General features: G+C 42.5%; 1 protein-coding gene across 1 annotated transcript; it reads left to right on the top strand.

Moving 5' to 3' along the window:
• Positions 1–31,873: 31,873 nt before the first annotated feature.
• Positions 31,874–105,560, top strand: LOC139381419 (SPARC (osteonectin), cwcv and kazal like domains proteoglycan 2). The gene is made up of 10 exons (XM_071124927.1): positions 31,874–32,166; positions 65,999–66,047; positions 90,582–90,696; positions 91,335–91,440; positions 91,920–92,031; positions 92,270–92,407; positions 92,863–93,081; positions 97,609–97,671; positions 103,069–103,206; positions 104,475–105,560. The coding sequence occupies exons 1-10, from the start codon at positions 31,978–31,980 to the stop codon at positions 104,600–104,602; spliced, it is 1,257 nt and encodes a 418-aa protein (XP_070981028.1). The 5' UTR covers positions 31,874–31,977; the 3' UTR covers positions 104,603–105,560.
• The last annotated feature ends 16,665 nt before the right edge of the window (positions 105,561–122,225 follow it).

Raw genomic sequence — 122,225 nt, 5'->3', positions numbered from 1 at the left:
GAGGTGATTGTAAACAAAAGGAAAAGGAGGACCGAGCACGCCCCCATTCTCATCGATGGGGCTGTAGTGGAGCAGGTTGAGAGCTTCATCATCTTGGTGTCCACACCATCAATAAACTAACATGGTCCAAGCACACCAAGACAGTCGTGAAGAGGGCAAGACAAAACCTATTCCCCCTCAGGAGATTAAAAAGATTTGGCATGGGTCCTCAGATCCTCAAAAGGTTTAACAGCTGCACCATCGAGAGCATCCTGACGAGTTGCATCGCTGCCTGATATGGCAATTGCTCGGCCTCCGATCGCAAGGCACTACAGAGGGTAGTGAGTACGGCACAGGACATCAACGGGACCAAGCTTCCTGCCATCCAGGACCTCTATACCAGGCAGTGTCAGAGGAAGGACCTAAAAATGGTCAAAGACTCCAGCCACCCTAGTCATAGACTGTTCTCTCTGCTACCGCATGGCAAGCGGTGCCGGAGCTCCAAGTCTAGATCCAAGAGGTTTCTAAACAGCTACTACCCCCCAAGCCATAAGACTCCTGAACATCTAATCAAATGGCTACCCAGACTATTGCATTGCACCCTCCCCGTCTACACTGCTGCTACTCTCTGTTACCATCTATAGTCACTTGAATAACTCTACCTACATGTGGCTGGGCTGGTACATATTACCTCAATTACCTCGACACCAGTGCCCAACACATTGACTCTGTACCGATGCCCTTGCTTTTTTTTGTTGTTGGTATTTTCTTAAAACTGCATTGTTGGTTAAGGGCTTGTCATGACAACAAGGGCAACAATGTGTTCTATGTTAAGTTGTAACCTCATGGGAGTCACAGATCATCTGACAAAAGAAGTAAGATCATTACATTTAATGACTGTTTCTGAAAATGATTTGGTTTGGGGAAAGTGTATAGGCTACAGTTTTTAAAATATGTTCTATTCACATAGTCTCCTTCATTTGGTCCAGAGGGTCTTTGAATGGGGGGATGTGTGTCCCTTCTATAGCACCAATGGTCTTTTGGTATAATCTGTGTGATGAATTAGGATATTTTTCATTTGTATTATGTTCCTTAGGTTTATTCATGTGAGATTAGTAAAGCATCGCTGACCGCAGTCAACTGACCGCAGCCTACCTACCGTACCTGCAATTCTGTAAAAAGTCCTCCTTGATTATATGGACAGCTTTATGGCCAGGGAATGCAAGAAAGACATAAAAAATATATATTCAATACCAGACAGACTTATTATGTCTCAACACACAGTTGCCTTGTGCTTTCCTACCGCTCAACTATACACTGCTCCATGCTCACAGGGGGAAAAAACTGCTGCCCCAATTCGCTCCATTCATTAAAATCACAATTTAACCAACACCCATCCAGTTTTGTGACTACCTGGACCTACCAATTGTTTTTTAAGTATTTAAACCAAACCATATGGATTTAAATGAAACGTATTTGAAAGAACATGAAAATGTGAATGTAAGAAGTCGAACATCATTTCAAATAGGATATAAGTCATATTAAACAGCATATAAACACTCTAAATAGGTCAGGAGCCAGACAGGGAGCCTAGGAGGAACGAAAATGAATTATTTAGGCTATATTATTTAAATGATTTCAAGGCTATAACCTACAAAAAAATAAATTGTGAAGCATTTGCCAGTGCGACACAATAGGCTGGTAGGGACAAAGTGCTCAGCAGTTAAACTACATTTTGTTGTATTAAATCATTACAGTCTGTAAATTGCGCATATAGGCCGTGACTTACTTATAATTAATTTACAAATTAAACGAAAAATGACTTATTAGTGCATTTGAATTCATTTTAGAATTCATTTTTAGAAACAAGATTTTGGCCAGTCTTGTGATGGTGCCTGGAGAGCCAGCCGGCAGCAGAGAATATCCTCTGCACACTTGCAAAGCCACTGGGGATGCTAAACACCCCTTTGGCCACTCTTGTCAGGCTGGGCAGAGATGCAGAGTTGTTTATTTTTCTATAGGTAGGCATGAAGTGTTTTAGGCAAAATAACCCAATCAAAACGTACAGCTCCTTAAACGTGGGAATATGCCAGGCCTATTGGGCCAAAATCAATTATGTTCTATTCTATAGATTACAGAATGAAAATGAACAAAACCTTAAGAGATCAGATTTTTTGGTTTATAAATACTTTGCTACAATGACACAGTTATCTACCCACCTCGTTCCTTTCTTTTAGCATGTGCACGTAGCATGCTTTTGGGATACATGGCTTTTCAGATTCCACAAGGATTATTTATTTGTGAACACTACATCATCTTTGTAAATCGCCTTGATTTAGCACCTGTGTGTTTTATCAGTTTATTTATGAACATATTTAGGGAACTTCGTGACAGTAGCTAAAGCAAGGGGCTATCGCAGCACACAAGTAAATGCATGATGGTGCTGGCATTCCCTGTGTCGGTGAAGTGAGCTCTACTGGAGCGAAATTGGAGCGGGCGAGAAGCCTTTGGGAATCTCCCTTCACGCTCCAGTCAGATTGGGAACCTTCCACTTCTCGCTCCGCTCTAGCACAGCTCTGCTCACGTACTCTGGTTGGGTTACATTTGCTACTGTAGCTAGGTGGGACAACCACACCACAGTCATAGTAAGTCAATATTTTCTCAAAATAGCCATCAGCAAAGTCAGAACTAGTAAGCGCTGAAAAAAGTCAAGTGTGAGTGTTAGTTGACAAAAACTATTTTTATTGGGAGGGGTGAGGAGGAGAGGGTGGGTGGGTGCTGTGGGATTATTAATGATTTTCTTTGAAGAGGTAGTGTTTCAGATGTTTTTCGGGAAGAAGGGGATGCTCTCATAGCTTCAGGGGGAAGCTGGTTCCACCATTAGGGTGCCAGGACAGAGAAGAGCTTGGACTGGGCTGAGCGGGAGCTGCCCTCTCATAGGGGTTGGAGGGAGACCAGAGGTGGCAGAACGTAGTGCTCGGATTGGGGTGTAGGGTTGGAGCAGAGCCTGACGGTAGGAAGGGTCAGTTCCTCTTGCTGCTCCGTAGGCAAGTACTATGGTCTTGTAGTGGATGCTTGCTTCGACTGGAAGCCAGTGGAGTGTGCGGAGGAGCGGGGCAACATGGGAGAACTTTGGAAGGTTGAACACCAGGTAGGCTGCAGCCTTCTGGGTAATTTGTAGGGGTTTGATGGCACAAGCGCTGAGCCCAGCCAACAGCTCGTTGCAATAGTCCAGACGGGAGATGACAAGTGCCTGGATTAGGACCTGCATCGCTTCCTCTGTGAGACAGGGTCATACTCTATGGATATTGTAGAGCATGAACCTGCAGGAGCGAGTCACTGCTTTGATGTTTGCAGAGAATGACAGGTTGTTGTCTAGGGTCACGCCAAGGTTCTTTACACTCTGGGAGGGGGACACTGTGGGGTTGTCACCTGTGTTGGAGAGGTCTTGGAGCGGACAGGCCTTCTCCGGGAAGAAGAGCAGCTCCACCTTGTTGTGCTTGAGGTGGTGGGACAACATCCACGCTGAGATATCTGCCAGGCACAGACATGATTGTCGCCACCTGGGTGTCAAATGGGGGAAGGAGAAAAGGCTAGAAATTAACGGTAGGACAGACAGTTCACCTTTTCCATTGACGTGTAAGCTAACGTTACTACTGTATGTCTGACTACTGTCATTTCTACTCAGTGCATTATAAATTGCAGCTGAGGATGATTTCATCAAAAGTGCATTGTAGTGGATTGGAAATACAATGATATTTCTAAATAATTAGTAGGGAAAAAAATAATTAATCATTTTAATGTTTCCAGAAAGACTTTATATGCAGTATAACGTTCACTAGCTAGCTAAGATTGAGGGGAGACCACCAGATCTTAGATAGCTAACGTGAGCATTGCTAGATATTTTTGACGCCATCTGTCTACAGTAAATTTGATGACATGATAATGATGACAAAGTTGTTTCCTACTAAATATTTGCCTACTTTAGCAATATTATCATATTTACAGGCCACTATTGTGTAATTTAGACAAAACAACCATTAGCCCCCGTTCAGAATGACTGGGTTTATTATGACTTTTGGGCACCACTATGGCAGAGGGCGGCTTGAAAGCATTCATAACAATGACTTGACCGAGTGGCGGAGGTGCAACCTATGAATATATTCCCATCTGTATTTATTTGGACAGCCAAGTTAAATGTTTGAATTTGGCACTATACTCCAGCAGTTTGGATTTGAGATCAAATGTTTCATATGAAGTGACAGTACAGAAGGTCACCGTTTTATTTGAGAGTATTTTCATACATATTTGTTTTACCATTTAGAAATGAAAGCGCTTCATCTTTCTAGTCCCCCCATTTGAAGAAGTCATAAGTATTTGGACAAATTCACTTATAATGTAATAAAGTAGTCAGGAGTTAAATTTACTCAGACAGAGTTAAATTAACACTCATTGGTGTAAAATAACCCTTGTGTTGGTGTTAATAACCATTGTTTGAGTGAAACAGAGTGAAACAATCCCATCAAAACCACACCCATCATCATATTTCCCAGCATGCTATGAAGGTATATATTTTTTTCAGGATTGTTTTTAATATTTGTGTTTTTGAATGTACATTGATTGGTTGATTTAATCTTATGCTACACAAAGATTAATAAAACAATTCTAAACGAATCCAATCAGTTAGTTAGATTTATTGCACTGAAATGGTTGTTCCCATTAAAATAGTTTAAGTATTCTCCTGTACCAGAGATCCTAACCCTGGATGTAATTCTGAATGCAGGTTGCGGTTGAATAAAAATTACAACGGTTGGATATCCTAACTCCTACAGGATTCCAAAAGGAATTACCCTTCACTTTGCCAGCTAGTATAATAAGAATTGCAGGCCTGATGTGGCCTGTAATTTGTAAACCAAGATTTTCCAAACACCACTGTGTTAGGGTAAAATGAGCCCACCAAAGAAAGGCCTTATGATTAATTGTCATAAAGTCATAAAAACATTTTCTTAGGTACTCATTTGGTGAAAGCCACAGGCCTTTAAAGGAAAATAATTCAACAATCATGTGTCACATTAGAGTGCCTTTTAATGTCTCTATTTGGTTTGGTTAGGGGTGGGCATTCTATGTTTTGTTATCTTTGATTTTGTATTTCTATGTTTTGGCCGGGGACAGCTGTCTATCGTTGTCTCTGATTGGGAACTATATTTAGGTAACCTGTTCTCCCTAGTTTCTTTGTGGGAAGTTTACTTTGTTTAGGGCACATAGCATTTAGCTTCACAGTTTGTTTGTAGTGTTTATTGTTTTTGTCATCTTAAATAAAGAATATGTAAGGTCACCACACTGCACCTTGGTCCTACAACTTCAACAGCTGTGAGATGTCTCTGTCACTAACAAAATACAGTCATGGGTGGTAACTTCGCAATTCACTCAAAGGCACCATGGGAAATATGCAAATTAGGCTTTACACCATAGTGTTAAAACAACACTCAAAATCACTTACTGAAAGTGTTTTTGCATGATACTAATAGCAATTAACTCTGGCTTAAAGGGATACTTCGGGATTTTGGTCACACATACACAAATCTATGTATTTATCAAAGTTAGTCCACACGACACACTGCTTTTATTTTTATTTTGACTCCAGTGGGACACAATGATCACAGAAAAACAATCACAAAATTGCAACCAGATGGCCACCAGATTAACGCCATTGCCCAGTTTTTGAAATGTTTTCATTAGAATGATCAGGATTCTGTAATTTTTTTGTTGTTGAAAATAATCTGATAGGATCATTCTGATCCAGATACCACAATATCAAAATTCCATAATACAGATTTTCAGTGCTTTGAACAAGGCCTACACCATGCTCTTGTTACGAGACAGATTATAGTACTATTTCTACACAGTCATAGGGAAACAGAAATTAGCAAACTACATGAACAAAGGTACCTAAGATAAAAAAAATAATAGAGCCTGCATTTGAAGTCAGAAGTTTACGTACACTTTAGCCAAATACATTTAAAAACTCCGTTTATGACAATTCCTGAAATGTAATCGAGGTAAAAATTCCCTGTCTAATGTCAGTTACGATCCCCACTTTATTTTAAGAATGTGAAATGTCAGAATAATAGTAGTGATTTATTTCAGCTTTTCTTTCTTTCTTCATATTCCCAGTGGGTCAGAAGTTTACATACACTCAATTAGTATTTGGTAGTATTGACTTTAAATTGCTTAACTTGGGTCAAACGTTTCAGGTAGCCTTCCACAAGCTTCCCACAATAAATTGGGTGAATTTTGGCCCATTCCTCCTGACAGAGCTGGTGTAACTGAGTCAGTTTTGTAGTCTTCCTTGCTCACACACGCTTTTTTAGTACTGCCCACAAATGTTCTATAGGATTGAGGTCAGGGCTTTGTGATGGCTACTCCAATACCTTGACTTTGTTGTCCTTAGGCCATTTTGCCACAACTTTGGAAGTATGCTTGGGGTTGTTGTCCATCTGGAAGACACATTTGGGACCAAACTTTAACTTCCTGACTGATGTCTTGAGATGTTGCTTCAATATATCCACATAATATTCCTGCTTCATGATGACATCTATTTTGTGAAGTGCACCAGTCCCTCCTGCAGCAAAGCACCCCCACAACATGATGCTGCCACCCCTGTGCTTCACGGTTGGGATGGTGGTCTTCAGCTTGCAAGACTCCCCCTTTTTCCTCCAAACATAACAATGGCCAAACAGCTCTATTTTTGTTTCATCAGACCAGAGGACATTTCTCCAAAAAGTGCAATCTTTGTCCCCATGTGCAGTTGCAAACCGTAGTCTGGCTTTTTTTATGGCGGTTTTGGAGCAGTGGCTTCTTCCTTGATGAGCTGCCTTTCAGGTTATGTCGATATAGGACTCGTTTTACTGTGGATATAGATACTTTTGTACCCGTTTCCTCCAGTATCTTCACAAGGTCCTTTGCTTTTGTTCTGGGATTGATTTGCATTTTTCGCACTAAAGTACGTTAATCTCTAGGAGACAGAATGCGTCTCCTTCCTGAGCGGTATGTCTGCTGCGTGGTCCCATGGTGTTTATACTTGCGTACTATTGTTTGTACAGATGAACGTGGTACCTTCAGGCGTTTGGAAATAGCTCCCAAGGATGAACTAGACTTGTGGAGGTCTACATTTTATTTCTGAGGTCTTGGCTGATTTCTTTTGATTTTCCAATGATGTCAAGCAAAGAGGCACTGGGTTTGAAGGTAGGCCTTGAAATACATCCACAAGTACACCTCCAATTGACTCAAATTATGTAAATTAGCCTATCAGAAGCTTCTAAAGCCATGACATAATTTTCTGGAATTTTCCAAGCTGTTTAAAGGCACAGTCAACTTAGTGTATGTAAACTTTTGACCCATGGGAATTGTGATAGAGTGAATTATACGTGAAATAATCTGTCTGTAAACAATTGTTGGAAAAATTACTTGTGCCATGCACAAAGTAGATGTCCTACCGACTTGCCAAAACTATAGTTTGTTAAAAAGACATTTGTGGAGTGGTTGAAAAACTAGTTTTAATGACTCCAATCACTTCCGACTTCAACTTAAGTACATAAAAACTGACCTGACCTGAACATACCTATACTTCAATTAATTTACCACAATGAACCTTTGGTTTTCATAAAAACTGACCTGACCTGAACATACCTATACTTCAATTAATTTACCACAATGAACCTTTGGTTTTCAGATGTAATAACGTGTTTTAAACCTTACCTTAGTTACATGGACATTTCTTGTTTGTAGTGCCTTTCACATTTTTGAATTCACCCTTGCAGTGATCAAGATTATCCAGATTTTCGGCAACAAAACTATCCTAATCACTACTTTTGAATGAAATAACAAAAACAACGCTAAAGGTCAGATTGGATTACCAAATACGAATCCCTATCCGGAACGATCAGAATCTCATTTTCCAGTCCAGTACCAGATCAATGTGCAGGGTATCCCTTGATAATGACTCTCAGTTTCATAGGGTTAGGGTTCCCACACGGCTGTATTTCCATGTTACAGCGCTGGTTTACAGAAAACGGACGGAAGAAAGACTGGACTACCTTTGGTAATTAGCTATCTGCGTCTCTGAACACTTGGGTGTACACGTAAATCGGACGCCACAAACATGTTGTCACTGCAAAATACTGTCAGCTGCAATTATGTTAAAACAGGCTGAAACAGTTTACAGTAAGTGTGTAGGTTTTGGCTTCTAGAACCAATTCGCCTTTAAACAGAACATGTAAGGGAGTAGGCTCATTTAGTCCAATATTGGGCTATGTGCAGGGGTATGATGTATTTGAGGAAGATATGTACATAAAGGTAGGGCAAATTGACTAGGATATATAATAATACGAGTGAAGTAAGAACAGAGTTGCAGCAGCTTAGGATGAGTGTGAAAGTGTGTGTGCGCGTATGTAGTGCATGTGAATGTGTAGTTTGAGTGTCAGCTCCATCATGTAGACTAGCCTAGCCGCACTCTATCTGCGAGCTGTTGGCTAGAGCAACAGTTTTTGTACGCTACTGGTAGGCAAATGCTGCGTATTTCTTTATGCAAATGTTAGAATAGTCACACAAAAATCTGTCGCCAATTGGATGGGAAACCTATCTGTCATTTGGAAGGGAGCTATAATCCAGTTATAATAAAAATAAACTGTGTGTCGTTATTGTTCACAATCACGTTTGGCTGCACTACTTGCCGTATCCCGCTCCTCGTCGCACACGTACATTTAGTTGAAAAAGGCAGTCTCACTGCCATGTGGACCGATTTGTAGTGAAAGATGGCAGATAAATGAAGATAGTTCACTCAGGCCTTTTGCCACTGAAAATAATTAAGTTCCGGTCAATTAAGGGGGTGGCGCTCCCATGGACACCAATGCGATAGCAGCTGTGTCTAGTCTACTTAGTTAATTGACTTCCATTGAAACAGAAAAGATGGATGTTGGATGTCTATTCTTTTGTAACTTTTTTGAGTAATGTTTACTGTTCATTTCTGATGGTTTATTATCTATTCCACTTGCTTTGGCAATGTAAACATGTTTCCCATGCCAATAAAGTGAATTGTTTCCCTTCCTCTTCCATCTCTTTTGTGACAACATCAGAGATTGATGTTGACTGTAGAAAAACGGGAATCTCTGAAGTTGTCCCAGCTGAGGCAGGCATGCAACGGAGGTGCAACTGCAAAGACGCAGTGAATTGTTTTAAGCAAAGGAACACGGCCTTATTCTTGTGGGTTTTTTGGTTGCAATCAAATTTGCTTTCGCACGCACGTGCATGTAATCTCCCATTCGTAGGGTTTTAAGAAATTCAGCAGTAATGGCAAAGATAGTGGATAATGAAGATGTCGCATAAAGGTTGTTTACCATTGAGAAAATTGGTCAATGTTCTTGTCTGTAAGTGGGCGTTCCGACTTTCGCATGAGCATGTGTTCAAACATCCTCAGAGATGGTCACGCGAGAGAGGGAATACCCAGAGACAATGGGAAACTGCCCAATAACAGCTGGCGCTGCTCTTATTATTATTATTTTTATTTCACCTTTATTTAACCAGGTAGGCTAGTTGAGAACAAGTTCTCATTTGCAACTGCGACCTGGCCAAGATAAAGCATAGCAGTGTGAACAGACAACACAGAGTTACACGTGGAGTAAACAATTAACAAGTCAATAACACAGTAGAAAAAAAGAGAGTCTATATACATTGTGTGCAAAAGGCATGAGGAGGTAGGCGAATAATTACAATTTTGCAGATTAACACTGGAGTGATAAATGATCAGATGGTCATGTACAGGTAGAGATATTGGTGTGCAAAAGAGCAGAAAAGTAAATAAATAAAAACAGTATGGGGATGAGGTAGGTAAAAATGGGTGGGCTATTTACCGATAGACTATGTACAGCTGCAGCGATCGGTTAGCTGCTCAGATAGCAGATGTGTGAAGTTGGTGAGGGAGATAAAAGTCTCCAACTTCAGCGATTTTTGCAATTCGTTCCAGTCACAGGCAGCAGAGAACTGGAACGAAAGGCGGCCAAATGAGGTGTTGGCTTTAGGGATGATCAGTGAGATACACCTGCTGGAGCGCGTGCTACGGGTGGGTGTTGCCATCGTGACCAGTGAACTGAGATAAGGCGGAGCTTTACCTAGCATGGACTTGTAGATGACCTGTAGCCAGTGGGTCTGGCGACGAATATGTAGCGAGGGCCAGCCGACTAGAGCATACAGGTCGCAGTGGTGGGTGGTATAAGGTGCTTTAGTGACAAAACGGATGGCACTGTGATAAACTGCATCCAGTTTGCTGAGTAGAGTGTTGGAAGCAATTTTGTAGATGACATCGCCGAAGTCGAGGATCGGTAGGATAGTCAGTTTTACTAGGGTAAGTTTGGCGGCGTGAGTGAAGGAGGCTTTGTTGCGGAATAGAAAGCCAACTCTAGATTTAATTTTCGATTGGAGATGTTTGATATGAGTCTGGAAGGAGAGTTTACAGTCTAGCCAGATGTAACGGATGTGAAACGGCTAGCTTAGTTAGTGTGGGCGCTAAATAGCGTTTCAATCAGTGACGTCACTTGCTCTGAGACCTTGAAGTAGTAGTTCCTCTTGCTCTGCAAGGGCCGCGGCTTTTGTGGAGCGATGGGTAACGATGCTTCGTGGGTGTCAGTTGTTGATGTGTGCAGAAGGTACCTGGTTCGCGCCCGGGTATGGGCGAGGGGACGGTCTAAATTTATACTGTTACACAGACACCTAGGTACTTATAGATGTCCACATATTCAAGGTCGGAACCATCCAGGGTGGTGATGCTAGTCAGGCGTGCGGGTGCAGGCAGCGAACGGTTGAAAAGCATGCATTTGGTTTTACTAGCGTTTAAGAGCAGTTGGAGGCCACGGAAGGAGTGTTGTATGGCATTGAAGCTCGTTTGGAGGTTAGATAGCACAGTGTCCAAGGATGGGCCAGAAGTATATAGAATGGTGTCGTTTGCGTAGAGGTGGATCAGGGAATCGCCCGCAGCAAGAGCAACATCATTGATATATACAGAGAAAAGAGTCGGCCCGAGAATTGAACCCTGTGGCACCCCCATAGAGACTGCCAGAGGACCGGACAGCATGCCCTCCGATTTGACACACTGAACTCTGTCTGCAAAGTAGTTGGTGAACCAGGCAAGGCAGTCATCAGAAAAACCGAGGCTACTGAGTCTGCCGATAAGAATAGGGTGATTGACAGAGTCGAAAGCCTTGGCAAGGTCGATGAAGACCTCTGGTAACGGCTATGTTCGAGGGCATCAAATTTATGATGCATTTTGGCTGAATAGTGACTGACTGAATGATATACAAATAATAATGAGTCGTTATGATGCAAGGTGATTTGTAGAATAGTCCGCCTGCACTGTCGGTTGGAATGTCGAACAAGCCCATTGCATAGCACAGAGCTACATTGGTTGCACTTGGCCACTTACAGTATGTCTCTACTTGGAAAGTCGACCAGTTGCAGATTTGCATGCCCCATGTAATACTGGATCTGTCCAGAGGATGGCCTCAGTTTATCACTGAACCACCTTTGCATTCAACCCAACTTAAACATCCTTACCTGGTTGGACTCTGCAGTTTCCGATGCCTTGATCCAGGACTAACTGTCAGAGTGTCAAATCCATGGAGATTCAACACTGATCAGTAATAAGGGCCAAATGTATTTCCCCTATGCTTGTCTTCACCTATTTTTGTTGCTATAGGCTACAACAACAATCCCATGTATACATTAATCAGGGAAAACAATGTGTATTTTGAAGCAGAAAGGGAATCAATCCTGGTCTAGTTCCTATCATTTGCCAGTGTGGTGGTCTGCAGCTGACCCTGTGCCTCTCAATCCTTGTGTGTGTCTAGAAGTGTATTGATAAAGGCAGAAAACTAAGAATTTCCGCTCTAACCAAATGGATGATGAAGTATATTTTATTGTATATTATTCTATTGCATCCTATTCTATTCGGGTGTAGAGAGCCAGCAGTGTGGTAGTGGTTTGTACTGTTGGCGTATAGTGCCTGGGGTAGAGAGTTAACTGTAATGTTACGAAGGAGAGGAAATCAAGTGTGACAAGGCTTGTGTTGTTCTTACAGTCTGCTAGCAGGCCTGTGAGGGATGTTAGGCTGCTTTGAACTGCCCCAGGTTAGGCAAGCCATGAATAATACATGATTACACTGGCAAACAGATGGTTAAGTATGGAGAAGTAGTACTGAGAACTGTTCTACATCAAGGTACTGGGAGTGGTTAATTGTGGCACACTGAGTTGAGCACTCCGTGTGTACATTAATTACAATAGGCTATTCAGAACAGCCATTGGCATTCAAACAATCTCTCTCACTCTCTCACTCCGTCTCCTTTAGTTGATACAGTAACTGTTGAGCTCAGATATACAGTATGTGCATTCATTTGCATCCCTGGTCTCCTAAAACCAAGACCTGTACTGATTTTATCAGCATCACAAGCAGGAAGTAGACTTATGGCCAATGATGTGCATGAACCCTGGATGACTGACCATATTTTAGCCTCCGCGAAGCTATGTTGATACTCCTTGTGAACAAATTTGTGCACAACATTTGAAAGAAATAAGCTTTTTGTGTGTATGGAAAATTTCAGGAATGTTTTATTTCAGCTCAGGACCAACACATTACATGTTGCGTTGATATTTTTGTTCAGTATAAAAAAAGAATTTGTAAGCTATAGAAATGCATTTATTAATGTCTACATTCGATTTTGACACGTTTATTCTATTACAGAAACATTAATGCATACTTTTACATTATATGAGCTAAACATACATTTTTCAATCCCTACAGTGAAGCAGCATCATGCTGTGGGGATATTAATCAGTGGCAGGGACTGGGAGACTAGTCAGGATAGAGGCAAAGATGAACTGAGCAAAGTACAGAGAGATCGTTGATGAAAACCTGCTCCAGAGCGCTTAGGACCTCAGACTGGGGCGAAGGTTCACCTTCCAACAGGACAGTGACCCTAAGCACACGGCCAAGACAACGCAGGAGTGGCTTCAGGACAAGTCTCTGAATGTCTTTGAGTGGCCCGGACTTGAACCCGATCGAACATTTCTGGAGAGACCTGACAATAGCTGTGCAGCAACACTCCCCATCCAACCTGACAGAGAAGAATGGGAGAAACTCCCCAAATACAGATGTGCCAAGCTTGTAGCATCATACCCAAGAAGACTCAATGCTGTAATCGCTGCCAAAGGTGCATCAACAAAGTACTAAGTAAAGGGTCTGAATACTTATGTAACTATCATATTTTCATTTTTTAGCAAACATTTCTAAAAACCTATTTTTGCATTGTCATTATGGGGTATTGGTGTGTAGATTAGTGAGGGTTAAAAAAACAATTTAATCAATTTTAGGCTGTAACATAACAAAATGTGGAAAAAGTCAAGGGGTCTGAATACTTTCCAAAGGCACTGTGCATCATTGTTAACAGCATGGTTGTCCATAACCATAGAAATGCCATACTTTTGTGGAGGGAGGGCCTCCAGGTAGGAGAAGGGAAAATGATGACTGTGGATGTGTTTTAGAATTTGGGTGTGCTGTGTTGAATGGGAGTAATATAATGTATTGTGTTTTGTTTAAGCAGGTTTTTAACAGAATCCCCCCTCCATTTGGACAGTGGCAGCAATACTTGGAAAGTCAGGGGTGTATTTAGCTTAGGCTGTCCCAATGCTGGCTAGCCTAACATTGCATAACGCTGCAGATAGAAACAGAGTTTACAGATTGGATATGGTTCTCTCCATGCTACTATATCTGTCTGTAGAACATTGCAGTGTTCAACCAATTAGTTTCTTCCCAAGTACTCCTGAAAGAGTTCTCGTCACAGTAAAATACTTATGACAAAAGGATTATAACAGAACATGCATGCATTCCAAATGGCATCCTTAGGGCTCTGGTTAAAAGTAGCGCACTATATAGGGAATAGGGTGGTTTGAATTACACAGTATAAACGTATAAAATATTGCCATTGACTGCCCAGGGTTTCCCTTACGAAAATGTGGCGCTGGACAACGTGGCCGGCAAGATTTTAATTTACCAGACATTTGAGAAATTTACCGGACATCCATACCCATTGGGTGCTTAACGCATTAGGGCGTCCACCTACGGTGCTGAAAATCACATTTAGATTATTCTAATTCATCTTAAAATAATAGAAATTAGCATGTAAAGTTGTAATAAAATAATCAAAAAATAAACATTTAGCCTAGAAGAACAAGTCACCTACACAGTAAAAAACACAACTTCAAAAATATAATATTTGTTTAATATAATTTGCTGTTGGTATGGACATTTTGAATTAATAAGTAACAAAACACAACTGTTTTCTAGATATCTCTAATTGAATTTAGCCTAGGCATGATCATTTTAATTAGGCATAATAAATAACAAAACATGGCTGTCTACAAACACCAGGACCGGCCCGCCCCACTCCCCATTCCCGCTTCGATTCAGCACCACAGCAGTGGAAAGAGGCCACTCTAGGCGGCCACAAAATGAAGAAATTGTAAAGGCTGGTGCATTGAGAGAAAGCTTATTTTACAATACTCCTGTGAAACGAGGCCCGCTCATGCGTTTATGAAAGCACTTATTTCCAAAGCTCAAATTATATATCACTCGTTTTACAGTTGTACTGGAAGATGTTAATAAATGTTCTGTTTATTGTAATTTGAACTATCGTGGGGTCGTGACTCATGTCATGTGTGATATACGTGGCTTATTAATAACTGGTTCCTACAATAAGCAGTTGACTGCCTAGAGATTGCAACATTGTAACTCCCCAATGTGAATAGTTGGAAACGATGTTTCGTTTCCAAGTGCTACTGTATAAGCTCATCTGAAATGCACCAATTGCGCATGATTAACATCATTACTCTACTCTAGTTTATCAATCCATTCCTCCAAAATATGTTTTACTATATATGACACAGGCGGCATATGCTGATCTTGCCTAGGGCAGCAGCAGAACTGCTAGGACTGGGCCTGACGAACACAATGATTTGCCTCATATTTACTGCTCAAAGGGAACCGCTGCTGTTGTGAAGTCTAAACTGTCCAACTCCTTGGAGCAACTTGTGACGCGCATCAGCCTCCTTTGTCCTCAAGAAGGTGTGATCTTTACACTGTTTTGGAGAAAGGATCCCCTTTCAGCGGGCACACTGGAAACGGGGTTAATCAATACAATCATTGCCAATTTTGCCCAGTCGAGGACCTCGTAAAAATACAAACACTCATTTCCAAGCAGCTTGAGGATGAAGTATATTTGCCTTTTAAGTTGGATCACATCGACGGATATCTCCATCAATCAATAAAAAGCATTATTTTGTAATAGATGACATTTTCTGACAATTTGGCCTGCACAATTGTATTAGACTTTTTAATTTTTTTAAATTCTGCCAGAAGCCTGCATTTACATGCTAAAGGAAACCCTGTAACTGCCATGCTTTCTTTACCAGATAAGATTGGTTTGATAAGTGTGGCAACAGTTCAAGATATTAACCCCTAAAACGAGTCCAGTCCAGAATGCCCAGATAGTCTCCAGTTACTATACATTGGGCTTAAAGCGCACCAAGGCTATATCTAAAGTTGCTGTGGGCAGTGTAACACAGTGTTGGTGTTGGGATAAAGAACAGTGGGTCTCAGCAAGATTCGCCAAACATCACAGTTTCTCCTGTCCCCCCAGGGAGAGCAAAGCAGATTTCTTTCTGCCTCCTCAAGCAATAAATCACACAACCCTAAATGGTGCATTGCCTCCACTAAAGTCACAAAGACAGAGGCAGAGTCAGACAGAGGCAGACTAAGGCCGAAAGAGTGACTTTTGCTCTGCTCACCGCTACAATATTTTTAAATTGAGGATTGCCTCTGTTCCAAACTCCAGGTAATTCCAGAAGAAGAGACAGGGAGAAAGAGAGAAGCAGTGACAAAGACAGAGGCAGACAGAGATATTTTCATAGTATTACTACACAGACATCCCATGTCTGCATAATATATTCCCTTCAGATGTTTCCTCCATACAATGTCTGTGTAATAATACCTGATCTGTCCCTTCAAGCCCTAGGCTTTATCTTATATAATTAGATGTCTCTTCAGTACTGAGTCATGCAACAGTAGCCCAGAGGATTGTCATGGACTGAATTGTCCTCATTATTAGACCTTGAGAGAGGAAGGCTTTGTCTGTTTGATCACATAACCACTGTCTCCTGCTTAGTTCCAGTTAATTTCGACCAGATATTTTTGACTATTTTCAGATCGAGGACTTTTCTATGGCCGTATATTCTTCATAGAAGCAGTAATACTTTATGTACAGTATGTGCTGAGAAATACATGGGTGTGGGAAATGTAAATTCAAGACCATTTGTAAAGGGTGTAATAGGTGCGACAGTACACTGTGTCTTGCATAGCTCCCATTCATAACGACAAGAAATGTATTTCAGACGTGGAACTTTTGAATTTAATAATACATTATATAAGCACATTTAATGACTAATGAGCTATGCATGTTTTATCATGTTTCATTTTTCTCATAATACATTTCTCACAAAATAAGTACGATGTGCCGACAAATACATGGGTATAAAATAGACAACTTCTGGACAACTTTCAGTGGAAATGGATCAAGACCTGGGTTCAAATACATGTGTATTGGCCTCTTGAGTGGCACAGTGGTCTAAGGCATTGCAGTGCTAGAGGCGTCACTACAGACCTGGGTTCAATCCCAGTCTGTGTCACAACTGGCTGTGATTGGGAGTCCCATAGGGCGGCGCACAATTGGTCCAGCATTGTCGCACTCTAGCGACTCCTTGTGGTGGGTCGGGTGCCTGCAGGCGTCAGTTGAATGGTGTTTCCTCCGACACATTGGTGTGGCTGGCTTCACGGTTATGCGGGCGGCTGTTAAGAAGAGTGGTTTGGCGGGTCATGTATCGGAGAACGCATGACTTGATCTTTGCCTCCCGAGCCTGTTGGGGAGTTTCAGTGTGTCTCATCACTCGTTCATTAAATTGAAGAATGCGGTTGGTTATATATATATATATATATATATATATATATATATATATATATATATATATATACACACACACACACACACACACACACACACACACACACACTGCTCAAAAAATAAAGGGAACACTAAAATAACACATCCTAGATCTGAATCAATGAAATATTCTTATTAAATACTTTTTTCTTTACATAGTTGAATGTGCTGACAACAAAATCACACAAAAATTATCAATGGAAATCAAATTTATCAACCCATGGAGGTCTGGATTTGGAGTCACACTCAAAATTAGTGGAAAACCACACTACAGGCTGATCCAACTTTGATGTAATTTCCTTAAAACAAGTCAAAATGAGGCTCAGTAGTGTGTGTGGCCTCCACGTGCCTGTATGACCTCCCTACAACGCCTGGGCATGCTCCTGATGAGGTGGCGGATGGTCTCCTGAGGGATCTCCTCCCAGACCTGGACTAAAGCATCCGCCAACTCCTGGACAGTCTGTGGTCTGTGGATGGAGTGAGACATGATGTCCCAGATGTGCTCAATTGGTTTCAGGTCTGGGGAACGGGCGGGCCAGTCCATAGCATCAATGCCTTTCTCTTGCAGGAACTGCTGACACACTCCAGCCACATGAGGTCTAGCATTGTCTTGCATTAGGAGGAACCCAGGGCCAACCGCACCAGCATATGGTCTCACAAGGGGTCTGAGGATCTCATCTCGGTACCTAATGGCAGTCAGGCTACCTCTGGCAAGCACATGTTGGGCTGTAAGCACAACCCCCACCTGTGGACATCGGGCCCTCATACCACCCTCATGGAGTCTGTTTCTGACCGTTTGAACAGACACATGCACATTTGTGGCCTGCTGGAGGTCATTTTGCAGGGCTCTGGCAGTGCTCCTCTTGCTCCTCCTTGCACAAAGGCGAAGGTAGCGGTCCTGCTGCTGGGTTGTTGCCCTCCTACGGCCTCCTCCACGTCTCCTGATGTACTGGCCTGTCTCCTGGTAGCGCCTCCATGCTCTGGACACTACGCTGACAGGCACAGCAAACCTTCTTGCCACAGCTCGCATTGATGTGCCATCCTGGATGAGCTGCACTACCTGAGCCACTTGTGTGGACTCCGTCTCATGCTACCACTAGAGTGAAAGCATCGGCAGCATTCAAAAGTGACCAAAACATCAGCCAGGAAGCATAGGAACTGAGAAGTGGTCTGTGGTCACCACCTGCAGAACCACTCCTTTATTGGGGGTGTCTTGCTAATTGCCTATAATTTCCACCTATTCCATTTGCACAACAGCATGTGAAATTTGTCAATCAGTGTTGCTTCCTAAGTGGACAGATTGATTTCACAGAAGTGTGATTGACTTGGAGTTACATTGTGTTGTTTAAGTGTTCCCTTTATTTTTTTGAGCAGTATATATATATACACACATACATACACACTGTACATGAGTATGTGTTATTTTTTCTATGTATTTGACTATTTTAAATACACCATACTTTTATTTTAGTATTTTAATTGTTATTTGTAAAAAAAAAAAATTAAAAAAAATAGTCTTCGGAAGGATTTTCAAATGCTTTTCTCAAATACTATTTTCAAATATCTGGGTAAAATGTATGGGATTGTATTTGAGTCTTTTCAAATACTTTCCAAGTGTATTTCAAGTACATTCTAATATTTAACTACTTGTTTTTTCAAATAAAGTTTCTGAATACTTTGGAATGTATGTAAAAGTAATTTATTTGCACCCATGGCTGAAAGGGATGTACAGTATGTATTAGATCAAATCTTATCCTTGAGATAAGAAAATCAGACCATATCTGGTTGTGGCTGCCTGGCTCTCATTGATAAGAAGAACATTCCACATCCCAGAACCCTGTAATATCTGTGAAGTAAACAAACCAGTGGTGTGGTAGCCTAGTTATCAGATCAAGCACTGTAAAACTAATGTGTGGGAACTAGCTGGCAGGCTACTCTACTCACTGCAGCATTTAACTGGTCTAGAAAAAAGTCACACGGAGGTCGGTTGGTGCAGTCCCTCAGAAGTGCTGAGAGTAGGGAAAAACACACACGCATGCACGCACACTGCCACGCACGACACACACAGCCCTTTCCTCCCTGCTTAGAAGAGAAGAGCTGTTAGGTTGGGTGAGTCATTGATATTGAATCAATGTCAGTAAAGAGGAAAAAGCTACTGTAGGTGTTAAGTGCGAGAGGGAGGGGGAGGAGGAGAGAGGAAGACACCCCACTGTACTGTAGCCTATGTAGCGAGCTCTGCTAGCAGCATGACATCAAGGCCAAGGACAGGAAGGAAAACGATGATCATCATAATTTATAAGCAGCTAGTCTTACCTTGACTTCTCTCTCGCTTCGAACAGCACAAGCTGTTCCATGATGCCGTCTCTCTCTTCAGCACCACCTATACATTATTTAAAATATAGGATTGTCTCTATATTGCACTACTTTTGGATGCATTCATAATATATTCTCAGAGATAACTCAAGCAATGCAAATGACTGCTGCTGTGACTGGCTTGGTGTCATGATGTAATCATTTTGTTATAGAAGGTTATTCATCAGATAGACCCCATACCTTTACATTACTTTCTTTATGCTATTTTAGACCAGGAGGTGTAGTCATAGGTAGCAACCCCATAAATGTGTGTGTGTGTGTGTGCACTACCGTTCAAAAGTTTGGGGTCACTTAGAAATGTCCTTGTTTTGAAAGAAAAGTAAAGTTTTGTCCATTTAAAATGACATCAAATTGATCAGAAATACGGTGTAGACACTGTTAATATTGTAAATGACTATTGTAGCTGGGAACAGATGATTTTTAATGGAATATATACATAGGTGTACAGAGGCCCATTATCAGCAACCATCACTCCTGTGTTCCAATGGCATGTTGTATTAGCTAATCCAAGGCTAATTGATCATTAGAAAACAAGTCCTCAACTGGCAGCTTCATTAAATAGTACCCGCAAAACACCAGTCTCAACGTCAACAGTGAAGAGGCGACTCCGGGATGCTGGCCTTCTAGGCAGAGTTGCAAAGAAAAAGCTATATCTCAGACTGGCCAATACAAATAAAAGATGATGATGGCCAAAAGAACACCCACACTGGACAGAGGAACTCTGCCTAGAAGGCCAGCATCCCGGAGTCACCTCTTCACTGTTGACGTTGAGACTGGTGTTTTGCGGGTACTATTTAATGAAGCTGCCAGTTGAGGACTTGTTTTCTAATGATCAATATTTGTTGAGAGAATGACCAAGAGTGTGCAACGCTGTCATCAAGGCAAAGGGTGGCTACTTTAAAGAATCTAAAATAAAAATATATATTTTTGATTTGTTTACCACTTTTTTGGTTACTACATGATTCCATATGTGCTATTTCATAGTTTTGATGTCTTCACTATTATTCTACAATGTAGAAAACTTTTGACCAGTAGTGTGTGTGTATATATATATATACACATACATACACACACACACACACACACACACACACACACATACATACATACATACATACATATACATACACACACACATACATATATATACACACACACACATATGTGTGTGTGTACGTATGTGTGTATATATATATATATATATATATACACACACACACACACACACACACACACACACACACACACACACACACATACATACATACATACAGTGGGGCAAAAAAAGTATTTAGTCAGCCACCAATTGTGCAAGTTCTCCCACTTAAAAAGATATCTTGTATGTCTTACATTTCCTAATAATTGCTCCCACAGTTGATTTCTTCAAACCAAGCTGCTTACCTATGGCAGATTCAGTCTTCCCAGCCTGGTGCAGGTCTACAATTTTGTTTCTGGTGTTCTTTGACAGCTCTTTGGTCTTGGCCATAGTGGAGTTTGGAGTGTGACTGTTTGAGGTTGTGGACAGGTGTCTTTAATACTGATAACAAGTTCAAACAGGTGCCATTAATACAGGTAACGAGTGGAGGACAAGAGGAGCCTCTTAAAGAAGAAGTTACAGGTCTGTGAGAGCCAGAAATCTTGCTTGTTTGTAGGTGACCAAAAACTTATTTTCCACCATAATTTGCAAATAAATTCAGTATTATTATTATTATTATTCATTATTACAATGTGAATTTCTGGAGAAAAAAAAATCTAATTTTGTCTGTCATAGTGGAAGTGTACCTATGATGAAAATTACAGGCCTCTCTCATATTTTTAAGTGGTAGAACTTAAACAATTGGTGGCTGACCAAATACTTTTTTGCCCCATTGTATGTGTGTGTGTGTGTGTGTGTGTGTGTGTGTGTTTATGTATATATATGTTTATGTATATTTATATTTGTTACAGGATTCAAAAGTTGGAATTGTAAGAGTTGTTGCCCTGAACCTTTCTCTGCGATTGTGATTATAATGGAATCCAGAAAGAACAAAACCCTGTCCTCAAACATTTACATCAAAAGGAGCAAAGTTATTGACAAAAACACAAAACATACACATCAAATCAAATAACATGGAAAACAACCACTTTTTGTGCAGTATTAATTTCCCATCATTAAAAAACACTTAATGTGCATTACTGTATTGTACATAGACTGGTCATCTAGGTTTGTAACTAGACTTTCCATCACCATGAAGAAAAACAATGCACAATACAGTAATTGTCATGACTTCCGCCGAAGTTGGTCCCTCTCCTTGTTCGGGCGGCGTTCGGCGGTCGACGTAACAGACCTTCTAGCCATCGCCGATCCACTTTTCATTTTCCATTGGTTTTGTCTTGTCTTCCATCACACCTGGTTCCAATTCCATCATTTACATGTTGTGTATTTAACCCTCTGTTCCTCCCCATGTTCTTGTCACTAATTGTTTCTTGTAGTGCTTATGCACGGTATGCTGGTGATTACTGGGTTTTGTTCGACCCATTTCATGTATTGTTCTGTTAACGGTGGTTTATGTTTATTAAACGACACCGTTGTAAATCCGTTTTCGCTTTCCTGGGCCTGACTTCTCTGCCGCCAGGACGCACCGCATTACAGTAATTGAGTACATTGAGACATCAAGTGGTATGTGACGATGTGGCTCAGTTGGTTGAGCATTGCGTTTGCAATGCTAGGGTTGTGGGTTCGATTACAAATAAGTACAGTACAAATAAGTATGAAAATATATCCACTCACTACTGTAAGTTGCTCTGGATAAGTGTGTCTACTGAAGAGGAATGATGAATAAACGATTTCAGTTTTCACATAGAAATAAGTCTTTTTTTTAAACTGGAAAACGTATATAAAGCAAGTATTTTTAGATTCCACAAGTGTTATCAGATGAACTGTTTTGTACAGATAATTATCAGACTCAAGTTACAAATACTGGTAAACAATACTAATACATTTAGTTTAAATTGCTTCACAAAAGTGGTGCATTGGGCCTTTCCTAGTCTTGTATTAGCAGACTGATATACTGATATAGACTTCTTCAATGCAGGCAATTATTTTTTTAGCACACCCTGTCTGCAAAAAAAAATAAAAAATCACAGCAACCCTACTTCCTGCAGCTATGGTAGAAGCGATAGAGTTAGAGGTCACATCCTTACCTTTGGGGGAGCATTTAACCTACTTCATGTACAGTCTGTTAACATAAAATGAGTTGTCTGTTAATGACTTTTTGAGGTCAACGTAACTGGGCCTAATGCATTAACTGTCTTACCTTACCTTTGGGACTGCTTCCTCTAATGGCTTACATGGTTCCTTTAACACACACACACACACATTGCTAATTCACATGTATTCATTTGTTTATGTTTCAGAAACCAAGTGTATATTCCAAATGGCAGCCTATTCCCGATATAGTGCTCTTGGGACCTGATCGAAAGTAGTGCACTACATAGGGAATAGAATGTAATTTAGGATAGCGGCATTGTAATGGGGACTCACTGAATATACCTAAACTAATGAAAAACACATCATGTCATCATGATGATTGCAGCCATTACAGTTTCAGTACCGACCATAACTCATATTTTCATAGGAGGCATGTTGAAGGTCTTGTTCATCATGAAGTACATCTAGGGCATGTTTTTTTTAATAAGCCTCATTGGATCTCCGGGTATTCCACTCCCTCTCCTTGATCTCCTGGAATTGCAGGGATTGTCATCATGATTGCAGCCATTGAGAGACAATATTTAGTCCTCTGCTGAGCCAACCCTGGAGCATTCCCCCGCCACCATCAGTTTCTCTATCTCTCTTTGAGAAAGAATGGGACCCAAGGAAACTGGGATCACACAATTGGCCATGTTTATTGTTCCCAGCTGATGTACTAAGGAGGGTACCTGAAACTGAAACCAGGATTACTCAGCCTTTTCTTCTGGCTGACTCCTCTATTAAATAATAAGATCATTCCTGGCCTATCAGTCACCTAGGACATAGAAATATAATTACTAGACTAGACAATGGTGCCGGTCCACCCATCATGAATTGAATGGGGATATCCGTTCTAGTAATTCATTTCTATGGTATATGCCTCTTCTTCTGTTCCTACTTCCTATTCTCTCTGTCTGTGACACCTATCTCTAGGCCTCTGTCATATCCTCTACCTGTCACATTTAATCAGTCCTGAGTCCTTGAATGCAGTACAGAGTGGTTACAGGAGGCTAAGCCTATTTTCGAACCATGTGTGTTGGGTACAAGGACCATACAGCAGTGAGTAAGTAGGTGGTGGATGCAATTTAGAGAATTCTAATATTCTACATTGATGTATACTGAACAACAATATAAACTCAACATACAGCAATTTTTAAGATTTTGCTGAGTTACAGTTCGTATAAGAAAATCAGTCAAATGAAATAAATAAATTAGGCCCTAATCTATGGATTTCACATTACTGGGCAGGAGTGCAGCCATAGGTGGGCCTGGGAGGGCACAGGCCCACCCACTTGGGAGCCAGGCCGACCCACTAGGGAGCCAGGCCCAGCTGATCAGAAAGAGTCCCCCCAGACGATCTTACAGGTGAAGAAGCCGGATGTGGAGGTCCTAGGCTGGCGTGGTTACACGTGGTGTGCGGTTCTGAGGCTGGTTGGATGTACTGCCAAATTCTCTAAAATGATGTTGGAGGTGGCTTATGGTAGAGAAATGAACATTCAATTCTCTGGCAACAGCTCTGGTGGATCGTCCTGCAGTCAGCATGACAATTGCACACTCCCTCAAAACATGAGACGTCTGTGGCATTTTGTTATGTGTGGCCTTTTATTGTCCCCAGCACAAGGTGCACCTGTGTCATTATCATGCTGTTTAATCAGCTTCTTGATATGCCACACCCATCAGGTGGATGGATTTTCTTGACAAAGGATAACATCCTCACTAACAGGGATATAAACACATTTGTGCAAAAAATCTGAGAGAAATTGGATTTTTGTGCATATAGTATGGAACATTTCTGGGATCTTTTATTTCAGCTTATGAAACATGGGACCAGCACTTTACACATGTTTAGTGTATTGCATTAGATGCTTCCTTAAAACCTAGAAGTACTGTAGCCCTAGATCCAGAAATGCCTTGCCTTTTTACACCTCACTCATTTTGTGACTTGTTGGTCTAGTATCCTTAAGTAGGCAACCTTATTACCAGTAGATGTATCCTTATCATTCTGTATATTTGAGGTACTGTTGCTAAGATTCAGTTTTTTGTTTGATTGATGTATGGTGCTGATCACTCTATACCAGTAGCAGTGTGTGGGTAAAATCACTGTGGAAGCCAAACCCCCCCCCAATAAGAAGACATAGTGGTAGAATAACTTCTACCACACCTTTTGTTATTATCACAAAACCGGATAGCAACCTCTGTCCAGTGGAGTCCACAAAGCTTATTGCATGTACAGTAAAAGACAGTTACATGACCTACAGCATGGTCAAGCAAGTTAATGTTTATGACATTTTTGGACCACTAAACAACTATTGATTTAGAACCACCAAGAGTTACCGCAAGTCGCAAAGAAAACAGGATCTGCCATCACTATTCCAGCACAATTTCAACTTGAACATTTCAACATCATCAATTCACCTAATTCATCTAATACAGTGACAACTAAAAGATCCCAAAAACAATTTTGTCCAATAAAGCTAAAAGCTTTAAGCTAAATATGCTAAATATTTAGTAAGCTAAATATGATGTGGCGGTCCATGGTTCTGATTTCTTTGTACGTGTGTGCGTGTGCTCGTGCAAGTAGAGAAACATGTTAACTCACCCTACTTGTAAAGAAACGTCAATGCCATCCTTTCTCTCTTTCATGTTTCCGAAACAGTCTATCACTCTGTCATACAGTACAAGCTTTTATTTGTTGTTGTCCTAGGCTACCTGACTAAAATGCTTGCTCGCTAGCCTAACTTCCATTCATGGGGAACATTAGCTAGATAACATTAGCCTTCTAAATATAGCTACATATTGAACTTCCATCCTCTCAGGCCAGGGGCTCAACAGTGTATGAATTAATGGTTGGTAAGAATTGCCGTTTTAATCATTGGCCAGTACGGAGAATTAAGTAAAACCACAAGTCCAAATCCCATCTCCATACATGGCTAATTTAGTAAAGGGACAATTTTAGCTAACTGGCTAGCTAGCCACCGGAGGATAACAACACAACAAGATGCAACAATTCAAGTTTTTCTGTCAATGACGTATGCTCTCAATGGGATTTGATAGGAGTGACGCCAAATCCAAGCTGGCTTCTCTTGACACTTTTTTTTGGTGCGCCAGGATCATTCACAGTTGAGCTTGCTCAGATTAGCTCAACGCTGTTTGGCAAATTTTTTTACACTTTTTTTTGTCAAGGGAGGTCCTTGCCTTCAATGCTACGTGCGGCAACAATGTCATACTCGTTTGGACCAGACAGACCAGACAGGAAGTATTCATGTATAATAGAGCAAGATGGTGCCGATAGAGATGGTCACCTCGATTTGAGTCCTTAGGAAACTATGCAGTATTTAGTTTTTTAATCTATTATTTCTTACATTGTTGGCCCAGAAGATCTTAATAGATACTACATACAGCCATGAATTGGCTATAAGAGCAATGTCAACTTACCAACATTACGATCCTTTGTTTGGACCACCACCCAGGACTTTGGATCTAGTCCCAGAGGCCATCCAAAACAACGTCACCGCAGAAGAGGTAGACGGAGCGGCCTCCTGGTCAGACTTCGAAGGCACACCGCTTCCGAGTATATTACTCGCCAATGTCCAGTCTCTAGACAACAAGGTAGACAAAATAAGGGCAAGGGTGGCCTTCCAGAGAGACATCAGAGATTGTTACATTCTTTGTTTCATGGAAACATGGCTCTCTCAGGATATGTTGTCGGAGACAGTACAGCCACCTGGTTTCTTCATGCATCGTGCCGACACAAATAAAAATCTCTCTGGGAAGAAAAAGGGCTTCATGATTATTGACTCATGGTGTAATCATAACAACATATTACCATATTATCTCCCAAGAGAAATCTCAGCAGTTATCGTCACAACCATGTATATTCCCCCTCAAGCAGATCCCACGACGGCCCTCAAGGAACTTCACTGGACTGTACGTAAACTGGAAACCATATATCCTGAGGCTGCATTTATTGTAGCTTGGGATTTTAACAAAGCAAATTTGTGAACAAGGCTATCAGCACATTGATTGTAGCACTCGCGCAGGCAATACACTGGACCACTGCTACTCTAACTTCCGCGATGCATACAAGGCCATCCCCCACCCTCCCTTCGGCAAATCCGACCATGACTCCATTTTACTCCTACCGTCCTATAGGCAGAAACTCAAACAGGATGTACCCGTGAGAAGAACCATTCAACGCTGGTCTGACCAATTGGAATCGACACTTCAAGATTGTTTTGATCACGCGGACTGGGAAATGTTCCGGGCAGCCTCAGAGAATAACATAGATTTATATGCTGATTCGGTGAGTGAGTTTATAAGGCAGTGCATTGGAGATGTGGTACCCACTGTGACTATTAAAACCTACCCTAACCAGAATCTGTGGATAGATGGCGGAATTCACGCAAAACTGAAAGCGCGAACCACCGCATTTAACCATGGAAAGATGACTGAAAATATGGCCTGAATATAAACAGTGTAGTTATACCCTTCGCAGGGCAATCAAACAAGCGTAATGTCGGTTTGGGGACAAAGTGGCTCCGACATAAGACGTACTGTATGTGTCAGGGTCTACAGGCAATTACAGACTACAAAAAGAAAACCAGCCACGTCATGGACACTGACGTCTTGCTTCCAGACAAACTAAACACCATCTTTGCCCTCTTCGAGGATAATACAGTGCCACCGACACGGCCCGCTACCAAGGACTGCGGGCCCCCCCTCTCCTTCTCCGTGGCCGATGTGAGTAAGACATTTAAATGTGTTAACCCTCGCTTTGCTGCTGGCCACGACGGCATCCCTAGCCGCGTCCTCAGAGCATGCGCAGACCAGCAGGCTGGTGTGTTTACAGACATATTCAATCACTCCCTATCCCAGTTGGCTGTCCCCCACATGCTTCAAGATGGCCACCATTGTTCCTGTACCCAAGAAGGCAAAGATAACTGAACTAAATGACTATAGCACCCCATAGCACTCACTTCTGTCATCATGAAGTGCTTTGAGAGACTAGTCAAGGATCATATCACCTCCACCTTACTTGCCACCCTAGACCCACTTCAGTTTGCATACCGCCCCAACAGGTCCACAGACGATACAATCGCCATCACACTGCCCTATCCCATCTGGACAAGAGGAATACCTAGGTAAGAATGCTGTTAATTGACTACAGCTCAGCATTCAACACCATAGTACCCTCCAAGCTTATCATTAAGCTTGAGGCCCTGGGTCTCAACCCCACACTGTGCAATTGGGTCCTGGCGGGTTGCCACTTTCTGACGGGCCGGCCCCAGGTGGTACAGGTAGGAAACAACATCTCCACTTCGCTGATCTTCAACACTGGGGCCCCACAAGGGTGCGTGCTAAGCCCCCTACTGTACTCACTGTTCACCCACGAGTGCGTGGCTATGCACGCCTCCAACTCAATCATCAAGTTTGCAGACGTCACAACAGTAGTGGGCTTGATTACCAACAACAACGAGACAGCCTACAGGGAGGAGGTGAGGGCCCTCGGAGTGTGGTGTCAGGAAATCAACCTCTCGCTCAACGTCAACAAAACAAAGGAGACGATCGTGGACTTCAGGAAACAGCAGAGGGAGCACTCCCCATCCACATCGATCGGACAGCAGTGGAGAAAGTGGAAAGTTGTAAGTTCCTCAGCGTACACATCACAGACAAACTGAAATGGTCCACCCACACAGACAGTGTAGTGAAGAAGGAGCAACAATACCTCTTCAACCTCAGGAGGCTGAAGAAATTTGGCTTGTCACCTAAAACCCTCACAAACCTTTACAGATGCACAATTGAGAGCATCCTGTGGGGCTATATCACCGCCTGGTACGGCAACTGCACCACCCTCAACCGCAAGGCTCTCCAGAGGGTGGTGCGGTCTGCACAACACATCACCGGGGGCAAACTACCTGCCCTCCAGGACACCTACAGCGCCTGATGTCACAAAAAATCATCAAGGACAACAACCACCCGAGCCACTGCCTGTTCACCCCACTACCATCCAGAAGGCAAAGTCAGTACAGCTGCATCAAAGCTGGTACCAAGAGACTGAAAAACAACTTCTATCTCAATGCCATCAGACTGTTAAACAGCCATCACTAACACACAGAGGCTGCTGCCTACATACAGACTCTAATCATTGGCCACTGTAATAAATGGATCACTAGTCACTTTAAATAATGCCACTTTAAGAATGTTTACATATCTTACATTACTCATTGCATATGTATATACTGTATTTTATACCATCTATTGTATCTTGTCTATGCCGCTCGGTCATCGCTTATCCATATATTTACATGTACATTCTTATTCCATCCGTTTAGATCTGTGTGTATTAGGTAGTTGTTGTGGAATTGTTAGATTACTTGTTAGATATTACTGCACTGTCAGAACTAGAAACACAAGCATTTCGCTATACTCGCATTAACATCTGCTAAACATGTGTATGTGACCAATACAATTTGATTTGATTTGATACCCCTTTTTTCCACATTTTGTTACAGCCTTCATTTAAAATATATACAATTGATGTGTTTTTGTCATTGGCCTACTCACAATACCCAATAATGTGGAATTATGTTTTTTTTGTACAAATTCTATTCAAAATGAAAAGCTGAAATGTCTTGAGTCAATAAGTATTCAGTGTTTTTGTTATGGCAAGCCTACATACTGTAAATTCAGTAGTAAAGATTTGCTTAACAAGTCACATAAGTTGAACATCCCTTTGAGCATGGTAAAGTTATTCATTATACTTTGGATGGTGTATCGATACACCCAATCACTACAAAGATACTCAGTTGAGAGGAATGTTGTTGATCCATTCTCAGGGATTTCACCATGAGGCCAATGGTGACATTAAAACAGGTAGAGTTTAAAGCTACAATATTCACATAGAAAATTGAGTTATAGATCTGTCATTCTCATTGAAAGCAAGTCTAAGAAGAGGTGGATATGTTCTATGTGCACTTTTTCTATGATTCCAGTTAAGTTTAGTTTTTGCATCTTGTACTTTCGGTTTTGTACACCAGCTTAAAACTGCTGAAAATACTATGTTTTTGGATATAAAAAATATATTTTACAGCGGTTTAGATGGTACAATGATTCTCTACACTATACTTGCTTTTTTTGTCACATAAACTGAAATTAGGCAAAGTATTATAATTTTAGCAACCAGATGTTGGAGCAATTTCTGCATAGTGCACCTTTAATGGCTGTAATAGGAGAAAACTGAGGATGGATCAACAACATTGTAGTTGCTCTATAATACTAACCTAAATAACAGGGTGAAAAGAAGAAAGCTTGTACAGAATAAAATATTCCAGAATATGCATCCTGTTCGCAATGAGGAACCAAATTAAAACTGCAAAAAAATTGACAAAGAACGTTTTGTCCTTAATACACAGCGTTATGTTTATGGCAAATCCAACACAACACATCACCGAGCACCACTCTTCATAATTTCAAGTATGGTGGTGGCTGCATCATGTTATGCATATGCTTGTCATTGGCAAGGACTAGGGAGTTTTTTAGGATAAAAATAAACGGAATAGACCTAAGCACAGGCAAACTCCTAGAGGAAACCTTGGTTTAGTCTGCATTCCAACAGACACTGGGAGAACAAATTCACCTGTCAGCAGGACGATAACCTAAAACAAAAATATACACTGGAGTTGCTTACCAAGATGACATTGAATGTTCCTGAGTGGCCTAGTTCCAGTTTTGACTTAAACCGGCTTGAAATTCTATGGCAAGACTTCAAAATGACTGTCTAGCAATGATCAACAACCAATTTGCCAGAGCTTGAAAAATGTGCAGATATTGTACAATCCAGGTGTGCAATTTTTTTTAGAGACTACCCAGAAAGTCTCACAGCTGAGTTTAACACTTATCTAATCAAGATATATTAGTGTTTTATTATTTTTATTTTTTTATTATTATAATAATTTTAATTATTATTATTTTTTACAAATGTTAGAACTTTTCTTCCACTTTTTCCACATTGACAACACAAATTACAATTAAATCAATTTAAATCCCACTTTGTAACACAATAAAATGTGAAAAAAGTAAAGGGGTGTGAATACTTTCTGAAGGCACCTTAAGTACTTTCCCTCCACTTGCAGTTTGTGATGAATGTGAGACATGCAAAGTCTTAACAATAAAGAAAAAGCCGCGATATGTAGGCCTACTAGACAGTCACAATTCCCATCTGAATTCAATTTAGCTCTGTGTACTCGTGTGTGCGTTTTCAATCTAAACGATTTTCTCCCCACTCGCTCTTTTGCTGGAAAACTGATTGCTTTCTGTGGAGAGATTAGATTATCCCCTTCGAATACTGGTTTTAGAGAGAGGAGCAATAAAATGGTATATTCAGTGAAGGAATAGTAAAGACGGCATCCGTTAATCCTGTATTATAATTACAGCGCGTCTACAACAGAACTCCCTTGGGGCTGGCTTGTCCCACCTAGCTCAGCGATATGCAGGTAGGAAAGTGATAGAGGAAATTAAATAGGCACGATAGTAATAGATAGGAGACTGATATAAAGTGATAGGCGATTCCCAGCTGTGAATTATTTGCACAGACGCATGATCTCTGTTACATCTGAACATGACCAAACGGGTATTGGGTTGTCCGTGTACCTCGAGAGTGACTGTGTTATCCCACTGAGCTAAAGCAAATGGCAGTGGCACCGACTTTGCTGATAACTTCTTTATTGAGGAAAAATGTACTTACTACGACTGTGATGTGGTTATCTTCAGATGAATGCACTAACTGTAAATCGCTCTGGATAAGAGCATCTGCTAAATAACTAAAATGTAAAAAGAGTGGTCACAAGAGGACGTTTTAACTGAATTATGTATTGCTTTCTTTAAGACAAGTGGTATATTCAGATCATAGGCTACAATTAGTTAGTTAAACGAGGTAAGATATGATTCCACCATCCACCATTTATCAATTGATGCATGTTTAATGTCCTTATATACGTCATATTCAATGGGAGCAATGAGAGGGAATGTCATAACAGTAGACACTATTGTACCTTTAATGCGTAACCTCGCCAGGTGCTATACATTTCGTAACAAATGAAAGCGTCACCCCCCCCCCCCCCCCTTCTCTCTTTCTCCCTTTCTCCCTCTACTTCTTTCTCTCTCCCCTCTCCTTTTCGCGGCAGCAGTAGTAGGAAGGCGCATCTCCGCAAACAGGTCACATTTCACTCTAGTCGCATCCTCGTCTTTTTCTCCAGAAGAGAAGCTATATCGAGTGCCGCGCGCCTTTTCAAAGCGCTTACCATGGTGATAATGACCGAATTGGGGGTCCTTCTCGTCCCGGTGATGATGCTGGTGGGATCCACCTTGCAGGCGGAAATTAAGAACGGGAAAGAGGCAGAAAAAACAGGGAATTTCATGGAAGACGAGCATTGGCTGTCCACCATTTCACAGTACAGCCGCAAGATCAAGCACTGGAATCGCTTCAGAGACGTGAGTCGCTGTTTTGGTTGATTGAGAGATCCGCGGTAATGCGGTAAGCTGTGTTGATATGGCAACGGATGCGAGCGGTAGGATTCCGCCCGAGGCACTTTATAATAACCATGTAGCTATTAAAAATATCGCATAGTCAGACCATAATTACTGTTCCAGCTGGCTGATATGCTTTATTATAGGTAATGTTAAAGGGATTCATCGGGATTTTGGCAATGAGGCTTTTTATCTACTTCCTCAGAGTCAGATGAACTCGTGGATACCATTTTTTTATGTATCTGTGTCCAGTATGAAGGAAGTTAGAGGTAGTTTCGCGAGCGAATGCTAACTAGCATTAGCGCAATGACTAGTTGATGGGTATCTGCTTACGTGCTTATTTGCAAACAGGGGACAGTTTCGTTGCACACAATACACACTGATTTGGCATTGGATAAATGATAAAATTAACACAGGCATATCTCTGTCCATTCTTAGACTGTAATTTCAGTAATTTGTGTGGTATAAAAATATTCTGCTAGTAAAATTATGTAGAATTGCATGAAATGTTTAAAAAAGGCAATTGTTTTCTCTGATAGGCAAATACGATGATAGATGCTATGATTTTACTATAAAGGAGATCTATCCACGCCTACTCTTGTCCATGGTGGTCTGTGAACCCGCAACCTTCTGGCCCGTAGCCCTGTACGATATAAAAATTCCTGCGTCCACATGTAATGCTGACAGGACGAAGAACAGTTTCTTAAACTGCATATCTAAGGCTCTAGTCTGTCCAATAAATGGTAGACGTTCTCTGCTATCCACTTTGTTTACATTATTATTTTGGTTATAGGGGAGCATCACTTGTTTTGTTTTTCAAGCGTTCAGGGAGGGTTTAGGAAAACTATTTCCCTGAAGGGAGCGCCATCCATTTTCATTTTTGAGAGGTCAGATTTTCTCCAGGTAACCTTTTATTATAAATAACGTTCACTCCCCAACCTTTAATTAGCATACTTCTTCAATTCCCGACTTGGAAGACAACAGGTCTTCTAAACTTCCACACAGAATTCGGCACAGAATCTGCAATTCTCTTGTTGTGTGATATGTGCAACGACAAGTTTTGAGAACGGTGATTGGTCAGCAATACCCAACGACAGCTCAGGAATGGCCAATGAGAGCCAGTGAATAAAATAATAATAATGTCTATTTTTCGGGGAACTCAGTCAGTCTGAACATAAGTAAGAATGAACTAAACTAAAATATAAACGCAAGTTGCAACAATTTCAACAATGTTTCTAAGTTTTTATTTATTTAACCTTTATTTAACCAGGAAGGGCTCATTGGGATTAAAATCTCTTTTTCAAGAGCGCCCTGGCCAAGATAGGCAGCACCAAGTCATTACAAAAAAATTACAGACAGACAACATGAAAAACTACAAGTAATCTAGTAAAAACCATTGAATTCACAAGAGTATAAAACAGCTAATTAAAAACATTGACAGGTCAGGGAATCAGCCTCAAAATCCTTCATCAGTGATTTAAAAACACCAACCGGGACAAGTTCTTCCAGTTTAAAAGTATTTTGTAAGGTGTTCCAAGAGTACATAAAAGCCCTTTTACCAAATTCAGTTCGGACATTTGGAACAGTTAGCAGGATAAAGTCCAGCGAACGAAGAGAGTAGCCACCACATTTCTGAACAATAAAAATGCACAAATAAAAAGGTAGTAAACCCAACATGGCTTTGTAAATAAAAGTATACCAGTGACTGAGCCTACGAGTGACTAGAGAAGGCCAGCCAACCCTGGTATACAAAGTGCAGTGGTGCGTAAGGGTTTTGCAGTTTAAAATAAATCTCAAAGTGCCATGGTAAAGAGTGTCAATTGATCTCAAACACTGAGCGGAAGCATTCATATATAAAATATCCCCATAGTCTAGTAAAGGCATACATGTGGCTAATACTAGCCTCCTTCTGGTTTCAAAAGAAAAACAGGCCTTATTCCTAAAATAAAATCCCAATTTCAGCTTAATTTTTTTTGTAAGTTGTTGAATATGCAATTTAAAAGAGAGGCCATCATCAATTAAAATTCCAAGATATTTATATGAGGTTACAACCTCAATCTCCTTGCCTTGACAGGTAGTAAGTAATAGTTGAAAGGTTCAGAGGTCTATTTCTTGCATTATAAAACACCATTAGTTTAGTTTTGTCAGTATTGAGGATAAGCATCAATTGACACAAGGTATGTTGAACAGTATAAAAAGCAGTTTGCAAGTACTGGAAAGCTTTTCTAAGAGATGAGGCACAACAGTAAATAACAGTATCATCAGCATAAAAATGAAGTTGTGCATTTTGGACATTTTTATATAAACTTATATAAATAGTGAATAAGAGAGGACCAAGTACAGAGCCTTGGGGCACACCATTCAAGACAGATAATTTAACAGACATAAGCCCATCAAATTGAGTGCACTGAGTTCGATCAGACAGATAGTTAGCAAACCATGCAACTGCATGCTCCGAAAGACCTACACTCGACAATCTCTGCCTTAGTATAGCATGATCAACTGTATCAAAAGCCTTAGAGATATCAATAAAAAGTGAGACACAGTGCTGTTTTTTGTCAATGGCTTCAGTGATATAATTTTAAACCTTCATGGCTGCTGTAATTGTGCTATGCTTCTTCCTGAAGCCCGATTGGTACATTGATAAAATAGAGTTAGTAAATAAAAACTATTTTAGCTGTTCACTTACAAGGGTTTCAAGTATTTTCACCATGGGTGACAGCTTTGTGATTGGCCTATAATTATTTAAAAGAGTTGGATCTCCCCCTTTTAAAAGTGGTAGGACAAATGCTGATTTCCAGGTATTTGGAATTTCATTACATTCCAGGGTTAGATTGAACAGAGATATAAGTGGTTCAGTTATGAAATCAGCTGCCAGATTTAAAAAGCAGGGATCCAAAAGATCAGGAACTGCAGGCTTTCTTTGATCTAAGGATTTCAGGGCTTTATGTACCACCTGCACTGAGAATGGCAAAAAGCTAAAAGTTTGACCAGCTCTCACTGGTTCATCCACACAGGGTTGTACAGAGACAGAGGACACTGAATAAAACAGCCTACCAGATGATACAAAGTGCTCATTGAAACAATTCAGCATTTCAGTTTTGTCATATATAGCAACAGAGTCCTTCAAAACACAGTTCATGTAAGGAAATCAGTCAATTGAAATAAATGTATTAGGCCCTAATAATGGATTTCTCATGACTGGGAATACAGATATGCATCTGTTGGTCACATATAAAAAGGTAGGGACATGGGTCAGAAAAACAGGCAGTATCTGGTGTGACCACCATTAGCCTCATTCAGCGTGACACATCTCCTTCGCATAGAGTTGATCAAGCTGTTGATTGTGGCCTGTGGAATGATGTCCCACTCCTCTTCAATAGCTGTGTGAAGGTGCTGGATATTATCGAGAACTGGAACACGGTGTCGTACACGTCGTTCCAGAGCATCCCAAACATGCTCAATGGGTGCCATGTCTGGTGAGTATGCAGGCCATGGAAGAACTGTGACATTTTCAACTTCCAGGAATTGTGTACAGATCCTTGCAACATGGGGCCTTGCATTATCATGCTGAAACTTGAGGTGATGGCGGCGGACAAATGGCACGACAATGGGCCTCAGGATCTCGTTGTCTCTGCATTCAAATTGCCATCGATAAAATGCAATTGTGTTCATTGCTTATGCCTGGCCATACCATAAACCGCCACCATGGGACACTCTGTTCACAACGTTGACATCAGCAAACCGCTCGCCCACACAACGCCATACATGCTGTCTGCCATCTGCCTGGTACAGTTGAAGTCGGGATTCATCCGTAAAGAGCACACTTCTCCAGCATGCCAGTGGCCATTGAAGATGAGAATTTGCCCACTGAAGTCAGTTACGACACCGAACTGCAGTCAGGTAAAGACCCTGGTGAGGACGACAAGCACACAGATGAGCTTCCCTGAGACAGGTTCTGTTGTCTGACAAAACTGCACATTTTAGAGTGGCCTTTTATTGTCCCCAGCACAAGATGCACCTGTGTAATGGAGAAATGCTCACTAACAGGGATGTAAACAAATTTGTGCACAACATTTGAGAGAAATAAGCTTTTTGTGCGTATGGAAAATGTCTGGGATCTTTTATTTCAGCTCATGAAACATGGGACCAACACTTTAGAAGTTGAGTTTATGTTTTTGTTCAGTGTAGAATACACCAGGTGCAATTTTTTTGATCGCAATTTGTTCTCCTTTAAAGCACTGCACCCACATTCACCCCTTATACGGTTTGCCACGTCCACTTTCTCACAATATGCACTCTGGCCTGCTGTCATCCTGCTATTGACTCAGCCAAGTGTTTGCAAATGACATGTTACAAACAGAATAGGCACAATGCAATAATGCAATTATAATACAAGTTCTGATCATTGATTACCAAGGTAATGCAGTTAGCTTCAAACTGAATCCAGCTTTTAGCCTAAATGGCATCTAGATATTGCTTTGTCTACGAATATTGTGTGTGTGTGTGTGTGTGAAATCCTGCCTCTATCCTGCCACAATATGATTACTAACGATCACAACATGACTTGGACGAGAGGCCTGTTGGATTATACAATGAGTGTAGAAAACATTATGAAACCCTGCTCTTTCCATAACATAGATTGACCAGGTGAATCCAGGTGAAAGCTACAGTGTGGTCAACTCAATATTATGAATGTGTTCTTAATGTTTTGTAAACTCATATTATTTTCAATAATTATATTCCTGTTTTAATTGAGCCCATATCTAGGTTGCGGGATTATGTCTTAATTGGAGCATACAACACAATACCAGCTTTTTTTTCTCTGAGTTAATTATTGCAAGGAAATGTGTGCAAATAGTCCTTATTTCTGTATTGAGGTGATGGTTGGCCCCCTCCATGTAAAAAATAATTCAATAATGTGTCATTGCAAAGGGCAATTCGACATTAATGGAATTACACTTTGACTCAGATTTTCCACTTTAAAATCTCTTAAATGTAAAGTCCCCTGTTTAGGGTACCTGCGTGGTTCTGGTACCGATTCCGACTGACATTTTTGCTTATAAATCGATCTGTGGACACCATAGATAAAAATGGCTTGGTTTGAGCGATGTCCGCGGGAACCAGGCCTATCGAAGAAAGCACCAGAACCACTACAAAATCAATGTGATCTCGCATTTTGCAACACACGGTTGAAAAAAGCATGAGATCAAACAAAGCTTTGGACATCATTGATGACGACCTTCTGATAAAGTGATACAAGCATCAAAGTTAGCTGCTTACGCTTCGATCACACCGACAGCGTCCTTGTGCAAAATAGTATGCAGCATCATCTGGATATGCATGCAACAAAAGTTCAAAATTCACCTTCTGCTACCATTTCTGTCAAGCAGTTTATGCATACAGTTTAACACATACGTTGGATAAATAAATACAACGTATGCACCGAGCGCACTGCAACGCAATGCTGCAAGGCAAATGCAGCGTTTCATTGGAAATGAATGTAATTCTGGTGTACCAAAATGCAATAACACTGTTGGTGTGATCGAAGCTTTAGTGATTTCGATGCCTGCCTTGGAGCTCCGGTATCAAACGTAACATCACTAGCCAGCATCCCATATGCCTAATGTTTGAAGCTATCTCTGCCACGGGATAAGATATTATCTTCCCCAGTTATTTAAGTTGAAGTTATTGCCTTAAAGGTTGATTTAGTGAAATGAGCCACGAGCAGCACCGCAGGTGTTGAGATGAGCGAGATGCAAGACTTCGCTCTGACACATAAACACACTATCTGCGCTTGTGCACAAGTTCGCTTCAAGCTGTTCACAGCGTGTTAACCAGGCCACTAAAACAGCAGAGAAGTTGAACCTTGCGCTTCAACACTTAGTTGTTGCTGAAATGGACCCACTATGACAGGGGTGTCAAACTCATTCCATGGCAGGCCTAGTGTCTGCAGGTTTTGGTGTTTTCCTTTCAATTAAGACAGACAACCAGGTGAGGGGAGTTCCTTACTAATTAGTGACCCTATTTCATCAAATCAAGTACAAGGGAGGAGCAACTAATGTGCAGATACTCAACCCTTTGTGGAAAGAGTTTGACACATGCATTATGCCGTTTACTTTCTGCATCTAGGTCATATCGCTGAGTATACCTTTAAAAGGGCCAGTAGTTGATTTTGAAGGTTACCCATGTTTCTTTGAGTAAAAACATATTTTGGGACCTGAAGGTTCCCCTAGCTACCTGTCAAGCCTTTTGAGTTAAATAAATCCCCATTTGAGAACGGAATTGCTTTTGATAAAATCTCATCCCCCAACTCTAAATAGACTTGATTCTTGTTCTTTCTATATTCCTGGTATAGTCAGTGTCTTCTGTACCCTAGCGTGATTCACGGTTGAGCCAACATGCTTTATCCCCTGGCCTCCACTTCAAATGGCCATTGTGATGATGAAACAGTCATTTTGCACTCAATTAGTAGTCCATGTTCAATATGAACTGTTAACACAAAGCAAACGGACACCGAAAGAGGCTGTTGATCCAGCAAAGGAAATTGTATTGGTCGCATACACAGCGAAACGCTTATGTTTCCTCTTTGTCTCAAACTCCATTAATGTCTCAAACTCTCCTTTTCCACCCAGGTTTCACAGTCACACAAACTGGTCAAAATGTTAATATGTTAATAAGATGTTCAATGAGACTCCATTATAGGGGTGATGAGCTATGATTGCTGTTATTACTCTATCAACCTGGATCAAATTTAGATAGACTCATCCGATGAGTCCGGCTTATGTCTTAAATTGCACCCTATTCCCTATGTAATGCACTACTTTTGACCAGGATGTATAGCACTATATAGAAAATAGGGTACTATTTGGGATGCAGCCTCCATCATTGTGTAGCAGCTTACCAGTCAAGCCACCATCTTATCCATTCTTGTTATAAAAATAAATTAGATGACACTGCATTATTGAAATTGCAGTCATTCTGCACGTTATGCATAATTTATCAGATTTAGTCTCTGATTGCAGAAGCCAAATCAACAGTGAATACAATTTTATGCTCAACTAACTTCCCCCTCTTAACGTCACATTGTGAAGTCATACTTTCGAATCAGTCTGATCAGCATTGGAGACAGTGGGCTTGTCCCAAATGGCACCCTATTTCCTACATAGAGCACTACTTTTGGTCAGAACCCTATGGTGTTTTCTATCGTTGATGATGACACAGAATAGATCAGTTTAGAATGTTCATCAGACTACTAATGAGACGCACCTGTGGGAGAGGATCACACACACTCTTTATTTTTAGGAGAGTGTGTAGTGGTGCCGAAACACACAAATGCACTCACACAGTAGCACACTGTTGGAATAAAAACAAGCAGAGCTGACCTATCCTTAGGTCTCTCTCTCTCTCTCTCTCTCATCGAATCGGTTCAATCTGCATTCCCCCTCCAACAATTCTTCCCCCTTTCTCTCTTTATATCCTACTCCTCCTCACCCCTCTCTATCCCTCTCTCTCTGTGCTGGTTAGAAGTAGCAGTAGCACTAGAGAGCGCAGCTCTCTTCCACAGCAGCGTGCCAGGGCTGTGCCACTAAGTCCCTGCCTGCACCTGTTCTTCTCCTCCACTTCATTTTTAATGAACAGAAAACGTTCTGTGCATTCACACAAACCTCAGTCCCCCATGCAGTCGATGCCAGTCAAATAAAAAATTCAGGATGGCTGGGCACGCAGGTAGGTGGGGGGGTGTAGACAGTTTGGTTGTCGAAGCGAAGCTCATTATGAAGATTCAGTGATTCAGGACCGGATGTGGTCATGATGGTGTTGGGTTCAGTGTGTGTCTGTTGTTTGCCAGCTTGATCATCAAATCATGTGGATGTCGTTTCGCTTGTGTTTGTGAACCGTTAAAGCTAGAAAGCAATGCAAGCAGTTGGCTTGGTGGCTAAAGCAATATAACCTGCCACATGGAGCCTAGCGTTCACCTGGGCTCCGAGACAATGATCTTTATGTCAGGGTGGTTGCATGACATATATAGGTTGCTCCCAAATGGCACCCTATTCCATATATAGTGCACTACGTTTGACTAGAGCCCAAGTACGGAATAGGATGCAATTTGGGACACTCTTGGACTTAACAAAACACACACAAAACAAAGGTTGTTTGATAAACGGCAACCATGGCACCTGTTCCTCATTTTGTCTGATGTAGGCACAACAAACACCCGCCCCTTCAGTCCCCCAAACAGAAATTGTTAAGACCACACTGTAAAATGGAAACAGAACCCATTGGCCTAATTCAAATACTTCAGAAATGCATCCTTCCTTGAGGAAGATTACCACCTTATTACTTTCACCAGTCCAACCAAATGAGGTCTGTGATTACTTCAAGGAAGGATGCATTTCTGAACTATTTGAATAAGGCCAATGGGTTCTGTTTCCATTTTACAGTGTGGTCTTAACAATTTCTGTTTGAGGGACTGAAGGGACGGGTGTTTGTTGGTGACAGTGCAACCAAATACTCAATTTAAGATGATTCAGGAGATTACTGTGTGGGTGATGTCAGGGAATTATTACTGTAGCTTACTGTACCAGTCCTGGATATTGCCCTTGTTCGGAATGTCAAAGAGAAACTCTATGCATGCTTTCCCTTTAACAGCTGTTTATTTAATTATTATTTCTTTAAAGTATGTTTATGTTTTTAGATTGTAGATTGATTTCATGTACTTTCCTCATTTGGTTAGAATTTATAGCTTTGTCAAGAAAGATCCCCTCACCAACACTTTGTTGTCTTGTGAACGTAGATCAGCAGGCATGGCGTAGTAGATAGTGTGCCTAGATTCAGCAGCTATATAGCGCTGTTGGGTGTCTTGGCCCAGCACCAGAAGATGTGGGCTCTTGGGAAGTCTGCGTAGATAGACTGTGCCTAGATCAGCAGGCATGGCGTAGATTGAGTGCACCTAGATGAGCACTGACAGAGAGAGGGGTTGAGAGCATCATGCTGCTCTGTGGGGTGTTTAGGCTCCGCATCAGAGGTTGAGAGCACAGTGCTACACTCTAGGGTGTCTTGGCCCAGCACGAGAGAGATGGGTGGGATGGAATTGAATGAGAACAAAACAGAATATCCTTTCATCATCCTCCACTATGCACTCCCAGACAGCATTCCAAATGACAACCTATTCCCTGTATAGTGCACTACTTTTGACCAAGGCCCATAGGGAAAGACACAATAATAATAATTATTATTGTGAATTGCTGTAATTTCCTTGAAAGACACAATCATTCATAATAAGTGTCCTAGTCGGTCTCTGAAATGCCACTGAAGTTGTTGTGTTGTTTTGCCTTGAGGCACTTGGGCCCTGGTCAAAAGTAGTGCACTACATAGGGTACAGAGTACCACTTGGGAGACACCTGTGTTTCAGTGCAGGCTGTTGTGTTGTATTTAATGTAGACCTTTCTGTTCCTCTTCCTCCCACTGTGTGTGTTGAGGAAGACAACTGCGCTGTATGTGTGAAATAATTCAATAGTATTGAAATATTCGCAATACTCAATATTTCACAACTGGATTAACCAAGTATTCTTGTTTGTTCTACTTTAATCTCACTATACTACCCTCTGTCACTATTGTAGCATTAATGCAGTGACGGGTCATACACTCCTGTGAAATGGTATCAGGCCTGATTAGATGTGAATCACTTTAATTCCCTTGCTGAGTCCAGAAAGGGTTCTAAATTCAGCAGTATTTAGGATGGCCTGCCCGGCCGAGGCTGCAAGCAGCAGCAGCAAGACACGCAATCTATAATCAATTACAGCTGGATACTGTGACAGTACTGTGTGTGTGTGTGTTTGACAGCACTAGGGGACATTAATAACACAGCATGGGGGGAAATGGAAACACTTAGAGGATTTAAAATGTTCAATCGCTTTCTGCTCTTTTCTTTTTTTCTTGTTTTTCTCTGGTTCTCTGGTTCTCCTCTCTCTTGCTCTTTCTCTCTCATCCCTCTTTCTCTCTGTCTCTCTCTGCCCCCTTCTCTCTCACATGCTCCCTGTCACTCATTCACCCTCTTTCTCTCTTCATATCTCCTTTTCCCACTCTCCCTCTGTATTCTCTAAGTCCGACTCCCCCAGAGGTACTGAACACCTCTCACCTCGCCGCTCTGACAGCTCTCATATAGCCCTCCCTACCCTCCCTAGCCTCTACTCTCTACCTCCCTACCCTCCCAGCCCTCCCAGCCATCCCTAGCCTGTACTCTCTACCTCCCTAGCCTCTACTCTATACCTCCCTACCCTCCATAGCCTCTACTCTCTACCTCCCTACCCTCCCAGCCCTCCCTAGCCTCTACTCTCTACCTCCCTACCCTCCCTAGCCTCTACTCTCTATCTCCCTACCCTCCCAGCCATCCCTAGCCTCTACTCTCTACCTCCCTACCCTCCCAGCCCTCCCTAGCCTCTACTCTATACCTCCCTACCCTCCCTAGCCTCTACTCTATACCTCCCTACCCTCCATAGCCTTTACTCTCTACCTCCCTACCCTCCCAGCCCTCCCTAGCCTCTACTCTCTACCTCCCTACCCTCCCAGCCCTCTAAGCGCTCCCATGATCAGCAGCTTCTGAGCTGGATCCCCCCACACAAGACCTGACCCTGCCTCCCTAGAGCTCCCTACACTTCCCTACAGCCAGTGGAAGGTGTATAGATATATATATTCTTAATTCCATTCCTCTACTTAATATGTGTGTATTGGATATATGTTGTGAAATTGTTAGATATTACTTGTTAGATATTACTACACTGTCGGAGCTAGAATCACAAGCATTTCACTACACCCGCAATAACATCTGCTAAACACGTGTATGTGACCAATAACATTTGATTTTGATTTGATTTGAGAAGAGGAGTGGGCTGGTGCTGCTGCTACTGCAGTGTGGGATCTGCCTCCATTCACTCCACACTTTTAATCTGGAAACCCCTGGTTGGAAACGAGGGAGACCCCTGTGTCAATATATACACACAGCCATGCATATCGACCAATTAGTAGGCTCTAGTGATATTTTTTATTTTTATGTATTGGTTTTTAGATCACAACAGAATCACAACAAAATATATATACATTTACATTTAGGCTCTAGTGAGCAAATCTGTGCTTCACAGCTCCTGTGAAGCAACACACTGCTGACATAGCAACACACTGCTGACATAGTATAACACTGCTGACATAGCATAACACTGCTGACATAGCAACGCACTGCTGACATAGCAACGCACTGCTGACATAGCAACACACTGCTGACATAGCATAACACTGCTGACATAGCAACACACTGCTGACATAGCATAACACTGCTGACATAGCATAACACTGCTGACATAGAAACACATTGCTGACATAGCAACACAATGCTGACATAGCAACACCCTGCTGACATAGCAACACCCTGCTGACATAGCAACACACTGCTGACATAGCGTAACACGTTGGAGGAGAGAAGAAAGTATACAATGTTCTGGAGTCCAGAGAGGATGTCCCATGTGTTCTCCTCTTAGACCATGACTGATTAGATCCACAATCAAAGGGAGGAGTCTGTGTTACTTATCGTGAAGAGTCTGTGTCTGGTTCTCAGGAGACTAGAATATAAGAACATGATGTAGCACAAAGCCTGTACATATGTAGCAAAGCAGTACTGCAGTAGAGGCTCCTACAGATGGAACTGAAGGTTTGGTTCTAAACTTCGATCTATTATCAAATAAAATAAAATTTTATTGGTCACATACACATGGTTTGCAGATGTTAATGTGAGTGTAGCGAAATGCTTGTGCTTCTAGTTCCGACTATGCAGTAATATCTAACAATTATTTGAACAAATTCACAACAACTACCTTGTTGTACACACAAATACACTGTCACACCCTGACCATAGTTTACTTTGTATATTTCTATGTTTTGGTTGGTCAGGGTGTGATCTGAGTGGGCATTCTATGTTACATGTCTAGTTTGTCCAGTTCTATGTTCGGCCTGATATGGTTCTCAATCAGAGGCAGGTGTTCGTCATTGTCTCTGATTGGGAACCATATTTAGGTAGCCTGGGTTTCACTGTGTGTTTGTGGGTGATTGTTCCTGTCTATGTGTTTTCACCAGATAGGCTGTTTAGGTTTTCGTTACGTTCATTATGTTCTTTATTTTGTAGTGTTTGTATTGATTCGTGTTTTACGTTTGTTTATTTAAACATGGATCGCAATCGACACGCTGCATTTTGGTCCGATCCTTGTTCTACCTCTTCATCAGAGGAGGAGATAGAAGAAAACCGTTACATACACACAAATGTAAAGGGATGAATAGAATATGTACATATAAATGTATGGATGAGCGATGGCGTGCGGCATAGGCAAGATGCAGTAGATTGTATAGAATACAGTATATACAGTTGAAGTCTGAAGTTTACATACACTTTAGCCAAATCAAATCAAATGTATTTACAGTGGGGCAAAAAAGTATTTAGTCAGACACCAATTGTGCAAGTTCTCCCACTTAAAAAGATGAGAGAGGCCTGTAATTTTCATCATAGGTACACTTCAACTATGACAGACAAAATGAGAAAAAACAATCCTGAAAATCACATTGTAGGATTTTTAATGAATTTATTTGCAAATTAAGGTGGAAAATAAGTATTTGGTCAATAACAAAAGTTTATCTCAATACTTTGTTATATACCCTTTGTTGGCAATGACAGAGGTCAAACGTTTTCTGTAAGTCTTCACAAGGTTTTCACACACTGTTGCTGGTATTTTGGCCCATTCCTCCATGCAGATCTCCTCTAGAGCAGTGATGTGTTGGGGCTGTTGCTGGGCAACACGGACTTTCAACTCCCTCCAAAGATTTTCTATGGGGTTGAGATCTGGAAACTGGCTAGGCCACTCCAGGACCTTGAAATGCTTCTTACGAAGCCACTCCTTCGTTGCCCGGGCGGTGTGTTTGGGATCATTGTCATGTTGAAAGACCCAGCCACATTACATCTTCAATGCCCTTGCTGATGGAAGGAGGTTTTCACTCAAAATCTCACGATACATGGCCCCATTCATTCTTTCCTTTACACGGATCAGTCGTCCTGGTCCCTTTGCAGAAAAACAGCCCCAAAGCATGATGTTTCCACCCCCATGCTTCACAGTAGGTATGGTGTTCTTTGGATGCAACTCAGCATTCTTTGTCCTCCAAACACGACGAGTTGAGTTTTTACCAAAAAGTTATATTTTGGTTTCATCTGACCATATGACATTCTCCCAATCTTCTTCTGGATCATCCAAATGCTCTCTAGCAAACTTCAGACGGGCCTGGACATGTACTGGCTTAAGCAGGGGGACACGTCTGGCACTGCAGGATTTGGGTCCCTGGCGGCGTAGTGTGTTACTGATGGTAGGCTTTGTTACTTTGGTCCCAGCTCTCTGCAGGTCATTCACTAGGTCCCCCCGTGTGGTTCTGGGATTTTTGCTCACCGTTCTTGTGATCATTTTGACCCCACGGGGTGAGATCTTGCGTGGAGCCCCAGATCGAGGGAGATTATCAGTGGTCTTGTATGTCTTACATTTCCTAATAATTGCTCCCAAAGTTGTTTCTTCAAACCAAGCTGCTTAACTATTGCAGATTCAGTCTTCCCAGCCTGGTGCAGGTCTACAATTTTGTTTCTGGTGTCCTTTGACAGCTCTTTGGTCTTGGCCATATTGGAGTTTGGAGTGTGACTGTTTGAGGTTGTGGACAGGTGTCTTTTATATTGATAACAAGTTCAAACAGGTGCCATTAATACAGGTAACGAGTGGAGGACAGAGGAGCCTCTTAAAGAAGAAGTTACAGGTCTGTGAGAGCCAGAAATCTTGCTTGTTTGTAGGTGACCAAATACTTATTTTCCACCATAATTTGCAAATAAATTCATAAGAAATACTACAATGTGATTTTCTGGATTTTTTTTCTTCTCATTTTGCCTCATTTTGTCAGGTAGTCCTGAGACATGGTCCTAGGGCTCAGGTCCTCCCAGAGAAAGAAAGAAAGAGAGAATTAGAGAGAGCATACTTAAATTCACACAGGACACCGGATAAGACAGGAGAAGTACTCCAGATATAAGACTGACCCTAGCCCCCTGACACATAAACTACTGCAGCATAAATACTGGAGGCTGAGACAGGAGGGGTCAGGAGACACTGTGGCCCCATCCGATGATACCCCCGGACAGGGCCAAACAGGAAGGATATAACCCCACCCACTTTGCCAAAGCACAGCCCCCACACCACAACCAACCCACAACCAACCCAGACAGGAAGATCACGTCAGTGGACGTCAATACATTTAAACTTAAAAAATAAAATAAATCACATTTAATCCTAGTAAAAATTCCCTGTCTTAGGTCAGTTAGGATCACCACTGTATTTTAAGAATGTAAAATGTCAGACTTAATAGTAGAGAGGGTGATTTATTTATTTAAGATTTTATATCTTCCATCACATTCCCAGTGGGTCAGAAATGTACATGCACTCAATTAGCATTTGAAAGCATTGCCTTTAAATTGTTTAAGTTGGGTCAAACATTTCGGATAGCCTTCCATAAGCTTTCCACAATAAGTTGGGTGAATTTTGGCCCATTCCTCCTGACAGAGCTGGTGTAACTGAGTCCTTGCGCGCACACGCTTTTTCAGTTCTGCCCACATTTTCTATAGCATTGAGGTCAAAACCTTGACTTTGTTGTCTTTAAGCCATTTTGCCACAATTTTGGAAGTATGCTTGGGATCATTGTCCATTTGGAAGACCCATTTGCGACCAAGCTTTAACTTCCTGACTGATGTCTTGAGATGTTGCTTCAATATATCCACATAATATTCCTGCCTCATGATGTCATCTATTTGGTGAAGTGCACCAGTCCCTCCTGCAGCAAAGGACCCCCACAACATGATGCTGCCACCCCTGTGCTTCACGGTTGGGATGGTGTTCTTCGGCTTGCAAGCCTCTCCCTTTTTCCTCCAAACATAACGACGGTCATTATGGCCAAACAGTTCTATTTTTGTTTCATCAGACCAGAGGACATTTCTCCAAAAAGTGCGATCTTTGTCCCCATGTGCAGTTGCAAACCGTAGTCTGGCTTTTTTTATGGCAGTTTTGGAGCAGTGGCTTCTTCCTTGCTGAGCGGCCTTTCAGGTTATGTCGAAATAGGACTAATTTTACTGTGGATATTGATACTTTTGTACCTGTTTCCTCCAGCATCTTCACAAGGTCCTTTGCTGTTGTTCTGGGATTGATTTGCACTTTTTGCACCAAAGTACGTTCAACTCTAGGAGACAGAACACGTCTCCTTCCTGAGCGATATGACAACTGCGTGGTCCCATGGAGTTTATATTTGCGTACTATTGTTTGTACAGATGAACGTGGTACCTTCAGGCGTTTGGATATTGCTCCCAAGGATGAACCAGACTTGTGGAGGTCTACAATTTATTTTCTGAGGTGTTGGCTGATTTCTTCTGATTTTCCCATTATGTCAAGCAAAGAGGCACTGAGTTTGAAGGTAGGCCTTGAAATACATCCACAGGTACACCTTCAATTGACTCGAATTATGTCAATTAGCCTCAGAAGCTTATAACGCCATGACATAATTTTCTGAAATTTCCCAAGCTGTTTAAAGGCACAGTCAACTTAGTGTTTGTAAACTTCTGACCCACTGGAATTGTGATACAGTGAATTAGAAGTGAAATAATCTGTCTGCAAACAATTGTTGGAAAAATTACTTATGTCATGCACAAAGTAGATGTCCTAACCAACTTGCCAAAACTATAGTTTGTTAACAAGAAATTTGTGGAGTGGTTGAAAAACAAGTTTTAATGACTCCAACCTAAGTGCATGTAAACTTCCGACTTCAACTGTACATATGAGATGAGTAATGTAAGATATGTAAACATTATTAAAGTGGCGTTATTTAAAGTGACCAGTGATACCTTTATTAAGTCCATTTATTTAAGTGGCCAGAGATTTGAGTCTGTATGTTTGCAGCAGCTTCTCTATTAGAGGTCGACCGATTAATCGGAATGGCTGATTAATTAGGGCCGATTTCAAGTTTTCATAACAATCGAAAATCTGTAATTTTGGACACCGATTTTGCCAAATTTAAAAAATATATATTTTATTTTTTACACCTTTTATTTATCTAGGCAAGTCAATTAAGAACACATTCTTATTTTCAATGACGGCCTAGAAACGGTGGGTTAACTGCCTTGTTCAGGGGCAGAACGACAGATTTTTACCTTGTCAGCTCGGGGATTCAATCTTGCAACCTTACAGTTAACTAGTCCAACGCTCTAACCACCTGCCTCTCATTGCACTCCACTAGGAGCCTGCCTGTTATGCGAATGCAATAAGAAGCCAAGGTAAGTTGCTAGCTAGCATTAAACTTATCTTATAGAAAACAATCATTCAATCATAATCACTAGTTAACTACACATGGTTAGGGCCTCCCGGGTGGCGCAGTGGTTAAGGGCGCTGTACTGCAGCGCCAGCTGTGCCACCAGAGACTCTGGGTTCGTGCCCAGGCTCTGTCGTAACTTGCCGCGACCGGGAGGTCGGTGGGGCGACGCACAATTGGCCTAGCGTCGTCCGGGTTAGGGAGAGATATCCTTGTCTCATCGCGCACCAGCGACTCCTGTGGCGGGCCAGGTTCAGTGCATGCTAACTGAGAGACTGAAAAACAGATTCTATCTCAAGGCCATCAGACTGTTAAACAGCCATCACTAACATAGAGAGTAGAGGTCGACCGATAATGATTTTTCAGCGCCTATACCGATTATTGGAGGACCAAAAAAAGCCGATACCGATTAAATCGGCCAATTTTTATTTATTTATTTGTAATAATGACAATTACAACAATACTGAATGAACACTTATTTTAGCTTAATATAATACATCAATAAAATCAGTGTATCCTCAAATAAATAATGAAACCCAAAACCAAGGTTGCCAGGTGCACGGTGTTTCCTCCGACACATCGGGTTGGATGCGCGCTGTGTTAAGAAGCAGTGCGGCTTGGTTGGGTTGTGTATCGGAGCACGCATGACTTTCAACCTTCATCTCTCCCGAGCCCGTACGGGAGTTGTAGCGATGAGACAAGATCGTAGCTACTAACAATTGGATACCATGAAAAAGGGGTAAAATAAAAAATAAACTACACATGGTTGATGATATTATTAGTTTATCTAGCGTGTCCTGTGTTGTATATAATCGATGCAGTCCGCATTCGCGAAAAAGGACTGTCGTTGCTCCAACATGTACCTAACTATAAATATCAATGCCTTTCTTAAAATCAATACACAAGTATATATTTATAAACCTGCATATTTAGTTAATATTGTCTGCTAACATTCATTTCTTTTAACTAGGGAAATGGTGTCACTTCCCTTGCAACAGAGTCAGGGTTTAAGCAGCAGTTTGGGCTGCCTGGCTTGTTGCAAACTGTGTGAAGACTATTTCTTCCTAACAAAGACAGCCAACTTCGCCACACGGGGAAAAAAGCACAATCGTTGCACGACTGTACCTAACTGTAAACACCAATGCCTTTCTTAAAATCAATACACAGAAGTATATATTTTTAAACCTGCATATTTAGCTAAAAGAAAAATACAGGTAGGCAGGTGTTAGAGGAATTCTAAATTCCTATATGTTTTGTAGCCAAAACCAAATTCACACTCTCTCTATTTCATAATAAGTTGTAAGTTTATCATTTATGCATGAAATAGATCGAGACCAGTCTTAAAAGTCAGGTAACAGCGTTTAATTCAAGAGAGTACTGACCCAAAATACAAAGAACATTACATTTTAAGGAGAGAACATAAAATGATGTCATCAGTTTCTCACACTCTCTCCGATCCACACAATAGCGCAGTGTCTTCAGGTCCGGAGACTGTCTTCTACTCCCCTCATAAAACAAACATTCCAATCTGTCTAAAAGATATACTCTCCTCTACTAATGGAACATAAAACAAACATTTTTATCTGTCTAAAGAGATATGCCATCCCTCTCCCTTAAACCCGCAAGGTACAGACAATTAATTTGTTTTACTTACATTTTCAGTAACAGCTTAACCAAGAACCCATACATTTCACACCATAACATAATAGTATTAAAATAAATGGTTCTAATTTAAATGTATACATAATTAATCATTTCAACTATAATTTCCTCCAACAGCAGGCAACAGCAGCATTAACCAGGTGAAATTGTGTCACTTCTCTTGCGTTCATTGCACGCAGAGTCAGGGTATATGCAACAGTTTGGCCAGCCTGGCTCGTTGCGAACTATTTTGCCAGAATTTTATGTAATTATGACATAACATTGAAGGTTGTACAATGTAACAGGAATATTTAGACTTAGGGATGCCACCCGTTAGATAAAATATGGAACGGTTCCGTATTTCACTGAAAGACTAAATGTTTTGTTTTCGAGATGATAGTTTCTGGATTCAACAATATTAATGACCTAAGGCTCGTATTTCTGTGTGTTACTATGTTATAATTAAGTCTATGATTTGATAGAGCAGTCTGACTGAGCGACGGTAGGCAGTAGCAGGCTCGTAAGCATTCATTCAAACAGCACTTTTGTGCGTTTTGCCAGCAGCTCTTCGCAATGCTTCAAGCATTGAGCTGTTTATGACTTCAAGCCTATCAACTCCTGAGATTAGGCTGGTGTAACCGATGTGAAATGGCTAGCTAGTTAGCGTGGTAAGCGCTAATAGCGTTTCAAACGTCACTCGCTCTGAGACTTGGAGTAGTTGTTCCCCTTGCTCTGCATGGGTAACGCTGCTTCGAGGGTGGCTGTTGTCGATGTGTTCCTGGTTCGAGCCCAGGTATGGGGTGAGGAGAGGGATGGAAGCTATACTGTTATACTGGCAATACTAAAGTGCCTATAAGAACATCCAATAGTCAAAGGTATATGAAATACAAATCGTATAGAGAGAAATAGTCCTATAATTCCTATAATAACTACAACCTAAAACTTCTTACCTGGGAATATTGAAGACTCATGTTAAAAGGAACCACCTGCTTTCATATGTTCTCATGTTCTGAGCAAGGAACTTAAATGTTAGCTTTCTTACATGGCACATATTCCACTTTTACTTTCTTCTCCAACACTTTGTTTTTGCATTATTTAAACCAAATTGAACATGTTTCATTATTTATTTGAGGATACACTGATGTATTATATTAAGTTAAAATAAGTGTTCATTCAGTATTGTTGTAATTGTCATTATTACAAATAAATAAATAAAAATTGGCCGATTTAATCGGTATCGACTTTTTTTTGGTCCTCCAATTATCGGTATCGGCGCTGAAAAATCATTATCGGTCGACCTCTACTCTCTATGTTAGTGATGGCTGTTTAACAGTCTGATGGCCTTGAGATAGAATCTGTTTTTCAGTCTCTCGGTCCCAGCTTTGATGCACCTGTACTGACCTCGCCTTCTGGATGATTGGGTGGTTGTTGTCCTTGATGATCTTTTTGGCCTTCCTGTAACATCGGGTGCTGTAGGTGTCCTGGAGGGCAGGTAGTTTGCCCCCGGTGATGCGTTGTGCAGACCGCACTACTCTCCGGAAAGCCTTGTGGTTGAGGGTGGTGCAATTGCCGTAGCAGGCGGTGATACATATTTAAAAGTTTGTAAGTGTTTTTGGTGACAAGCTAAATTTCTTCAGCCTCCTGAGGTTGAAGAGGGGCTGTTGCACCTTCACCACGCTGTCTGTGCGGGTGAACCATTTCAGTTTGTCCGTGATGTGTACGCCAAGGAACTTAAAACTTTCCACCTTCTCCACTACTGTCCCGTCGATGTGGATGGGGGTGTGCTCCCTCTGCTGTTTCCTGTAGTCCACGATCATCTCCTTTGTTTAGTTGACATTGAGAGGTTATTTTTCTGACACCACACCCCGAGGGCCCTCACCTCTTCCCTGTAGGCCATCTCGTCATTGTTGGTAATCAGGCCTAACGTTGTAGTCTCGTTTGCAAACTTGATGATTGAGTTGGAAGCGTGCATGGCCACGCAGTCGTGGGTGAACAGGGAGTGCAGGAAAAGGCTGAGAACGCACCCAGGGTCTCGAGCTTAATGACGAGTTTGGAGGGTACCATGGTGTTAAATGCTGAGCTGTAGTCATTGAACAGCATTCTTACATAAGTATTCCTCTTGTCCAGATGGGATAAGGCAGTGTGCAGTGTGATGGAGATTGCATCGTCAGTGGACCTATTGGGGCGGTAAACAAATTGGAGTGGGTCTAGGGTATCAGGTAGGGTGGACGTGATATGATCCTTGACTAACCTCTCAAAGCACTTCATGATGACAGAAGTGAGTGCAATGGAAGATGAACTAAGGGGTACGGTTACAACCTCTACTCAACGGCTGGATCAGTGTTAAACTGGGACTGTATGTTATCATCAGTGATAGAACATGAGAGAGGGAATGAAAGAGGGGAAGAGTAGTTTGAGATGCAGAGGAAGGAAGATGGGAATTAAGAAAGAGGAGAGGGGGATGGAAGAGAGGTGAAAGGGGATGAGATAAAAGAGAGTGAGAGAGAGAAACAGAAGGAAAGAGAAGACAGAGAGAATCACATATGGAGAATAAAACCGAGACGGTGAGAGGAATGGAAATGAGGAAAGTGCAGACTGCAGAGTCTTACATGGTCTAAAATCATCTTTGGGCCGGCGGTCGGGTGCCAGGCGAAATGAGAGCTGCCCAGCAGGTAGTGTGAAGCAGCAGGGTGGAACTGAATTTAGTCTGAAGCAGAGAGGCAAAGCAGAACTCACTTTATTTTCCTCTCTCTGTCATCTCAAAGGGTAATAGCTTCTATAAAGAAAAAACCTCCATTTACCTCAATGATGAGCGGTTGTAGAGTCAGTTGGTAAGAGTGTGGTGCTGGCAACCCCATGGTTGTGGGTTCACTTCCTGCAGAGAACAAATGCACATGCTCTGATACTGCAGTCCGTCATTGGGTAATGTTAGAAAGGAAGGTGTTGAGAAGGTCATTCCCTATGAGATTAGTGTTGCTAATTGCTCGTGTTTTAAATGCCTCCTCTGATAAATTACTGATGTTTTCTCGTGTACACATGATGGAAGACCTTTTGGATCACTAATAGTGTATGGATAGTCATGCATACACAGATTATCAGCGGAGGTGCATGTCCCACTACCTTCTGTTTTGGTATTGTGATCCACCCCATCCCCAGTACTTTCTTTGGAACAACTGAACAGGATGTGACAGCTGACGTCTACTTAGAAATACCTGTCATTCACAGACAAACATGTGCACGTGAGCACATCCACACACACACAGGCTGAGTCTCGTCCCAGTGATATGAGGGATTATAACCTGTCAGTCAGGGTGTGGATACACAGCAAGGGGTGGAGCTGTCTGCCATGTCAGATACTGAGACATCCAAAGTTAAGTAGATACCTGTCATTTACATGTAGCTACCCCCCCCCCCCCCCCCCCCCCCCACTCACACACACACATACACACACACACAGAGCGAGAGAGAGAGTAGACATCACTCACTGAGGGATTCTTACATGACATCAGGTGTTCGGCCCATTCATTTAAAATGGTTCAAACATGCATGCATATGCATTCTTTAAGAATGGCAGGCATTTGTATACCAGAATGATTTGTGATATCGTGGCCCTCTTTCACCCTTTTTTATTTGATTTATTTTTATTTCACCTTTATTTAACCAGGTAGGCAAGTTGAGAACAAGTTCTCATTTACAATTGTGACCTGGCCAAGATAAAGGCAAAGCAGTTCGACACATACAACAACACAGAGTTACACATGGAGTAAATCAAACATACAGTCAATAATACAGTAGTAACAAGTCTATATACGATGTGAGGAAATGAGGTGAGATAAAGGAGGTAAAGGCAAAAAAAGGCCATGGTGGCAAAGTAAATACAATATAGCAAGTAAAACACTGGAATGGTAGATTTGCAGTGGAAGAATGTGCAAAGTAGAAATAAAAATAATGGGGTGCAAAAGAAATAAATACAGTAGGGAAAGAGGTAGTTGTTTGGGCTAAATTATAGGTGGGCTATGTACAGGTGCAGTAATCTGTGAGCTGCTCTGACAGCTGGTGCTTAAAGCTAGTGAGGGAGATAAGTGTTTCCAGTTTCAGAGATTTTTGTAGTTCGTTCCAGTCATTGGCAGCAGAGAACTGGAAGAAGAGGCGGCCAAAGAAAGAATTGGTTTTGAGGGTGACTGCTGCTGTAGTGCGTGCTACAGGTGAGTGATGCTATGGTGACCAGCGAGCTGAGATAAGGGGGGACTTTACCTAGCAGGGTCTTGTAGATGACATGGAGCCAGTGGGTTTGGCGACGAGTATGAAGCGAGGGCCAGCCAACGAGAGCGTACAGGTCGCAATGGTGGGTAGTATATGGGGCTTTGGTGACAAAACTGATGGCACTGTGATAGACTGCATCCAATTTGTTGAGTAGAGTATTGGAGGCTATTTTGTAAATGACATCGCCGAAGTCGAGGATTGGTAGGATGGTCAGTTTTACAAGGGTATGTTTGGCAGCATGAGTGAAGGATGCTTTGTTGCGAAATTCTAGATTTAACTTTGGATTGGAGATGTTTGATGTGGGTCTGGAAGGAGAGTTTACAGTCTATCCAGACACCTAGGTATTTGTAGTTGTCCACATATGCTAAGTCTAAGAGTAGTGATTTCCCCAAATGATAATGTCACCTTGCTACCGTGTGTACTTTAGCCACTATATGTGTTTCGCAGTCAATGTCCATGACTGACTGATGATGAATGAACACAAAATAATACATTCTCCCTGAATAAATGTTTTGTAGCCTTCTCTGCATAAAAGCATTGATTTCCACTTCTTGACAGGAGGACACCTATTACACTGGGCCTGGCAGAATACCAAAAACACACACACACACACACTTTAAATAATGCACGAGCTGCAGCATCAATAACAATAACATCAGAGGTGTCCGATTTAATGGTTGGGTCATAAACTCTGTGACACACACAAGGCCCAGCTAATGTATGACTCCGTAAGGTTAAACTACGAGAGCCAAAAATTCACAGAGCCAAACAGCAAAGGTAGATTTAAAGGCAATGTACAGTCAAAATCATGTTTTTCATGAAATTGGATGACATTAAGATGAAACAAGATCAAAGTATGATAACCAAAGTCAGAAAAATTACTATTGCTTCTACATTGATAAAGTTGGTTCATAAAGTTACTGGTCCGATCCCCCGTGTCAAACACTTGGATTCAGGAGGCGGGATTGTTAAGAGGATAGGTAGAAATCACCTTAACTCTCTCATTTTAATACACCAATTGTAACATGCGTGTTTGCAAAGGGGCGTGGTTTATATAGCTAGATACAGTGCATTTGGAAAGTATTCAGATCCTTTGACTTTTTCCACATTTTGTTACATTACAGCCTTATTAAAAAATGTCAATCTAAACACAATACCCCATAATGACAAAGCAAAAACAGGTTTTTAGAAAATAAAAAAAATGATATCAAATCAAATTTTATTTTTTACATTTTAACCAACAATGCAGTTCAAGAAATAGAGCTAAGAAAATATTTACTAAATAAACTAAAGTAAAACATTAAAAAAAAATTGTAACACAATAAAATAACAACAATGGGGCTACAGTGGCTTGCGAAAGTATTCGCCCCCCTTGAACTTTGCGACCTTTTGCCACATTTCAGGCTTCAAACATAAAGATATAAAACTGTATTTTTTTGTGAAGAATCAACAACAAGTGGGACACAATCATGAAGTGGAACGACATTTATTGGATATTTCAAACTTTTTTAACAAATCAAAAACTGAAAAATTGGGCGTGCAAAATTATTCAGCCCCCTTAAGTTAATACTTTGTAGCGCCACCTTTTGCTGCGATTACAGCTGCAAGTCGCTTGGGGTATGTCTCTATCAGTTTTGCACATCGAGAGATTTTTTCCCATTCCACCTTGCAAAACAGCTCGAGCTCAGTGAGGTTGGATGGAGAGCATTTGTGAACAGCAGTTTTCAGTTCTTTCCACAGATTCTCGATTGGATTCAGGTCTGGACTTTGACTTGGCCATTCTAACACCTGGATATGTTTATTTTTGAACCATTCCATTGTAGATTTTGCTTTATGTTTTGGATCATTGTCTTGTTGGAAGACAAATCTCCATCCCAGTCTCAGGTCTTTTGCAGACTGCATCAGGTTTTCTTCCAAAATGGTCCTGTACTTGGCTCCATCCATCTTCCCATCAATTTTAACCATCTTCCCTGTCCCTGCTGAAGAAAAGCAGGCCCAAACCATGATGCTGCCACCACCATGTTTGACAGTGGGGATGGTGTGTTCAGCTGTGTTGCTTTTACGCCAAATATAACGTTTTGCATTGTTGTCAAAAAGTTCAATTTTGGTTTCATCTAACCAGAGCACCTTCTTCCACATGTTTGGTGTGTCTCCCAGGTGGCTTGTGGCAAACTTTAAACGACACTTTTTATGGATATCTTTAAGAAATGGCTTTCTTCTTGCCACTCTTCCATAAAGGCCAGATTTGTGCAATATACGACTGATTGTTGTCTTATGGACAGAGTCTCCCACCTCAGCTGTAGATCTCTGCAGTTCATCCAGAGTGATCATGGGCCTCTTGGCTGCATCTCTGATCAGTCTTCTCCTTGTATGAGCTGAAAGTTTAGAGGGACGGCCAGGTCTTGGTAGATTTGCAGTGGTCTGATACTCCTTCCATTTCAATATTATCGCTTGCACAGTGCTCCTTGGAATGTTTAAAGCTTGGGAAATCTTTTTGTATCCAAATCCGGCTTTAAACTTCTTCACAACAGTATCTCGGACCTGCCTGGTGTGTTCCTTGTTCTTCATGATGCTCTCTGCGCTTTTGACGGACCTCTGAGACTATCACAGTGCAGGTGCATTTATACGGAGACTTGATTACACACAGGTGGATTGTATTTATCATCATTAGTCATTTAGGTCAACATTGGATCATTCAGAGATCCTCACTGAACTTCTGGAGAGAGTTTGCTGCAATGAAAGTAAAGGGGCTGAATAATTTTGCACGCCCAATTTTTCAGTTTTTGATTTGTTAAAAAAGTTTGAAATATCCAATAAATTTCGTTCCACTTCATGATTGTGTCCCACTTGTTGTTGATTCTTCACAAAAAAAATACAGTTTTATATCTTTATGTTTGAAGCCTGAAATGTGGCAAAAGGTTGCAAAGTTCAAGGGGGCCAAATACTTTCGCAAGGCACTGTATATACAGGGGTACCGGTACCGAGTCAATGTGCGGGGGTACAGGTTAGTCGAGAGGGAGGGGGGGGGGGGGGGGTGGTGTCAATGAAAATAGTCTGGGTGGCCATTTTGATTAATTTTGCAGCAGTCTTATGGCTTGAGGGTAGATGCTGTTAAGGAGCCCTTTTGGTTCTAGATTTGGCACTTCGGTACCGATGGCGTGCGGTAGCGGAGACAACAGTCAATGACTTGGGTGACTGAAGTATTTGACAATTTTTTGGGCTTTCCTCTGACACCGCCTACTATATAGGTCCTGGATGGCAGGAAGCTTGGCCCCAGTGATGTATTGGGCCATACGCACTACCCTCTGTAGCGCCTTACGGTCAGATGTCGAGCAGTTGCCATACCAGGCGGTGATGCAACCGGTCAGGATGCTCTCGATTGTGCAGCTGTAGAACTTTTTGAGGATCTGGGGACCCATGCCAAATCTTTTCAGTCTATTTTCATAAGTATTCAGACCCTTTACTCAGTAATTTGTTGAAGCACATTTGGCATCGATTACAGCCTCGATTCATGGGTATGATGCTACAAGCTTGGCACACCTTTGGGTAGTTTCTCCCATACTTCTCTGCAGATCCTCTCAAGCTCTGTCAGGTTGGATGGGGAGCGTCGCTGCACAGCTATTTACAGGTCTCTCCAGAGATGTTCAATCGGGTTCAATGTGTATTACAGGCAGCAGGGCAGGCCAACAACAGGTCAAGGCAGGCAGGGGTCGATAACCAGAGTAGTGGGGTAAAGGTACAGGACGGCAGGCAGGCTCAGGGTCGGGTCAGGCAGAGGTCGGTAATCCAGAGGTGGGGAAAAGGTACAGGATGGTAGGCAGGCTCAGGGTCAGGGGCAGGCAGAGTGGTCAGGCTGGCACCCCTGGTTGACCGGGGTACCAGCAGTGGAAGTCGGCGATGAGGACTGGGTCCAGGATGTCTCTAGCGGGGACCCAGCACCTCTCCTCCAGGCCATAACCCTCCCAGTCAACCAGGTACTGGAAACCCCTACCCCACGGTCACACAATCAGGAGGCATCTCACAGTGTAAGCCTGTTGGCCGTTGATGAGACGGGAGAGAGGAGTGGGCCTAGAAACAGAAGACAAAGGGTTGTGAGACATGGGCTTAACTCGGGACACATGAAAGGTGGGGTGTATGCGAAGGGTACGGGGCAACAGAAGACGAACAGTAGAGGGACTAATCATTTTAGAGATGGGAAATGGCCAATAAACCGGGGGGAGAGTTTGCGGGATTCCACCCGGAGGGGCAGATTCTGGGTGGATAGCCATACCTTCTGCCCGTGATGATACCAGGGAGCCAGGGTCCGATGGCAATCCCGCTTGTCGTTGATACCTGGAGGGGGTCTTGAGGAGGGCCGACCGGGCTCTCCTCCAGGTACGACAACAGCGGCGGACAAACGTCTGGGCAGAAGGTACACCGTACTCTTCCTTCTGCTCAGGGAAGAGCTGGGGCTGATACCCCAGGGAACATTCAAAGGGTGATTGGCCCGTGGCAGAGCAGGGAAGGGTGTTGCGTAAATATTCCACCCACACAAGCTGCTGGCTCCAGGTGGTGGGGTTGGCGGAGACCAGGCAGCACAGAGTTGTCTCAACGTCCTGGTTGGCCCCCATTGGACTGGGGGTGGAACCCAGAGGACAGGCTGGCCGACGACCCAATGAGGGTGCAGAACGCCTTCCAGAACTGGGACGAGAACTGAGGACCCCAGTCGGAGACCATGTCCACGGTCGGTCCATGGATCTGGAAGACGTGCTGCACCATGAGCTGGGCCATCTCATTGGCCAAGGGTAGTTTGGGGAGAGGAAAACCGGTCGACCACAGTCAAGACGGCAGTGTTGCCCTCAGACGGGGGGAGACCCATTACGAAATTCAGGGATATGTGGGACCAGGGACGGTGAGGGACAGGCAGAGGTTGCAAAAGGCCAGCCGGAGCTTGCCGAGGAGTCTTGTTCTAAGCACACACTGCAATCGGTGACAAATGCGGAGACGTCAAGGAACATGGTGGGCCACCAAAAGTGTCGTTTCACAAATGCCAGGGTCCGGCGGGAAACCGGGTGGCAGGCCAGTCTGGAGGAGTGGGCCCGCTCCAGGACCGCGGAGCGGACTGTGTCAGGCATGAACATCCAGTTATCAGGATGTCCCCCGGAGGTTTGGCTGGGAACACTGTGCCTCCCCGACCTGTTTCTCAATACCCCAGTTGAGTGCCCTTGCCAGGCACGAGGTAGGAAGGATGGTCTCGGGCTCCGGGGTAATAGCCGTGGGGCTATAACGGCTGTGATATTTAAATTAAAATGACTTCACAAATATTTTGCAACCTTTATGGCGCCACAATCAACATTTTGGTCCTCAAGTAAAACGGATATATATTTTTTATTTATTACCTTTTTTTTTTGCCAAATTTGGTCTTTAATAAAGAGTAGACAAACAAGTTCCCTACCTTCTTCCACTTGCCTCCTCCATTTTTGCAGTAATGCTGCAATCATATATTTTGGTTAACTGTACATGTGACATTACTCCACCTTTCCTATTCATAATATCATTAACAAAGATATTTTGTGTTTTTTTTATGTTTCCATAAATAATGTATTTTTTTCATCAATTAATATATTTGAATGTAATATTTATTTTCTGAAGGATGAAACTGGAATTGCAACCAGCTTCGTATGACTTGTTTTACAAATGGCGATAATTAAAATATTTTCAGATAACTGAAAGTGAGAGGTTGTAATCTGGATAAAGAGAAAAATACCGTATTTGAACAAGGGGTGAGCCATTCTTACTAATCTACTGGAGAACCAGTTTGGGTTTAAGTATAACTTTGGTATGCTTTTAGTGAGAGGCTTAATGCTTTAATATTTAATCACTTTAGCCTCTCAAACTTATTATCAGTATATAAATAAGCATGTTTAATTTTGTCTTGCTTTCCATTCCAAGTTTTTTTTTTCTTCAAATAATTTAAAATGATAAAAATCTGTCGTAAATAGGTAAACTGGGATATATCTAAGTAATAAATCAGTGTGATTTTTCCATAAGTAGACAAGTATTTACCTTTCCATGGTAGCAAGATCTTAACTATTAACTTCCTATTAAAATGAGTTGTACTACACTGGTTTATAACTGTGTCTGGTGTTAGCTAGTTACAGGCTAGATGGGTCTTCAGCCAGCATGGAACAAAAAGTCTTCAGCCAGCATGTGAACAAAAGTACATAATTAGGGGGACAGAATGTGTTCTTACGACGGAATGTCTTTGTTTATATGAGCTATGTGTATGAATATTTATATAACAAATCCCCCTCTTCACATCTATTAGGGTCGTTCAAAACTCAGACGCAGTTGTCAAGTCAACACATCCATCAGTGCTGCTGTGAACCGCATCACATTTTGTACATAATTAGCTAGGTTTCCATCCAATTGATGACAGATTTTCATGAGAAAATCTGCATAAATAAAATATGTGCATTTTCCCACCCAACAAACTTGTTGTGGATAACAGTCAGTGCATGATGACTTGGTGCACACACAATGCACTTTTTCCTCTTAAGTTTTCATGTACCGAATACATTTTTTGAGTTCAATGTGTTTCCAGTGCATTTTCAACTCAACCTACAGTATTTTCACAAAACCTGTTGTATTAAATAGTCGTTTCCACCATCATTTCTCGCATAATACATTTTACAGACACAAAAAGATCCCACCATGTAGAATTAACAAATTATCTGTCAGCATTTATAAAATTGTACCGAAACAACATGTTTTTTGTACAATTTTATTTACGATTTATATTTTTTTTATACAAAACATCCACATACAAACTACAACATACAGACATACACAAACATTCACAACATCACCCCTGTCTAAATTCACCTGCTCACACCCCCATCTCCATCGCCCGTATCACTCTCTGCCACATTGCCTCAAACTGCACCATGTTGTTTCTCTCCGTCGCGCTTGCACTTTCAACATTTAGATAATAAAACCTTGACCTTTCTATTGTGTTATTGGTGGAGGATTGGTTGATTTCCAGTTTTTAAATATGCTTTTTAAGTAAATTTACATTGTACTACTTCTGACAGCCAACTTTCTAACTTTGCCCATAACTTTTGAACTTTATAGCATTCCTAGAAGTCATGGCTTATTGAGTCAGTGAATTTTTTTTTTAATACGGTATGACTTTACTCACATAAAAACTGTGGATGGAAACGTGGTTAGTGATGCAATTTCAATGTTGATTGAGTAGCTTTGTGTACCATCAAATTAGCTTGAGATGATTTTACTGCAACATTGCTCACTGCAATCCAAGTTACTTGGCATTTCAAAGATCTGTCAGTCAAGGCAAGCTCATGAATCTCCCTGCCCACTCAGCCAGTCTTTTCAAACTTTCTGGTATTTAGCCATGAGAGAAAAATAAACATTTCTTAAATTTTGAGCACTTCTATCCAAAACAAATATGATTTATGATGTTTTAGTCACTCAAAAGGCTATTTTACATGTGCATCTGAATAACTGTTTTGAGACTTTTAAATTCAGTTCCTCCCCTTGTCAGAGACACCACCCAGTTTACTGTAAGTACTCTGGCTGGGACTGAGGAGGAGAGAGGAATGGGGACAGATAGGGGAAGTGGAGAGAAATGGGTTCAGAGAAATTAGCTCATTCCCAGTGGAGGGAGAGAGAGAGAGAGAACAGCACTGTTGTGGTCTGGGAGGTTCTAAATGGCAGAATTGAGTCTCTGCCATTAGCTATGTTAACAGATTTTCATACCAATATTCTAAAATCTGCATAAAATAATATATGCGCATTTTCCCACCAAAGATGTGATGCCATTAAATTTACTTGTTGCGGATAAAAGCCTGTGCGTGATGACGTAGTTCACATTACATTTGCGGTTAAATTCCCCATGTACCAAAAAAAATAAAGTTAAGCGGGTTTCCATCGCATTTTCAAATCTGCTGATGGTTTTGTCACAAAATGTTTTGCATTATATAGTGAATGTTCCCACTCTGGTATTGACACGTGCGGTATAGCCAACAGCTGGCAGATACAATGCGGCTAGCCTCTACAGGCAGTGTTGCCAACTTAGCGACTTAGTCGCTATATTTAGCGAGTATTCAGACCCCTCTAGCGACACATTTTCAAAAAATCGACTAGTGACAAACCTAGCGACCTTTTCTGGTGTTATTTGAGACTTTTGGAGACCCTGACATGAAAGCACATTCGTTCTTACTCTTCTCAACGAGCAGCGGGTGCTGCCGTACGTGGGCCCCACCCCCGTCCCAAAGCACTCACAGGCGGCTCAGTCCTCGCGCCCCTCCGCGTCCAGACTGCAAATGATTTGCACATGCGGGAAGCCCCCGCTGGCTGATCCCGCCCTGGCTTACATTCAGGGCTGGATGTAAAAGTAAAATGTTCTTTGCCTAAAATAAATCACTGCACAGAAATCAATCACTGCATTTGACTCACACAGCCTCAGTCACTTACTCACCTTGTCCACTGTGTGTGTGCCTCTCTGTGACATAAGCTAAACATTTAGCTGGCTAGCTCATCATGTCTCAGTCTAAACTGTACACTCAAAAATACAGAAAGGAGTGGGAATCAAACCCTGAATTCAAAAGCTGGTTGAAGCCGTTTATTGGAGATGATACACGGGCATACTGCCTGTATTGTAAGGCTAATTTCTACACCAAATTTAGTGATGTAAAATGTATGGTTAAAAAAATTGACTCTGCAAAAAAGGCTGAGGCCACCATGGCGTTAGCTATCGCTGAACACTGTTCCATGCTGGCATGTGATCACATTGAAGAAGCATGTAGAGCTGCTTTCTCAGACTCCACTGCTGCTACCCACTTCAAAGTGCACAGAAATGATTAATGGTGTTCTAGCACCATACTTTCTGAAAAAGTTGGTCGCAAATGTGGGTGATCAGCCTCCTCCTCTATGAGTCCACGGATGTAAGTGTTTCTAAGTACCTGGGGGTTGTGATAAGGTACTTTAGTGACACCAAGCAGACAATTGTATCAACATTTCTGGGACTTGTTGAGTTGGAGGAGATGCCAAATATGTAGCCTGTGCTGTTGTGGCTTTCCTCGAGAAGTGTTGTCTTAAAAAATAGAAACTCCTGGGGATAGGGACTGACAATGCCTCTGTTATGACGGGGATTAACAATGGGGTCCATAAAGTGCTGAAGGAGGAGTATGGCCTCAAATATCTGGTTCTTATTCGCTGTGTGTGCCACTCTCTCCAGCTTGCTCATTTGTAGTTATAAACCTATTTAGTTTTTTACTCACTTTTTGTCTCTCCCAAGACATTATTCCTCTCTCCTACAGCGTCCATCACAGTTACATGCACATGGCCAATTATGCAAATTAGGTGATGACGTCATTTAGAGACTTCTAGTGACTTTTAGGACAGCCAATAGCTACTTTCCTTACTGAGGAGTTGGCAACACTGTCTACAGGTAGGCTAGTCTACTTGATGAGATTATTATCGATAAGAGCTAAATACTTTTTTTGTCAAACGGCAACCAAGCATCGATCATCATGTCACCAGAATAAGACCCTTAATATTTATTGAAATCAGCATCAAACTCATCACCCTGTGAAGTTCATCATAACTTATTTCATCTGTAGCCTAATAAACTGCATGCTTTCCCGAATCGTCGTGGGAGGACCTCACACCATATCATCGCGTGACTACAATTTTACTTTGATATAATGGTTAATATATCAATATTTGTTCATAAAAGGAATTCCACTGCCATTTCTCACATATTTAATTTTACAGACACAAAAAGATCCCACTTTGTATAGCATATTTTGTTTTGCTGTTTCCATCAGGCCTGTCCTGTCATTTGTTATCCGACATGTACTTTACTCTCATAAAAAGGTTGAATGGAAACCTGGTTATAGATGGAAAATATTTACCTCCATGAAAACAGCCCCAAGGAGCAGAGAGGGGAGACCCCAGTACGCCTTTATGAGGGTGTCACGCTTTATTGCTTCCATTGGGAGCTTTTTGGCACCTATTCTTCCTGTACAGTAAATGTTTATGGTGATGTATTTCCTACCGAGTATACCATTGCTAAGGAGGGAGACCGTATATTTCACCAAATGGCTGCTATTTACTGTTCTGAGGCCAAGAGATAGGCCTAAGCCAATATGCTTAATTTCTTTGCTGTTTGCTATAGGGCATATTCACAACCAAATAGATACAGGGAGGATATCACAATGTACATTTGTGTATATTTATTGATACTGGGGAAATATGCTTGCTCTTTCTTTTACTTCTGTTGTGCATTCAGTTTTATGAGGATACAAATGCTTTGAACAATATTGTTTTTTCTCTGCCTGTTGCAGAAGCAATTATATGTGAATTCACTGCTAACAAAAGCTGGTTGTTATGTATTGTGTCTTTGTGGAAACCTTAGCAACAATCAAGAGACACTGTATACTGAAGATGGTGATGAATGTTGATTAATACACTTCGATATATTTGATGTTACACTTCTTATCCTCAAACTATCCCTCTGTTTTCTTCTCTTTTGCATCTCGTTCTACCAGGAAGTAGAGGTCAGTTTCTTTTAAATCTATATTCTACTCTTCCCTTTTTCTTTTGTCTGATGTCTTTAAAAAAAGACTTGTAACTCATTTTCTTTGTGTCTCTGTCTCTCTCTTTATTGCAATTTCCTCACTCTCCCGCCCGCCCTAGACACTTCTCTCGCTCTCTCTCTCTCGCTCTCTCCTTCAATTTGTCAATTTTAATGAGGATGGTTACTGTTGTAATGAAAGGAAAAATCACTCCACAACTATCTTTTGCCATTTTTTTCATTAGTCCACTGTTGATACAGTCCCAACATGTTTTGCATGTCATCAACGACATTTTCAAGATTTAGGACTTTCAAAAAGCAAATTGTCATTTGCCGCATCATGATGATGCAAATTACTTCATATGATGCAAAACGCATCATTATGATGATGTGGCAAATGACAATTTGCTTTTGAAAGTCCTGTATCTTGAAAACGTCAATGCTGACATGCAAAACATTTGGGACTATATCAACAGTGGACTAATGAAAAAAATACCAAAAGATAGTTGTGGAGTGATTTTTCCTTTAAGTATAAAAAGTAAGGATTACTATTCAAAGCTTGCTTCCCCCTGAAGCCATATGTTCCACAGCCGTATGGATCCAACTCCATTCCCTATAGTGTGCACTACTTTTGACTTTACACCAGAGCCCCATGGGATAAGTAGTGTGTTATATAGGGAATAGGGTGCCATTTGGGTCACACAGTGTGTGCAAGACTATTCTGGTGAATTACTACAGGCTGCCATGCTGCTCCTTAAATCCCCATGCAGACCCATAGGGCTCTGGTCAAAAATAGTGCACTATATACCGAATAGGGTGCCATTTGGGAAGCAACCATTGACTCACTCATGATGCTTATTTTACTGTGGGTTAACTTGGAACTCTCTCTCTCTACAGGATGACTATGTGCGGACCTTGGATGAGAATCAGGGAGGCTCTAATGAAAGTATGTTTCACCTAAGTTCTTTCAAGTACCCTTTTATCTATTACAGTGCCTTCAGACCCAAAGTTTGTGTTACCGCTTCAATTTAAATGGATTACATTTCGATTGTGTGTTCCTGGCCTACACACAATACCCCATAATGTCAAAGTGGAATTATTTTGGGGGAAATGTTACAAATTAATTAAAAATGAAAAGCTGAAATGTTTTGAGTCAATAAGTATTCAACCCCTTTGTTATGGCACACCTAAATAAGTTCAGGAGTAAACATTTGTTTAACAAGTGACATAATACTGTCATGACGTTGGCCTCTTTGGGTATAGCAACCCCATCCCCCTCTCCCTGCCTCCCCTTTGCCTCCTTCAACTAGGCTGCTGTGGTCAGAGGTCATAAATTCCTGAGAAGACCCTGCCACATGGCCACATAGTAGAGAGAGAGTACATTTTCATAGAGCACAAAGGAAATTCTTCCACCTCACAGGACTTGAGGTACAAACAAATTTCATGTTCCGGAGAAAGAATAAAAGATTGGTGAAGAATACAGCTACGAACTGGTCCGTTTGGTACAACTTGGGGAAGCTCATGGGAGACGGTGTGGCCACATTACCATAACGCTGTTTATATAATAGCCTCAGATATGAGGTTTACATCTAATTGTTGTATAAGATGAATGAGTGAGTATGATACTGTTTGTATAATTGTGTAATATGATTTTGGACTGTTTAATGACGAAAAATACAATTTCCTTTTGATTTAAACTAAATCAGAGGACCGCCCCTGAGCCCAGTTAGGGTCAGACATCCTGGGACAGCCCTCTTCGGCCCTTCCGAATAAAACCCCCACTCTGGTTTTTGATCAGCAGACTGAGCTTACCTCAATTATGAGATGGCTAAAGGTTGCAGACCATGTTTTCCTCCATTAGGAGGACAAAGGTTGTAGATCATTGCTGAATCTTTTAACCATACCACGTGGTTAAACTCTTAGACCATCGATACCGACAGAATAAGAACAAGTCTTTGATATTAATTACTAGTCTGAAGCTAGGAATTCGGTATCATTGAACGCGAAGAACGACAACCGCCGAAACATCCATTCTATAACGAATGTCACTCTGAACAATCCCCTGTAACCACAACCGAGAGAGAGAGGGACAATTCTACAAAATAAATGTACTTTTCACCAGCGATCAAGACGACACACTGAGCGTAAATATATATGTTGATTGCAATTGTTCCCGAATGAGTGAGCGTTCATGTGCAAAGGTTTAGCATTTCAATTGTTATAATTATCACTTTGTAGTGACTTCTTAGTCGACCCCCACGTCCCCTTTTGTCTAACAAGCCGCCATGCCGGTTTAGCCCACTAGGCACATTCTCCTATCATTACTTTTACCTTGTTTGTTTGTTTGTTTATGCATTTCTGTGAATTACTTAGTTAGTAATAAATAAATGATTTAAGACAATTGATGTATGGATGACTCATAGTGAAGACTGGGTTCGTGCAGATAACCAACAATTTACGACGTTTGGAATGAGACTAACGTGAGGTAAAGTACTAATTGATCAGATAAAATATCTGAAAAGTTATTTTAGGAAATTATAACTTTGTAATCTGAATATTTTTCCTTGGTGCCCCGACTTCCTAGTTAATTAATTACGTGATTAATCAGTTGATCGCGTAGTAACTAATTACAGAGAATCTTTGATTAAAAACTATCAGTTTTCAGTTAATGATAGTAAAGACACAACAATACGTTGCATGCGCTCACTCTGTGTGCAATAATAGTGCTTAACATGATTTTTGAATGACTACCTCATCTCTGTAGCCCACACATACAATTATCTGTACACAGATTCAACCACAAAGACCAGGGAGGTTTTCCAATGGCTCACTTATTGGTAGATGGGTAAAAATATAAAAGCAGACATTGAATGTCCCTTTGAGCATCGGGGTTACTAATTCAAATCAAAGTTTATTTGTCACGCGCGCCGAATACAACAGTGAAATGCTTACTTACAGACTCTAAACAATAGTGCGAAAAAGGTGTGTGTGTGTGTGTGTGTGTGTGTGTGTGTGTGTAAAGAAATAAAACAACAGTAAAAATACATTTGAAAATATGAGTAGCAAGGCTATATTCAGACACCGGTTAGTCAGGTTATTGAGGTGGTATGTACATGTAGGTATGGTTAAAGTGACTATGCATACTGTATATGATGAACAGAGAGTAGCAGTAGCGTAAAAAGAGGGGTTGGCGAGTGGTGGGACACAATGCAGATAGCCCGGTCAGCCAATGTGCGGGAGCACTGGTTGGTTGGACCAATTGAGGTAGTATGTACCTGTACATGAATGTAAAGTTAAAGTGACTATGCATATAAGATAAACAGAGAGTAGCAGCAGCGTAAAAGAGGGGTGGGGGGCGCACACAATGCAAATTGTCCGGGTAACTATTTGTTTACCTGTTCAGGAGTCTTATGGCTTGGGTGTAAAAACTGTTGAGAAGCCTTTTTGTCCTATACCTGGCACTCCGGCACCGCTTGCCTTGCGGTTATAGAGTCTATGACTGGGGTGGCTGGGGTCTTTGACAATTTTTAGGGCCTTCCTCTGACACCGCCTGGTCTAGAAGTCCTGGATGGCAGGCAGCTTTGCCCCAGTGATGTACTGGGCCGTACGCACTACCCTCTGAAGTGCCTTGCAGTCGGAGGCCTAGCAATTGCCGTACCAGGCAGTGATGCAACCAGTCAGGATGCTCTCGATGCTGCAGCTGTAGAACCTTTTGAGGATCTCAAGACCCATGCCAAATCTTTTTTGTTTCCTGAGTGGGAATAGGCTTTGTCGTGCCCTCTTCAAGACTGTCTTGGTGTGTTTGGACCATTCTAGTTTGTTGTTGATCTCCTCCCTATAGGTTGTCTCATCGTTGTCGATGATCAGGCCTACCACTGTTGTGTCGTCTGCAAACTTAATGATGGTGTTGGAGTCGTGCCTGACCGTGCAGTCGTGGGTGATCAGGGAGCACAGGAGGGGACTGAGCATGCACCCCTGGAGAGCTCCAGCGTTGAGGATCAGATGTGTTGCTACCAACCCTCACCACCTGGGGGCAGCCTGTCAGGTTGTCCAGGATCCAGTTGCAGAGGGAGGTGTTTATTTCCAGGTTTCTTACCTTAGTGATGAGGTTTGAGGGTACTATGGTGTTGAACGCTGAGCTGTATTCAATGAATAGCATTCTCACGTAGGTGTTCCTTTTCTCCAGGTGCGAAAGGGCAGTGTGGAGTGCAATAGAGATGGCATCATCTGTGGATCTGTTTGGGCGGTATGCAAATTGGAGTGGGTCTAGGGTGGTGTATCAATACACCCAGTCACTATAAAAATGCAGGATTCCTTCCTAACTCAGTTGCCGGAGAAGAAGGAAACCGCTCAGGGATTTCACCGTGAGACCAATGGTGACTTTAAATCAGTTACAGAGTTTGTCTGTGATAGGAGAAAGCTGAAGATGTATCAACAACATTGTAGTTACTCCACAATACTAACCTAAATGACAGTGAAAAAAAGGAAGCCTGTTTGCAATAAGACACTAAAGTAAAACTGCAATAAATGTGGCAAAGAAATTAACTTTATGTCCTGAATACAAAGTGTTATGTTTGGTGCAAATCTAACACAACACATCAATGAGTACTATTTTCAAGCATGCTGGTGGCTGCATCATGTTATGGCTACACTTGTCATTGGCAAGGACCAGGGAATTTATTTAGGATAAAAATAAACAGAATGTCGCTAAACAGAGGCAAAATCGTAAAGAAAAACCTGGTTCAGTCTGCTTTCCAACAGACACTGGGAAAAAAAAAATCACCTTTCAGCAGGACAATAACTTAACACCTATGGCTAAATTTACACTGGAGTTGCCAAGACAACATTGCATGTTCAGCAGTGGTATAGTTACAGTTCTGGACTTAAATCAGCTTGAAAATCTATGGCCAGACTTGAAAATGGTTGTCTAGCAATGATCAACAACCAACTTGACAGAGCTTGAAGAATTTTTTAAAGAATAATGTGCAAATTATTGTACAATCCAGGTGTGCAGAGCTCTCAGAGACTTACCTAGAAAGACTCACAGCTGTAATCGCTGTGAATACTTATGTAAATGAGATATTTCTGTATTTCATTTTCAATCAATTTGAAAACATTACAAAAAACATGTTTTCACTTTGTCATTAAGGGGTATTCTGTGTAGATTGGTGAAAAAAAGAAGATTGAATCAGTTTTGAAATCAGGCTGTAACACAACATAATGTGAAATAAGTCAAGTGGTATGAATACTTTCTGAAGGCACTATATGTTTGTGTGCTGTCCATGTAATTTACTATGAACTTTATTTAGAATGATGCATCGCCCAATCAGGGTTTTTTTTCTGAATCAAAAAGGGTCTTTTGTGGTGGGCATGGCAGGGGGTTGTCAGCGCAGTTACATTATTGAGAAAATGTTTGAATCCCCCATCTGGGCAGTGTAGAGACATTTTTTGCATGTACAAGCCAGTTTCCTGTAATTCTATACATTTTGCCATGCAGCTGCGAAAGAACTTTGCCGTTTTAAAGCAAATTTCCTATGATTCTACATATTCTGCATATTCTGCCATTTAGCAGTTGTAAAGCTATTTTCCTGAAATCCGATGCATTGTACCATGGCTAATGCTGTGTTCTATTGATCAAACATAATAACATAATTTATACTGGTAAATGCATTTATTTATTTATTTTCCCTGACTGTCTTTTTATTTTGGTGGTTGTTATAGGTCCATAATCTTTTCTACATACTTTATATCTGTTTTTAGTTGTTGAAGTTAACACTGAAAGTGTTTTTCCATCCCAAAAAATAATTTCAATCCCCCCCAATAAATATATATAATACATTCGGAAAGTATTCAGACCACTTGACTTTTTCCACATTTTGTTACGTTACAGCCTTATTCTAAAATTGATTACATTCTTTTTTCCCTCATCAATCTACACACAATACCCCATAATGAAAAGTAAAAAAATAATTTTTAGAAAACTTATTGTACATTTACATAAGCACTCAGACCCTTTACTCAGTACACTGTCACCTTTGACAGTGATTACAGCCTGAAATCTTCTTGGGTATGACGCTACAAGCTTGGCACAACTGTATTTGGGGAGTTTCTCCCACTCTTCTCTGCAGATCCTGTCAAGCTGTTTCAGGTTGGATGGGGTGTGTTGCTGTACAGCTATTTTCAGGTCTCTCCAGAGATGATCAATCTGGTTCAAGTCTGGGCTCTCGCTGGGCCACTCAAGGACATTCAGAGACTTGTCCCGAAGCCACTCCTGCATTGTCTTGGCTGTGTGCTTAGGGTCGTTGTCCTGTTAGAAGTTGAAGCTTTACCCCAGTCTGAGGTCCTGAGGGCTCTGTAGCAGGTTTCATCAAGGATCTCTCTGTACTTTGGTCCATTCATCTTTCCCTCGATCCTGACTAGTCTCACAGACCCTGCCACTGAAAAACATCCCCACAGCATGATGCTGCCACCACCATGCTTCACTGTAGGGATGGTGCCAGGTTTCCTTCAGACGAGACGCTTGGCATTCAGGCCAAAGAGTTCAATATTGGTTTCATCAGACCAGAGAATCTTGTTTCTCATGGTCTTGAGAGTCATTTAGGTGCCTTTTGGCAAAGTCCAAGCAGGCGGTCATATGCCTTTTACTGCCTTTTTACTGTCAGTGACCATCGGGTTCTTGGTAGAGGTCGACCGACTATGATTTTTCAACGCCGATACCGATACTGATTATTAGAGGACCAAAAAAGCAGATACCGATTTTTTTTAAAGTTTATTTGTAATAATGACAATTACAACAATACTGAATGAACACTTATTTTAACTTAATATAATACATCAATAAAATCAACTTAGCCTCAAATAAATAATGAAACATGTTCAATTTGGTTTAAATAATTCAAAAACTGTAACGAACCTCTTCCTCCTCTTCTGAGGAGGAGAAGCGAGAAGGATCGGAGGACCAAAACGCAGCGTGGTAAGTGTCCATAATGTTTCTTTTAAAACATAAACTGAACACTACGAAATACAAAACAATAAACGTTAAATGAACAAAACAGTCCCGTGTGGCGACAAACACTGACACGGAAGACAGACAAACACTCACAACCCAAAAGTGAAACCCAGGCTACCTAAGTATGATTCTCAATCAGGGACAACAATTGACAGCTGCCTCTGATTGAGAACCATGCTAGGCCGAACTCAAAAACCAACATAGAAAAACAAACATAGACTGCCCACCCAACTCACGCCCTGACCATACTAAAACAAAGATAAAATAACAGAACTATGGTCAGAACGTGACAAAAACAAAGTGTTGGAGAAGTAAAAGTGCAATATGTGCCATGTAAAAAAGCTGACGTTTGAGTTCCTTGCTCAGAACATGAGAACATATGAAACTTCAATATTCCAAGGTAAGAGGTTTTAGGTTGTAGTTAATATAGTATTTATAGGACTATTTATCTCTATACCATTTGTATTTCATATACCTTTGACTATTGGATGTTCTTATAGGCACAATAGTATTGCCAGTGTAACAGTATAGCTTCCGTCCCTCTCCTCGCCCCTACCTGGGCTTGAACCAGGAACCCATCGACAACAGCCACAGTTGAAGCAGCGTTACGCATCGCTCCACAAAAGCCGCGGCCCTTGCAGAGCAAGGGGAATAACTTCTCCAAGTCTCAGAGTGAGTGACGTTTGAAATGCTATTAGCGCACACCCAGCTAACTAGCTAGCCATTTCACATCGGTTACACCAGCCTTTAGGCTGATAGGCTTGAAGTCATAAACAACGCTGTGCTTGCGAAAGTGCTGTTTGAATTAATGCTTACGAGCCTGCTGCTGCCTACCATCGCTCAGTCAGACTGCTCTATCAAATCATAGACTTAATGATAACATAATAACACACAGAAATACGAGCCGTTGGTCATTAATATGGTCGAATCCGGAAACTAGCATTTCAAAAACAAAACGTTTATTATTTCAGTGAAATACGGAACCGTTTGGTATTTTATCTAATGGGTGGCATCCCTAAGTCTAAATATTATTGTTACATTGCACAACCTTCCATGTTATGTCATAATTACATACAATTTGGGCAAAGTAGTTCGCAATGAGCCAGGCTGCCCTAACTGTTGCATATACCCTGACTCTGCGTGCAATGAACGCAAGAGAAATGGCACAATTTCACCTGGTTAATATTGCCTGCTAACCTGTATTTCTTTTAGCTAAATATGCATGTTTAAAAATATATACTTCTGTGTATTGATTTTAAGAAAGGCATTGGTGTTTATGGTTAGGTACAGTCGTCCAACGATTTAGCTTTTTTCGCAAATGCGGTTTTGTTAAATCATCCCCCAGCGTTGCATCGATTATATGCAATGCAGGACACGCTAGATAAACTAGTATTATCATCAACCATGTGTAACTAGTGATTATGATTGATTGATCGTTTTTTATAAGATAAGTTTAATGCTAGCTAGCAACTTACCTTGGCTTCTACTGCATTCGCGTAACAGGCAGGCTCCTTGTGGAGTGCAATGAGAGGCAGGTGGTTAGAGCGTTGGACTAGTTAACTGTACGTTTGCAAGATTGGATCCCCCGAGCTGACAAGGTGGAAATCTGTCGTTCTGCCCCTGAACCCACCGTTCCTAGGCTGTCATTGAAAATAAGAATGTGTTCTTAACTGACTTGCCTAGTTAAATAAATCGGCAAAATCGGCTCCCAAAAATACAGATTTTCGATTGGAATGAAAACTTTAAATCGGCCCTAATTAAATCTGCCATTCCGATTAATCGGTCAACCTCTAGTTCTTGGTCACCTCCCTGACCAAGGCCCTTCTCCCCCGATTGCTCAGTTTGGCCGGGTGGCCAGTTCTAGGAAGAGTCTCGGTGGTTCAAACTTCTTCCATTTAAGAATGATGGAGGCCACTGTGTTCTTGGACTTTCAATGCTGCAGACATGTTTTGGTACCTCGACACAATCCTGTCTCAGAGCTCTACGGACAATTCCTTCGACCTCATGGCTTGGTTTTTCTCTGACATGCAATGTCAACTGCTGGAGCTTATATAGATAGACAGGTGTGGGCCTTTATAAATCATGTCCAATTAATAGAATTTACCACAGGTGGACTCCAATCAAGTTGTAGAAACATCTCAAGGATGATCAATGGAAACAGGATTTACCTGAGCTCAATGTCCAGTCTCACAGCAAAGGGTCTGAATACTTATGTAAATAAGGTATTTCTGTTTTTAATTTTTTATACATTTGCAAATATTTCTACAAACCAGTTTTTGCTTTGTCGTAATGGGGTATTGTGTGTGTAGATCGATGAGTAAAACATTGATTTAATCAATTTTAGAATAAGGCTTTAACGTAAGAAAATGTGGAAGAAGAGAAGGGGTCTGAATACTTTCTAAATTCACTGTATTTACACCGTTTGGACTTATGCAACCCCAAACAATGCTTAAGTGGCCTGACAAAGGATTTAAATGGCAGAAAAAAATCCTGTCAACCACTCTTGAGAGCTGACTAAATCAGTGTAGGCTAGCTAGCTAACCATCTGAGAGACCGGTCAGCAACATCACAATGACCAGTGCTGGGCAAGAAACTGGGGGTTGAAGATCACTGTGTTTATCAGACACGACACGGTACATAGGAATGAGAATCGATGCACCACGACGCGCTCAAGCCCAGGTTGAATAAAAGGGAGCAAAAAGGTGCTCAATTGAGGAACGAAACGCTGCTCTGGTGTATTAGACACAGCAGGGTGAATGTTTGTTTACAATCCCATTTGTATTCTCGGGTCAGATGTTGTCCACACGTGTAGTGGCCCCTCAGTGAAAAGTTCAAGTGATGTTAGAGATGTAAACTCACTGTAGCAGTAGCCGTCTGACTGTCTCTCTCTGTGGAGGTTCTGAGCTCTGCTGTCGACCACCTACCAATCAACATTGAGCACCCTGTGTTTTCTCTACTCCTCTGTCTTTAATTCAGCCACAGGCAGATAAAGTCATGACATCCAGGTTGCATCTCAAAGGACACCCTATTCCCTATATGGTGCACTACTATGAGCCCTAGTCAAACATACTACGCTATATAGGGAATAGGGTGCCATTTGGAACATAGACTGAAATCATGTCCATGACCATTGTCTTGATTTGCAGCTCAAATAAAGTAGTGGGAATAAAATGGCTGAGTCCATTAGTACTGCTATATCTCTCCGAGTTTAATTAGTGGGTAATTATGACTTCCTGTAGAGGGCTGGAGAGAGAGGGAGAGGAGGGAGAGTGGAGGAGGTAGAGAGGGAGAGAGAGATTGTCTTGCTGGAGTCCATTTTGTGTCCGTAGTATTTTATTATAATCAATAATTGAAATATCAAACGATGCTGTAGAAATTGTTGGAGCTCTCATCTTAATAATCTATTGATAGGCTTTCCTCTAAGGCTGGCTTAATGAGGCAATGGAGAGAAGGATAGAGGGGGAGGGAGAGAGAGAGAGGGAGGTAGAGAGAGAGAGGGGAAGAGAGATTGAGATACAGAAAGAGTTAGAGAAATGGAGAGGGGGAGAGATTTTGTCCCTCAGACATCTCTAGAGTCAGTGTGATGTCTCACTGTAAAGCCAGGCTGATCAAACACCATTTCAGGCCTCATTAGTCTAAACCCAGAGAGGATAGACAACCAATCCCACTCAATACTGTCACACACAATGGCTGTGTTTACACAGATTTTTCTTCCGTAGACCTATCCTATATTTTTTACTGACTGTCCACACAGAGTTTTACATTTGACCTATTACAGATTTGCTCACTCAAAAGATGTAGCATTTGAAATAGCATACAGATGCTATGCTCATTTCTTGTCACTGTGTCTGTGCAAAAAATATATATGCTTCATAGCAAAAATATCTGATCTGAGAATCCAGACAGAAGTTACATGTGGAGGATCAGGTTTGTATCCGGATTTAAATCCATATATAGAGGTGCTATAAATTGTAAGTAAAAAGATCAGATTCCGTGTGTTTTGCTGTTTACACATTAGGGAAAAGATCCGATAGGTATCAGATATGCAAGTAATTGGCAAAACAATTGGGCTGACTGTGTAAACAAAGCCATATGAATGTAGCATAAATCGCAAGTCAAAAGATCATGGAATAATTGTTATTTAGTAGACTCAATAGACACAACTATTGTAGAGAATGCAACACTGTCACAAAAGCAGGAAGGCACTGCCAGGTCACAAATAACATAGTCTACATATAGGCTACAGTTATACACATAAATAATATCACCCCAATACATCCCTCCATGCAACAAATACAATACCTATGGCTTTTTCATCAGTGTTTTCGTGATCATGTGTAGGGCTTTGAAAGCTGGAGGATTCGTCCAGTCCTCTAGGTTCCTGATAGCAATTTGCTCAGCAACTGGTTTGACCCAGAGAGGACAGGTGAGCGGACGTTCACTCTCTGACTAATCAATGACCTTGAATCAATTTCCTCAAATCAGTGACGGTGAAACAATTATGTACTCTAAGGAGGTAGGGAAACTAGCTGACTCTGCAGCCCCCAGGTCTATAGTTTAATACCCCTGCTAAAGGGACTCTAGGGTATTGATATGTTATCAGTTTAATACCCCTGCTATAGGGACTGTAGGGTATCGATATGTTATCAGTTTAATACCCCTGCTATAGGGACTGTAGGGTATCGATATGTTAGCAGTTTAATACCCCTGCTATAGGGACTGTAGGGTATCGATATGTTATCAGTTTAATACCCCTGCTATAGGGACTGTAGGGTATCGATATGTTAGCAGTTTAATACCCCTGCTATAGGGACTCTAGGGTATCGATATGTTAGCAGTTTAATACCCCTGCTATAAGGACTGTGTGTGTGTGTGTGTGTGTGTGTGTGTGTGTGTGTTCTGTGTATGTGCATTTATACACACACGTGAGTGAGCACACACTGTGTGTGTCCATAAACTAAAGATGTCTGAGTAATAGCTCCTTTTATCTATTTCCAGGAAAAAGCTATATGCAGTAGCTGATGACATTAGTAGCAGAGAGTTTGTAAACAGAGGATGAGAGATGATGATGAGGCAGTGGACTGAGCTGAGCTCCCCATTCTCCAGCCCCAATATGCAGGGATTAGCCTGATGATAATCTGTATGAGGATGGATATCCACATACAGGGCCTAATTTGGAGAGTTTATAGCAGCACACTCTTATGGCATAACAAGGATAGAGATGGAGAGCGATGATGGGAAGAGGAGTGAGAGATGATGTGAGGACAATACAGAGGGAGAAGGGTGTAGAGTGTGAAACTCGGGATGTAAAAGAGACTGTTGAGAGAGACCATGATAAAGAGAGAGTAGATGTGGAGACAGAGACAAAGGGAGATGGTTGTTTAAAGAGAGGGAGCGTGGGAGGAAGAGGAAGGGGGGCAGGGGGTACTGAGAGGGAGAGAGTGAAAGAGAGAGAGAGTTATCAGTAATATAGCAGATTGAGCTGCAAATCACAGTCAGTCCAAAAACTAGACCCCCATCAGACCGCAGTGCACAGAGCCTGTTGCTATGGAGACGTCATCGTTGTGGTGCAGGCACTACTTTAATCCATGGAAGCCTGTTAAATTATCACTGGGCTAAGGCAACCACCTTATGCTATTGTACAACACACAACGCAACTCCAAGCCTGCCAGCGCTGGTATTGTGGCGGCTGCTATACCAACAAGATTTATTTACAAATGTTTTCTATAAACATTACGAGGATTGTCTTTTCTATTTGCATGTATTTTCTTATTTCTTTAGCTAAGGTTAAGTCCTCGGGAGGGAGGGAGGGAGGGAGGGAGAGAGAGAGAGAGAGAGAGAGAGAGAGAGAGAGAGAGAGAGAGAGAGAGAGAGAGAGAGAGAGAGAGAGAGAGAGAGAATCAATGCCAGCAGCAGAGGAGAATGACCAGTTGATGATAGACTGAAAGGGTGATGATCTTGGTCATTTTGTAAATATTTATTATTTTCTGGAACTACTACATTTACCCAACTCTTGGATTATTAGAGAAACACATTGTTTTTGCACCCACCATGCGTCATTTCCGCAATGGTCATGTGAGGTGAAATGTGCATATTTTGGGATGTGAGCACTCAGTTGGTTTGTTTGATCTGACGAAGAGCCGTTTTGTCAATAAAGCGGTGAATTGGGAGCTTCAACAGTGTGCGGGCATTCTTGTTCTTCACAGGCTGGATCTTCACCATGACTCTTCTGTGGCTCTGACGTCTGCACATGCATGCAAGTGTGAGGCACAACAGGCCCGTGGCGGACGAATAGGGGGTGTATTGTTTTGGATTTGCTTTTCCAATCTGATCTGTGGGTTTGCTCTGATAATCTGCTATGATAATCTCCTATGATAATCTGCTGCAGAACTTTTTTTTACTGATTTAGTCTTCTTCATCCTACAATGCCATAACATGAGATGATACCGGTCACCACAGGCATAGAAGATGACTATGTGTACAGTATGCCTCTGTGCATCACAATATCTGCTCTAATTGTGCCATAAGAGTTGATTTAGAAGAGAAGAGAGAACAGCAATTCTGTTATGAGAATGCTTGAGATGTGAGAATGAATAGAAATGTCAAGGGATTTAAGTCTTGCTAATTGATAAAGCTCATAATGGTAATGTGTTGTAAGGACCCAGTTGCCTGCAGTAGCCTAAGGTATTGATGGATATGTAACCAAATATAGTGTTGCTGTATGGAGGTGGGAGAGGGAGAGAATGTCTCATCCGGTTCAGGATTTGGTGGGCTTGGTAGTTGCATACAGTGGTAACATGTAAGTGTGTGCGTCTGTGTGCGCGTCTTCCGGTTCAGCATCGGTGGGCCTGTTAGGAAGACGTATGAGTGTGTGTGTGGTGCCGACACACAGCCACTGGCGTACCGGACCCTCCCTCAAGAGGGGGTTGACCTTTACTTGTACATAATAGCAAGTACACATTCTTGTTCCCCGGCCCCAGTATGCCCACATGTGTTCAGAGAAAACAGTGCTCTGCTCACTGGTGCTTCTGATGACTGCTCTGCTGTCTCTCTGATCAATATGATGCACACTCGGGTGAGTTTGGTTACATACACTGCATTTGAGACGTCTATTGCAGTCTCTTGTGCCCACTTGACAAGCAACCAAAACAAATTCCCTTTTCCTTTAGGAAACCAATCTTCTCCCTGTGGCTCCTTTTCCTAAGTTGTGGACACAGCTCCAATTTGTGACAGCCGTTACACAACAGACGTGTGATTTGTTGGGTTGGGTTGCTCTGGTGATGACATGCTGGTAGCAAATCTGCCCCCTGTGTATTTGTGAATAGACGTGTGAATGAGCCTCGACGTTTGGGCTTTGAGGCTTGCTTCTGGATTGTATAGGATCTATTCTCACCTGTTTTTCCATGAACAGGATGAGATCAAGTAGTCTTGCACGCCTGCTCCTGTAACTCACAAGCAGCTGACCTCCACCTCTCCCTGACTTTGTAGGGTAATTACAGGATGATGTTCTTTAAGCTGGAGGCCAGATCCATCTCGCCCATGTCTTCCATATCTACCATTCCATTACAACAACCTCTGAGCATTTCGCTACACCGGCCATAACATCTGCTAAATATGTGTATGTGACCAATACAATTTGATTTGAGGTATAATGCATAGGCCTGTCTTCGGATTTGATGCTAGGCCAGCTAAAAGCCTTCTCCATGCATTGGCAATCTTGTATTAATTACCGTAGTTCTCCTTTAATCAGCACTTGGCTTTCTGATAGCCTTATCTGGAGCCATATGTTGGCAGCTCCTAACCAGCTCTCGAGGCTGCCCTCTGGTTTACTGTTCGAGGAAGTGCCGTTTGTGTTGACTAGTTTGGCCTATATACCATGTTCTAATGACTGAATGAAGGACCTGTACTGTAAAATGTCACCATCAAAAATAGTAATTTCTCTGGATGGCAGAAAGGAAGGATGTTGCTGTTTGACTAGCATAGCAGTAACCTCATTCTGTCTTTGGAGAATGGTGATGAGAGGGTTTTCTATGTTTTTCTGTGAAGTGTCCTGAGCACCGTCCTGTGAATTGGAAAGTCTTGCCTGTTCTCCCCGTGGCCCTCTGTGAGTTGGTCAGCACAGAGGGGCCTTGTCCTGTATAGGCCTGCAGACTTGGGTTAGAGTCTTGTGCAGCAGTGTGCTCTCCGTGAGCTGCTGTCTGAATCACACTGTGTCCTGACTGTTCTGATTGAGCTGAAACACTGTGAGCCTGGGCTGTTTGAAGGTCAATGTGCTCAATGAATTGGGGTCCTTCTTTGGGACGCATACTTGGTGCATGCCTGGCAGAAGTGTCCCTCTGCCCTGTGTGAAATTCAAGGTCAGAGATCTTGTATCTCTCTGCCGTTTCCTCAAAGTAGTCATTCATGCCATCTATTATTGAGTTGGCCTTTCTCTCCCTACAGATGTCTAGACTATGAGCTTTGCTGAGGCAGCTGCTATTTCAGTTTGCAGCTCAAGAGTCTCCTTTATTTTCCTCAGTTCCATCTTTTGTTGGTTTAATTCCTCCTCCCTATCCCCTAAAAGGTGTTTGAACTTGAGAGCAGCAGCCTTTGTTATTAATGCCTCTGGTCGGATGCAGGCTGAGGATGTGGAGGATTCACCTGAGCGTGAACTCCTGTTAGACCTGCGGCTGAAGGTTTGGCTGGAGGTTTGGGACACACTGTCAGTAGGTTTAACATCTTTCTCATCAGTGCATTCATCAGGTTTCTCTGGTGCTGGGGCTGCACCTGCAATCCATTTCAAATCAAATCTAATTGTATTGGCCACATACACATATTTAGCAGATGTTATTTTGGGTGTAGCGAAATGCTTATATGTTGGACACAGAACTAGAAATGTGTGAATATGCTGCCATTTGGGTTCATACCAATTCAGCATAACATTTTTTCTTTCATCCTCAGGTATCATGTGATGATAAGGATGAATAAAATCTTTGAATCCATTCAACATTTCATTGAACTGAATCATGTTTTTTTATTTTTACAATTCAGTCATCAGATCAGTAACAATGTCCATTTTTCTAGTCAGCATTGCCAGTTTACCCCTTCTGGATTTGCACATTTGGGAAACGTTTTCCTACAAGGCCTTTTCTGATAAAGGCTCCTCCACTAGCGCCGTATCGCCCCCATACACAATTCTATCTGCAGTGGTAGAATTCAGCCATATTCCATCAATAGCCTATCACAGTAATATCTATATCAACAGATCTGTATTCCCAGTCATGTGAAATCCACAGATTAGGGCCTTATGAATTTATTTCAGTTGCCTGATTTCCTGATATGAACTGTAACTCAGTAAAATCTTAGAAATTGTTGCATGTTATGTTTAGATTTTTGTATTTCCCCTATAATGTTATCATCCTACCTCCTCTTTCTCTCTCTAGTGTGGCTTCATTCCTTCCTCACTTTCAGCAGTCAAATGAAATACGTTTCCTTGTCCTTATTTTCATCATTCTAATGACATCCTTTAATAATATTGGACTAGAATTAGATGCAGAAGGCTTTCACTTCTCTTCAAGAAGAATGGTTATTGGTCTGGATAAATAACTGCTATAGCCTACCGCCATCACGCGTTCGCTCTCCTTTCAAACTACCTGTGAGTTCTATTGGCTGCTGTATTTAACATTCAGCAAACAAGAGCTAGCGTCCCTCTTCGAATAGTCTGTTGGTAGAAGAAACGCTAAACAAAAATAAAGTCCAGCAAGCTATTCTAGTCTAGCTTTTCCTGTATTGGACTTGCTGTGTTCTGTTCATCACTGATTGTCTAGTATAGCATCCATGATTTGTATCATCAATTGGACAGTTTATATGTGTTTTTATATGTGTTTTTATATCTGAAATGACTAAGTGATTTGGTGGTCCTATTTACGTTGTTTTTATATCTGAAATGACTAAGTGATTTGGTGGTCCTATTTACGTTGTTTTATGAGATGCTACTCATTGAGATAAACATCAGCTTCAACTGAGAACAAGTGTTTATTTTTTTTATTTTTTATACATAACATTTGGCAAACGTGATGTCTGAAAGTATTTCTACAATATCCCTACCTCCACCGGAGCAGTCCTTTCCTCACGTGGGTGAACCAACAATCCCATGGGACAGATGGAAGTTGTCGTTTGATACGTACATGCTACCTACCGGACTGGATGTGGTTAGCCCTGAGAGGAAAGGGGACATTCTTCTCCGCTGTCTCGGCGCCGAGGGCCTGCACATCTTCCAAATGCTCAGGGAAGCACACACATATGGTGCAGCTGTTGAACTTTTGGATGGACATTTAGCAAAGAAACAGAGTGTTCTTCATTTTCGGTAGTGCGCACAGCGTTTGGGTGAGACGGTGACCTTAAAGGGCAAGCACAGTCATGTCAGTTTGTTTATCTTAAAGATGAAATGATCAGGGACCAGTTAATTGAAAGAACCTCCAGCTCACTCGTGCAGGAGAGGCTTCTCCTTGAAGATGATGATCTGACTTTAGTAAAAGCTGTAGCCATAGCTTCCCAAGTGGAATCAGCAGCTCACTGTGCAACTAAGATCTCTGAGGCACAGGCACATGCTTCCATGGTCAAGCTGTGCAGCAGTCTCAGTGCTCAGACTGTGGATGTCACTCAGACATGAGTGCCTCAGTGCAGTTGATGAGAACCCAAGGGCGTCAACAGTGTGCCAACTGTGGTTCCAATAGACACAATTCACGTGCCCCTGACTGCCCTGCTCGTGGACAGACTTGTAGACAATGTCAAAAACCAAACCATTTTGCAAAGTGGTGTAGGTCAGCTCCAACGCTCACGCCCCATGGACACACCACCTGCTGTCAGTCACACTGTTGGCTCAAACCCAGCTGGGTTTTCCACCTGTGCTGTATACCTGGGTGACTCCTGCATTCCTCTCGTGCTAGACACAGGAGCAAAGGTGTCGCTCTTCAACATGGCTACCTACGAGCGGTTCTTGTCCCACCTACCACTCCAGCCACCCAGCCTTAGCCTGTACGGATATGGGTGCTCTGTGATTGATGTTATCGGCTTTATATACTCACCTGTGCAGTATGGCAACAAGGCCTTCACAGTTCCCCTTCCACATCACATGGCACTAACATCTTACATTTAGACCTGTTCACCAGCCTGGTGTTCTCTCTGTTGGCAAGAGCAATGACCCACCCTCTTCAATGGTGTAGGTGCCTGACAGCGTTCACACATAAGCCCTTTCTCGACCCTACGGTGACTCCAGTCATTCAACCTCTACGCCATATTCCACTGGCTGTATATATGAGGAGGTCACTAAGGATCTACAGAAGCAGCTGGAGGGTGGATTCATCGAGCCGGTGGATGCCTCCCCATGGGTGTCCAACTTGGTCATTGCTAAAAAGAAGTCTGGAGAGCTGCGGGTCTGCTTGGATCTGGCCAACAAGGCCATCATTCCTGATTGGTACCCACTGCTGACTATGGAGGAACTGACCACTCACTTCTACGGGTTGACGGTCTTCACAAAGCTGGACCTTCGCAAGGGCTACCTCCAAGTTCACCTACACCCAGAGTAGGCACCTGACAGCCTTCGTCACTCATAACGGGGTGTTCCCCGACACCCAGAGAGTAGGAACCTGATAGCCTTCCTCACTCATAATGGGCTGTTCCCCGACACCCAGAGAGTAGGCACCTGACAGCCTTCGTCACTAATAACAGGGTGTTCCCCGACACCCAGAGAGTAGGAACCTGACAGCCTTCGTCACTCATAATGGGCTGTTCCCCGATACTCAGAGGATAGGAACATGACAGCCTTCGTCAATCATATCGGGGTGTTCCGCTACACAAGGATAACTTTTGGTTTCAGTTTGTCCCCCAGCTGTTTCCAGAAGATAATGACCACCATCCTTGCCGGGGTCTCTGGAGTGGCTGTCTACTTGGACAACATCGCCGTCCATGGTAAACATCTGCAAGCAGCCTTTGCAGCACTCAGTCAACATAACCTCACACTCAACACTGAGAAATGCCTGTTCTGAGTGCCAGAGATCGACTTCGTCGGGTTCCGAGTGTCAGCCTGAGGTCTCTCGTCGCTGCAGTCAAACGTGTCCCAGAACATACATCTGCTACACAACTTGCCTAATTTCTGTGAATGACGGGTTACTACATGCGCTTCCTGCCCCAGTACTTGGCAATCACTTCCCCTCTGCGTCAGCTGTTGAAGAAGGAGGTGTACTGGGCCCGGAAACCCAACTGTGCACAGGCTGTCCACTCTCTCAAAGAACTGCTGACCACCTTCTGTCCTGGCCCACTTTAACCTCACCAGCCCAACTCTGGTCACCTGTGACGCGTCAGCTGCAGCAGTGAAAGTGGTTCTTTCTCAGCTTCAGAAACCAGTGGCTTGTACATCTCGCCACACCGAACAGAAGTACTTCGTTCAAATCAAATCCAAGTTTATTTGTCACTTGCGCCGAATACAACAGGTGTAGACCTTACAGTGAAATGCTACTTATAGGCTCTAACCAACAGTGCAATTTCTAAGTAACAAAAAAGGTATTAGGTGAACAACAGAAAAGTAAAGAAATAAAAACAACAGTAAAAAAGACAGTGAAAAATAACAGCACATCAGGTTGTCCAGGATCCAGTTGCAGAGGGAGGCTCTACCCTTTAGCTCAGTGCGAATGTTGTCTGTAATCCATGGCTTCTGGTTGGGGTATGTACGTACAGTCACTGAGGGGATGACGTCCTCAATGCACTTATTGATAAAGCCAGTGACTGATGTGGTGTACTCCTCAATGCCATCGGAAGAATCCCGGAACATGTTCCAGTCTGTGATAGCAAAGCAGTCCTGTAGTTTAGCATCTGCTTCATCTGACCACTTTTTTATAGACCGAGTCACTGGTGCTTCCTGCTTTAATTTTTGCTTGTATGCAGGAATTAGGATGATGGAATTGTGGTTGGATTTACCAAATGGAGGGCGAGGGAGAGCTTTGTACGCGTCTCTGTGTGTGGAGTATAGGTGATCTAGAATTTTTTCCCTCTGGTTGCACATTTAACATGTTGATAGAAATTAGAAATAGAAATCCACTCTGTTGGAGGGAGGCACTAGCATGTGTCTGGGCCTGCTAGCGGTGGCACATTTACCTCTACGGACGTTCTTTCACCCTTACACACCGGCCACCAGGCCCTCACAGCTTTGATGTCTACCTCAGGGTCGGGTCACAAGCCCCTCCGCATGTACCACTGGTCAGACTGCCTCCAGCAGTATAACTTTAATCTGCAGTTTACGCCGGGCAGGGACAATGTGGTGGCCGACCACCTTTCGTGCTCAGTCGAATCAGACTCTGCCCAGGTTAACTCCGAGGAGGACCTAATCCAGCTCCTACACTCACCTCTCCAAGATACAGTGTCGCTCAAGGAGCTGACCCAAGAATCAACCAACGACCCCACCTTCACGATCTTACAGGAATACGTATCCAATGGCTGGCCTGCACAGCTCCCGTCGGAACTCCAACCATATGCCAAGTTCGAACATGAGCTGTCATGCTGGAATGACATATGTCTGGGTCACGGAAACTGCACTGTCATACCAAGCAGCATCAGAGGATTAGTGTTGGCCACGGCTCATGAGGGCCACCTTGGCACTGAGAAGCTAAAGCAGCGCTACCGGGACCTGGTATGGTGGCCTGGCATCGATCATGATATCGAAGGGCTAGTACATGACTGTGCTCCATGCCTTGTCAGTGGAAAGACAGGCCCACCTCTGCCACCACCACTGCAGACACTGGCCTGGCCCTCCCGTCCATGGGAACATATCCAACTGGACTTCTGCGGTGATCTCTACAATGTGCCACATCACCAATGCTTCCTGGTGGTTGCATATGACCTACATTCAAAATGGCCAGAGGTCACACCCATGGGTTCTGTCACATCAGGGGCCGTTAAAAACTTCCTGGATATGCTCTTTTCTATCTGGAGACTGCCTGCAACTCTGAACACGGACACTGACCCCTCAGCTGGTCACGGCCGAAGTCAGCAACAACATCCAAAGCAAGGGGATCAAGCACATCAGAACAGCCTACTACTCTCCCCAGAAAGAGGTTCAATCAAACCCTGAAAAATGGACTGAGGGCTCACCTAGCTCAGGGTTGCTCCTTTACTGAGTCCTTGTCGCAAACTCTGCTGCACTCTAGAGCTGCTCTGCACCTTCTTGTCAACACCGTGTCAAGTTCAACGTCAGCTGGGCCCAGCAACATTTCAACTGACTGACGGCTCTCGCTGGCATGCCAGCCGACTGAGGAAGGTGCCACCTCCTGCATGTCCCCACTCTGCCATTGATGTCACCTTGAGTGGTTCACTACCGGTGGCAGACGTTCCCTTGGCCCTAGCTGAAGTACAAGTGCCAGCCCCACAGGCACCTGTTGCTGTTGCTGCAGCACCCGCTCTGAACCCTCTAAGGGTGCGCTCTAGACCTGTTCACCTTCACTTTATCACCTCCTTTCATGCCTAGTTTAAAAGGGGTGGGGATCACTGATTGTCTAGTATAGCATCCATGATTAGTATCATCAATTGGACAGTCTATTTTGTTTATATGTGTTTTTATATCTGAAATGACTAAGTGATTTGGTGGTCCTATTTACGTTGTTTTTATATCTGAAATGACTATGTGATTTGGTGGTCCTATTTACGTTGCTTTTTTATCTGAAATGACTAAGTGATTTGGTGGTCCTATTTACGTTGTTTTTATATCTGAAATGACTAAGTGATTTGGTGGTCCTATTTACGTTGCTTTTTTATCTGAAATGACTAAGTGATTTGGTGGTCCTATTTACGTTGTTTTTATATCTGAAATGACTAAGTGATTTGGTGGTCCTATTTACGTTGCTTTTTTATCTGAAATGACTAAGTGATTTGGTGGTCCTATTTACGTTGTTTTTATATCTGAAATGACTAAGTGATTTGGTGGTCCTATTTACGTTGTTTTAATATCTGAAATGACTAATTGATTTGGTGGTCCTATTTACGTTGTTTTTATATCTGAAATGACTAAGTGATTTGGTGGTCCTATTTACGTTGTTTTTATATCTGAAATGACTAAGTGATTTGGTGGTCCTATTTACGTTGTTTTTATATCTGAAATGACTAAGTGATTTGGTGGTCCTATTTACGTTGTTTTTATATCTGAAATGACTAAGTGATTTGGTGGTCCTATTTACGTTGTTTTTATATCTGAAATGACTAAGTGATTTGGTGGTCCTATTTACGTTGCTTTTTTATCTGAAATTACTAAGTGATTTGGTGGTCCTATTTACGTTGTTTTTATATCTGAAATGACTAAGTGATTTGGTGGTCCTATTTACGTTGTTTTTATATCTGAAATGACTAAGTGATTTGGTGGTCCTATTTACGTTGTTTTTATATCTGAAATGACTAAGTGATTTGGTGGTCCTATTTACGTAGTTTTTTTATCTGAAATGATTAAGTGATTTGGTGGTCCTATTTACGTTGTTTTTATATCTGAAATGACTAAGTGATTTGGTGGTCCTATTTACGTTGTTTTTATATCTGAAATGACTAAGTGATTTGGTGGTCCTATTTACGTTGTTTTTTGAGATGCTACTCATTGAGATAAACGTCAGCTTCAACTGAGAACAAGTGTTTGTTTGTTAAAAAAAAACATAACAGGACTCGCTAAAGGAGCGTTTTCTAAGGAGAGAGGCCAGCGTGTGTATTGTGCAAGAGACATAGGCTGTACATTAGAAGCTTATTATGCATTATATTACTGTAGAATAGGCTATGCTGCAGCAAATGTAGGCATACCTGTCACAAGGAAAAAGGTTACCATGATGAGATTGCTCTACATGCATTGTAAACTGCACTCCAAACTGAGATGGGCTGTCTGTCCGCACCTTGAGCGTTGATGATTCATCATGCAGAGAGAAGGCCGTAGAGGAGCCAGATGTAGACATTGCATATAATGTAACAGTTCCCTTTCATGTCATGCTGTTCATATAAATCATTTATTATAATTTACCGGTTTCTCGCAGTTATTTATCCCGGGAAAAGGGAGTGGTTTTGGGCGGCAAATCTCGGCAACCAGATTCAAGCTATTCAACCCTAGTCTGGTATGGTCAAAAGACTGTGTGCTGCCATTCCAGTCACTCCCAGTAGGCCTTGGAGCATTTTTATTTTTTATTTCACCTTTATTTAACCAGGTAGAACAGTTGAGAACAAGTTCTCATTTACAACTGCAACCTGGCCAAGATAAAGCAAAGCATTACGACACAAACAAACACAGAGTTACACATGGGATAAACAAACGTACAGTCAATAACACAATAGAATAAGTCTATGTACAGTGTGTGCAAATGATTAGAGATTAGAGAGGTAAGGCAATAAATAGGCCATAGTGGTGAAATAATTACAATTGATCAATTAAACACTGGAGTGATAGATGTGCAGGCCTTGGAGCATGTATTCCTTTTAACAGTTTTCTCCATTGGCCTGTAGAGGGGTTACACACGCTTGACAGGGGATTAGTGGCAAACACACATACAACTGAAATTCATCATGAACTGGAATAATTGGACCAATTTAACTTATTTGGCTCCTACACCGTTCACAGCACAAACAAATGGTGCACTCATACGTTTAATGCAACAGCAGTAATGGAGTTTATAGAAATGGAAATGTTTATACTTGGCAGGCATGAATGGAGAATGGTGGTTCAAAGTGATTAGAGAGCTTGTATTATCACACAAGCCGTTGTTTCTAGAGATGATATCTGTCTCATAATTGGCCTGGACTATTGTTTGCATTCAAGACCAGGTCATTTTTATTGCTCTGTTTGTCACTGTCAGAGTAGCCACTCATTTCTGTTAGTTGTGTGGTATTAAAAATGATTATGCTAATGTCATCTATCCATCATGTAAAAGAAATGTCAAAAATCCAGACCCTGCACATTTAAAAAAAAAATGGAAATCCTAGAAACTTGTCTGCTCAACTGTATTCCACTACGCAAATTCAATTATAGATGCATGCAATGCTTTATTATGGGCCTTTATTACACCCCTCTGGCAGCACCACCCAACTCAAAATGTCAGGGGACTTTCCTCTTTTGTTCTCTTTTGCTCCTCTGTTGTTCCTCAAGCAGGGGGGGGGGGGGGGATCACGGATTCCCATCAGACCAACTCCTTGAATGCCCTACTCCTTGAAGTTTGCAGTTGTGTTTAGAAACACTATTTTGCTTAAAACATTTTTTTTTTTTACCCTTTAGTGTGTGTACTTTACTGTATTTATTCTTGGGATATCGCTTTTCAACAGAAAAAGTATAAAATTGCTGGAGGAAGTCTTTTAATCCATGAGATTCAGCTGGGTTCCGTCACAAGCCAGCTGGCACGCTCCTTTCTGATTACTTCTAGCTTCAGGTGCAGGTGAGGGCGTGGATATGAAGTTGCTACCCCTCACAGCACCACAGGTAGAAGAAATACCATTCTAGACCATCTACAAAATCCATCTAGGCCCCTTGAAGAAAAAACATAATTGCGCCTAGGTCTTCCTCTACATAACATACTGTATAGTCTCTATACAGGCAATGCTCAACTACAGAGGAAGTGTTAAATGCATGGTTTTAGCATTGAACCACATGCTAATTGACACGTCAGAACACAAGAGCAACACCACCTGGAACAGACCCATTGAAAGAGCACAGTCCCTTGAAGGTCCTCCCCCTAGACCTAAGAACAGAGGGGGCCTATAATTGACAGCATCGGGACCTGGAAGGCCTGTTGATTGGCTTTATCAACTGGGTAGTGAAGTTGATGTCCATGTCACTGTAATGGCTATGTGAGGAAGGGTGGACTTCCACCTTCAGACATGTAAATATTGCCATTATTTGCCAAATGAATGAGTAGTCATGTTGAACAGCACTTTTAGACTACCACCATCTGACATGCAAATGCTTACATTGTTTTGCAACTAGTAAGTTAATGGAAGGAAAGTAACTTAGAAAATAGAGATGGGGAGGGGAGTGGAGGGGTGGAGTGTCGGCAGGGTAGCATAGTGGTTAGAGCGTTGGACTAGTAACCGGAAGGTTGCAAGTTCAAACCCCCGAGCTGACAAGGTACAAATCTGTCGTTCTGCCCCTGAACAGGCAGTTAACCCACTGTTCCTAGGCCGTCATTGAAAATAAGAATTTGTTCTTAACTGACTTGCCTAGTTAAATAAATAAGAAAGAAAGAAAATGGAGAAAGTGGTCACAGCAGAAGGTTTACGTCAAGCATGGAAAGAGGCAAGCAAAGAGCGAAAGAGAACTGGATAGTCACAGGAAGAGAGAGCTGGTGAGAAACATACATACTGTAGGAAGAAAGATTGCTCTTCTCGTTTCCTCAGAAAAGGGCATGGAAGATGAGATAGATAAAGGGGAGGGAGAAGGCGAGAAACACCAAGAGATTTCTATCGTCTGATCTCCTTGTCTGTCCATAGATGTTGACACCACCAAGGACCCCTGTCAGAAGGTGAAGTGTAGCCGACACAAGGTGTGTATCGCCCAGGGATACCAAAGGGCTGTGTGTGTCAACCGCAAAAAGCTTGAGCACAGGTGAGTGTGTCTAGCCCTCCAGAAAGATGGTTGATGAATTTGACTTGCCATGCACTCAAAGAGACAAATGTGTGAGCACACATACTAACGCAAGCACACACACACACTGTAGCCTTCAAGGACTAGATACAGTATGCTGTCACAGAATGAGAGTCTATTTCTATGGTTAGCGCCCTAAAAGTGCTGTTCCCTCATTACAGCCTGAGGTTGAAGGATTCTGCTGCTTTGCTGTAGACAGATGATTAAACACCTCTATGCGTTCTGTACTGCACAGTTACTGTACGTTCCCAGGTTTAACTATAGCTCTATAAATACCCTGTGGTTGTTATGATACAAGGAAGCATCCTCAGGACATGTCTGTGGATGTGTTACCGGGTAGATAACAGCACAAGCTTTCACTAAATGTAATATAAATATATAGTATTATTATGAGGTGGAATTCATTCAAAACAAACTGATGTATACAACTCAGTTTACTGTAAAGTTTCACGGGGGAAGTACTTTATTGTAGCCACCAAGCCATGGTAAGCATTATAGAACCTCTGTTCCCACTGTGTACTGGGTGAAGCATCCTGCTCAACTACTGTGTGTGTGTGTGTGTGTGTGTGTGTGTGTGTGTGTGTGTGTGTGCTCTGTAGACTGAAGCAGCCTTCCCTGAGGTCTCCTGAGGGAGGATGCCGGCCCTGCCCCATCTCCTCCTCTGTTCCTGTGTGTGGCTCTGACGGACACAACTACGCGTCACAGGTATAGCAACACACATAGTGACGGGGGAATTTATTTAAATCCCAGATACAGATTAAATATTCATAAAGGTAACTGTCGACTGACTGTACACCTTCATTTGAATCTCTCTCCGAAACAAGAATTTAGATGAATAGAGCATAGTCTTTTCATTTCCTGTTTCCTCTTCAACATATCATTTCTCAACAAGGTCAGAGACAGTCCCAGAAGACAAAGCATAAATCACTAAAAACACATGGGAGAGATGCCTCACCACAACAACCCTCTGGTCCTCCTGTTCCTCTGAGGCTATTTATCACGACCCTTTGGCATTGTGTTGTATATCTTTGTATCTTTATATCTGTTCACCTCTAACAGTATCTATACCATTATGTACACGTTCTAGATTCAGGAGAGACAACTCAACAGCCGTGTTTTAATTCACTGATAATCACCACAAAACACAGAGAAACATAGCCTGGTAAGAAATGTGTGTGTTGCAGTGTAAACTGGAGCAGCAGGGGTGCCTCACAGGGAAGGAGCTGACTATGAAGTGTTCAGGTCTTTGTCCCTGTCCAACCACAGCGCCCATCACAGAGACAGAGGTCAAGCATGGTAAGTACGCACATGCAAACACACAAATGTGCACACATGCCCAAATGCACACACATGCTCACACACACAAAACTGCAATGCTATACAATCTTTCTCTCTCTCTCTCTCTCTCTCTCTCTCTCTCTCTCTCTCTCTCTCTCTCTCTCTCTCTCTCTCTCTCTCTCTCTCTCTCTCTCTCTCTCTCTCTCTCTCTCTCTCTCTCTCTCTCTCTCTCTCTCTCTCTCTCTCTCTCTCTCAGAGAGTTGTACAGGGCAGGACCTCTCTGATCTGGGGGAGAGGCTGAGGGACTGGTTCCAGCTGCTGCAGGGCAATGCCAAGCTGAACAACAACAACAAGACTGGAGGCAGCAACCCAGCAGTGGCTAACACTGGATCAGGTAAGAGATAGATCCGATGCAGAGCCTGGGGTCTAGAGGTAACGTAAACTCCTCTCCCCACCAGAGACGGTGGTTCAAATTCCGCTCCAACCCTTTCATCTCCTTATCCCACCTGTCTGTCTCACCCTATGTCATTGCATAAATGTCTCAATAAAGTAAACAAATACAGTAGATGAGGAGAAAAAAAAGAGACAGCTAAGTTATTATAGGGCCAGCACTGCATCAGGTCAGATTAAAATAGGACCAGCAACATATTGTATCAGATGCAACAGTGAAGACATTCTCCTTTCTTTTGCAATCTAGTGACATTTTGACTCACTGTAATCCTGACGTCTACCACTGTTATAAATATTTGATCTGTATATGTGGATTATAACTCATTCCCCCTCCCCCTTTTCACTGTGTGTGTGTGTGTGTGTCTCTCTCTAATATGTGTCTCATATCTCTGTCTGTAGTCATGGACAGGAACGTGGTGGCCAGCTGTAAGGACTCTATAGGTTGGATGTTCTCTAAGCTGGACACCAACAGTGATCTGTATCTGGACCAGGCCGAGCTGGCAGCCATTAACCTGGACAAGTATGAGGTCTGCATCCGACCCTTCTTCAACTCCTGTGACTCCTACAGGGACGGGAAGGTTTCTACAGCCGAGTGGTGCCTCTGCTTCTGGAGACAGAGTGAGTATACTGTGGGGAGAGGGGTGTGTGTCTGTGAGGGAGTGAGTATACTGTGGGGAGAGGGGTGTGTGTCTGTGAGGGAGTGAGTATACTGTGGGGAGAGGGGTGTGTGTCTGTGAGGGAGTGAGTATACAGTGGGGCGAGGGGTGTGTGTCTGTGAGGGAGTGAGTATACTGTGGGGAGAGGAGTGTGTGTCTGTGAGGGAGTGAGTATACTGTGGGGAGAGGAGTGTGTGTCTGTGAGGGAGTGAGTATACTGTGGGGAGAGGAGTGTGTGTCTGTGAGGGAGTGAATATACTGTGGGGAGAGGAGTGTGTGTCTGTGAGGGAGAGGAGTGTGTGTCTGGGGAGAGGAGTGTGTGTCTGTGGGGAGAGGAGTGTGTGTCTGTGAGGGAGTGAGTATACTGTGGGGAGAGGAGTGTGTGTCTGTGAGGGAGTGAGTATACTGTGGGGAGAGGAGTGTGTGTCTGTGAGGGAGTGAGTATACTGTGGGGAGAGGAGTGTGTGTCTGTGAGGGAGTGAGTATACTGTGGGGAGAGGAGTGTGTGTCTGTGAGGGAGTGAGTATACTGTGGGGAGAGGGGTGTGTGTCTGTGAGGGAGTGAGTATACTGTGGGGAGAGGAGTGTGTGTCTGTGAGGGAGTGAGTATACTGTGGGGAGAGGGGTGTGTGTCTGTGAGGGAGTGAGTATACTGTGGGGAGAGGAGTGTGTGTCTGTGAGGGAGTGAGTATACTGTGGGGAGAGGGGTGTGTGTCTGTGAGGGAGTGAGTATACTGTGGGGAGAGGAGTGTGTGTCTGTGAGGGAGTGAGTATACTGTGGGGAGAGGAGTGTGTCTGTGAGGGAGTGAGTATACTGTGGGGAGAGGGGTGTGTGTCTGAGAGAGTGACAGAGTGTGTGTCACTGTGGGTGTGTGAGAGAGTGAGTATACTGTGGGGAGAGGGGTGTGTGTCTGTGAGGGAGTGAGTATACTGTGGGGAGAGGGGTGTGTGTCTGTGAGGGAGTGAGTATACTGTGGGGAGAGGGGTGTGTGTCTGTGAGGGAGTGAGTATACTGTGGGGAGAGGGGTGTGTGTCTGTGAGGGAGTGAATATACTGTGGGGAGAGGGGTGTGTGAGTGAGTGAGTGAGTGAGTATACTGTGGGGAGAGGTGTGGGTGTGTGTGTGTGTGTGTGTGTGTGTGTGTGTGTGTGTGTGTGTGTGTGTGTGTGTGTGTGTGTGTGTGTGTGTGTGTGTGAGAGAGTGAGTATACTGCGGGGAGAGGGGTGTGTGTCTGTGAGGGAGTGACAGAGTGTGTGTCACTGTGGGTGGGTGTGTGTGAGAGAGAGTGAGACGCTAAGGTCTGCACCGTTGCCTGGTAACTCTGTTTCCAGAGAGTGAATATGGGGGATATTGTGTGTGTAGATGAGGGGTGGAATGTGTGTGTGTCCGTGGGCAGTTATGTGTGTTTTTCATGTAACCTGGCATTCAGAGTTCCCTACTGTGGCCATGGCTACACAACGTACAGGTATAGAAAACTCTGAGAGGGGTGTGTGTCTGTGAGGGAGTGAGTATACTGTGGGGAGAGGGGTGTGTGTCTGTGAGGGAGTGAGTATACTGTGGGGAGAGGAGTGTGTGTCTGTGAGGGAGAGGAGTGTGTGTCTGTGAGGGAGAGGAGTGTGTGTCTGTGGGGAGAGGAGTGTGTGTCTGTGGGGAGAGGAGTGTTTGTCTGTGGGGAGAGGAGTGTGTGTCTGTGAGGGAGTGAGTATACTGTGGGGAGAGGAGTGTGTGTCTGTGAGGGAGTGAGTATACTGTGGGGAGAGGGGTGTGTGTCTGAGGGAGTGAGTATACTGTGGGGAGAGGAGTGTGTGTATGTGAGGGAGTGAGTATACTGTGGGGAAGAGGAGTGTGTGTCTGTGAGGGAGTGAGTATACTGTGGGGAGAGGAGTGTATGTCTGTGGGAGTGAGTATACTGTGGGGAGAGGGGTGTGTGTCTGTGAGGGAGTGAGTATACTGTGGGGAGAGGAGTGTGTGTCTGTGAGGGAGTGAGTATACTGTGGGGAGAGGGGTGTGTGTCTGTGAGGGAGTGAGTATACTGTGGGGAGAGGGGTGTGTGTCTGTGAGGGAGTGAGTATACTGTGGGGAGAGGAGTGTGTGTCTGTGAGGGAGTGAGTATACTGTGGGGAGAGGGGTGTGTGTCTGTGAGGGAGTGAGTATACTGTGGGGAGAGGAGTGTGTGTCTGTGGGAGTGAGTATACTGTGGGGAGAGGGGTGTGTGTGAGGGAGTGAGTATACTGTGGGGAGAGGAGTGTGTGTCTGTGAGGGAGTGAGTATACTGTGGGGAGAGGAGTGTGTGTCTGTGAGGGAGTGAGTATACTGTGGGGAGAGGGGTGTGTGTCTGTGAGGGAGTGAGTATACTGTGGGGAGAGGGATGTGTGTCTGTGAGGGAGTGAGTATACTGTGGGGAGAGGGGTGTGTGTCTGAGGGAGTGACAGAGTGTGTGTCACTTTGGGTGTGTGAGAGAGTGAGTATACTGTGGGGAGAGGGGTGTGTGCCTGTCACTGTGGGTGTGTGAGAGAGTGAGTATACTGTGGGGAGAGGGGTGTGTGTCTGTGAGGGAGTGAGTATACTGTGGGGAGAGGGGTGTGTGTCTGTGAGGGAGTGAGTGAGTATACTGTGGGGAGAGGGGTGTGTCTGAGGGAGTGAGTATACTGTGGGGAGAGGAGTGTGTGTCTGTGAGGGAGTGAGTATACTGTGGGGAGAGGAGTGTGTGTCTGTGAGGGAGTGAGTATACTGTGGGGAAGAGGAGTGTGTCTGTGAGGGAGTGAGTATACTGTGGGGAGAGGAGTGTATGTCTGTGAGGGAGTGAGTATACTGTGGGGAGAGGAGTGTGTGTCTGTGAGGGAGTGAGTATACTGTGGGGAGAGGGGTGTGTGTCTGTGAGGGAGTGAGTATACTGTGGGGAAGAGGAGTGTGTGTCTGTGAGGGAGTGAGTATACTGTGGGGAGAGGGGTGTGTGTCTGTGAGGGAGTGAGTATACTGTGGGGAGAGGAGTGTGTGTCTGTGAGGGAGTGAGTATACTGTGGGGAGAGGGGTGTGTGTCTGTGAGGGAGTGAGTATACTGTGGGGAGAGGAGTGTGTGTCTGTGAGGGAGTGAGTATACTGTGGGGAGAGGAGTGTGTGTCTGTGAGGGAGTGAGTATACTGTGGGGAGAGGAGTGTGTGTCTGTGAGGGAGTGAGTATACTGTGGGGAGAGGAGTGTGTGTCTGTGAGGGAGTGAGTATACTGTGGGGAGAGGGGTGTGTGTCTGAGGGAGTGACAGAGTGTGTGTCACTGTGGGTGTGTGAGAGAGTGAGTATACTGTGGGGAGAGGGGTGTGTGTCTGTGAGGGAGTGAGTATACTGTGGGGAGAGGGGTGTGTGTCTGTGAGGGAGTGAGTATACTGTGGGGAGAGGGGTGTGTGTCTGTGAGGGAGTGAGTATACTGTGGGGAGAGGGGTGTGTGTCTGAGGGAGTGAGTATACTGTGGGGAGAGGGGTGTGTGAGTGAGTGAGTGAGTGAGTGAGTATACTGTGGGGAGAGGTGTGTGTGTGTGTGTGTGTGTGTGTGTGTGTGTGTGTGTGTGTGTGTGTGTGTGTGTGTGTGTGTGTGTGTGTGAGAGTGAGTATACTGCGGGGAGAGGGGTGTGTGTCTGTGAGGGAGTGACAGAGTGTGTGTCACTGTGGGTGGGTGTGTGTGAGAGAGAGTGAGACGCTAAGGTCTGCACCGTTGCCTGGTAACTCTGTTTCCAGAGAGTGAATATGGGGGATATTGTGTGTGTAGATGAGGGGTGGAATGTGTGTGTGTCCGTGGGCAGTTATGTGTGTTTTTCATGTAACCTGGCATTCAGAGTTCCCTACTGTGGCCATAGCTACACAACGTACAGGTATAGAAAACTCTGTGTCCTCTCCCCTCTCTCTCGCCCCTCACCCTTTTTGCGCCTCTCACGGTCCGTCACAGTTTGTCTCCCCCATTGTTGTTTTGGGGGAATGGCCACCATTGTGCAGTAACAACATGACTGTAGCTTGTTGACAGGCTGGTCCTCCCAGAGCTCTCACAGACTGTATGTGTGTCAGCCAAGCAGCCGAGCAGAAACCAGACGAGACCTGTGTTTACCACTGGACCTGGCTGGAGCCACTGACTGTGTTCCAAATGGCACCTTATTCCCTGTCTAGTGCACTACTTTTTGCCAGAGCCCATTAAAGTATTGCACTATGGTAGGGGAAAGGGTGTCATTTTGGGCACGGCTTCTGTGGAGTCCAAGTCCACTGCATAGCCTACAGAGGGGGAACCTGAGAAACACAGTAGTTCAAAGTAAATCATGCATAATAATGGGAGATTTGTGTGAATGTTTGACTTCTGAATTATTTTCTACAGATTTCCTATGCCTTGATTTCAAAGTTTACCGTTGACTTACCAATAAAAGCTCAACCCAATGTGTACACACGCACACGTGTGCTTTAGTGTGTGTGTATTGGAGTGATGAACTGAAGCATTGATGCGTTTCCCTCTCAGAGCCCCCCTGCCTGGCTGAGCTGGAGAGGATCCAAGTCCAGGAGGGAGGCAAGAAGAAACTGGGTATGCATTATGTTCCTGCATGATTCACATTTCCCAGATGAACATGTTTGCTTTGTGCTTGAGTGAACATTTGTGTGCCAGTGTGTGCCACACGTTAGTGCGTGTATGCACACAATGTGTGTGTGTGTGTGTGTGTGTGTGTGTGTGTGTGTGTGTGTGTGTGTGTGTGTGTGTGTGTGTGTGTGTGTGTATCACTGAGGAGTTTCATTAAACAGATGCCAAGCAGAAGGCAGGGATAATCCCCTGATCAGCCCGGTGGATTATAGCTCCATACAGACAAACGGCTAGGGTCTGCAGGAACCAGGGTGTGTGTGTGCAGTGGTGGAAAAAGTACTCAATTGTCATACTTGAGTAAAAGTAAAGCTACCTTAATAGAAAATGACTCAAGTGAAAGTCACCCAGTAAAATACTACTTGAGTAAAAGTCTAAAAGTATTTGGATTTAAATATGCTTAAGTATCAAAAGTAAATGTAATTGCTAAAATATACTTAAATATCAAAAGTACAAGTGAAAATATATGTTTCTTATTCCTTATATTAAGCCAACCAGACAGACAAATGATCCTGTTTTTATTGATTTATGGATAGCTAGGGGTATACTCCAACACTCAGACAAAATTGACAAATAAAGCATTTGTGTTTAGTGAGTCTGCCAGATTAGAGGCCGTAGTGATGACCAGGGATTTTCTCTTGATAAGTGTGTGAATTGGACTATTTTCCTGTGCTGCTAAGCATTGAGTACTTTGAGTACTATTGTGTGTCAGGGAAAATGTATGGAGTAAAAAGTACATAATTTTCTTTAGGAATGTAGTGAAGTCAAAAATATAAATAGTGAAGTATACTCAGATACTCAAGAAAGGTACTTAAGTAGTACTTCAAAGTATTTTTACTTAAGCACTTTACACCACTGTGTGTGTGATGCTAACCACCTGGCAGTGTGTGTCTTTGACACAATGCGGACTGTGCGTGTGTGTGTGATGCAATACACTGTACAAAACATTAGGAACATGACATAGAATGACCAGGTGAATCCAGGTGAAAGCTGTTATCCCTTATTGATGTCACTTGTTAAATCAACTCCAATCAGTGTAGATGAAGGGGAGGGGACAGGTTAAAGAAGGATTTTTAAGCCTTGAGACAATTAAGACATAGATTGTGTATGTGTGCCATTCAGAGGGTGAAGTGTAAGTGCCTTTGAACGTGGTATTGTAGTAGGTGACAGGCACACCGGTTTGAGTGCGTCAAGAACTGCAACACTGATGTTTTTCACGCTCAACTGTTTCCCGTGTGAATCAAGAATGGTCCACCACCCAAAGGACATCCAGCCAACTTGACACAACTGTGGGAAGCATTGGAGTCAACTTGGGCCAGCCTATCTGTGGAATGCTTTCGGCACCTTGTCGTCCATGCCCCGGCGAATTGAGGCTGTTCTGAGGTCAAACGGGGATGCAGTTCAGTATTAGAATGGTGTTCCTTGTTAGTAGACTCGGTGTATATTGTGTGTGAGGTTTTCGTGTTTGTGTGTGTTTGCATGTTCGTGCGTGCTTGTGCATGCATGCATATCGTGGGTACTGTGTGTGTGTGTGTGTGTGTGTGTGTGTGTGTATACTGTATGTGTGTGTGTTGCTGACTTGGCTAAGCTGTGTATCAAGGCTCCTCAAGGACACGGAGTGGAGCAGAGAGGAGGCTGGGCAAATTCTGCCAGTGATACTCAGACACAGTTCCCTTGAAAGCCAATCACTCGGGGACTAGAGGGCTGCCTCAGCTGATAAGAACACAACCCAATGCAATGTTATGTCATTTATTTACATGAACACATTTTTCAACTTACTCTGCACTTACATTATAGAAGTCCTATGACATCCTATCCCAATGTCATTCCTTTTTGGGGAGCAAATTCTGACCCTCTGTAGGAGGCTGTTTAAATAGTAATGCATATATTATATTATTATAACATACAGTAGATGCTGATATATTCCAAAGTATCTCAGCAGTCTTGTAAAGGTTAACTAGTCCAGATTCAGAGCATGTCTGTCCTTGTTCTCTTGTTATTAGCCAGCCCCTTGGTGCAGCAGTAGTATGCTGACCATAGAGTATTAGAATTAGATTGTCATTCTATCTCTATGGTACTGACTACAGTAATTCACCTCCATCTCCTGACTCCTTAATGTGTTCATGAAAATGTGAAATATGGCCGATGGTTTGCCAGAATGTATAGCTTACTGGCCTACAGATGGAGGATCTTTAATCACCTTGTTACAGGGGAACTTTCCTGCAATGCATGACATTTCTAACTTGTATTGTGTTTAAGGTCTAAAAAGGCCTTTAAAGTTTGTAACTTTTTCCATTAATTATTTTCCTGCTGTAGCAAACTGGCTCAAATTAAGATCTGCCATCTGTATGCAGGTCTAACTGTAGATGTTAACCTGCACACATCAGCAAGTCAAATGCTTTTTGAACATGGATCTCTTGATTCAACAGAATAAATGAAGAAAAATAAAACTCACAATTAACATTTTATTTACAAATAGCCTGGTTCTCCAACAGTGATAAAAAATAAGCACCAAAGACCGAAAATAACAAACCAAAAAAGAATAAACAATGCAGTAAGGTGTCATGAACAGGTGTGCCAGTTGAGAGTTGCTCTCTGTTCTCATAAGTGTTGCAGGGCAGTCATTTTCCTGTGTGGTTGAAGGTGGCGATGCCTCTCGGGTACACAGCCAGTGGTTTATTCTGGCAGTCCTCCACGAGCTGCTTCAATTCCTGCTCGCTGCTGCGCAGAAGTTGCAACTTTAGTAGCGGTTGACTACCAGCGAGGTACTGCTCCTTCTGCAGTGTCATCCTATGCTGTTGTAGTTGCAAGGCATCGAAGAACTAACAAATTGTGGGTTTTGTCACTGTGGAATAGGTAATATGCCCCACAAACGACCGACAACAGCCCTTTGGGATGTTATTGGCCTTCCCCATGTCCTTCAGGACAGCATCTTAGTAGTTCCACATTTCTGAAGTCCAAAGATCGAAACATGTTAAACACCCATTTGCCATTGTCTTTAACCTTGTTTCAATAGCCTATTATACATATTATACTCACATTACTATTAGTATATAATTATTAGCCTATTAGTTGGGCCTATTTTGTTAGATTATTTAGTGTTATTAGTAATAATAACATTGCATGTACTAAAGAAATGACTGGCCTACAGACATCTAGACAAGTACATACCCATGGCAAATTCCGGCGCTCTTCTGCGTTGTTTTTTACCCTTGCCCATCGGGCACCCAATCCATGTGTCCTCAAAGTGGACAGCGCCGGGTCCTGAAAGAACAGATTTTCCTTCATCTCCTTGAAACATCTCACCACTTCAGCGGGCGGGGACAAATGTCAGCCTGTGAAGCATCTTGATGTGGAGGGCGAAGTCGGGGTCTCTCCAGGACTTTGATGCCACTTCAGGACAGCGGGGCAGTTGCTGCCTAAAAGTGGACCCAGATGGAAGAAGCATCACTGGTTGTGGATTCCCGGAAAAACCTTCTTGAAGGCCTTTACAGGAGCTGCTGGCTTGAAGTCAGTCATGACGGATTCTGGTTTCAGATCCAGGTTCAAGTTCTTCAGTGCAAGGAAGGCACGAGTGTATGTCCACAAAAAAATATAAAATAGTAGGCTGTTGTATGTTGATGTTTACCCTCCATTCAAAACCATATTTTATGGTTTTGAATGCATCACTAACTGAAACTACCCATTTCCACTAGCATTGCTACGTTCTCCAAAAATCTAGCCAGATTCGTATTCTTATTCTCAACCTTGCTTAATAACCAGCTAACAGATGTTTTAAAGGTTTGGAGGAAACAACCACAGCCCAGGGATGTCGAAAGCAAGCAACAACAAAAAAAGAGTCAACTATCCCTTTAAAACAACTTCAATAGGCTAGTGAAGGATGATGCCTACCTCAGAATTATCGGGCAACATAATAATGGCTGCTGCAATCACGTGCTCCTGTCGCATCAGGTCGTCTTCATTTGGTGAATATGTGGGAATTCCATGGATGGTATTCACCTGCTGGAACAGACGTGGGACCTTCTTGAATGTTCCGTTGGCAAGCCAGGGATCGCAGTTGCACAGGAATTCCAAGTTGTCTTTGGTTGTTAAGATCAGAAGCCTGTCTGGGCCTGGCCCACTGTTGTGTTGGAGGAACAGGTCCCCACAATGCGTGATTTGATAGAGCTCAGATATTACGAGGTTAGAGAGGGTTGCAGGTCTAACCTGGCCTCCACCCACTGCCGTACCATTGCCCCCAGGAACTGGAGCCAGTACCGGCGACATCTGCTTGTCTTTGTTCTTCTGCCGGTGCCTTTGTATACACCTTTTCAAGTTATTTTCTGAGGGCAAATAATGCCTTACAACACCTGTCACGGCCCGATGCAGCAGGCTCCAAAACATGCAGCGTGCTTTCCTCAGTCTCCAAACTCCTTTTCTTCAAGTTGTTCAGTACCTGTCGGACTTCAATCTGCTTTCCATCCCGGGATGTGGTTGTGGTCTCCAGATACCTTGGAGATAACCCTGTCAACGAGGACAATGCAACCTCGGCACGAGTATGAATGGTACTCGGTGCATTTCCAGATTGATTTGTTGGCCATGATCTCGTTTCTTTCTATAGGTGTATCCGCCCCAGGATTCTGCTTCCACGCACAGAGAGGACAAACTTGAGTTCTGTAGTTCCAAAGTTGGATCTCATTGTAGCTCCAATGGACCTCCTCAGAAATGAAAGACTGATTTTTTTTGTAAAACAATCTGAGGGTTATTAGCATGCTGGTGATTTGTCGGTCTATTGTTGGACTATCAAGGTCCCTCCACACAATGTGTCTATTCAGTATGTATTATGTTTCTATTCAGATGCATTTCAGTGTTAATGTTGGGAAAGAATGTGCACCTATAGCTGCACCCACAGCAGTTAGGCCTATTATAGGCCACAGGTGTTCAAGTTTGGATCACCTTCATGACTATATATATTACTTTCTACAATCATGTGAAAACGAGCCTTTTTGTCATGTGAAACGACCAAGCTGTATTTTAATGCAAACCACAAAATGTATAATTAAATATATAAAATCATAGGATAATGAATAGTAAATAATAGGCTTGGAATCACAAGTGACTAGGCAAGTCAGTTAAGAACAAATTCTTATATACATTAACAGCCTAGGAACAGTTCAGGGGCAGAACGACAGATTTTTTCCTTGTCAGCTCAGGGATTTGATCTCGAAACGATTCGGTTACTAGTCCATGGAGTAGGCTAATGAAAATGTAACATCACATACACCGCAATGCAAATATAGATTTATTCGGTCTAAAAAAGCATGTGTGCCTCCATATGTAACTTCCCTTTGTTTGTGTGTGTCTTAGGCCTGTTCATCCCTAGCTGTGATGAGGATGGATACTATAGAAAGCTACAGTGTGATCAGGCCAGGGGAGAGTGCTGGTGTGTCGACCAACACGGTGGGGAACTAGCCAGCTCCAGAATCCATGGCAACCCTGACTGTGGTAAGACCCCCATCAGTGTTCAATTGCTCTCAAATCTCAAACTGATGGTGAAAACCCTGGCACACACTCCATATAGAACCTCACGCACATACTTGGGTTGGCTACAGACCATCACACACAAGCGGTACGCCAAAACACACACACACACCCTCGCACCCTCAGTATTGATACCCACACACTGTCGAATGATCAGTATTGACCCGTCACACACACTCTGTACCCCAACACATGCTCGAACACTCGTTGCAGAACCTCGACACACACCGTCTATATTGATTGTCATACACACTCGATACAGATCCCTACACACACTCAGTACAATGCACCCTTTATGCGTCAGCTAGGGCTCAGGTCCACAGCACCACTAGCAGTCAGGCACAGTGCCACATTCAAACCATGTTGTCAGGGATCATTTGCATTCTAAAGGGTCGCTTGTCGCTGAGAGAAAAGTCTTTCAAGATAAATGGTTGTCTGGCTGTACGGAACCTGCTCCTGATAAGAATGGCTCCCCTGGCAGGGTCCAGAAATAGCCAATAAAACCCAGACAAAGTCAAACACATGCCCTTTACCTCACCACTGTCAAATTCACTCAGTATTTTTTTTAAACAAATGTATTTTTCAGATTAAATAGAAGGAATTGATCAAAGCCGGGAAGTATGCATGCAGGGAACAGAAGTCAACTTCGAATGAAATGTCATATTTGGATACAGGTACATTGATTAATTAAATCTCTCTCTTCCTTCTTCCACCCCTCTGTCTGTCTCTGTCTCTCTGTCTCTCTTCCTCTTCTCCCATCCCTCTGTCTGTCTTCCTCTTCTCCCATCCCTCTGTCTGTCTCTTTCTCTTCTCCCATCCCTCTGTCTGTCTCTGTCTCTCTTCCTCTTCTCCCATCCATCTGTCCGTCTCTATCTCTCTTCCTTCTCCCATCCATCTGTCCGTCTCTATCTCTCTTCCTTCTCCCATCCCTCTGTCTGTCTCTCTCTCGTACTTCTCCCATCCCTCTGTCTGTCTTCCTCTTCTCCCATCCCTCTGTCTGTCTCTATCTCTCTTCCTTCTCCCATCCCTCTGTCTGTCTCTCTCTCGTCCTTCTCCCATCCCTCTGTCTGTCTCTCTCTCTTCCTTCTCCCATCCCTCTGTCTGTCTTCCTCTTTTCCCATCCCTCTGTCTGTCTCTGTCTCTCTTCCTCTTCTCCCATCCCTCTGTCTGTCTTCCTCTTCTCCCATCCTTCTGTCTGTCTCTGTCTCTTTGTCGCTCTTCCTCTTCTCCAGATGAGGCTCTGACATATTCAGGTGATTTCGGCAGTGGGGTAGGATGGGAGGATGAGGAAGAGAAAGAAGCGGAGGAGAATGAAGAGGAAGAGGAAGGAGAGGCGGATGACGGAGGATATATTTGGTAGAGGTGAAGAAATAATGGAGTCTAGCTGGTCCAACATTACTACCGGAGCATCTCAACTTCTCTTGCTTCTCTGTCTCTTACACACACACACACACACACACACACACACACACACACACACACACACACACACACACACACACACACACACACAAATAATGTTCCCGAAAACACACTCTGAACAACACTGAATCAGTCCTGGACTAAGGGAGGGGGTTGGAGGGACAGATGGGGGGTGGGTGTAGTGGCGTGACAATGTGTGATATCAATAGCTAGCAACTGTGGTCTGACGAGTCAGGAGATGTGTCCTAAATACCTGGGAATATCTTGGCTCTTTTTTCTGTTGTATGTACAAGACAACTTTCTCATGGAGCAGTTTTTAGCAGCTTAAAATGTTTTATTAAAGGCAGGAAGCAACTGGAGGTTATGTGCTCATGTTAGGAACTGGAGACACAATTGGGTGCATCTCAGTAGTCAAAAGTGGCATCCTCCCCTTGCTTCCGTTCCTTCATTTCCTCCTTTCTCTGCACTGATGTGAACAAACTGGACAGGCAATTATAGTCAGGCTTTCACCTTACTGTTTTCACCAACCCGGGGCTTTAAGTTCAGGGCAGATGGGGAGGAGACAAAGAGAGGAGTCCACTTTAGACTAATTGCATATTCCTATTGCATCCTTTGACTTTCCCCCATTCCATCCCGTATGCTTCACCTCATATGACAGTAGTGCTCTGTCTCATCAAGTCTAATAGAATAAAGTTTCTCACGCTACACTCCTAAATGTGAATAAACTGTGTATCTGAAGACAGCCATTATTATTATTAGTCCTGTATTGCTAATGCCTTGAGAGACTGGCAGACTGTACTGCTTGATTGACAAGTGTCCATTGCATTATCTGCAGATCAACATTGTGTTTAATAATAAAATTAATTGGTTCTATGTGGCCCAACAAGGCCACCATATTCCTCTGTCATACTGTTCTTCCCTTTGCTAAAACCCGACGCTGGAGATGAAAAGCAGGTACGGGAAGTTGAACATTTTAATGTAGGACAGACATGGAACAGGACAAGAACAGCGTCAGAACCAGGTAACAAAATGACATATGAACATTAATGCAGCTGTGGGGAACAGAGCTGGGGAACTGACAAATACAGGGGAGGTAATAAACAGGTGGTTGAGTCCAATAAATCGCTGATGCGCGTGACGAGATGAGGGAAGGCAGGTGTGCGTAATGATGGTGGCAGGAGTACATAATGCAGGGCAGCCTGGCGCCCTACATTCCGCATAACCTTTTTCTGCAGTTTCTGAGGCTTATAGGAGGCTAGAAAACTATATTACATTGTATGTAAATAATGTACATTGTGTGTACACTTTTTAGCTGAAACATGATCTAGGTCGTATATTGCACATCTGCAATTCTAGAAAAAACAATACCATAGATGCCCCTTCTACCCAGCATCCTGAAGACATTTCTCAGCTCCTTTACCTGTAAGCTACTGCCATGTAAACCAGTAACCGTGGCACTTTATGTTGTCATATGTAAGTATGAGCCTTCAGCTTTCCCAGTCCCTCGTAGCTCTGCTGCCTGGTATTGTGCTATTTGAAATGGACAAGTAATCAATCATTTTAAATCATGTTTCTCTGCATCATAGTTCTGCCATGATGGAATCTGGTAATGGCCCGGTGGGGTCAAGAAGAAAACGTAACGTATGTTACCTCAGAGTCTACAACAGATTTGGAGTCAAATGCTATTTAAAATCTTTCAAAAACTTTTGAGTATTCATGAAGTGCAAGTTGGGTGATGTTTTCAGTTTTGTGACTATTCTATTGGTCCTTTGCATCAGGCAAGATAAATCAAGCCTAGCTAAAGTATTTTCAATTACTTCAAATAGTACTTGAACCCAGGTTTGGCATCTATGCCTTTTTTCTGACGCTCCTCTCCGAGTGCAGGGGAGAGAATAACAGATGTGTGACAGCTTTTATATCTGAGCTACCCAAAGATGCCAATCAGTCTGTGCAACATGTCAGATAATCAGATTTCTCGTCCCATCCTGCCTGGATGGATGCGAGCCACGTGTAACGTTACCAGATGTAAATCTCACACTTGAGAGGTCGATGCGATGGTTTTAGTTTTACATCCAGACTAAAGTGTACGGTACAGTATGAAAGTAGAGAAGATGAGATGGTGGAAACCACTGAAAGTGTTAGATACACATTCTCTGCTTCAGATTAGTATCTAAAGCTGTGAATACTCACTATAGCTAGTTTTAAAAGCCCTTATAAGCTAGGCACCTGTGTGGATAGTCTGTTACATATGAAGATAGTGTCAGTGGAACAGAAAGCAGAGAGTAATATGAATGAACCATGTATGCACTAAAATCAGACCCATTTGGAATACCAGAATTTCAGCTCTGGGACCAGTTTCCTAAAAACATCTTTAGTCTACTTTTAAGCTATTTTGGAAATACTTAGCATGTTAGCTGACCCTAATCCTAACCCTTTTAGCTATCCCTTCACTTAATCCTAACCTCAACCATTTTAGCTAACCCTTCCCCTAACCTTAACCCTTTAACCTAACTCCTAAACTTAACCCTAACCCTTAGCCACCTAGCTATAATTCGTAACATATCACACGTTTTGCAAATTCGTAACATATTGTACGTTTGCAAATTCGTGACGTGGTACTTTTTGCAAATTCGTAACATATCATATTAATTGTAATGAGTTACATATCGAAGAGGTGATGGCCATCCACATATTAATACATACCATACAAAACGTAACATACAGTGAGGGAAAAAAGGTATTTGATCCCCTGCTGATTTTGTACGTTTGCCCACTGACAAAGAAATGATCAGTCTCTAATTTTAATGGTAGGTTTATTTGAACAGTGAGAGACAGAATAACAAACAAAATATCCAGAAAAACGCATGTCAAAAATGTTATTAATTGATTTGCATTTTAATGAGGGAAATAAGTATTCGACCCCCTCTCAATCAGAAATATTTCTGGCTCCCAGGTGTCTTTTATACGGGTAACAAGCTGAGATTAGGAGCACAGTCTTATTTTTTAAATTATTATTATTTTTTTAATTTTACCCCCTTTTCTCCCCAATTGTTAGTAGTTACTATCTTGTCTCATCGCTACAACTCCCGTACGGGCTCGGGAGAGATGAAGGTCGAAAGCCATGCATCCTCCGAAACACAACCCAACCAACACTGTGCAACACAGAGTCTCTGGGTTCGAGCAGTGTCCTAGACCAATGCGCCACACGGGAGACCAGGAACACACTCTTAAAGGGAGTGCTCCTAAACTCAGCTTGTTACCTGTATAAAAGACACCTGTCCACAGAAGCAATCAATCAATCATTCCAAACTCTCCACCATGGCCAAGACCAACTAGCCATCCAAGGATGTCAAGGACAAGATTCCAGACCCACACAATGCTGGAATGGGCTACAAGACCATCGCCAAGCAACTTGGTGAGAAGGTGACAACAGTTGGTGTGGTTATTCGCAAATGGAAGAAACACAAAAGAACTGTCAATCTCCCTCGGCCTGGGGCTTTATGCAAGATCTCACCTCGTTAAGTTGCAATGATCATGAGAACGGTGAGGAATCAGCCCAGAACTACACGGGAGGATCTTGTCAATGATCAAGGCAGCTGGGACCATAGTCACCAAGAAAACAATTGGTAACACACTACGCCGTGAAGGACTGAAATCCTGCAGTGCCCGCAAGGTCCCCCTGCTCAAGAAAGCACATATACATGCCCGTCTGAAGTTTGCCAATGAACATCAGAATGATTCAGAGGACAACTGGGTGAAAGTGTTGTGGTCAGATGAGACCAAAATGGAGCTCTTTGGCATCAACTCAACTCGCCATGTTTGGAGGAGGAGGAATGCTGCCTATGACCCCAAGAACACCATCCCCACCGTCAAACATGGAGGTGGAAACATTATGCTTTTGGGGTGTTTTTCTGCTAAGGGGACAGGACAACTTCACCACATCAAAGGGACGATGGATGGGGCCATGTACCATCAAATCTTGGGTGAGAACCTCCTTCCCTCAGCCCAGGGCATTGAAAATGGGTCGTGGATGGGTATTCCAGCATGACAATGACCCAAAACACACGGCCAAGGCAACAAAGGAGTGGCTCAAGAAGAAGCACATTAAGGTTCTGGAGTGGCCTAGCCAGTCTCCAGACATTAATCCCATAGTAAATCTGTGGAGGGAGCTGAAGGTTCGAGTTGCCAAACGTTAGCCTCGAAACCTTAATGACTTGGAGAAGATCTGCAAAGAGGAGTGGGTCAAAATCCCTCCTGAGATGTGTGCAAACCTGGTGGCCAACTACAAGAAACATCTGACCTCTGTGATTGCCAACAAGGGTTTTGCCACCAAGTACTAAGTCATGTTTTGCAGAGGGGTCAAATACTTATTTCCCTCATTAAAATGCAAATCAATTTATAACATTTTTGACATGCCCTTTTCTGGATTTTTTTGTTGTTATTCTGTCTCTCACTGTTCAAATAAACCTACCATTAAAATTATAGACTGATCATTTCTTTGTCAGTGGGCAAACGTACAAAATCAGCAGGGGATCAAATACTTTTTCCCCTCACTGTATCATACTAAATGGAGTTTCCAGGATTTCCATAAAGAATAATACAAAATGCTCTGAGACCAGGTTGCCCAAAACCATTGCTATTAACATTGCACTTAAAAATGCTAGTAATCTAACGCCTACCTCTGACCACTCGTAGAACACCTAAGTGCATCGTTAGATGCTTTTTTCCCTTTATTAACAGAAGATCTCAGAGAAAATAAAATCACATTATCAGTCTCTCTGTGAACACTGATACCTTCAGAACAAAGTTGACCAGAAATGCAAAGTTGCCAATATCTTTGCAATTGATACAAACAAGCGACATGAGCTATAAAACGATGCTTCAAATGAAAACCGAGATGACTGCATTCAAATATAAACAGTTGGCTATCGACCTATTTCAATCATATTGAAATACAATGAACAAAAATAGAAATGTAACATGCAGCAATTTCAAAGATTTTACAGTTGTGATTGTTGTCGGTAGCTCATGCTTGCCCATAGCATAACCCCACTGCCACCATGGGGCACTCTGTTCACAACGATGAAATCAGCAACTGCCATCTGCCCGGTACAGTTGAAACTGGGTTGAATCTGTGAAGAGCACACTTCTCCAGCGTGCCAGTGGCCATTGAAGGTGAGCATTTACCCACTGAAGTCGGTTACAATGCCGAACAGCAGTCAAGTCAAGACCCTGGTGAGGAAGACGAGCACGCAGATGAACTTCCCTGAGACGGTTTCTGACAGTTTGTGCAGAAATTCTTTGGTTGTGCAAACCCACAGTTTCATCAGCTGTCTGGGTGGCTGGTCTCAGACAATCCTGCGGGTGAAGAAGCCGGATGTGAAGGTCCTGGGCTGGTATGGTTACATGTGGTCTGCGGTTTGACATACTGTCAAATTCTCAAAAATGACGTTGGAGGCTGCTTATGGTAGAGAAATGAACATTAAATTATCTGGCAACAGCTCGGGTGGACATTCCTGCAGTCAGCATGCCAATTGGACACTCCCTAACAACTTGAGACACGAGTGGCATTGTTGTGTGGCAAAACTGCACATTTTAGAGTGGCCTTTTATTGTCCCCAGCACAAGGTGCACCTGTTTAATGATCATGAGGTTTAATCAGCTTCTTGATATGCTCACTAACAGGGATATAAACACATTTGTGCACACAATTTGAATGAAATAAGCTTTTTGTGGAAACATTTATAGGATATTTTATTTCAGCTCATGAAAAATGAGACCAACACTTTACATCTTGCATTTATATTTTTGTTCAGTATACAGTCGGAAGTTTACATACACTTCGATTGGAGTCATTAATTCTCGTTTTTCAACCACTACACAGATTTCTTGTTAACAAACTATAGTTTTGGCAAGTTGGTTAGGACATCTACTTTGTGCATGGCACAAGTAAATTTTCCAACAATTGTTTGCAGACAGATTATTTCACTTAGAATTCACTGTATCACAATTCCAGTGGGTCAGAAGTTTACATACACTTAGTTGACTGTGCCTTTAAACAGCTTGGAAAATTCCAGAAAATGATGTCCTGGGTGAGAACCATGACCCTCCTAGGCTTTGTATTAAAGTCAATGTACCCACTGGAGGATGGAAGTTAGTTGTCCTCTGGCTACACCATGGTGCTCCCCTACAGTGCTGTTGAGGCTACTGTAGACCTTCATTGCAAAACAGTGTGTTTAAATTAATTATTTGGTGACATCTGAATATATTTAGTATAGTTTTATCTAAAAAGGCTAACTTTTGAAATGTTTTACAATTCTTATTTTTATGAAATTCACTGAAGAGGATGGTCCTCCCCTTCCTCCTTTGAGGGGCCTCCAACGGTTTCAAAACATTAGGAACACCTTCCTAATATTGATTTGCACCCCTTTGGCCCTCAGAACAGCCTCAATTTGCCTCCCGAGTGGCACAGTGGTCTAAAACACAGCATCGCAGTGCGCGCTATGCCACTAGAGATTCTGAGTTCGAGTCCAGGCTCTGTCGCAGCCGGCTGTGACCGGAAGACCCATGGAGCGGTGCACAATTGACCCAGCGTCGTCCGGCTTAGGGGAAGGTTTTGCCGGCAGGGATATCCTTGTTCCATTGCGCACTAGCGACTCCTGTGGTGGGCCGGGCGCAGTGCACACTGACACAGTCGCCAGGTGTACTGTGTTTCCTCCGACACATTGGTGTGGCTGGCTTCATGGTTAAGTGGGCATTGTGTCAAGAAGCAGTGTGGTTGGGTTATGTTTCGGAGGACGGCTCTTGACTCATCACTGCAACTCTTGTACGGACTCGAGAGAGGCAAAGGCCTCTCTCGAGTCCGTACAAGAGTTGCAGCGATGAGACAAGACTGTAACTACCAATTGGATACCACAAAACTACCAATCGGACACCAAGAAAAGGAATTAAGAAAATAAAAAAAGAACAGCCTCAATTAGTCGGCGCATGGACTCAAAAGCTTTCTACAAGCATGCTGGCCCATTTTGACTCAAATGCTTCCCACAGTTGTATCAAGTCCTTTGGGAGGTGGACCATTCTTGATACACACGGGAAACTGTTGAGCGTGAAAGCGTTGCAGTTCTTTTGACATACTCAAACCGATGCGCCTGCCATCTACTACCATACCCTGTTCAAAGGCACTTAAATATTTTCTTGCCCATTCATCCTCTGAATGGCGCACACACACAATCCATGTCTCAAGGCTTAAAATCCTTCTTTAACCTGTCTTCTCCCCTTTATAAACACAAATTGAAGTGGACTTCACAAGTTACATCAATAAGGGATCATAGCTTTCACCTGGTCAGTCTATGTTAAGGAAAGAGCAGTCAAGATAATGTTTTGTACACTCAGTGTACACTCAAGTGCCCCCCAATGTTCAAAAAGGGTATAACTCTTTCCAAATCAGTGGTTGCCACCATCCCACCTTGAGGATTTTGACTAGGTGGTAAACAGCTACGACCGGTAGCAGGTTAGGAGAGTTAACATAGCAGGTTTGCCTTAGCTAAAATGTTCTCCTAACTTGTTACAAAAAGTTTATTCCGGTCATAGCTGTACTCCATCTAGTCACTATCCTCCTGGAGAGCTGTGTACAGGCTTTTGTTCCAGCCTTGGCCGATCATCAGGGCCTTGACCCTGAATCAGGTGTTTTAGAGCAGGGCTGGAACAAAAGCCTACAAACCCAATAGCTCTCCCAAGAGTAGGGTGGCCTTACCTAGTGGCTCTCCTGATTCTGCACGCACCACAACTCCCCCGCTGGTGCCTGCCTGCACTGCAATGGTGGTCTGCAGTATGATGGCCGTGACAGCTGAAGGCCCTAGACAGGATGTCACTGGCCAGAGAGGGAAAGCAGCGCTGACTGAAGGCTCCGTAACCCACCCCCACCACATCTTCACCTGGGGACAGACCCAGGGAGATATTTCTCAAATAACACCCTATCACCTATTTCCAGATAATTTCAATCTCTCAATCACCTTTTGTTTTTACATCAAAGTGCTTTAAAGTAATTCGGCTTAGTAGAACTACAGACCATAAAGTGAGATCAGAAAAACAATGGCAAGGAAAAACTGCCTGGAAGGAGGAAACCGTGAGAAGATCCTGACGTGGCAGAAAGGCCCATCCTCCTCTGGCTGTCCTTTTGTGCAGAGAACAAAAATTGCCCGCCCTGAAGACGTCTATATCTGTCCGCTAATGCAGGACTAGTAAAGCCCCAGTTCAATACTTTTGTGAAAATATATACAGTGGGGCAAAAAAGTATTTAGTCAGCCACCAATTGTGCAAGTTCTGCCACTTAAAAAGATGAGAGAGGCCTGTAATTTTCATCATAGGTACACTTCAACTATGACAGACAAAATGAGAAAAAAAATCCAGAAATCACATTGTAGAATTTTTAATGGATTTAATTGCAAATTATGGTGGAAAATAAGTATTTGGTCAATAACAAAAGTGTATCTCAATACTTCGTTATATACCCTTTGTTGGCAATGACAGAGGTCAAACGTTTTCTGTAAGTCTTCACAAGGTTTTCACACACTGTTGCTGGTATTTTGGCCCATTCCTCCATGCAGATCTCCTCTAGAGCAGTGATGTTTTGGGGCTGTTGCTGGGCAACACAGACTTTCAACTCCCTCCAAAGATTTTCTATGGGGTTGAGATCTGGAGACTGGCTAGGCCACTCCAGGACCTTGAAATGCTTCTCACGAAGCCACTCCTTCGTTGCCCGGGCGGTGTGTTTGGGATCATTGTCATGCTGAAAGACCCAGCCACGTTTCATCTTCAATGCCCTTGCTGATGGAAGGAGGTTTTCACTCAAAATCTCACAATACATGGCCCCATTCATTCTTTCCTTTACACGGATCAGTCGCCCTGGTCCCTTTGCAGAAAAACAGCCCCAAAGCATGATGTTTCCACCCCCATGCTTCACAGTAGGTATGGTGTTCTTTGGATGCAACTCAGCATTCTTTGTCCTCCAAACACGACAAGTAGAGTTTTTACCAAAAAGTTATATTTTGGTTTCATCTGACCATGTGACATTCTCTCAATCTTCTTCTGGATCATCCAAATGCTCTCTAGCAAACTTCAGACGGGCCTGGACATGTACTGGTTTAAGCAGGGGGACACATCTGGCACTGCAGGATTTGAGTCCCTGGCGGCGTAGTGTGTTCCTGATGATAGGCTTTGTTATTTTGGTCCCAGCTCTCTGCAGGGCATTCACTAGGTCCCCCCGTGTGGTTCTGGGATTTTTTTCTGGGATTTTCACCATTCTTGTGATCATTTTGACCCCACGGGGTGAGATCTTGCGTGGAGCCCCAGATCGAGGGAGATTATCAGTGGTCTTGTATGTCTTCCATAACTGCTCCCACAGTTGTTTCTTCAAACCAAGCTGCTTAACTATTGCAGATTCAGTCTTCCCAGCCTGGTGCAGGTCTACAATTTTGTTTCTGGTGTTCTTTGACAGCTCTTTGGTCTTGGCCATAGTGGAGTTTGGAGTGTGACTGTTTGAGGATGTGGACAAGTGTCTTTTATACTGATAACAAGTTCAAACAGGTGCCATTAATACAGGTAACGAGTGGAGGACAGAGGAGCCTCTTAAAGAAGAAGTTACAGGTCTGTGAGAGCCAGAAATCTTTCTTGTTTGTAGGTGACCAAATACTTATTTTCCACCATAATTTGCAAATAAATTCATTAAAAATCCTACAATGTGATTTTCTGGATTTTTTTTCTCATTTTGTCTGTCATAGTTGAAGTGTACCTATGATGAAAATTACAGGCCTCTCTCATATTTTTAAGTGGGAGAACTTGCACAATTGGTGGCTGACTAAATACTTTTTTGCCCCACAGTATTTTTCAAACTACATTTTTTAAATTATTATTTATTTTTTATTCTGCTGCAGGACCCTCAACACCCCTACTTCCCGCAGCTATGCCAACACATGGGAGAGGGTGGTTCATAGTGGTAAAATAAACATTAGTGAACCAAAAATTGTTACAATATACTGTGCCTTCGGAAAAGTATTCAGAACCCTTGACTTTTTCCACATTTAGTTAAATTAGCCTTTTTCTAAAATGTATTAAATAAAATAAAATCCTCAGCAATCTACACACAATACCCCATATTGGCAAAGCAAAAACAGGTTTTTAGAAATGTTTGCAAATCTACAACAAAAAAACTAAAACAGAAATACCTTATTTACATAAGTCTTCAGACCCTTTGCTATGACACTTCAAATTAAGCTCCGATGCATCCTGTTTCCATTGATCATTCTTGAGATGTTTCTACAACTCGACTGGAGTCCACATGTGGTAAATTCAATTGATTGGACATGATTTGGAAAGACACAAACCTGTCTATACAAGGTCCCACAGTTGACAGTGCATGTCAGAGCAAAAACCAAGCAATGAGGTCAAAGGAATTGTCCGTAGAGCTCCGAGACAGGATTGTGTTGAGGCCCAGATCTGGGGAAGGGTACCAAAACATTTCTGCAGTATTGAATGTCCCCAAGAACACAGTGTCCTCCATCATTCTTAATTGGAAAACATTTAGAACCACCAAGACTCTTCCTAGAGCTGGCCGCATGGCCAAACTGAGCAATCGGTGGAGAAGTCCCTGATGGTCACTCTGACAGAGCTCTAGAGTTCTTCTGTGGAGATGGAAGAACCTTCCAGAAGGACAATCATCTCTACAGCATTCCACCAATCAAGCCTTTATGGTAGTGGCCAGGCGGAAGCCACTCCTAAGTAAAAGATACATGACAGCCTGCTTGGAGTTTGCTCAAAAGCACCTAAAAAACTATCAGACCATGAGAAACAAGATTCTCTGGTCTGATGAAACCAAGACTGAACTCTTTGGCCTGAATGCCAAACGTCACGTCTGGAGGAAACCTGGCACCATCCCTATGGTGAAGCATGGTGGTAGTGACAGCATCATGCTGTGGGGGTGTTTTTCAGGGGCAGGGATTAGTCAGGATTGAGGCAAAGATGAACGGAGCGAAGTACAGAGAGATCCTTGATGAAAACCTGCTCTAGAGCGCTCAGGACCTCAGACTGGAGCTAAGGTTCACCTTCCAACAGGACAACAACCCTAAGCCAAGACAGCGCAGGAGTAGCTTCGGGACAAGTCTCTGAATGTCCTTGAGTGGCACAGCCAGAGCCCAGACTTGAACCTGATCAAACATCTCTGGAGAGACCTGAAAATAGCTGTGCAACAACGCTCTCCATCCAACCTGACAGAACTTGAGAGGATCTGCAGAGAAGAATGGGGGAAACTCCCCAAATACAGATGTGCCAAGATTGTAGCGTGATACCCAAGAAGACTCAATGCTGTAATCGCTGCCAAAGGTGCTTCAACAAAGTACAGAGTGAAGGGTCTGAATACTTATGTAAATATAATATTTCAGTTTTTTACTTTATACCTTTGCAAAAATGTCTAAAAACCTGTTTTTGTTTTGTCATTATGGGGTATTGTGTGTACATTGATGAGGGGGAAAAAAAAACATTTAAAACATTTTAGAATAAGGCTATAACATAAAAAAATGTGGAAAAAGTCAAGGGGTCTGAATAATTTCCGAAGGCACTGTACATATTCAAATATACAGATCAGCAGAATAAACTTGAAAAATAGCATTTAGGTATCATAATGACATGTAAGAAATGTTGGCACATTTAATTACACAGTAGGGAGGCAATAGGTTGATGGAGTACAGGACATCACCCACCACAGCATGAAACCTATAGGGAGGAAAAAACAACTTTAAGAGTGACGGAACTTCCCTTTGATCTGTATAATGTTGTGTGCACTACTTTCGTTTTCATGATGGTCTTCATGCTGGTATGGAATAAATGTTACTTTATGTTATGCACCAGATGTCTCTTTTATATAGCAGCTGATATAAAGAAGAGAAATCCAGGGCATACCATAAAGTGGAACTTGAACCAACAACCCTGTAGTACATCTCTTGTACCATGAAGGCCAAGACCTCTTGGCTGTTGCACTACACTTGGGTCGTTCCACGAAATGAGTGCCTTTTGTGTCCCTTTGATATTTTAAGTAGAAATTGTCCACAAATATTGAATTTTAAAAGCCTGTTAAATGAAACAAAGTGCCATTTAATATAGACCACATGGACAATTCAATAAATCAGATTTTTTATATGAATAAAGACTTGCTAAAGTGCACAGACGGTATTACAGGGTGCGTTCTCCGAGCATGCGCAGAACAGCTGGCAGGCATATTTACGGTCCTTTTCAACAACTCCTTGTCCCAGTTGGTAATTCCCATGTCTTAAACTGACCACCATCATTCCTGTTCCCAAGAACTCTAAGGCTTCATGCCACAATGACTACCGGCCTGTAGCACTCACTTCTGTAATCATGAAGTGCTTTGAGGCTGGTTATGGCACATAACTCCATCATCCCAGACACCCTAGACCCACTCCAATTTGCATACCGACAGTGGTGGAAAAAGTACACATTTGTTAGACTTCAGTAAAAGTAAAGATACCTTTTTAATAGAAAATGAATAGAAAAGTCACCCAGTAAAATAATACCAAAAGTCATTTTCCTGTCCTGCTAAGCATTCAAAATATAACGAGTACTTTTGGGTGTCAGCGAAATTGTATGGAGTAAGAAGTACATTATTTTCTTAAGGAATGTAATGAAGTAAAAGATGTCAAAAATATAAATAGTAAAGTACAGATACCCTAAAAAACTGCTTAAGTAGTACTTTAAAGTATTTTTGCTTAAGTATTTTACACAACTATATACTGCCCCAACAGATCCATCGATGACGCAATCTCAATTGCACTCCACACTGCCCTCACCCACCTTTATAAGAGAGAAACTCCCCAGTCCTTGCCGACGTCAAGCATACTGTGGCAAAAGGCAAAAAAGATCAGACCCCTCCCTCAGTGGCCAGTCCAGTTCCAGGGCCACATTTATGGGCTCTAAGGCCATCTGTTGACTGGGGAATAAAATAAGAAATTGCCACAACAGCAGGTGACCAGCAGAGGGAGCCAAATGCATGGGAAATACAAGTACTGGGAATTAAACAAGAACCAACCTATAGGAAGACTGAGGAGGAGTGGTATGAACCGACCTACCAAGACAACGCCCCAACGGAAGAATACCTATGGGCATCAGTGCTAAAGGAACTAACATTGGACTAAGTGCTACCATACGTAATGCAATGGCACTCTGTGTTAAAATAGATTGCACTCCCGAACATCTTTCCCCAAACTGAGTGTCTAAAATAGGTATAAAAGGAGGAGAGATAGGCACGATCCTCTACCCATATGATTTGGACATCATAGAGAATCATCAGACCAGGTAAATTACTTTTACTATACTCTGTTTGTATTGACTAATTTGATCTCAAGGCGCGAGCAAACTATAGACTGGTGTATCTTAAAGAATTGTGTTGTACCACGCACCTCTATAAAAAGAATAAGTGAACAAGATTGTGTACGAGAGAACTTCGCCCCTCAACAATGCGAGGTGTGGAGAACTCTTGATAGCAACAACGTTCCATCTTTGGTGTGTCAGTAACAATCACAATTCGGCAAGAACGAAAAAGCCCAGAAATAGTTAAAGCCTCGTAGTAGCCAAGAGTCGATAAGAAGGAATCAATATCTAAACAGTAGGCAGTAAAAACCATAGGAAATTCGGACTAAATAAGAAGATTATAGTAGTATAAACAGCAGAAGGCTGCAAAAATATTACTACTCTTATAAAGACCAGTTTCGCGAAAGACCAAGGGAATAAAGCTTCAAGGTAAATATATGGGTGTTTGCTTTGTTTAAAGAGTCATAAAGAAGTGTGTTAAGCTTTTTACCTTTGCAAAATATTACGTGGCATAGCATAGCGCATTAAGGATTGATTGAGCATTATTGATGTATTGGGACTGTATAACCATTGAATTGTAATAACGTGTATAAAGACCAAAAACGGATTGACTTAATAAAAGCTTGAAACTTTGACAACTAGGCCAGATTAACGATCTGGAGAGCAAACGCCTCTGACACTCTCACGGAACAGAAAGTGACCCTGGTTATAGGTTAAAGTGATTGCACTAAAGAATATTTCATTGTGTGGACAATAATATATCTTTGGAAGGAGTCAAATACATATAACAATACTAGTTTCCCAGTGACTATTAGCTGACGAGCATAATAACTAACAGAAGATGAGTTATTAGGTGTTGATATATAAGAGAAGAGGACCCAATAAGGTAAGGGAGTATAGGAAGAGTCTATAAACATAAAGTAATAAAGTACTCATCTATCCAAGGCCCCAAATAAGGGAGTGACAACGTGAACGAAGGAACAAACCCAACTCACGCGAAGTGCCATTACGAATACATAGAAGAGTTGGTAGGGCCGCACGGCAAGGCCCTTGTTACACCGAAGTGACAAAAATCCTAAAGTACTCTGCCTAGCCAGGGGACGGGATAGAGGCTTTTGCTGCGGGCGTCGGGCAAAAGTCAGCCCCGTGACAATACCCATACCATAATGCAGCCACTGCTATGCTTGTGATACTCAGTGATGTGTTATGACGGATTTGCCTCAAAAAGAACACTTAGTATTCAGGACAAAAAGTTCCTTCATTTGACACTTTGTTTGCAGCATTACTTTAGTGCCTTGTTGGAAACAGGATGCATGTTATGGAATAGATGTTTTATTCTGTACGGGCTTTCTTCTTTTCACTCTGTTATTTAGGTTAGTATTTGGGAGTAACTACAATGTTGTTGATACATGCTCAGTTTTCTCCTATTATTACAGCCATTAAACTCTGTTTTAAAATCACCATTGGCCTCATGGTGAAACCCCTGAGCGGTTTTCTTTGTCTTCGGCCACTGAGTTCGGAAGGACGTCTGTATCTTTGTAGTGACTGGGTGTATTGATACACCATCCAAAGTGTAATTAATAACTTCAGCATGCTCAAAGTAATATTCAATGTCGGCTTTGTGGTTGAATCTGTGCTTGAAATTCACTACTTAACTGAGGGACCTTACAGATAATTGTATACAGTTGAAGTCGGAAGTTTACATACGCTTAGGTTGGAGTCATTAAAACTCGTTCTTCAACCACTCCACAAATTTCTTGTTAACAACCTATAGTTTTGGCAAGTCGGTTAGGACATCTACCTTGTGCATGACAAGTCATTTTTCCAACAATTGTTTACAGACAGATTATTTCATGTATAATTCACTGTATCACAATTCCAGTGGGTCAAGATTTTTTATACACTAAGTTGACTGGGCCTTTAATCAGCTTGGAAAATTCCAGAAAATTACGTCATGGCTTTAGAAGGTTCTGTTAGGCTAATTGACATCATTTGAGTCAATTGGAGGTGTACCTGTGGATGTATTTCAAGGCCTACCTTCAAACTCAGTGTCTTTTTGTTTGACATCATGGGAACATCTAAAGAAATCAGCCAAGACTTCAGAGGTAAAATGAACTGAATCCCCCAAAAACATTTCCACTGCATTTCAGCCCTGGCACAAAAGGACCAGCTGACATCATGTCAGTGGTTCTCTCTTTAACACAGGTGTGAGTGTTGATGAGGACAAGGCTGGAGATCACTATGTCATGCTGATTGAGTTCGAATAACAGACTGGATGCTTCAAAAGGAGGGTGGTGCTTGGAATCATTGTTCTTCCTCGGTCAACCATGGTTACCTGCAAGGAAACACGTGCCGTCACCATTGCTTTGCAAAAAAAGGGCTCCACAGGCAAGGATATTGCTGCCAGTAAGATTGCACCTAAATCAACCATTTATTGGATCATGAAGAACTTCAAGCAGACTCGGTTCAATTGTTGTGATGAAGGCTTCAGTGTGCCCAAGAAAGTCCAGCAAGTGCCAGGACCGTCTCCTAAAGTTGATTCAGCTGCGGGATCGGGGCACCACCATTACAGAGCTTGCTCAGGAATGGCAGCAGGCAGGTGTGAGTGCATTTGCATGCACAGTGAGGCGTAGACTTTTGGAGGATGGCCTGGTGTCAAGAAGGACAGCAAAGAAGCCACTTCTCTCCAGGAAAAACATCAGGGACAGACTGATATTCTGCAAAAGGTACAGGGATTGGACTGCTGAGGACTGGGGTAAAGTCATTTTCTCTGATGAATCCCCTTTTCGATTGTTTGGGGCATCCGGAAAAAAGCTTGTCCGGAGAAGACAAGGTGAGTGCTACCATCAGTCCTGTATCATGCCAACAGTAAAGCATCCTGAGACCATTCATGTGTGGGGTTGCTTCTGGGAGTGGGCTCACTCACAATTTTGCCTAAGAACACATCCATGAACAAAGAATGGTACCAACACATCCTCCGAGAGCAACTTCTCCCAACCATGGAGGAACAATTTGGTGACGAACAATGCCTTTTCCAGCATGATAGAGCACCTTGCCATAAGGCAAACGTGATACCTAATTGGCTCAGGGAACAAAACATCAATATTTTGGGTCCATGGCCAGGAAACTCCCCAGACCTTAATCCCATTGAGAACTTGTGGTCAATTCTCAAGAGGCGGGTGGAAAAACAAAACCCCACATATTCTGACAAACTCCAAGCACTGATTATGCAAGAATGGGCTGCCATCAGTCAGGATGTGGCCCAGAAGTTAATTGACAGCATGCCAGAGCGGATTGCAGAGATCTTGAAAAATAAGGGTCAACACTGCAAATATTGACTCTTTGCATCAACTTTATGTAATTGTCAATAAAAGCCTTTGACACTTATGAAATGCTTGTAATTATACTTCAGTATTCCATAGTAACATCTGACAAAAATATCTAAAGACACTGAGGCAGCAGACGTTGAACATTAATATTTGTGTCATTCTCAAAACTTTTGGTCATGACTGTTTGTAAACATCTGACCCACTGGGAATGTGATGAAAGAAATAAAAGCTGAAATAATTCTCTCAACTATTATTCTGACATTCACAAATAAAGTGGTGATCCTAACTGACCTAAGACAGGGAATTGTCACTAGGATTAAATGTCAGGAATTGTGAAAAACAGGGTGGCAGGTAGCCTAGTGGTAAGAGCGTTGGACTAGTAACCAAAAGGTTGCAAGATCGAATCCCAGAACGGACAAGGTAAAAACCTGTTTTTCTGCCCACTGTTCCAAGGCCGTCATTGAAAATAAGAATTTGTTCTTAACTAACCTGCGTAGTTAAATAAAGGTAAAAAAAACAGTTTAAATGTATTTGGCTACGGTGTATGTAAACCTCCGACTTCAACTGTATGTGGGGTACAGAGATGAGGTAGTCATTCAAAAAAATCATGTAAACCACTATTATTACATACAGAGTGAGTCAATGCAACTTGTGATTTGTTAAGCAAATATTTACTCCCTAAACTTATTTAGGCTTTCCATAACAAAGGAGGTTGAATACTTATTGACTCAAGACATTTCAGCTTTTCATTCATTTGTAAAATGAACAACATTTGACTTTGACATTATGAGGTATTATGTGTAGATAAGTGACACATCTCAATTTAATCCATTTTAAAATCAGGCTGTAACAACAA

This window comes from Oncorhynchus clarkii, chromosome 23 (assembly GCF_045791955.1).
Source record: "Oncorhynchus clarkii lewisi isolate Uvic-CL-2024 chromosome 23, UVic_Ocla_1.0, whole genome shotgun sequence".
Taxonomy (NCBI): domain Eukaryota; kingdom Metazoa; phylum Chordata; class Actinopteri; order Salmoniformes; family Salmonidae; genus Oncorhynchus; species Oncorhynchus clarkii.
Note: the sequence above shows the minus strand (reverse complement) of the source record. Positions and strands in the feature narration are given on the sequence as shown.

Coding starts and splice junctions, on each gene's coding strand:
- LOC139381419 (XM_071124927.1), top strand. CDS start 31,978: ATGGTGATAATGACCGAATTGGGGGTCCTTCTCGTCCCGGTGATGATG. Junction 66,048..90,581: donor TCAGGGAGGCTCTAATGAAA/GTATGTTTCACC, acceptor GTCTGTCCATAG/ATGTTGACACCACCAAGGAC. Junction 93,082..97,608: donor CCTCTGCTTCTGGAGACAGA/GTGAGTATACTG, acceptor TTTCCCTCTCAG/AGCCCCCCTGCCTGGCTGAG.